The 142903-nt window shown below is 49.4% G+C and overlaps 1 protein-coding gene and 3 non-coding genes across 4 annotated transcripts; 2 read left to right on the top strand and 2 right to left on the bottom strand.

Annotated features, from left to right (window-relative positions):
* Positions 1-8577: 8577 nt before the first annotated feature.
* On the bottom strand, positions 8578-84013 carry DPP9 (dipeptidyl peptidase 9). Its single transcript, XM_060232870.1, has 21 exons — positions 83995-84013; positions 79949-80038; positions 74822-75078; positions 72294-72406; positions 63489-63662; positions 59131-59299; positions 58056-58169; positions 56307-56435; positions 55980-56041; positions 54272-54372; positions 52815-52992; positions 51338-51503; positions 51151-51230; positions 49446-49598; positions 47896-48031; positions 28996-29141; positions 28033-28179; positions 23917-24062; positions 22217-22366; positions 18888-18999; positions 8578-9998 (listed from the first exon to the last, which is right to left on the bottom strand). The coding sequence occupies exons 2-21, from the start codon at positions 80002-80004 to the stop codon at positions 9906-9908; spliced, it is 2682 nt and encodes an 893-aa protein (XP_060088853.1). The 5' UTR covers positions 80005-80038; positions 83995-84013; the 3' UTR covers positions 8578-9905.
* Positions 84014-85255: 1242 nt separating this feature from the next.
* TRNAG-UCC (transfer RNA glycine (anticodon UCC)) lies at positions 85256-85327 on the top strand. Its single transcript has one exon. It is a non-coding gene; the product is annotated as a tRNA-Gly (tRNA).
* Positions 85328-85787: 460 nt separating this feature from the next.
* Positions 85788-85860, bottom strand: TRNAV-CAC (transfer RNA valine (anticodon CAC)). Its single transcript has one exon. It is a non-coding gene; the product is annotated as a tRNA-Val (tRNA).
* Positions 85861-99182: 13322 nt separating this feature from the next.
* Positions 99183-99257, top strand: TRNAP-UGG (transfer RNA proline (anticodon UGG)). Its single transcript has one exon. It is a non-coding gene; the product is annotated as a tRNA-Pro (tRNA).
* The last annotated feature ends 43646 nt before the right edge of the window (positions 99258-142903 follow it).

The following is a 142903-nucleotide window of genomic DNA, read 5'->3' on the forward strand; positions in this document are numbered from 1 at the left end:
GGTCTCTGTGCAGTCCCACACATGGGTGACTGATAAGCTGAACTCCACGGTGGTGGCTGCTGGTGCTAAAAAAAAAGTTGCATAGGTTAATGCATATCAGTCAAGATAGGTATCAGACAACATGGTAAGGTGACACTTACCGGAGGTGACGCTTTAGCTTCAATCGAAGATGGAGCGAAGTACAGCCTGACCAAAGGATGCGTCTCGCCGTGCACGGACGTCCATAGCGTAGTGCATGGCGAAAGTTGACGTGGAGGACCAAACTGCGGCAGCGCAGACGTCTTCCATGGGTACACCCCTGGCAAAGGCCGAAGATGTGGACAAAGCTCTTGCAGAGTGAGCTCGTAGATGCTCTGAGACCGGTTGTTTTGCGAGTCTGTAGCACAACGCAATGGGAGCAACCAGCCACTTTGAGAGTCTTTGAGTAGATATCTTTTGCCCTCTCTTGCGGAGTCCATAAGCAACAAAGAGTCTCGAGTCCTTGCGGAACACAGTGGTTCTGTCTATGTAATATGCAAGAGCTCTTCGGACGTCCAAGCAATGAAGGGCTTTTTGGCCTCTATCTGTAGGGTCCTGAAAAAAGGAAGGTAGTGTAATCGTTCTCTGTAAGTGGAATGGAGATACCACTTTTGGGAGAAAAGTGGGGTCTGGTCGCAGGACCACTCTGTCGTGGTGGAAAACGGTGTAGGGAGCATCAGCTCGGAACGCACAAATGTCACTGGCTCTCTTGCCAGATGTGAGTGCTACTAACATTGCCGTCTTCCACGATAGGAGGTGTAACGGTATCGATGCCATGGGCTCGAAAGGAGGTCTCATTAGTTGACTTAACACTAAGGACAAGCTCCAAGTGGGTATAGTTGATGTAATGGTGGATGGAGGTGCAGGTTGCCTTTTAAAAAAGATTTTGCAGCAGGATGGGAGAACACAGTGCGCCCCTCTATATGAGGGTGGAAGGCTGAGATAGCTGCTAAATGCACCTTGAGAGATGAATAGGTAAGTCCATTCTCAGAAAGTGAGAGTGTATAGGATAAGATCTGTGAAATTGAAGAAGACAGAGGTTGAAAATTGTGTTTGGCTGCATACATGGTAAATCTTCTCCACTTCAGAGTATAGGATTTTCTGGTTGATGGCTTTCTTGCATTTAGCAGGACATGTCTTACTCCCTCAGGGAATTCGGAGAATTGATCCTCCATGCTGTTAGCTGGAGGCGGTCCGGGTCATGATGTAGGACCTTGCCATTCTGCTGTGAGAGGATGTCCCGCATCCAAGGGAATCGATGGAATGTGCTGTTCGAGAGGGAGAGAAGTGTTGTGAACCATGGCTGGCATGGCCACCATGGTGTGACTAGGATGCAATTTGTGTTGTCAAGTTGAATCTTCTGGAGTGTCCTTGTTATCAACGGGATAAGTGGAAAAAGGAAATGCAGTGGACCTTTCCATTGTTCGATGAAGGCATCTCCCGCAGATTGGCTTGAGGGCGGACCTCTCATATAGAATAGAGCACACTGCGCATTGTCCGGTGAGGAGAAGACATCGATGAGAGGTGTTCCGAACTTCTGAAATACCGGTCGGAGGTATGACTTGTGAAGGGACCACTCGTGGTCGTTGACCATACATCTGCTCAGGGCGTCTGCTCGGGTGTTTTGAATTCCCGGTAGGTGCACTGCCGTAAGGTGGATATGGTGTGCAATGCTCCAGTACCAGAGGTCTAGGGCCTTCTTGCAGAGGCGAGTGGATGCAGTCCCTCCTTGTCTGTTTATGTAGAACATGGTTGCCACATTGTCTGATGTTACCAGAACGTGACGACCATGAAGGGCTGGTAAGAAGGACTTCAGGGCTCTGTGCACCGCCAGAAGTTCTAGGCAGTTGATGTGGAGAGACTTTTCGTATTTCGTCCACTGCCCTTGGACTGTCAGTGCGTCGAAATGGGCTCCCCAGCCCCACCTCGAAGCATCTGTAGTGACGACTGCTGATGGATTTTGCCGCAGGAATGGCATTCCTGTGAGTAAGTGGTCTTGTACCGTCCACCAGTCCAGTGGTGGCAGTATATGTTGCGGAACTGTGAAGAGGGTTTGTTGTGAGTGATACTGAGGATGGTATGTCCGTACAAACCACAGTTGCAGGGGTCTCATGCGAAGTCTTGCATGTGGCAGAACCGATGTAGTGGCTGCCATGAGCCCCAGCATCCGCTGAAACGTAAAGGCTGTTTGTTTTGGTTGCAGGATTATGTTTGTAGCCAGTGACTGGATATTGGCTATCCTGTCTGTGGGGAGGTAGGCCTTGTGATCTATGGTGGAGAGACGTGCTCCTATGAATTGGATATCTTGGGTAGGAGTCAGGCTGGATTTTTGCTCGTTCACTTGGAGGCCTAGATCTGACACGAGTTTCAAGGTTGTCAAAATGTTCTGTTCCAATTGGGTCCTTGAGGTTCCCACAATCAGCCAGTCGTCTATGTATGGGTATATTGCGATTCCCTGCTGACAGAGAGATGCAGCGACCACAGCCATGCATTTTGTGAAGATCCTGGGTGCCGTAGACAGGCCGAATGGAAGTGCTCGGAACTGGTAGTGATTGTTCCCTACAGCAAATCTCAGGAATCTTCTGTGACAGTGGTGGATCGTAAGATGGAAATATGCATCTTGAAGGTCGATGAGGGCCATCCATGCGTTCTTGGGGATCAGAGGCAGGATGGACTGCAGGGTAATCATGCGGAATTTTTTGTGTTGGATGAATTTGTTGAGCGCGCGTAGGTCTAATATCGGGCGCTGTCCTCCATCCCTCTTCGGGACCAGGAAGTATCGGGAATAGAACCCTGTATGATGGTATTGAGCTGGGACTGGTTCTATGGCCGCTTTGGCCAGCAAAGTGGTAATTTCTTCTTGGAGAGGAAGGGATGGAGGGGTTGAAATGAAATGATGTTTCTTGGGTGGCAAATCGAACTCTATTGAGTAGCCTCTGAGAATGATGTTCAAGACCCAAGCGTCCGTCGTTATTGATTCCCATGCGTGGTAGAATGGTAGAAGTCTGGGTGCAGTAGGATGGTAATGGTATGTTGGTAGGTTTGGAAAGTCAAAGAGACTGTTTAGCTGTTGATGCGGCCTTTTTAGGTGGTTGGGGCCGTTGCCTTTGGTTGAAGGGTTGTTTTGTTGGAGGAGCTTTACGCTTCCAATAATCCATTTGCCTGGGAGAGCGAGGGCGTTTGTATGCCGTCGTCTTCCAAGGTCTTGGTTTGTAACCCTGTGGTTGCTGTTGGGTGACACCAAGCCTTTTAGCCCTTTTGCGGCTATCATCTACCGTGGTCAGTATGTCGTCGGTAGAAGAAGAAGAAGAAGATATTGGATTTATATCCCGCCCTCCACTCCAAAGAGTCTCAGAGCGGCTCACAATCTCCTTTACCTTCCTCCCCCACAACAAACACCCTGTGAGGTGGGTGGGGCTGGAGAGGGCTCTCACAGCAGCTGCCCTTTCAAGGACAACCTCTGCCAGAGCTATGGCTGACCCAAGGCCATGCTAGCAGGTGCAAGTGGAGGAGTGGGGAATCAAACCCGGTTCTCCCAGATAAGAGTCCGCACACTTTAACCACTACACCAAACTGTCGGTAGTGGCGTTAAACAGGCCCTGGCCGTCAAAGGGGAGATCTTCGATCTTGAATTTTATGTCTGGCTGAAGCGAGGAGGAGCGCAGCCAGGCATGTCGTCACAAGGCTACTGAGGCAGCCATAGCCTTGGATGAGCATCCTACAGAATGTCTGACTGTGTTTATTTGTTGTTTGCTGATTCTATTCAGCTTTCGTAATAGCTTGGAAGCCTGCTTTTGAGAGGTTTCTGGCAGTGCTGTTATTAAGGAGCTTAACTGGGAGGAAATATTGTACGAATAGGCAGCAAAGTAGGCCAGGTAGTTGTTGATCTTGGCTGTTGCTGTGGAAATGGAATACATCTTCCTTCCCAGCATGTCCAGTTTTCTTCCCTCTTTCTCAGGGGGTACAGGTGTCAGAACTTGAAGAACTTCAAACGAAACTCATTACTTTGTTGCAAAAGTATAAGACGTTTATTGAGAACTGTGTTCAGGGAAAGCACAAGTTGACTTTGATAACGGGTCCAGCTATCGATACATTCTTTATGCAGTTGTAACAGAAACAATAAAACCATTTCCCACACTCTGGGAGACAGTTGTCTGTTCCCAGGGTCCCTTATCTCCATGGAGGAGGAAGGAGCCCTGCTGTGATGCTCTGGCAGGCTAGCTTCAAAGGACACTTGCAGATGTTTTCCAGAGGCTATCTGTCACCCTTCAGTGGTTACAGTTTGTTTGAAATGCAAAGCATTTGGTTAGTAGGCCTGACTACAAGGACATAGGATTAGTAGGCAGTTGCAATATGGAGTCGGTTAGGCTAAGGGCACCAAGCTCAGCATACACAGCAGATACAAGTTCTGACAACAGGATGGCGTGTCTGTTTTGACTTCAAAGAAGAATGAACAATCATCGAGTTTGGAGCTGGATGGTTGAATAAAAACTTAAGATTCCGGTGCATGGATCTTATATAATGACTCTATGCGTTTCGATGTCGGAGGGATAGAGGCTGGCTTGTCCCAGGCTTCCTTCAGGGCTTCAAGGTGAACTGGAAGCATTGGCAAGAAGGAACCAGCAGGCAGGTCTGAGTGGACAAGATCATGGACTACGTCCGTTATCTTTGGTGCATCGATGGTAAGTTTGATGTTGAGGGTAGAGGCCATAGTGGCAATCAAATCTAAGTATGTCTTAGCGCCTTCCGAGGGAGACAGATCGGCAGGTTTCGCGATGGCTGATGCAGGGGATGCCGGGGAGGATATTGAGTGCGTGGACTCTGATGTTTCCGCCTCCGAGTCTTCCTCAGTGAGGTCGGGGGCATTGTGCTGGAAAGTAGGCATTGTAGGAGTCGACTTCTGTTGGGGCTTAGAAGTCGATGTTGACGGAGCTGGTGAGGCAGGCTTCGTAGGGCGTTGCACTGTTTCAGCCGCTTGGTAGGCGGAGGTATCCTCACGGTGTCGTTGTCAAGTCTGCTATGGGTTACTCAATATCTGTATTAAGGTTGGTTCTGAAGTGAAGGAGTCTGGGTACTTTACAGTGTACACCGGGGGCTGCTAGCTCACTCTCCTGCCCCCTCTCTAGAAATGCCTTTGTTGTGTAACCTGCTTTGAAATGCTAACCTGTGAACAAGATAGTGGCGCCTTCCCAGCCTTGTTCTCTGTGGGGAGTATGGGGTGTCAAGACTTCGGTCTGGGAACGAAAGAAGTAGCATCCTAGTGTGAAGATGTGTTGCATAGATTGCCCCCCGTAGGAATCCTTTAGATTCATACTTTAAATACTGGATTAGTGCATATGTGTTTCAGTCCTTCAATCTCTGCCATGGTCCACAGTTCTGATTACAATAAACTTGCTACTTTATCAAGAGACTCGTTATTGAATTCAGCCGACTTGACAGTCGTGGATGAGTTTCTTGGTATTGTTCGGTGCGGTACCGAGGATAACGGTGGCTATAGTATCGATGACGATGGTAGTCTACCGATGGGGATCTCAAAGTCGTGTAGTAATGACCTCGTGGTGACCTGGATGGAGATAGGGATCAACTGTAATAGCGGTAGCGGTCCCTTCCTCGGCTTGGAGACCTTTCACGGTACCGAGCATGTAGATATCTTTCTCTCTCCATGCTGGAGGATCTTTCACGATACCGATGGGTGCACTGCTCCCGTTGGCGAGGGACCAAGCGGTGTGGAGAGGAAGTAGTACTCATCATTTTCTTGGGAGCCGACATGTTGCAAAAGGAGCGTGGGTCGATCTGATGTTCTTGCATCTGAGTCGAGAGTTCCACAGGTTCGTCAGCGAGAAAGTCTTCCGGCATGGTATCATGGATAGAAGGCGATCGAGAGTGGATTCGTATAACTTCCTCCATCCATTCTGCCTGGAGTGGGGTGGCAGTGGCAGTAGAGGTCTCCGATTCGTGTGCTCTCGGTTCCGACTGGGTCGAATCCGATGCCTTTTTCGGTTCCTTGTGGGACTTAGATGAGGACGAATCCGAATGCTTCCTCTTGGAATCGTGAGACTTTTTGGTATGTTTACCAGACTTAGGCTTACTGGGAGCCGAGGCCACTGAAGCTGCCGGTTTCGCGCTGTCCCCTTGAGGAGTTAGGGAGGGTGGTGATTTTTGAAGGCTGGAGGAATGCGACATAGCAGGGCGGAGTGCGGACTCTAACAGGTGGCTTTTAAGTCTCGCGGCCCGATTTTTTCTCGCCTGTTTTCCGAATTGAAGGCAGTGGGTGCAGGCATCGGTTTTATGGCCTTCCCCTAGACAGAACAGGCAGAGCGAGTGGCCGTCTGAGGTGGGTATTTTAGCTCTGCAATGTGTGCACCTTTTAAAAGTTATTTTCGCGTCTTTTCCTTCCATATGCCCGGGAGGAGGGGGGGGTAAGAGAAGGAAGGGGATGAGGTGATAGAAAGCGGGTAAAATATATATATATGATACCAGTTAGAAGAATGAAGAATCGAAGAAGGAAATGGAGTTGAAGAAGCGAAGTTAAAGAAGCGAAGGCTAGTAAGCTGAGGTGATTGAAGAGACGCAGCGAGGTAGGACTATCCCGGGCGGCGGTTGGAAAGAAACTGGGTGGGTGGAGCGCCTTCCCCCCGCTCCAGGCATGCGCAGTGGATGCCTGCTCCCCAGAGTGGAAGGGAATGCGCGCCAAAAATAACGCCTAGGCTAGCTTTTAAAATCTCCGAGGTAGGGTTCGTCCTGACGGAAAACCCCATGTGTGGGACTGCACAGAGACCACGAAGAAGATCCGGGTTTGATTCCTCACTTCTCCATTTACAGCTGCTGGAATGGCCTTGTGTTAGCCACAGCTATCGCAGTTGTTGTCCTTGAAAGGGCAGCTCCTGTGAGAGCCCTCTCAGCCCCACCCACCTCACAGGGTGTCTGTTGTGGGGGAGAAGATATAGGAGATCGTAAGCTGCTCTGAGTCTCTGACTCAGAGAGAAGGGCGGGGTATAAATCTGCAGTCGTCTTCTTCTAGCAACACGCCCGGTCACCCCTGACCAATAGCAAATGGCCTGGACCTGCCCCCACCAGGTGATTTTAGAGTCAAAGCCCCCTTCATCTTTTTCCTGCTTGTCCCTGACAGGAGGGAGTTTCATGACTCACACCCCCGCAATCCTGTTGGTCTCGAAGGTACTCCTTGACTCGAATCGAGCATTTTCAGGATGAGACGTCCTCAAAAATATGTTCACACCTAGTGCACAAAAGCTTCTATTGAAATAAATATGTCTTAAAAGCGCCACTGGAACTTTTCTTCTCCTCCTCCTAGACATACCCACTGGGGAAGCTACCAAATTCATAATGCTCGGTACCTGCTATCTTTCTCAGCAGGGGCTCCCCAAAATTTAAAAAGGAAAAAAAATGAAGGGGAAACAGCAAGGAACAACCAACAGCCTTTATGCAGCTAGAAGGCTTATTTTTAATACTTTTGGGGTCAGTTATGACCCCCCCCCAATACATAGGATAATTAAAACCATAATTGCTTCGTTGGACAGGCCAATTGGTACCTAAAAGTGGACTACTGGAAGCAGGGCATGAAGTTAAAGGCTCTCCTGCTTACCCCCACCCACCTGGGATTTAGAGGGATACTGCCTTGGAACTTGGAGGTTCCATCTGGTACCACAGCTACGAGCCACACATGACTTCCCCCGGTATTTCTACCTCCCAAACCACAGAGAAACTGGAGATGCTCTTGCATCCTCGTGGCAAAAAAAGATTTTCACGAAAGTCGAAAATCCTAGAATCATAGAGTTGGAAGGGACCTCCAGGGTCATCTAGTCCAAACCCCTGCACAATGCAGGAAATTCACAAATACCGCCAGGGCTTTTGTCGAGCAAGAACGCACAGGAGCGCAGTTCCGGCTGGCTTGGCATCAGGGTGTGTGGCCTAACATGCAAATGAGTCCCTGCTGGGCCTTTTCTACAAAAGAGCCCTATGTGAAACAATGGTGATGTCAGGAGGTGTGGCCTGATATGTAAATGCGTTACTGCTGGGCTTTTTCTACAAAGCCCTGAATACCTCCCCCTAGATTCACAGGATCTTCATTGCTGTCAGATGGCCATCTAGCCTATGTTTAAAAACTTCCAAGGAAGGAGAGCCCACCACCTCCCAAGGAAGCCTCTTCCACTGAGGAATCGCTCTAATGGTCAGGAAGTTCTTCCTAATGTTGAGCTGGAAACTCTTTTGATTTAATTTCAACCCATTGGTTCTGGTCGTACCTTCCGGGGCCACACAAAACAATTCTGCCCCATCCTCTATATGACAGCCCTTCAAGTCCTTGAAGATGGTGATCCTATCACCTCTCAGCCGCCTCCTCTCTAGGCTAAACGTGCCCAGCTCTTTCAGCCTTTCCTCATAGGACTTGGTCTCCAGACCCCTCACCATCTTCGTCGCCCTCCTCTGGACCCGTTCCAGCTTGTCTACATCCTTCTTAAAATCCTCCCAAGAGCGGCTGTCTTCCCTGCATCACAAAGCGACAGACGCCACACCGGGCAAGGTGGGAGCAACAGGGGGAGAGCCGGTTTCCAATATTTTAATGAGTCACTACATCTTACACTCATAATTATAAAAGAATAAGAATCCATAAAAATATTTTCTTTTCATAATACGCACTTAAGATAACTTGGGCAAGTCGTTTTGTGGTTCGTCTTGTAGGCAAGTGGATGCTTCTCCTCGGCTTCGGTGGCGCCTTCCTCTGCCCCCTCCCTGTACCCCCTGTCTGGAGAAGAGTGGGGGAAAGGGAGGCTGTGAGCACGCAGGCAAGGAGGGTTCCCCCTGAGGTGCAAAAACGTGGCAAACCTCCCCCCCCACCCCTCGGCCTTGACTACAGCCTGTGAAGACTGGTGTTAGGACTGAAGACAGGGGTGGTGGGGGAGGGGGGGAGAGCAACGAGAGGTCTGCCTGGGTCAGATGGGCGAGGCGATACAGTCGCTGACCTGCAGAGAACTGAAGGGGTGCCTGTCTGTGGCGCACACGCCAGAACGCACAGCATGGGTAGGGAGAAGGAGGAGACGGGGAGGAGAAAAGGGCTGTGGGGTGGATCCAGGAACGAGAAGACAGGATGGGGGGGGGGCAGGGAGAGGGACATTTGCATAAATTAATCCTGCAACACAAACAAACCAGGAGCCGCTGCAGTCCCTGGCCCCTTGAGCGCCGCGCCTGTGCCGGAGTCTTGTCTTCCTCTTCCGAAAGAGCATCACCAGACCCAAACTGGGGGTGGGGTGGGGGGTTGCAGAGAAGGATCCCCCGACGCAACAGCACTTCGTACTTCCCAATCGGAGCCGCCTCGCGATCCCAGAGTTCCTCATTTTCAAGCACGGCGCAGCAAGGAAGCGAAGAAGCACCAAGGCAGAGCTGAAGACGCATCACCCACATCCGTCCTTAGATGCATGCTGCCCCCCCCCCCATCCTTCACCTCTGCCTCTCCTTCTTGGCAGCTGCGGGGGGGCTCTTCCATCTCCCAAAAGGCAAGGAAAAGCAAAGAAAATGTTGCAGGCAAGAGGGCGGGATACAGTTTGAGGGGGGGGCACAGAAACACACACAGGAAATTGCCATGGGGAGGAACGTCTGTCTTTAGTCCCAGCATGGAAAAAAAAAAGTAGCAGCAAACCCCCCCCCCCAGGGAAATGTTTTTAAAAAACAAGAGAGGAGCTGAAGGAACCAGGTGCGAGAGCTGCGCCATCCAGATGGGGCGGTTTCCTCTTTTAACTTGGGACACATCCGGCACAGGAGACGCACCCGCAGCGAAAGGCGACTTTGTGCTCTGGGTTCGAAGGCTGCCGAGGGGCGAGGAGAGCAGAGGCAAGGAGCGGAGTCCGGAGTCGTCAGGCGTCCACAGGGGGCCCTCAGAGGTATTCTTGGAGAAAGTGCAGCAGCGTGATTTCGTAATGCTCCCCCGACTCTGGGCAGCGAATACTGTGTCGCTCGTTGGGGTAGATCTGCAGACAGAGGGGAAGAGAGTTGAAGTTCAGGCTGGACAAGATCTCGCCTCTGGATCTGGGGCTGTATTCACACGGCACTGGGCTACTGGAATCAGCTTCCTCAGGATCTCATTTTAAAACATGGGAGAGGGTTGTAGACGTCATGCCTACAGATGTATTCTTGACCAAAGCTAGAGAAGGGGCACCCGGTTCCTCTCCATGCCTAGCAAAGCTAAGTTTATACAGCCACCGTTTGGGCTTAATAGGGGGAAACATAGTGAAGGAAATGAATATATCAAAACCGGAGATTTCCTTCACTAATTTTCGCCCTGGAATTAAACAGTGACAGTATAAATTAAGCCTGTTATTCCAGTTTGCATCTGTTATACAGCTTTATTACAAAGGTAAAGGTACTCGTTTCCGATTCTGGGGTGACATTGCTTTCACAACATTTTCACGGTAGACATTTTACAGGATGGTTTGCCATCGCCTTCCCCAGATATCTACACTTTCCCCACAGCAAGTTGGGGACTCATTTTACTGACCTTAGAAGGACGGAAGGCTGAGTCAACCTTGAGCCAGCTACCTGAACCCAGCTTCCACCAGGATCAAACTCAGGTCGTGAGCAGATGGCTCCAACTGCAGTACTGCAGCTTTACCACTCTGTGCCACAGGACTCCTCTTATGCTTTATTATACTGCATGCTGATCTGCTGCTCACTGCCTGCCTACATGTACGGACAAATAACTTTCACTTCAATGTACCTGAGGAAGTGGGCCTGCACATGAAAGCTTATGCCTTGAATAAAACTTTGCTGGTCTCAAAGGAGCCACTGGACTCGAACTTTGTTCTGCTGCTTCAGATGAACACGGCCACCCACCTGAATCTAGCAAAACTAAAGTTGTTTTAAGCTGCGCCACAAATTTAGCAAATAAGCTGAATGCATGACCATCCTTTTCCTGCTGACCTTCCTTCTGGCCCCAAAGAAAAGACGTAATCAGAAGAAAAACAGGTTACTCACCTGTAATTGATGATCTTCGAGTGGTCATCTGTGCAGTCACACACATGGGTTTTCCTATCAGGACGAACCCTACCTCGGAGATTTTAAATAGCTAGCCTAGGCGTTATTTTTGGCGCGCACTCCCTCCCGCTCTGGGGAGCAGGCATCCACTGCGCATGCCTGTAGCGCGAGGGAGGCGCCCAACCCACTCAGTTTCTTTCCCCGCCGCTGACATAATAGGAGCGCGGATATATAAGACAAGTAGCCAGCAGCGGGGACGGCTGGGCGGGCGTGTGTGACTGCACAGATGACCACTCGAAGATCATCAATTACAGGTGAGTAACCTGTTTATCTTCTTCGTGGTCTCTGTGCAGTCCCACACATGGGTGACTGATAAGCTGATCTGCAAGGCGGTGGGTGCTGGCACTAGAGTTGGAGGAAAAAATAGTGCAAAGGTTAGTGCAACATAGGCAGCACATTATAGGCTATAAGGTAAGTAACTACTCACCAAGCCCGGACCAGCTTCTTAGTCAAAGATGGAGCGAAGAACTGCCTGTCCAAAGGATGCATCCCGCCTAGCACGAACGTCCAAAGCGTAGTGCGTGGCGAAGGTCGAGGAGGAAGACCAAGCGGCAGCAGCGCAAATGTCCTCCATGGATACACCCCTGGCAAGGGCAGATGACGTTGACAAAGCTCTTGTAGAATGAGCTCTTATGGCAGATGGAACTGGTTGCTTCGCGAGCTTGTAGCACAGCTCTATAGCAGCAACCAACCACTTTGATAGTCTCTGCGTAGATATCTTTTTTCCCTTATGACGGCGGCCGTAGGCCACGAAAAGTCTGGAGTCTGTGCGGAACGATGCAGTTCGATCTATATAGTAGGCGAGTGCTCTTCTCACGTCTAGACAGTGTAGAGCTTCTTGGCCCTTATCCGTAGGCCGTTGGAAAAAGGCAGGTAAGGTAGTGGTTCTATGCAGATGGAATGCGGAGACCACCTTCGGTAAGAAAGCGGGATCTGGCCGTAACACCACCTTATCATGGTGAAACATGGTGTAAGGCGAGTCCGCTCTGAACGCGCAGAGATCACTTGCTCTTTTAGCAGAGGTGAGTGCAACTAAAAGAGCCGTTTTCCATGAGAGGAGGTGAAGTGGTATCGTAGCCATAGGTTCAAAAGGTGGTTTTACTAGTTGGCTAAGCACTAGTGACAAACTCCAGCTAGGATACATTTGCCGTAGTGGTGGGTGCAAATGTAAGATTCCCTTTAAGAAGGATTTCGCAGCAGGGTGTGAGAAGACAGTTCGACCCTGTACATGCGGGTGAAAAGCTGAGATTGCTGCCAGGTGCACCTTCAGAGAGGAGTACGTAAGGCCCTTTTCTGACAAATGCAGTGTATATGCTAAGATTTGAGGCATGGAAGCCGAGGAGGGTCTGAAATTATGCTTGGTAGCGTAGATGGAAAACCTTTTCCATTTCATGGAATATGACTTCCTTGTTGACGGTTTCCTTGCATTAAGGAGAACGTGTCTTACTCCTTCAGGAAAGTCTGAGAACATATCCTCCAGGCCGTCAGGCGAAGTCTGTTCGGGTCGTGGTGCAGAACCCTGCCGTTCTGTTGGGACAGGAGGTTGTGTGCCAGAGGGAAGTGATGGTAAGTGCTTTCTGACAGGAGGAGAAGGGTTGTGAACCATGGCTGACGTGGCCACCATGGCGTCACGAGAATGCAATCTGTGTTGTCCAGTTGAATTTTCTGTATGCACCGTGTTATTAACGGAAAGGGAGGGAAGAGGAAGTGTAGTGGACCGGTCCACGTCTGTATGAAGGCATCCCCTGCAGACTGTTGTGAGGGCGGACCTCTCATAAAAAAGATCGCACACTGTGCATTGTCTGGTGCAGCAAACGCATCTATTGACGGAGTTCCGAATTTCCGGAATACTGGCAGAAGGTATGACCGGTGGAGTGACCACTCGTGGTCGTTGATGGAATATCTGCTCAGTCTGTCCGCTTGAACATTCTGTATGCCAGGAAGATGTACCGCAGTGAGGTGAATCTGATGGGCAATACTCCAATGCCACAGGTGCATTGCTCTTTTGCAAAGGCGGGTGGATGCTGTCCCTCCTTGCCTGTTTATATAAAAAACCGTCGCCACATTGTCTGAGGCGATCTGTACGTGTAGGCCTTGAAGAGATGGAAGGAACGATTTTAACGCTCTGTGAACAGCTAGAAGCTCTAAGCAATTGATGTGGAGCGACTGTTCGTACGGTGTCCATTGCCCCTGGACCGTGAGTACGTCGAGATGAGCTCCCCAGCCCCATCTCGAGGCGTCTGTTGTAACCACTGCTGATGGACTTGGCCGTAAAAAGGGCATTCCCGCAAGCAGGTGAGCTCGAACTGTCCACCATTCGAGCGAAGGGAGGATGTGGCTCGGAACAGTGAGGACCGTTCCTTGAGATTGGTGTTGGGGTCGAAACGCGCGGACGAACCAGATTTGTAGGGTTCGCATGCGTAGTCTTGCGTGTGTCAGAACTGCCGTTGTGGCTGCCATAAGTCCTAACATGCGCTGAATGTTGAAGGCCGCTTGTTTGGGTTGTTGCATTATTTGTGTGGCCAGCGTCTGAATGGAGGATATCCTGTCCACAGGAAGATACGCCTTGTGGTCCGTGGTGCACAAACGAGCCCCAATAAACTGAATGTCTTGAGTTGGGGTAAGGTGTGACTTTTGATGATTGACCTGGAGGCCCAGGTTTGCTAGGAGCGCAAGTGTGATGGAAATGTCCTTCATCAACTGTGTCCTTGAAGCTCCCACAAGGAGCCAATCGTCTATGTATGGGTAGGTTGCAACGCCGCGTTGCCTGAGGTACGCTGCAATAACCGCCATACATTTTGTGAATGTCCGTGGTGCCGTGGAAAGTCCGAAGGGCAGAGCTCGGAACTGGTAGTGGTTGTTGCCAACGGCGAAACGCAGAAACTTCCTGTGGCATTGGTGTATTGTCAGGTGGAAGTATGCGTCCTGTAAATCTACCAGTGCCATCCAGGAGTTTCTGGGGATTAATGGCAGAATCGATTGTAAGGTGATCATTCTGAATTTTCTGTGGCGGATGAATTTGTTTAGGGCTCTTAGATCCAGAATCGGGCGCTGTCCCCCATCCCTTTTCGGGACTAGAAAGTACCTGGAATAAAAACCTGTCCGATGATACTGGACTGGGACAGGCTCTATAGCCGCTTTGGCTGTTAAGGTGTCTATTTCTTCCTGAAGGGAAGGTGATGGGGGAGTGGAAACAAAATGATGTCTTTTTGGTGGTGCTTGGAACTCTATGGAGTAGCCCCTCAAAATAATGTTCAGAACCCATTTGTCTGTGGTTATTTGTTGCCAATTGTCGAGAAATGGAAGAAGCCTGGAGACGTGCTGAAGTGGTAGAGGTAGAAAGTCAAAGAGACTGCTTCGATGAAGATGCAGCCTTTTTAGGTGGTTGTGGTCTCTGCTGTCTCTGGTTAAAGGATTGCTTTGGAGGAGGAGCTTTACGTTTCCAGTATTCAGATTGTCGAGGGGATCTGGAACGTTTGAAGGGGGTTGGTTTCCATGATCTGGGCTTATAGCTCTGTTGTTGTTGTTGCTGTTGGGCTACCCCCAATCTTTTCGCTCGTTTGCGGCTGTCATCCACGGTGGACAGTATATCGTCCGTTGTGGCATTAAAGAGACCTTGGCCATCGAAGGGAAGGTCTTCTATCTTGAATTTTAGATCAGGCTGCAACGAAGAGGATCGAAGCCAAGCATGTCGCCTTAGGGCAATGGAGGCGGCCATCGCCTTGGAAGTGCACCCCACAGAGTGACGGATGGTGTTTATCTGTTGCTTTGAAATCCTGTTGAGCTCCTGAAGTAGCTTGCAGGCTTGTTTCTGGGAGGGCTCAGGCAGGGCAGAGACTAGCGTATTCAGTTGGGAGGAGATATTGTGGGAATACGCGGCGAAGTATGCTAGGTAATTGTTGATCTTGGCAGTTGCCGTCGAGATTGAATACATTTTCCTTCCAAGAGTATCTAACTTCCTGCCTTCCTTCTCAGGGGGTACCGGGTGGCGGGTCTGTTTGGTTTTAGAAGATGAATGCACTATCAGAGAATTCGGTGCTGGATGGCTAAATAAAAATTTCGAATCCGGTGCTTGGATCCTATAAAGGGATTCGATTCGTTTTGAAGTCGGGGGAATGGAGGCTGGGTTGTCCCAAGCTTCTTTGATGGCTTCTAGGTGTACCGGCAGCATCGGCAGAAAGGAACCAGCAGGTAAATCTGAGTGCACCAGGTCGTGTACCACGTCTGTCACCTTGGGTGCATCCGAAGTCAGAGTTACGTTAAGTGCAGAGGCCATATTGGCAATCAAGTCCAGGTATGTCTTTGCCCCTTCGGAAGGTGACAAATCCGCGGGCTTGGCGATATCTGAAGCAGGGGACCCAGGGGACATGGACTGTATCGAATCCGATGATTGAGCTTCGGATTCAGCATCAGAGTCAGGTTCGGGTTCAGGTAGGTCCGGTCTGGTTGGAGTCGTGCTTTTGGGTTCCACTGGAATCGCACCCCTAGGTTTAGAAGTCGAAGTGGAAGATAGATAGATAGATAGATGAATTTATTGTCATTGTTCTCAACAAAAAGAGAGCAACGAAATGAGGTGCTCTTCCACAAACATACCAACACATCAAACACACATATTCATAAACCATTTAAATACATCTGAAACCATTAAACCATTTAAACCATTAAAACCATTTAAATACATCTAAAACGGATAAACATTCATAAAACCATTAAAACCATTTAAACCCTTAAATAAACATTCATAAAACCATTAAACATTCATAAAACCATTAAAACCATTTAAACCATTAAATACATCTAAAACAGATAATCCTTCATAACCCTGCATTTAACCTAACCACAGCACTTGGATAGAAACTGTCCTTAAATCTGTTTGTCCTAGCCTTCAACACTCTATATCGTCTACCTGACGGTAAGATCTCAAAAAGCAAATGGCCCAGATGTGTATGGTCCCTTAGGATCATTTGTATCTTCCTTTTACATGCCATATTATACAGATCCACCAATGAGGGGAGAGAACATCCACAAATCTTTTGTGCTCTTCTCGTCACTCTTTGGAGCACCCTTCTCTCTGCTTCCGTGCAGCTCCCAAACCACGCGCAGAGGCAATAAGATAAAATGCTCTCAATGGAACTACGATAAAAGGCAACCAGCAGACTCCCTGACAGTTGTAGTGATCTTAAGAGTCTTAAGTAGTATAGTCGTTGCTGGGCCTTTTTCTCTAGAGCTAAAGTATTTGCCCCCCATGTTAGATCCTGTTTCATGGTAATTCCCAGAAACTTCCATTCTGTCACCTGTTCTACCATAACACCATCAATAAACAACGGCTGGGTGTCCAAACTACTCTTCCTGTAATCCACTATAATTTCCTTCGTCTTATTTATATTTAAAATAAGATTATTTACTTTACACCAAAGGGACAGCTGTTGAACTTCCCTCCTGTACGCAGACTCATCATCTTCAGAGATGAGCCCTACCAACGTTGTATCATCTGCATACTTAATGATTTTGTTACTCAGACTGCTGGAAACACAATCAGATGTGTAAATAGTGAAAAGAAGTGGACTCAAGACACATCCCTGAGGGGTGCCAGTATTTAAGATCTTCACGGAGGAAATATATCCATCCATTTTAACCCTTTGTGAACGACCTGACAAAAAATTCAAAATCCACTCACATATAGAGTCCGACAGCTTCAAATCTTTAAGCTTAGACAACAATCTATGGGGTGATATTGTATTAAAAGCAGAACTAAAATCTGCAAACAACATTCTAACATACGTCCCCTTTTTATCCAAATGCGATAAAGCAGTATAAAGAACAGTATTAACAGCATCCTCAGTAGATCTATTTTTCCTGTAAGCAAACTGATATTCATCAAAAATAACAGGAAGGCAGGAAATAATATATTTTCGAACTAATTGTTCAAAACACTTCATTATCACAGAAGTCAAGGCCACTGGCCTATAGTCATTTAAAACCTATAAAGGGATTCGATTCGGAGACGGCTGTCTCGGTGGTTGCTTGCTCCGTTGGACAGGAGTCGCTTCCTTGGATGGGTTCATGTGATAATCGGTTCGGTACCGAGAATGATGGTATCCGCAGCATGCATGGGATTCGATGGAAGGAGACCTTGAAGCATAATGGCGTCGCCTCGGGGACATGGATGGGGACCGAGATCTCGGGTTGTAGCGATGGCGGTCCCTCCCTCTACTAGGGGATCTCTCCGGGAAACGCGCATGATGGTACCTATATCTCTCCATGCTGGGAGACCTGGCTGGGAACCGATGCGCATCGAAGTACCTGTAAGCATCATGTTTGTGCTGGATGGGATTCGACATATCGCGGAACGATCTAGGATTGATGTGGTGTCGAGTCCACTGTTGCGGGTCTCGAATCGGCTCCAGCGCAGGGTCTAGCATGGATCCATGCGGGGAAGGGGATCGGGACGGAATGGGAATAACTTCTTCCGTCTGCTGGTGCGGCGACTCCGTAGCCGGGGTGGTCACTTTCTGGGTGTCGGATCCGGGAGTGGAAGGCTCGCATTGCGTCTCAGGCTCATTCTGTTGTTCGGAGGATTTTCTCGAGTCCTTCGGAATCTTCGGGTCCTTCGGGTCTGTCGGTTTCCGCGGAGCCTTCGGATCGGACGGTTTTCTCGAATCCTTCTGGCCCTTCGGGTCGGAATGCTTATGTTTCTTAGTGTGCTTCCCGCCCTTTGGTTTAGTCGCCGCGGCCGTTTGTTCTGACGTTCTCGCGCCGTCGCCGGCTTTCGCGGCATCGCCGGACTTATGCTTGCTGGGAGCAATGGCCACTGAAGCTGCCGACCTTGCGCCGTCCCCTTGGGGAGTCAGTAGGGGAGGCGACTTACTTGCTGACGAAGATTGCGACATATCAGGCTGGAGCACAGACTCCATTAAGTGGCTTCTGAGTCTAGCGGCTCTGTTTTTTCGCGCCTGTTTGCAAAATTGAAGGCAGTGCGCACAGGCGTCCACTTTATGGGATTCTCCCAAACAGAACAAGCAAAGCGAATGCCCGTCCGATGTAGGGATTTTCGCCCTACAGCGCGAGCACCTTTTGAAAGTTATTTTACTGTCCCTTCCTTCCATACGCCCGGGGGGGGGGGGGTGGGGGTGGGGGAAGGGAGGTCTGAGGAAAAAGCGGGGAAGATATTTATCTAAATCTTTTTTTTTTTTTTTTTTTTTTTTTTTGAAGATAAGAATATGAAGAAATAGCGAAGGATGAAAGAAGAGGAAACTTGAGGAAAACGAAGGCTAGATATCTGAGGTAAGTGAGGAGCGCAACGAGGTAGGACTATCCCGGGCGGCGGTTGGAAAGAAACTGAGTGGGTTGGGCGCCTCCCTCGCGCTACAGGCATGCGCAGTGGATGCCTGCTCCCCAGAGCGGGAGGGAGTGCGCGCCAAAAATAACGCCTAGGCTAGCTATTTAAAATCTCCGAGGTAGGGTTCGTCCTGATAGGAAAACCCATGTGTGGGACTGCACAGAGACCACGAAGAAGATCCATCCCTCCCTCCCCCACTCACCTAGAAGACGACTGCAGATGTATACCCCACCTTTCTCTCTGAATCAGAGACTCAGAGTGGCTCACAATCTCCTATATCTTCTCCCCCCACAACAGACACCCTGTGAGGTGGGTGGGGCTGAGAGGGCTCTCACAGCAGCTGTCCTTTCAAGGACAACTCCTACGAGAGCTCTGGCTGACCCAAGGCCATTCCAGCAGGTGCAAGTGGAGGAGTGGGGAACCAAACCTGGTTGTTCCAGATAAGAGTCTGCACACTTAACCACTACGCCAAACTGGCTACACCTACCTGTAGCTGATAAGGTTTCCCAGCGCGAATGAGCTGGGAGATCAGGAAATTGGTGTGGAAAAAGTGCACGTTTTCATCCAGAAACCCATGGAGGATCAGCAGCCGGTTAGGTCTGGAAGGGAGAGAGAAGATGCAACCGCCTGAAGGGCACATGAATGTAATGGGGTGGGGGGTGGGGTGCCTCAGGAGTCAGGGAACCAAAGCTTTGGGGAGATAACTGGCTTCAGGCAGGAACACACAGGAAACTGCCTTTTGCTGAGTCACTCCATGGCTGCATCAAGGTCAGTATTGTCTACTCAGGACGGCAGCTTCAAGAGAAGACTGGATAAACACATGGAGCAGAGATCCCTGCGTGGCTATGAGCCACAAGGCAGAGAAGGAGCGCTCACGGCAGAGTATCAAGCAGAAGTCTTTCACATCACCTCGTAACCTGGTCCTTTTAACTGAAGCTGCTGGGGGTTGAGATGGGGGCTTTCCATGTGCAAAGCAGAGGCTCTTCCACTGAGCCACAGCCCCCCCCCGCCAAGGATAAAAATGCACCCTCACAGAAATAGGATGAAAATGAACACCTGATTCTCCTTTGTGAATCCACCATGTAAGACCTTAAGAGAGACACGAGGTAGGTGTGATCCAAGCGGCGGTAGAGAAGAAACTGAGTAGGTGCCTGCTCCCCAGAGCGAGAGGAAAGGCACGCCAAAGTAAATGCCTGAGGCTAGCTAATCTATTTTCCGAGGTCGGGTTCGTGGCTGAGCAAAGAACCCACGTGTGGGACTGCACAAAGACCACGATGAAGATCTTAAGAGAATCACAGAGTTGGAAGGGACCTCCAGGGCCATGTAGTTCGACCCCAAAGCCACACTGAATCACTGGCCCATCAAGTCCAACACTCTGTGTCACACCGTGGCCAAATACCCAAGTGTCATCAGGAGGTCCACCAGTGGGGCCAGACTCCAAAAGCCCTCCCACTGTTGCTCCCCACAAGCCCCAGATAGAGCGTTCCATCTATACCCTGTGGCTAATAGTCTCTGATGGACCTCTGCTTCATATGCTGATCCAATCCCCTTTTGAAGCTGTCTATACTTGTAGCTGCCGCCACTTCCTGTGGCAGTGAATTCCACACATTAAATTCCACACAGTGAATTCCTTTGGGTGAAGACGTACTTCCTTTTATCAGCTCTAAACCTACTGCTAATTAATTTCATTGAGTGCCCAGGAGTTCTTGTATTGTCACAAAGGGTGAAAAGGAATTCTTTCTCTACCTTCTCTATCCCATGCATGATTTTTGTAAACCTCTGCCATGTCACCCCTCAGTCATCAGTTCTCCAAGCTATAGAGCCCTAACCTCTTTCATTTTTCTTCACAGGGAAGATGTTCCATCCCCTTCATTGTTTTAGTTCTCCTTTTCTGTACTTTTTCCAGTGCAATAAAAGCTTTTTTGAGGTGCAGTCACCAGAACTGTATGCAATATTCCAAATGAGGCCACACCACACATTTATACAGGGCCATTATGATACTGGATGATTTGTTTTCAAGTCCCCTATAGAAACAGGATGAATTCCCAGCACAGCATTTTTATTGCAGTTGAAATTTTCAGTGAGTTCTCTACAATTCCAAGATCTCTCTCCTGGTCAGTTAACACCAGCTCAGACCCCATCAATGAATATTTACAGTTTGGATGTTTGAGTCCAATGTGCATTATTTTGAACTTGCCTGTGTTCTGGGGTGGAATTCTATCCTTTGCATATTAGGCCACACACCCCTGATGTAGCCAATCCTCCAAGAGCTTTCAGGGCTCTTCTTACAGGGCCTTCTGTAAGCTCCAGGAGGATTGGCTACATCAGGGGTGTGTGGCCTAATATGCAAAGGAGCTCCTGCTAGAATTCCTTAAAGGGCTCTTCTCACAGAGCCTACTGTAAGCTCCAGGAGGATTGGCTACATCAAGGGGGTGTGGCCTAATATGCAAAGGAGCTCCTGCTAGAATTCCACCCCTGTCTGTGCTGAACCTCATTTGCTGTGTTGACGCCCTCTGGAGCTCCTCACAGTCCTCCCTGGTTCTCACTGCCTGGAACAACTTAGTGTCATCTGCAAACTTGGCCACTTCATTGCTTACTCCCAACACCAAACTGTTATGAAAAAGTTAAAAAAAACACCAGGCTAGTGCCAAGCCGTGCAGTACCCCACTGCTCACCACCTTCCACTGTGAAAACTGCCCATTTATATATTCCTCTCTCTTTCCTGACAATTAACCCATTTTTAATTCCCGAGGATTTGTCTCTTATCCCAGGACTGCTGAGTTTACTTAGGGGCCTTTAACTAGGAACTTTTATCAGAAGCTTTCTGGAAGTCTAGGTAAACAACATCTACTCAGGCAGGGGTATCGAACTCATTTGATCTGATTTAAATTAGACCTTATTGGACCAGGCCAGACTGCATTGGGCTGGGCCGTATGTGTACCTATATAAGATTAGGTAGCAGCAATATAAACTTTTTAAAGGACACAGACAGACATGACTAAAGATTTTTTTTAAAAAAAACCTTCAAACAAAACATGCTTAAAAAACATTAGCACTTGTTGGTCTTAAAGGTGCTTTCTTTGCATGGAACCTCAGCCAACTGAAGGAGAGACTTGGCTCAGTAGCTCTGCTGTGCAATTGAAAGAGCCTGGCAAAGCAAGCTGAGATGCAGAAGAAAGCAAGAGAGAGGGAGAAGGAAGCAGATGCTTGGGGGCCTGATAGGAGCCCTCCAGGGGCCTGATTCGGCCCCCAGGCGACTTGTTTGACACCCTTCTACTGGGTCACCCTTGTCCCTCAAAGAATTCTAAAAGGTTAGTGCAACAAGATCTTCCCGAACAAAATTCTTCGGGCAGATTAAGCTGAAGAATGGACTAAGCCCCCTGCCAGCAACATCAGCCTCTTATGGCTGAAGGGGGACTTGCACCCAGGACTCTCTGTACTTTAGCCCAATTAGTACACCATTTTGGTTACAGAAGGGTCTGTGGCTCAGTGGCAGAGCATCAGCTTGGCATACAAAAGGTCTCAGGTTCAATCCCTGGCGTCTCCAGTCCAAAGAAACGGCAGTAGGTGATATGAAAGACCTCTGCCTGAAGCCCTGAAGGGCCGCTGCCTGCTTGAGTTGATGGATCAAGGATCTGATTCAGTATAAGGCAGCTTCTTGTGTTCTGCCAGGCCAACTCCTCTTGGTTCTCCAAGCCCTTGGCAGCCTCCTAAGAATGGGTTTTAAGTGGCGATTCCAAGAACTGAACTCGGGCACCACTGAGAAGTCCATGGCTACACCAGAGAAAGGAGCAGCCATTCCACAACAATACTCACTCATTGGGGAGCTCGTCTACATGCAGCGCCACCGAGCCTGCTTCGTAGCCTTGCTGGTTGTTTTCTGGGACGTCCATGTACCTTTCCGTATAGCCGGTGTCATAAGCCATCCAGACAGTGACGGGGGCCCCTGCGATAGCAACCTGGGAGGTTCAGAGACAGAAAGAGGCTGCCTGTCAGGTCCAGTGCCAAGCTTTTTGGCTCCCTGGGCGAGGCCTCCCCACCCTGCCCGGCCTCTCCCCCTTTGCTGACAGCCCGCTCTGGGTATGGCTGGCAGCAGAGCTGCGGGAAGCGACTCTCCTAGGTACCTCTGTAAGGAATAAGCCCGCCTGCTAATGGAGTGACACGGGGAGGGGGGGGAAGAGTAATCTTTCTCCAGATTTGCCTGCCATTCCTTGCAGCAACACTGAACAGAAATCCAGGGGCCTTTAAAGACTGACCAAATTCATTTCAGCAGGACAGTTGAGACTGGAAGAGGCTTTGTTAGTCATGGCAGCGCCACCAAACCTTCTGTTCTGTTTCATTTCAGCTTTCTGTCCTTCAAAAGAAAATCTGGCCATAACCACACCGTCTCTCCAGATGGAGCTCAGACCTGTCCACGGTTAATGAGTTCCTGGAGATCCACATATATGAAGGACTGGCTCCATCTGTGTGTCCCTGCATGCCAGCTACGGCCATCAGACAGCCGTCCATCGGCTATCATCATTTAGGGTGGCCTGTCTGCCACTGACCAGATAAGATTACAGGAGAGCGGTCACTAGGAAATGAGCAAACCACAACCAATAGCTTATAGCGACATAAAATAACTAAGAAACTTAAACAAATCTAACCTCACTTTTTATAACATGTACAATTCACTTGGAATAATTCCATCAAAGTAAATACAAATCCCCAGGAATCTCCCTGATAATCAAAACAATCAAGCACGACACAATTCCATGGGAACAGGACGCTGACTTTCGTTTCCTGTTTCACAGAGCTTCTTCTAGCCCCGGATTTTAATAGTTTGTTTGTTTTATTTATATCCCGTCCTCCCTGCCAGAGCAGGCTTAGGGTGGCTTGTGCTTGATTGTTTTGATTATCAGGGAGATTCCTGGAGATTTGTATTTACTTTGATGGAATTAGTGCAAGTGCATTGTACGTAAGTTATAAAAAGCGTGGTTAGATTTGTGTAAGTTTCTTAGTTATTTTATGCCACCATAACCTGTCGGTTGTGGTTTGCCACTGACCAGAGCCTGGGCCTTTTCCATCGTGGCTCCAGCCCCCTGGAGGTCCCTGAGGAAGTAGCGGGGGAGCTCTTTGGAGGCCTTCAGGAGGTGCTGCAAGTCCAGCCTCTTTGCTAGGTCTTTCAGGAGGGGCTGAATGGCAGGCATCTTTTCAGGTGTAGGGAAGAGATTTGGGGTTGCTGTTTTGTTTTTAATGTTAGCTGGGGATGTTTTAACTAATATTGTAAGCTGCCTTGAACCAAGAGGAAAATCAGGATTAAAATGTTTTAAGAAATAGCTGAATGAGAGCAGTACTTTTTGCAACATTCAATCTGCTGTTCTTTGCAAACTGGTTCGCTGGTGGGAGACAACAACAGTTATGGTACTTTGCTTTGATGCACCGAACCAGCCCAACTGCAGCATCGTGTGATCAAGGGCTTTTCAGCATGAGTGGCACCATCCAGATCCAAAACCACCCTCCGACTTGCCTTGAAGATGTGGGGCTTGCAAATAAGCCCCATCAGAGACAGGAAACCTCCGTACGACCAGCCGTGGATGGCAACGCGGCTGAGGTCGATAAACCCGTATTTCTCTGCAACGTAATGTAAACCCTCCACTTGGTCCTCGATCTCCACCTGACCCTAGAAGAAGATGGGAGGGGGAGAGAGACAATTGCATCACTTGCTCCTTTTGTGTGCCCACATTCCCCTCCCAGAAGTTGCAGGGCCTTACATTTGAATGAGGTGGTGGCCCCCCTACATCAGGCCTGATTTGAAAGAGAATATTCAGTGGAAATACAAATACGGTAATTGCTCCATTAACAATGAACAGACTCCACATTTACTGCTATTCTCACCATGGTTCTCTAATTCCAACATGTTTATTGCCTTTTGCTGTTTTCCCACTCAGCTTACACTACCCAGACCAAACTGTTATTTTTTCAATTTGTTAATTTCACTATTTTGCCAATGGATCCTAACATAGTATTATTTTGCATGCTTAACCCTACCCACAAGTTATATGTAGCACTACTAACTGTACCCCACTTCGTTGTCTGATGAAATGTGCTTCTAGCACAGGAAAGCTGACATTCTTAAGGGTGCCCCTGGACTCCGACTTCATTCTCTTGCTTCAGACCAACGCGGCTGCCCACCTGGATCTACCTTAGCTGATGCTGCTAAAGTTGTAAAACTAAGTTCAGGGCTGATAAGAAACGCAACATTAACTTTACATGCATGCAGGGCTTTTTTTGTAGCAGGAACTCCTTTGCATATTAGGCCACACATTCCTGATGTAGCCAATCCTCCAAGAGCTTACAGGGCTCTTCTTACAAGGCCTACTGTAAGCTCTTGGAGGATTGGCTACATCAGGGGTGTGTGGCCTAATATGCAAAGGAGTTCCTGCTACAAAAAAAAAAAGCCCTGCCCCTGATGTAGTCAATTCTCCAAGAGCTTACAGGGCTCTTATTACAGGGCCTACTGTAAGCTCTTGGAGGATTGGCTACATCAGAGATGTGACCTAATATATAAAGATGTTCTTGCTGCAAAAAAAGTCCTGGAAGTTACCAGTCCAAGGGTCTTGCACCCCTTTAACGTCTTTATTGTTGTTGTTGTTCAGTTGCACAGTCGAGTCCGACTCTTTGCGACCCATGGACAAAGTCACGCCAGGCCCTCCTGTCTTCCACCATCCTTCGAAATCTGCTCAAATTCATCTTTGTTACATCAGTAACACGGTCCAGCCATCTCATCTTTTGCCATCCCCTTCTTCTTTTGCCTTCTGTATTTCCCAGCATCAGGGTCTTCTCCAGGGAGTGCTCCCTTCTCATTTGGTGGCCAAAGTATTTGAGCTTCAGCTTCAGCATCTGACCTTCCAGGGAACAGTCTGGGTTGATTTCCCTTAGGACTGACTGACTGGATCTTCTTGCAGTCCAAGAGACTCTCAAGAGTCTTCTTCAGCATCACAGCTCAAAAGCATCTATTCTTCTGTGCTCGGCCTTCCTTATATCTTTATACTATATGCTAATTTGCAGCTCACACTCTGCCTACTGGGTAACTTCAATGTCAATGTATCTGAAGAAGTGTGCATGCGCAAAAGCGTGAATAAAACCCTTTTGGGCTTAAAGGTGCCACTAGACTCAAACTTTGTTCTGCTGCTTCAGACCAACACAGATAATCACCAAGCCTCTCTCCATAAAAGCACAATAATCAGTTTTTACAATTTAACAATTATTGGTGTTTACTCACAATCCAAACAGTAATAAATTCCAGTGTAATATACAAGAAATCATATAGGAAAAGTTCCATCCACCACACGTGCTATTCCTACTGTACTTTCTCTGACCCATGTCTAAATAAAGTTTATTTATTAAAAGTCTGGACTGAAGAACTGGTCCAAAAATTGTTTCAGGGCAAATAGTCCTTCTTCCAGGGACTGTCTTTTCAAATAACGAATGCAGTAGGTAAGCAGTACCGAAATTAAATTGCTACTCTTCATTATGTATAATTTTTCCTGCCTTGCTGTATTATGTTAATAATTCATTATACAACCTTGCTGCAAATTTCCCTCATGTCAGTTTATGAATATGTATTCAGAACCAGAAGGAGTGGTGGTGGGGACTTACTGGCTATTTGGCCCAAAACAATTTTTGGACTGGTTCTCCAGTCATTGGACTTGTCATAAATAAACTTTATTATATTTGGACGTTGGTCACAAAAAGTACAGCAGGAGTGGCGTGCGTTGTGGATGGATCTTTCCTGTATGGTTTCTTGTATATTACACTGGAATTTATTACTGTTGTGAATAAACACCAATAATTGCTAAATTGTAAAATGTGATTATTGTGCTTTCACGGAGAGGGGTTTAGTGATTATCTGTACAGCAGGTCCTCCGTGGTCCTGGCAGCTGGCGGCTTCAGACCCACATGGTTGCCCACCTGAACCTATCAGTAAATCCAAAAGAACTGGGCACCAATATTGTACATAAAACCCAAACTATATCACAGCCAAATTAATGTACACTACAATTCTATATATTCAAAAAGACTGTACCATACAGATAATGCAAACTGTCTTCTTCAAAGGATATAAGGGATTGTGAACTGTCATCAAGAACACCCACGGTCCCTTTAAATGGGGTTGTGTGGGCAGGATGGATGACGCAGCTTCTCAGTGTGATCTACTCCAGAGGACTATGTGTCCCAGTTGAAATTATAACAGGTCATGCCGTGCATTTTTTAAGTATGGGCTCTTGATGACAGAAAGAAAAAGTATGTAATTTTTGTTGTTTGGTTTAGAGTGTCCGCCTGGAACAAAATCTAATCAGATTTGTTGAGAAAGTATGTGAGAAACATGTTTGGAATAAGCTAGCATTCACGTCAGAGGAAGATTGTAGGGTGACAGAAATTGTTTGCAGACTACAACTGAACAAACATTTAAGGAGTTGTTAACTGATAGTGTGGCTTGGAAATACTATACTCCTTCCTAATGCCCTTTGAAGAAGGCAATTTATATAACTATCTGTATGGTACAGTCTTTTGAACACAAAGAATTGTAGTGCACATTTACCTTGTCTGTAATAATACAATATTTTGGATTTTATGTACAGTATTGGTGCAGGGTTCTTTTGGATTACTGTTTTTGTTACTGTGTAGCTCACCTTTGTGTTGTTGCTACTTAACTCTAATCAACTGATATATGACATGGAAGACTCTGTTTCCAGGGTCAGATCTTGATTTCCAAAATACAAGAGACCAGAGGAAAGGGCAGGATGGCCCACGACCCTCTTATAGAGGTTCTGCAACCCAGTCTTCAGGTTTGGAAACCCCGGGCTAGAGGAAAGAGGAGAGGCATCTGGCCTGATGAAAGCTTGCCTGTTGCTCTGTGTTACTGGATCGGGGCTAATAAAAAGCCGTTACACAGATGGTGGTTCTTGGCTTCTCAGCTTTTTCTTTTGGACCAATACAGCTATGTCATTTCCCCAGAAATTTTACCTCTCCGAACAGAGATTAAAAAAAAAAAAATCCACCAACGAGACAGACAAATTAAAATAATTACAGCAAAATATATCAACAATGGCTAAGCATCTAGAAAAGGTTTTCAAACATTTAAAACTGTGTCCATGAACAATCGCCATCTATATGCTACAGCACTTTAAGTATTTTACCAACAGCAAGGGCACAGAACACTACATTTCTGCAGACCACCACTTAGCTTCCAGAGACACACAAATAATTTTAAAGTACATAAAGCAACCTCAAAGCTCGATGAATATCCCAAGTTCAAAATTCAAATTTAAGTAATTATTCAAATTCCAATTACAAATTTCAAACTTAAGTAATTATTTACTGTAAAACCCTCCCCAAATAACTAGACAGGTTGCAAATGGTGAACACAGGAAGCTGCTTTGTCCTGAATCAAGACTCTTGGTCCATTTGGGTTAGCATCGTTCACTCAGACTGGCAGTGGCTCTCCAGGGTCCCAACTGGAGATGCCAGTGACTGAACCTGAGACTTTCTGTATACATTTAAGAGACATGTCTTGTAAAGCCTCCAGCTGGAGATCTGATCTTGGGGCAGGATGCTGAGCGTGATTTAGAAAGACACTCCGGACTTACCATCTGATTCTTCAGAGCCCCTTCAAATTTAAGGCCCCTCTGGCAAGATCCCCGCCCATCGATCACCACCACAGCGTAGCCGAGGGATGCCAGCGTGTTGAGCCGCAGGTACTTGATGCCTTTGAAGGAGTTATTCACTAGCTGGACCTGTGCAGGGAGAACAGATACGAAGTGCATTCAAAGGGAGGGTTTGACTCCAAGGGGCAGCATGGGGGCTGAATGATGGACAAGCACATGGCAGGAAGTTGTGAGGTATATCCTATGATCATGTGACAAGAATCCCCGGACCTACCTGAGCTAAGCAGGACCTGCTCTACTGCTGAGGAATGGAAGGAGGCAGGTGATGCAATACCTTTGCTCTACGTGCATGTATGTTAGTGGCAGGCCCTTCCCAAAAGCAGCCCAGTCCCCCCTCCCCAAAAGGAAACCTGCTTGCAACCTAGCAGGTGGAGCACTGAGAGCCAGGGCTTGCAGACCACTGCTCTGAAAACATCTAAGGGCACACCTGAATTGCAGAGAGAAAACGCGTGTGCAGCCACACGTGGGCAGTTGCCAGGGATTGGCTGCCCCGCCCCAGATGGTCCTGGTCAGATCTCAGAAGCTAGGCAGGGTCTGCCAGGGTTAGCCCTCTGATGGGAGACCCCCAAGGGAAGTCCAGGGCTGCTTCGCAGAGGCAGGCAATGGCAAACCACCTCTGAAATTTCTCTTGCTTTGAAAACCCCGAGAAGGTGGCTGTAGGTCAGCAGTGACTTGATGGCTCTTCCTCACCCCAAAGTCAAGGGTGCACAATTTGTGTCCCAGACCCTCAATGCCGCTGCAGCTCCAGCCAGCTCTGGTTAACTTATGCATCTCCTGCAGGCTTCATCACTGCAGAGCTAACATGTGATGCTGGCTGCAGACAGTTAACCTGGCGTTCCTTTAGGAGAGCCTCACCCGCCACAGGGCCTAGTCCCAGGACTCTACCTGAGGTCCTCCGTACACAAAGAGCACGGTGGGGTGCTTCTTCCCAGGCTGGAGGTTGTGGGGCTTGTACACCATCCCGTACAGCTCAACATCCGACTGCGTGCGGAAGTGGAAAATCTCGGGGGGGATGTAATCGGCAGGGCAGCCTGCAAGGAAATCCCCCCACGGGGAGAGAGCAGAGAAAACCTTCCTAGAATATTTATTTCATTTACTTAAAAAAAGAAGAAAATTAGGCCCCACCCCATCCAAATAGAAGGCAGAAAAAAAAGTACAAGTTGGCCCCAGAACCCAGAAAAGCCCAGAGCTCCATCTAAAGCCACAAGCGGTCAGACAAGTGTCCCAAGTCGCGACTAGACTTAAGTGTCCCAAGTCGGTTAGGCCTCAGGCCTCGGCCTGCTCCCTCTCTCCCTCAGAGGGAGGGTCTTCCTCTTACACAGCAGCCCTCCTGCCTGCTTGACCTCTCAGGAGGAAAAGAACAGCATTTGCCTCCTGAGAGAGCTTTTAAGCAATTCCCTTCAGAGCCTACTTGGACGCTAACGGGCTGAAACCAGTGCCAAGCATTCTGGGGATTGTAGGCTGTCTCTTCCTACAGAGACACAGGCCTCGCAGGCTCCCTAGACCCACTAGGCCTCTGTCTCACAGCACAGATCGTTACAACCACAGAGTCAGGAGGCACTTTAGAGGTCATCCAGTCCAACCCGCTGCTCAGTTCCCAATTCAAGCATCCAACACGGGAGGGTGGGGGAGAGCCCACTCCCCAGCTAACTGCTTTCACTGTCCTAAGGATGCCCAGTTGGCCTTAATGGGGGCCAGGGCCTTTTCAATCCAAGCCCCTACCTGGTGGAATAATATAATAATAATAATAATAATAATAATAATAATAATAATAATAATAATAATAATAATAAATTTTTATTTCTGCCCTTGGAGATCCAGGCCCTGCAGGACTTCCCTTAAGTTTTGCGGGGCCTGTAAGACGGAGCTCTTCCACCAGGCTTTTAATCCACCAGGTGTCCTCTGAAACCTTCCCCAGCACTTTACTGTCCTTGTGCTTGAGTTGGTCAAGGGTTTGAGTGGTGTCAATGACCTGAAGCTGTGCTAAGTGGGGTTAAGTAGCTGAAGTTGTACCAACTGCTGCACTGTGGTCTCAGGCTGTACCATTGTTGGAGTTATGGTTTATTTATTTTAATTTAAATGTATTATATTTATGAGATATCTTAAATTTGTTGATGTTTAATTTGATATATTTTATTTATTGTTATTGTAATATTTTAATGTAGGTCACCCTGAGCCCGCTTTGCAGGATAGGGCGGGGTATTAATTGCTAATTAAATTTTAAACAATTAAATTAAAACAAAAAGCACTGCTAAGCCATTCAGCATTCAAATGATCTCTCCCCACCAATAACTTACGCTGGCCAAGATCCAGCCTTCGCCCTTCTTCCAGCTGAAGGGCCCCCCCGTTTTCTTTTTTCCTCTGGCCTCCGTATTCCCAGCCTCTCCTTGTGTCAAGGGCCATTTTTGCTATTTCTGTAAGTTCCGTGTCTAAAGAATGAGGGTGAATGGTGCACCGTGCCTGCTTTGCCCATTCCTTTGTATTCATTTCTACCCGGTGGAAGGGAGTCAGGCCTGGATGTTCCAGGCCATTCCATCTCTTTGCAGAGACAGCTCAGCTGCCAACTGTTTGGTATGAAAAAGGTGTTGGTGGAAAACCATTTGTATTGCCATGTGCAGGCTTTTTGCATGGTGGTTCTGGCAGGCTGCGTAACGGATCTAGATAAGGTATATAAGACTGGTCACCTCAAGGTGAGCCAGTTCTGATACTGATGTGTATTGCTACTGTTTCCATCTATCAATAAAGCCAGCTTTCTGATCACACTGGAAGCTTTCTTTGCTTAAGGATAGTCCCAGAGCTGACACCTTGCAGAGGTAGTTTGCCAGACCCCTGATCTCCATGAACCTTGCCCATGGGTCTCTTCTTCCTTCAGAGCTGTGTCTCCCAGAACAAGACTCCAAGGGGAGGGGGGGGGGCTGACTAGCCTAAGCAGAAAGGAGTACCTGCTTTTCACCGCCTGGGCACAAGGGTTCTGTTACTGCTGCCTGCCAGAATGTTTGGCATTTCCTTTATGCACCTTCAGAGCTTTGACTCTCAAAAGTTTATGCCTGGAAACTCTTTGTTGGTCTCTAAGGTGCTCCTGGACACCTATCTTAACTGTTCTATGTCCGACCAACATGACTGCTTAAAGGGCTGTGCCTTTTAAAGAAGACCTGTGTTTAAGTTGACTCTAGAGTAGAAAGGGGATTCTGGGAAAGGTAAGGAGAGTGGCCATGGCCTCTTTAAGACTATATCCTGAGCCTTTCCACAGAGCTACACACCTGCCAGTCAACCATGACGGAAATCTCTATGGTGCTTACAAAGGGTTGAGAAACCCCTGCAGTCAGGGGAGGGGGAAAATAGATTTTGCAGAGAACAAATCACACTGCAGTCTTTTCCCCCCTTCATGTATGAAGCTGCCTTCTACTGAATCAGATCCTTGGTCCCTCAAGGTCAGTGTTGTCTACTCAGACTGGCAACTGCTCTCCAGGGTCTCAGGCTGAAGGCTTTCACCTTTTTTATTTTTAAGAGGTATTTTTTAAGAGGAAGTGCCAAGGATCGAACCTGAGACATTCTGCATGCAAAGAAGGCTCTTCCACTGAGCTATAACCCCTTTCTTATTCATTGGGCATGACAAGGAGTAAAAGTGCTCCTGCCACATTCAGGGCAGCCATGGTTCCCAGCCTTCCACAGCCATTCCCCACTAGACTTTAGCAGTGGCTGTCTGCACATCTCAGTGTTGATAACATCTTTCCCCACAAAAAACCTGCTCCCTCTCCTTCCTGTACATGGTGAGATGACCTCATAGCCAACGAGCTTTGGCTGCATATGATGACATCAGCATGTGCAGTACTTCTTCCACCTGGAATTCACTGCCACAGGAGGTGGTGGCGGCTGCAAGCATAGACAGCTTCAGAAGGGGATTGGATCAACATATGGAGCAGAGGTCCATCAGTGACTATTAGCCACAGCATGTTGGAACTCTATGTCTGGGGCAGTGATGCTCTGTGTTCTTGGTGCTTGGCGGGGGGGGGAAGCAACACTGGGAGGGCTTCTAGTGTCCTGGCCCCACTGGTGGACCTCCTGATGGCACTTGGGTTTTTTGGCCACTGTGTGTTGGAATGGATGGGCCATTGGCCTGATCCAACATGGCTTCTCTTACGCTCTTATATTCTCTTATGACATCAGCTCTATTTGCCCTCCGTGACATTATCACCATACAGACAAACTTTATTGGCTATGTGACTTGTTCCACCATTTCTAAAAAGAGAAGATAGATCTGAAAAAAAGGAAACAGCAGAGCCAGTGCAAAAACCCATCAGACTGGAGGGCAAACTGGCAGGAGGGAGCGAGGGGGAAGCACCAGGGAAAACGCCAATAGCTGCTGCACTCCCCAAAGACGCCTTTCTGTTTCAACCTAGAATCTAACAAGAGATATAATCTTGAGCAGCAAAATTATTCTAGATATTCCATTTGGAATCAAGAGTTAAAAGGACAGATATTTAGTCACACCCTGTCACGCAACTCCGGTCTTGTTCCGGAAGAAGAAGGACGGCCCGCTTAGACTTTGCACAGATTTTCGTGGGATAAACGCGATTTCAACCTCCAACGCCTACACCATCCCCCTCATTAAGGACTTACTGAGTACTGTGTCGGAGGGGAAAATTTTCACAAAGCTGAATTTGAGAGATGCGTATTTCTTGGTGCGCATTAAGGAGGGGGATGAGTGGAAAACGGTGTTCAACACACCACTGGGGCAGTTTGAATACCTGGTGATGCCATTCAGACTGTAAGGGGCCCCTGGGGTGTTCATGAGTTTTATAAACAATGTGTTAAGAAAGTTTTTGTTTAAGGGGGTGGTGGTGTACCTGGATGACATCATTATTTACTCGCAAGACGAACGATCTCTTGTGAAATTGGTGCGGGAGGTGTTAAGCACCCTGTTGAGTGTCCGCTAGGGGACTGGCAATGGACCCGGCAAAAGTGCAAGCTGTATTAGATTGGGCTCCCCCGAGGACACGTAGACAACTCCAATCATTCCTCGGGTTCGCAAATTTCTATAGGACGTTCATACCGGGGTTTGCACAAATCATGCTCCCCTTAACTGAGTTGTTAAAGACGAAGGGGAAGGGCCCGGAAGCCAAGCGACTGGGAGCCCGGTTAAATTGGACATCAGACTGCCAGTCGGCGTTTGATAAATTGAAGCGGCTGTTCACAAGTGAGCTGGTCCTGAGCCACCCCAACGAGCACAACAGTCAAAGAGAGGAGATAGTGGACTCGTTAGTTCCGCCCACCCAAGTGGCCGCCGTTGTAACTACACGGTCGCAAAAGAAGCGGCAACTACAGGGGTGGGGAACGGAAAGAATGGCAGCAGAGACTGAAAAGGAGGAGGACGAACGGCCAGGGGAAATCCAGAAACAAGAGGATGGGCTTTGGTACAAAGGGGTAAAACTATACGTTCCTAAGGCCCTGAGATAAACAGGTTACTCACCTGTAATTGATGATCTTCGAGTGGTCATCTGTGCAGTCACACACATGGGTTTTCCTATCAGGACGAACCCTACCTCGGAGATTTTAAATAGCTAGCCTAGGCGTTATTTTTGGCGCGCACTCCCTCCCGCTCTGGGGAGCAGGCATCCACTGCGCATGCCTGTAGCGCGAGGGAGGCGCCCAACCCACTCAGTTTCTTTCCCCGCCGCTGACATAATAGGAGCGCGGATATATAAGACAAGTAGCCAGCAGCGGGGACGGCTGGGCGGGCGTGTGTGACTGCACAGATGACCACTCGAAGATCATCAATTACAGGTGAGTAACCTGTTTATCTTCTTCGTGGTCTCTGTGCAGTCCCACACATGGGTGACTGATAAGCTGATCTGCAAGGCGGTGGGTGCTGGCACTAGAGTTGGAGGAAAAAATAGTGCAAAGGTTAGTGCAACATAGGCAGCACATTATAGGCTATAAGGTAAGTAACTACTCACCAAGCCCGGACCAGCTTCTTAGTCAAAGATGGAGCGAAGAACTGCCTGTCCAAAGGATGCATCCCGCCTAGCACGAACGTCCAAAGCGTAGTGCGTGGCGAAGGTCGAGGAGGAAGACCAAGCGGCAGCAGCGCAAATGTCCTCCATGGATACACCCCTGGCAAGGGCAGATGACGTTGACAAAGCTCTTGTAGAATGAGCTCTTATGGCAGATGGAACTGGTTGCTTCGCGAGCTTGTAGCACAGCTCTATAGCAGCAACCAACCACTTTGATAGTCTCTGCGTAGATATCTTTTTTCCCTTATGACGGCGGCCGTAGGCCACGAAAAGTCTGGAGTCTGTGCGGAACGATGCAGTTCGATCTATATAGTAGGCGAGTGCTCTTCTCACGTCTAGACAGTGTAGAGCTTCTTGGCCCTTATCCGTAGGCCGTTGGAAAAAGGCAGGTAAGGTAGTGGTTCTATGCAGATGGAATGCGGAGACCACCTTCGGTAAGAAAGCGGGATCTGGCCGTAACACCACCTTATCATGGTGAAACATGGTGTAAGGCGAGTCCGCTCTGAACGCGCAGAGATCACTTGCTCTTTTAGCAGAGGTGAGTGCAACTAAAAGAGCCGTTTTCCATGAGAGGAGGTGAAGTGGTATCGTAGCCATAGGTTCAAAAGGTGGTTTTACTAGTTGGCTAAGCACTAGTGACAAACTCCAGCTAGGATACATTTGCCGTAGTGGTGGGTGCAAATGTAAGATTCCCTTTAAGAAGGATTTCGCAGCAGGGTGTGAGAAGACAGTTCGACCCTGTACATGCGGGTGAAAAGCTGAGATTGCTGCCAGGTGCACCTTCAGAGAGGAGTACGTAAGGCCCTTTTCTGACAAATGCAGTGTATATGCTAAGATTTGAGGCATGGAAGCCGAGGAGGGTCTGAAATTATGCTTGGTAGCGTAGATGGAAAACCTTTTCCATTTCATGGAATATGACTTCCTTGTTGACGGTTTCCTTGCATTAAGGAGAACGTGTCTTACTCCTTCAGGAAAGTCTGAGAACATATCCTCCAGGCCGTCAGGCGAAGTCTGTTCGGGTCGTGGTGCAGAACCCTGCCGTTCTGTTGGGACAGGAGGTTGTGTGCCAGAGGGAAGTGATGGTAAGTGCTTTCTGACAGGAGGAGAAGGGTTGTGAACCATGGCTGACGTGGCCACCATGGCGTCACGAGAATGCAATCTGTGTTGTCCAGTTGAATTTTCTGTATGCACCGTGTTATTAACGGAAAGGGAGGGAAGAGGAAGTGTAGTGGACCGGTCCACGTCTGTATGAAGGCATCCCCTGCAGACTGTTGTGAGGGCGGACCTCTCATAAAAAAGATCGCACACTGTGCATTGTCTGGTGCAGCAAACGCATCTATTGACGGAGTTCCGAATTTCCGGAATACTGGCAGAAGGTATGACCGGTGGAGTGACCACTCGTGGTCGTTGATGGAATATCTGCTCAGTCTGTCCGCTTGAACATTCTGTATGCCAGGAAGATGTACCGCAGTGAGGTGAATCTGATGGGCAATACACCAATGCCACAGGTGCATTGCTCTTTTGCAAAGGCGGGTGGATGCTGTCCCTCCTTGCCTGTTTATATAAAAAACCGTCGCCACATTGTCTGAGGCGATCTGTACGTGTAGGCCTTGAAGAGATGGAAGGAACGATTTTAACGCTCTGTGAACAGCTAGAAGCTCTAAGCAATTGATGTGGAGCGACTGTTCGTACGGTGTCCATTGCCCCTGGACCGTGAGTACGTCGAGATGAGCTCCCCAGCCCCATCTCGAGGCGTCTGTTGTAACCACTGCTGATGGACTTGGCCGTAAAAAGGGCATTCCCGCAAGCAGGTGAGCTCGAACTGTCCACCATTCGAGCGAAGGGAGGATGTGGCTCGGAACAGTGAGGACCGTTCCTTGAGATTGGTGTTGGGGTCGAAACGCGCGGACGAACCAGATTTGTAGGGTTCGCATGCGTAGTCTTGCGTGTGTCAGAACTGCCGTTGTGGCTGCCATAAGTCCTAACATGCGCTGAATGTTGAAGGCCGCTTGTTTGGGTTGTTGCATTATTTGTGTGGCCAGCGTCTGAATGGAGGATATCCTGTCCACAGGAAGATACGCCTTGTGGTCCGTGGTGCACAAACGAGCCCCAATAAACTGAATGTCTTGAGTTGGGGTAAGGTGTGACTTTTGATGATTGACCTGGAGGCCCAGGTTTGCTAGGAGCGCAAGTGTGATGGAAATGTCCTTCATCAACTGTGTCCTTGAAGCTCCCACAAGGAGCCAATCGTCTATGTATGGGTAGGTTGCAACGCCGCGTTGCCTGAGGTACGCTGCAATAACCGCCATACATTTTGTGAATGTCCGTGGTGCCGTGGAAAGTCCGAAGGGCAGAGCTCGGAACTGGTAGTGGTTGTTGCCAACGGCGAAACGCAGAAACTTCCTGTGGCATTGGTGTATTGTCAGGTGGAAGTATGCGTCCTGTAAATCTACCAGTGCCATCCAGGAGTTTCTGGGGATTAATGGCAGAATCGATTGTAAGGTGATCATTCTGAATTTTCTGTGGCGGATGAATTTGTTTAGGGCTCTTAGATCCAGAATCGGGCGCTGTCCCCCATCCCTTTTCGGGACTAGAAAGTACCTGGAATAAAAACCTGTCCGATGATACTGGACTGGGACAGGCTCTATAGCCGCTTTGGCTGTTAAGGTGTCTATTTCTTCCTGAAGGGAAGGTGATGGGGGAGTGGAAACAAAATGATGTCTTTTTGGTGGTGCTTGGAACTCTATGGAGTAGCCCCTCAAAATAATGTTCAGAACCCATTTGTCTGTGGTTATTTGTTGCCAATTGTCGAGAAATGGAAGAAGCCTGGAGACGTGCTGAAGTGGTAGAGGTAGAAAGTCAAAGAGACTGCTTCGATGAAGATGCAGCCTTTTTAGGTGGTTGTGGTCTCTGCTGTCTCTGGTTAAAGGATTGCTTTGGAGGAGGAGCTTTACGTTTCCAGTATTCAGATTGTCGAGGGGATCTGGAACGTTTGAAGGGGGTTGGTTTCCATGATCTGGGCTTATAGCTCTGTTGTTGTTGTTGCTGTTGGGCTACCCCCAATCTTTTCGCTCGTTTGCGGCTGTCATCCACGGTGGACAGTATATCGTCCGTTGTGGCATTAAAGAGACCTTGGCCATCGAAGGGAAGGTCTTCTATCTTGAATTTTAGATCAGGCTGCAACGAAGAGGATCGAAGCCAAGCATGTCGCCTTAGGGCAATGGAGGCGGCCATCGCCTTGGAAGTGCACCCCACAGAGTGACGGATGGTGTTTATCTGTTGCTTTGAAATCCTGTTGAGCTCCTGAAGTAGCTTGCAGGCTTGTTTCTGGGAGGGCTCAGGCAGGGCAGAGACTAGCGTATTCAGTTGGGAGGAGATATTGTGGGAATACGCGGCGAAGTATGCTAGGTAATTGTTGATCTTGGCAGTTGCCGTCGAGATTGAATACATTTTCCTTCCAAGAGTATCTAACTTCCTGCCTTCCTTCTCAGGGGGTACCGGGTGGCGGGTCTGTTTGGTTTTAGAAGATGAATGCACTATCAGAGAATTCGGTGCTGGATGGCTAAATAAAAATTTCGAATCCGGTGCTTGGATCCTATAAAGGGATTCGATTCGTTTTGAAGTCGGGGGAATGGAGGCTGGGTTGTCCCAAGCTTCTTTGATGGCTTCTAGGTGTACCGGCAGCATCGGCAGAAAGGAACCAGCAGGTAAATCTGAGTGCACCAGGTCGTGTACCACGTCTGTCACCTTGGGTGCATCCGAAGTCAGAGTTACGTTAAGTGCAGAGGCCATATTGGCAATCAAGTCCAGGTATGTCTTTGCCCCTTCGGAAGGTGACAAATCCGCGGGCTTGGCGATATCTGAAGCAGGGGACCCAGGGGACATGGACTGTATCGAATCCGATGATTGAGCTTCGGATTCAGCATCAGAGTCAGGTTCGGGTTCAGGTAGGTCCGGTCTGGTTGGAGTCGTGCTTTTGGGTTCCACTGGAATCGCACCCCTAGGTTTAGAAGTCGAAGTGGAAGGAGTCGGAGACGGCTGTCTCGGTGGTTGCTTGCTCCGTTGGACAGGAGTCGCTTCCTTGGATGGGTTCATGTGATAATCGGTTCGGTACCGAGAATGATGGTATCCGCAGCATGCATGGGATTCGATGGAAGGAGACCTTGAAGCATAATGGCGTCGCCTCGGGGACATGGATGGGGACCGAGATCTCGGGTTGTAGCGATGGCGGTCCCTCCCTCTACTAGGGGATCTCTCCGGGAAACGCGCATGATGGTACCTATATCTCTCCATGCTGGGAGACCTGGCTGGGAACCGATGCGCATCGAAGTACCTGTAAGCATCATGTTTGTGCTGGATGGGATTCGACATATCGCGGAACGATCTAGGATTGATGTGGTGTCGAGTCCACTGTTGCGGGTCTCGAATCGGCTCCAGCGCAGGGTCTAGCATGGATCCATGCGGGGAAGGGGATCGGGACGGAATGGGAATAACTTCTTCCGTCTGCTGGTGCGGCGACTCCGTAGCCGGGGTGGTCACTTCCTGGGTGTCGGATCCGGGAGTGGAAGGCTCGCATTGCGTCTCAGGCTCATTCTGTTGTTCGGAGGATTTTCTCGAGTCCTTCGGAATCTTCGGGTCCTTCGGGTCTGTCGGTTTCCGCGGAGCCTTCGGATCGGACGGTTTTCTCGAATCCTTCTGGCCCTTCGGGTCGGAATGCTTATGTTTCTTAGTGTGCTTCCCGCCCTTTGGTTTAGTCGCCGCGGCCGTTTGTTCTGACGTTCTCGCGCCGTCGCCGGCTTTCGCGGCATCGCCGGACTTATGCTTGCTGGGAGCAATGGCCACTGAAGCTGCCGACCTTGCGCCGTCCCCTTGGGGAGTCAGTAGGGGAGGCGACTTACTTGCTGACGAAGATTGCGACATATCAGGCTGGAGCACAGACTCCATTAAGTGGCTTCTGAGTCTAGCGGCTCTGTTTTTTCGCGCCTGTTTGCAAAATTGAAGGCAGTGCGCACAGGCGTCCACTTTATGGGATTCTCCCAAACAGAACAAGCAAAGCGAATGCCCGTCCGATGTAGGGATTTTCGCCCTACAGCGCGAGCACCTTTTGAAAGTTATTTTACTGTCCCTTCCTTCCATACGCCCGGGGGGGGGGGGTGGGGGTGGGGGAAGGGAGGTCTGAGGAAAAAGCGGGGAAGATATTTATCTAAATCTTTTTTTTTTTTTTTTTTTTTTTTGAAGATAAGAATATGAAGAAATAGCGAAGGATGAAAGAAGAGGAAACTTGAGGAAAACGAAGGCTAGATATCTGAGGTAAGTGAGGAGCGCAACGAGGTAGGACTATCCCGGGCGGCGGTTGGAAAGAAACTGAGTGGGTTGGGCGCCTCCCTCGCGCTACAGGCATGCGCAGTGGATGCCTGCTCCCCAGAGCGGGAGGGAGTGCGCGCCAAAAATAACGCCTAGGCTAGCTATTTAAAATCTCCGAGGTAGGGTTCGTCCTGATAGGAAAACCCATGTGTGGGACTGCACAGAGACCACGAAGAAGATCAGAAGTATTACAGTTCTGTCACTCCAACAAACTGGCTGGGCATTTTGGGTACATCAAGACCTTACATCTGGTCAACAGGCAGTTTTGGTGGCCCTCCATGAAAAAGGACATATCCGAATTTGTGTCTACCTGCCCTATTTGCATAATGGCTAAAAGAAGGGGAGGGAAACCCCCTGGGCACTCAAACCGCTGGAGTCCGCCTCTAGACCCTGGTCGATAGTCTCCATGGACTCTATTGTAGAACTACCGCCCTCTCATGGCAAAACAGTAATATTGGTGGTAGTAGATACTTTTTCCAAACAAGCCCACTTTATTCCCTGTGCACAACTCCCCACCGCAAAAAAGCTGGCTTATTTATTCTTCAACCATGTAGCCAAGCTACACTCAATCCCTGACAAGGTGATTAGTGACCGTGGCCCGCAATTCGTTGCTAACTTCTGGCGGGAGTTCTGTAAACTGATGGGCATGGAGCAAGGGTTGAGTTCCGCCTACCACCCACAGATGGACGGACAGACTGAGCGGATGAACGGGCTTCTAGAGCAGTACTTAAGGTGCTATATTAACCACCAACAATCCAACTGGGTGGAACTGTTGCCCTTTGCAGAGTACTGCTATAACAACAGTGTCCACAGCTCCACCAAAGCCTCCCCCTTCCAGACTGTGAGTGGGTATGAGGGAAAGCCCCTCCTGCTGCTACCAGGGGGGGAAGTAAAGAAAGAGGCGAGCCCTTTTGATCAATGGTGGTGCACACTGACGAAGAGTTGGAAGGAAATACAGGAGAATTTGGAAGTAGCCAAAGAAGCTTACAAAAAGCAATATGACAAAAGCCATGTCCCTGTCTGGGATTTCAAAGTAGGAGACTCAGTGTTTGTGTCTACAAAAAACCTTCCACTCACTCAACCATCCAAAAAGTTGGCTTACAAATACCTGGGTCCTTTTAAGATCAAGAGGGTGATAAATAAAGTTACTGTAGAGCTGGATTTGCCAAAGATGTTTAGTAAAGTGCACCCTGTCTTTCATTGCAGTCTTCTTCGGAAAGACCCCGGTTGTTCCCCTTGGCATCCTCGGCCGGAAGCACCTCAACCTATCCAGGTGAGGAGCCAGAGTCACCATGAGATCCAGGAAATCTTGGACTCAAAGCTTAAACATGGGAAGCTGTATTATCTAATTAGATGGAAATATTTCCCTCCTAGTGAAAATGAGTGGGTAGCAGAGAAAGATCTGTCAGCCCCTGACCTTATCAGGAAATTTCTATCTAAACACCCTCAGAGACCGAGAGGGTCAGCTTAGGGGGGGCAGTATGTCGAGATCGACTAATAACGACTTAAGACTGGGGGATCATGGCCTAAGCAATAGGCCCTGTTAAAATCATAATGGATCCACTGCTGCTAATGTTCTACCTTAGTTGCTCCCCTTCCCCCCTTTTCTTATTTTGATTTGTAACTGGTGTCAAGGAACTAGCTGGCACCTTTTCAGGGCCTGAGGTGGGGGGAGGCCCTGCATAACAATTCAAGAGCATTTGCTAGCCATCGTCTGAGAAAGTATCTAGTAGTTGTATGTGAATGTTTCCTCCTGTAAACCCCCCCCCCCCGTAGGAATGTTTTTGAAGTGTACCTTAAAACCCATGTATCCATGTATTGGTTTCATTCTTAGCAAGCTAGAGGCTTGCGCCAGAGTACCAGTTATCAATAAATGAAGACTTAGTATCAACTTTGACTCATTATTGAATCCGTCGACTTGAAACACCCAGTGTAATTTTCAGGTCACTGAGTTGGAAGAGAACAGTTTCCGAAGAGTGTGGAGGTAAGTGGTTGCTTGATGGGGGCATAAGAGTCATCAGGAGAAAGATGGCGGCGGCAGCAGCAAGCTGAGTGTACCTCTCTGGATATCGCAAGTTTTAATTGGTTCTATATATTCTATTTTCCTTCTGATAAAGGGCTTTTATTTTCTGGGCCAGCTGTCCTACTCCCTTACTTAGTGTTTGACTTAAAAAGTGTCTAATGAAGTGCATTTTTCGTGGCTACTACGGGAGCAGCCAAACGGCCTCGGGAGTTTGAAGACTCAAATTTACAGCCAGCCCAGAAGCAAACAAAGAGAGGGGATTATTTTACTGCTGGTAAAAATGATTTCTAGGCCATTCCTGTTTCCAGTTGTTACTCACCTCTGGCAGGAATTGAAAGTGATGAAAGTGAAGAGTAGGGTGACCATAATGTCTGAAGGCCAGCCAGGGACACCTGGGGGGGGGGGGGGAGGTAGGGGTGCGTGCGCGCGAAGCGCGCGCGCCGCCGGAAACAGGAAGTGACGTCACTTCCGGTGACGTCACTTCCGGTGATGTCATGCCACCGCCGGAAGCAGGAAGTGACACCACTTCCTGTGACATCATTTCCCCCGCGTCACCTGCCGGAAACGGGAAGTGACATCACTTCCTCTGACATCACTTCCCCCAAATGACATCATTTCCCCCAAATGCCACTGCCGGAAACAGGAAGTGACTTCACAGCACTTCCTGTGACGTCCCCAAAAATCCCCCAAATATCACCGCCGGAAACAATTTTGTTCTCAAATCCTGTATATACTTCATCAGTATATGGGATAAGGCACTTTCTCAACTGTGCTGCATAATGCAGCCTATTTATTTTGTCCTGTTTGCTCTGTTGGCTCTATCTGCGCCACCTTCATCACTTTCGGGGTGTGGATCCCCCAGTGGGGTGCTCTCCCGACTCCCTCCGCCGGCTGTTTCTGATAGCCCTGCGCCCCCTCTTTCATTTGATATGTGTCCCGTGCGGGTGCCACCCTCCCGCCGGGAGATGCCGCAAAATGAGCCCCCTTGAGGCTTATGGCGGCAGGGCTCGGGGGAAGCGAGCTAGACTGCTGTTCTTTTGAGGGGTTATAGAGTGTTTCGAGCCCATCCCTGTGGCATCGGTCTCATCGTTGTGGGACCCAGGGGGCCGGCGCAGCGGCCCGCCGAAGCAGCCTGTCACTAATAACACAGGTCGAGATGCAGGACAGGAACCCGGAAGTGACCGACAGGCTGCTTCAGCAGGCCGCTGCGCCGGCCCCCTGGGCCCCACAATGATGGGACCGATGCCACAGGGACGGGCTCGAAACACTCTATAACCCCTCAAAAGAACAGCAGTCTAGCTCGCTTCCCCCGAGCCCTGCCGCCATAAGCCTCAAGGGGGCTCATTTTGCGGCATCTCCCGGCGGGAGGGTGGCACCCGCACGGGACACATATCAAATGAAAGAGGGAGCGCAGGGCTATCAGAAACAGCCGGCGGAGGGAGTCGGGAGACCACTCCACTGGGGGATCCACACCCCGAAAGTGATGAAGGTGGCGCAGATAGAGCCAACAGAGCCAACAGGACAAAATAAATAGGCTGCATTATGCAGCACAGTTGAGAAAGTGCCTTATCCCATATACTGATGAAGTAAATACAGGATCTGAGAACAAAATTGCACTAGAAGACACAAACACAAAGCTCCCTTACACTGAATCAGTGCTTGGGTCCACCAAAGTCAGTATTGTCACATAAGAGAAGCCCTGTTGGATCAGGCCAGTGGCCCATCCAGTCCAACACTCTGCGTCACATAAGAACATAAGAGAAGCCCTGTTGGATCAGGCCAGTGGCCCATCCAGTCCAACACTCTGTGTCACACTTAAGAACATAAGAGAAGCCCTGTTGGATCAGGCCAGTGGCCCATCCAGTCCAACACTCTGCGTCACATAAGAACATAAGAGAAGCCCTGTTGGATCAGGCCAGTGGCCCATCCAGTCCAACACTCTGCATCACATAAGAACATAAGAGAAGCCCTGTTGGATCAGGCCAGTGGCCCATCCAGTCCAACACTCTGTGTCACATAAGAACATAAGAGAAGCCCTGTTGGATGAGGCCAGTGGCCCATCCAGTCCAACACTCTGCGTCACATAAGAACATAACAGAAGCCCTGTTGGATCAGGCCAGTGGCCCATCCAGTCCAACACTCTGTGTCACACTTAAGAACATAAGAGAAGCCCTGTTGGATCAGGCCAGTGGCCCATCCAGTCCAACACTCTGTGTCACACTTAAGAACATAAGAGAAGCCCTGTTGGATCAGGCCAGTGGCCCATCCAGTCCAACACTCTGCGTCACATAAGAACATAAGAGAAGCCCTGTTGGATCAGGCCAGTGGCCCATCCAGTCCAACACTCTGCGTCACATAAGAACATAACAGAAGCCCTGTTGGATCAGGCCAGTGGCCCATCCAGTCCAACACTCTGTGTCACATAAGAACATAAGGAAGGAAGGAAGGAAGGAAGGAAGGAAGGAAGGAAGGAAGGAAGGAAGGAAGGAAGGAAGGAAGGAAGGAAGGAAGGAAGGAAGGAAGGAAGGAAGGGAGGAAGGGAGGGAGGGAGGGAGAAAGGGAGGGAGGGAAGAAGGGAAGAAAGAAAGGAAGGAAGGAAGGAAGGAAGGAAGGAAGGAAGGAAGGAAGGAAGGAAGGAAGGAAGGAAGGAAGGAAGGAAGGAAGGAGGAAGGAAGGAGGAAGGAAGGAAGGAAGGAGGGAAGGAAGAAAGGAAGGAGGGAGGGAAGAAAGGAAGGCAAACCCCCAACCGCCAGCCCCCCCCCCCGCTTTCGGCCCCCTTACCTACGGCGGCGGCGAGTCCAGCGGCGGCGGCAGCGGCGGCGAGTCCGGCGGCGGCGGCGGAGAGGCCTTTCCGATGCCCTCCCGGGCCTCCGCCAGCACGGGGGGGGGGTGGTAGAGGCCGGGGAAGCGTCGGAAAGGCCCGCGGGGGTCGCTGGAGGGCCTCAAGCGACCCCCGCGGGCCTTTCCGACGCCCTCCCGGGCGGAGGAGGACGGGGGGTGGGGGTTGAGAGCCCCGGGGAAGCGTCGGAAAGGCCCGCGGGGGTCGCTGGAGGCCCTCCAGCGACCCCCGCGGGCCTTTCCGACGCCCTCCCGGGGGAGGAGGACGGGGGGTGGGGGTTTCGAGCCCCGGGGAAGCGTCGGAAAGGCCCGCGGGGGTCGCTGGAGGGCCTCCAGCGACCCCCGCGGGCCTTTCCGAAGCCCTCCCGGGGGAGGAGGACGGGGGGGTGGGGGTTTCGAGCCCCGGGGAAGCGTCGGAAAGGCCCGCGGGGGTCGCTGGAGGGCCTCCAGCGACCCCCGCGGGCCTTTCCGACGCCCTCCCGGGGGAGGAGGACGGGGGGTGGGGGTTGAGAGCCCCGGGGAAGCGTCGGAAAGGCCCGCGGGGGTCGCTGGAGGGCCTCCAGCGACCCCCGCGGGCCTTTCCGACGCCCTCCCGGGGGAGGAGGACGGGGGGTGGGGGTTGAGAGCCCCGGGGAAGCCTCGGAAAGGCCCGCGGGGGTCGCTGGAGGCCCTCCAGCGACCCCCGCGGGCCTTTCCAAAGCCCTCCCGGGGGAGGAGGACGGGGGGTGGGGGTTGAGAGCCCCGGGGAAGCCTCGGAAAGGCCCGCGGGGGTCGCTGGAGGGCCTCCAGCGACCCCCGCGGGCCTTTCCGAAGCCCTCCCGGGGGAGGAGGACGGGGGGTGGGGGTTGAGAGCCCCGGGGAAGCGTCGGAAAGGCCCGCGGGGGTCGCTGGAGGCCCTCCAGCGACCCCCGCGGGCCTTTCCGACGCCCTCCCGGGGGAGGAGGACGGGGGGTGGGGGTTGAGAGCCCCGGGGAAGCCTCGGAAAGGCCCGCGGGGGTCGCTGGAGGCCCTCCAGCGACCCCCGCGGGCCTTTCCGACGCCCTCCCGGGAGAGGAGGACGGGGGGGTGGGGGTTGAGAGCCCCGGGGAAGCGTCGGAAAGGCCCGCGGGGGTCGCTGGAGGCCCTCCAGCGACCCCCGCGGGCCTTTCCGAAGCCCTCCCGGGGGAGGAGGACGGGGGGTGGGGGTTTCGAGCCCCGGGGAAGCGTCGGAAAGGCCCGCGGGGGTCGCTGGAGGGCCTCCAGCGACCCCCGCGGGCCTTTCCGACGCCCTCCCGGGGGAGGAGGACGGGGGGTGGGGGTTGAGAGCCCCGGGGAAGCCTCGGAAAGGCCCGCGGGGGTCGCTGGAGGCCCTCCAGCGACCCCCGCGGGCCTTTCCGACGCCCTCCCGGGGGAGGAGGACGGGGGGTGGGGGTTTCGAGCCCCGGGGAAGCGTCGGAAAGGCCCGCGGGGGTCGCTGGAGGCCCTCCAGCGACCCCCGCGGGCCTTTCCGAAGCCCTCCCGGGGGAGGAGGACGGGGGGTGGGGGTTTCGAGCCCCGGGGAAGCGTCGGAAAGGCCCGCGGGGGTCGCTGGAGGGCCTCCAGCGACCCCCGCGGGCCTTTCCGACGCCCTCCCGGGGGAGGAGGACGGGGGGTGGGGGTTGAGAGCCCCGGGGAAGCGTCGGAAAGGCCCGCGGGGGTCGCTGGAGGGCCTCCAGCGACCCCCGCGGGCCTTTCCGACGCCCTCCCGGGGGAGGAGGACGGGGGGTGGGGGTTGAGAGCCCCGGGGAAGCCTCGGAAAGGCCCGCGGGGGTCGCTGGAGGCCCTCCAGCGACCCCCGCGGGCCTTTCCAAAGCCCTCCCGGGGGAGGAGGACGGGGGGTGGGGGTTGAGAGCCCCGGGGAAGCCTCGGAAAGGCCCGCGGGGGTCGCTGGAGGGCCTCCAGCGACCCCCGCGGGCCTTTCCGAAGCCCTCCCGGGGGAGGAGGACGGGGGGTGGGGGTTGAGAGCCCCGGGGAAGCGTCGGAAAGGCCCGCGGGGGTCGCTGGAGGCCCTCCAGCGACCCCCGCGGGCCTTTCCGACGCCCTCCCGGGGGAGGAGGACGGGGGGTGGGGGTTGAGAGCCCCGGGGAAGCCTCGGAAAGGCCCGCGGGGGTCGCTGGAGGCCCTCCAGCGACCCCCGCGGGCCTTTCCGACGCCCTCCCGGGAGAGGAGGACGGGGGGTGGGGGTTGAGAGCCCCGGGGAAGCGTCGGAAAGGCCCGCGGGGGTCGCTGGAGGCCCTCCAGCGACCCCCGCGGGCCTTTCCGAAGCCCTCCCGGGGGAGGAGGACGGGGGGTGGGGGTTTCGAGCCCCGGGGAAGCGTCGGAAAGGCCCGCGGGGGTCGCTGGAGGGCCTCCAGCGACCCCCGCGGGCCTTTCCGACGCCCTCCCGGGGGAGGAGGACGGGGGGTGGGGGTTGAGAGCCCCGGGGAAGCCTCGGAAAGGCCCGCGGGGGTCGCTGGAGGCCCTCCAGCGACCCCCGCGGGCCTTTCCGACGCCCTCCCGGGGGAGGAGGACGGGGGGTGGGGGTTTCGAGCCCCGGGGAAGCGTCGGAAAGGCCCGCGGGGGTCGCTGGAGGCCCTCCAGCGACCCCCGCGGGCCTTTCCGAAGCCCTCCCGGGGGAGGAGGACGGGGGGTGGGGGTTGAGAGCCCCGGGGAAGCGTCGGAAAGGCCCGCGGGGGTCGCTGGAGGGCCTCCAGCGACCCCCGCGGGCCTTTCCGACGCCCTCCCGGGAGAGGAGGACGGGGGGTGGGGGTTGAGAGCCCCGGGGAAGCGTCGGAAAGGCCCGCGGGGGTCGCTGGAGGGCCTCCAGCGACCCCCGCGGGCCTTTCCGACGCCCTCCCGGGGGAGGAGGACGGGGGGTGGGGGTTGAGAGCCCCGGGGAAGCCTCGGAAAGGCCCGCGGGGGTCGCTGGAGGGCCTCCAGCGACCCCCGCGGGCCTTTCCGACGCCCTCCCGGGCCTCCGCCGCCACCGCCGGGCCCCGTGCGCGGGCGGGAAAGGCGGCGAGTGAGGGAGGGAGCGTCCCTGCGCGTGCGCAGGGCGATCTGCGCACGCGCAGGGTCGCTCCCTCCCTCCCTCGCCACCTTCCCCGCCCGGGCGCGCGGCCCCCGGCTCTCTGGCTGGCTAAACCGGGACCTCTTAATGGTCCCGGTATACCCAGCCCGGGAGCCGTGAATTGGGGGCCAGAACCGTGAAAGTCCCGGGAGACCGGGACGGTCTGGCCACCCTAGTGAAGAGACAGCGGCTACTTTATTTGCAGAGCCAACAGAGGAAGCTGTGTGCAATTATCCTGAACTCGCCTCTCTAACAGTAGCTAACGTTTCATTCATTGAAAGAAATTAAGATAGGGGCATAATAGAGTGGTCCTTGGGAGTCACAGAGGGCACTCAAACAAAAAGTGGGAAAGCATATTGATCTTTTCGGACTCCTTTAACACTCAAACCACCCCTGACTCTTCAACTCAGCCCTAGTTTGGGGCCTGGCCTTTGAGAAACCCACCACAGGTCGGGAGCAGGAGAAAGAGAGAAACTCACTGGCTGCCTCCATCATGCTGGCCCAGAATTTCGGCTGCTTGTGAAGGGGGTCGTCATCTGGCCCGCTGAGTTTGTAAACATGCACGCAGGGGGGAGTGCTGACACTGCTGTAGTGGCTGATGAACATGTCGAAATTCTGCAAGAGGAGGACACCAGCCGGGTTAGTGTGTGGGTGGAGGAGGTTTCACTCCACCCTATGCGTTTCCTTCCTGGAGCCGTCAGAGTGGATATAACCTCCCCCCAAGGAAGAAGAAGACTGCAGATTTATAGCCTGCCCTTCTCTCTGAATCAGTCTTAGAGCGGCTCACAATCTCTTTTATCTCCTTTCCCCACAACAGACACCCTGTGAGGTGGGTGGGGCTGGAGAGGGCTCTCAGAGCAGCTGCCCTTTCAAGGACAGAGGCTCAGAGCGGCCTACAATCTCCTTTCCCTTCCTCCCCCACAACAGACACCCTGTGAGATGGGTGGGGCTGAGAGAGCTCTCCCAGAAGCTGCCCTTTCAAGTACAACTCCTACAAGAGCTATGGCTGACCCAAGGCCATTCCAGCAGGTGCAAGTGGAGGAGTGGGGAATCAAACCTGGTTCTCCCAGATAAGACTCTGTACACTTAACCACTGCACCAAACTGGCTCTCTTCTTCTATCTTAACTTCTTCTATTCTAACCGGCTCTTCCTCCAGTGGAAGATGCTCTCCAGCTGGAGGGATGAACAACCGAAGCTGCCTTGTGCTGAAGCAGATCATCGGTCCGTCTAGTCAGACTGGCAGCAGCTCTGCGGGGTTTCAGGGAAAGTGGTCTTCCCCATCACCTACTGCCATATTCTCTCAACTGGAGATGCCATCAGGGATGTACCCTGAGAACTTCAGCATGCCACCCAATGCTCTGACACTGAGCCACGGCCCCTCCCCTGACTCATCGTCTACTGTGGAGACAGATCAAGGTGAGTAGCCATGTCGGTCGGTCTGCAGCAGATACTGAAGGAGGGAGCAGTGACTCACGAACACTCCTCCCCTGCCAAAGATGTTGTTAGTTGCCATCTCAGCTGGCAGCCCTCTTCTGTCCTCCTGCACTTCGTTCACCCTCTTAACAAGTGCCATCCACTGCCTCAGCTGAAAGCCTGGTGAAAGAGCTCTGTTTTACAGGCCCTGCGGAATTAGAGCAGATTCCACAGGGCCCAGATCTCCAGGGGGAGGAGCTCATCCCACCAGGCAGGGGCCAGGGCTGAAAAGGCCCCCTCGTCGAGGCCAGAGGGATGTCTCTGGGGCTGGGTATCACCAGAAGTTGTTGGGTCGCTAATCGTTAGGACCTACAGGGCTCATACATAATGTAACTCTACATCACCCGGAGCCCAGATGGCAAAATTCTAGTACTCATGACTCTATAGAAAAAGTACTGTCATTTTTTGTTCTATGAAGACCTAATCATAATAAAAACAAGGGGACTTTTAAAAGCACTGTACAGACACCACAAAAGCAGTTTATGTACATTATCTCATCATAATAACAAATTTTTGAATGGCAGCAGAATTAGGGCTCTGGACAAAGGGACAGACCTGGCTCATGGAACAGCTGTGAGAGAAACCCAAGGAGGTGAGCCGTACGATCTCCCCGGGAGTCTCGTAGCTGACAACGTAGAGGTGATGTTCCAGAGGGGTGTCCTTGGTGCCCTGGAAGTACACCAGCTTTGTTTCTTCATTCACCCAGATCTGCAACAGAGAAGAACTGTTTTAAGATTCTGACACGATGGGAAAGCACCACTGTGATGTGCGCATGGACTTGTCAGGGGAAGGTGAGGTACGATGCTGCACAAAGTTTGATAATGTCCTCTTCTGCCAAAAGGAGTCCTAAAGAGATACAGAGTGGTAAAGCGGCAGTACTGCAGTCCTAAACTCTGCTCACGACCTGAGTTCGATTCTAGCGGAAGCTGGATTCAGATAGCCGGCTCAAGGTTGACTCAGCCTTCCCTCCTTCCGAGGTTGGTAAAAGGAGTCCCCAACTTGCTGGGGGGAAAGTGTAGATGACTGGGGAAGGCAATGGCAAACCACCCCGTAAAAAGTCTGCTGTGAAAATGTGAAAGCAACATCACTCTGGCATCGGAAATGAGTGGTGCTTGCACAGAGGACGACCTTTACCTTTTTAGCAGAAGAGAAGGCTTATCCACTATGTGCCTCAGGTGCCAGAGGGACAAGGGGTGTCAGGCAGCCATCTGGAGCAGCACCCCTGGCCTGTGCTGAGACTGGGGTCCTGCCTGCCCCCCCCCCCCATCACCACGAAGGCAGAAAGCAAGAAGGCAGAGCCAGCTATGTAAAATGTTCACCCAACCTCTCTCAGGCCTCCAGCTGGCCAAGGGAGATAAAAGAACATCAGTGATAAAATTCAACGCCAACCCCACCCCCCTCCAAAAACAAAGTAAAGCAACTGGTCCTAGTAACATGTCAAGGACATGCCAGGCTGCCTGGTGCTGAATCGCACCATTGGGCCCTCGAGGACAGTGCTGTCTATCAGACTGGCAAAGGCTCTCCAGGGTCCCCAAACGAGGTCTTTCACATCACCTGCAGCCTGGTCCTTTTAACTGGAAATGCTGGGGAATGAATCTGGGACCTTCTGCATGCCAACCACTGAGCCATAGCCCCTCCCCATGGACTGGTGGGACTATCACCAATTTCCTCCGGAGAGCTGTTCTTCAAATCCGTTTGCTTCTGCTGTTACTGCCCTGTGTCAGGTTCTGCACACTTGTCACCAATGAACACTCCTTCTCCATTAGTAAGTTTGTTTATTAAGTGATCAAGCAGTGATCCTTTCTGCTGAAACTGATGCAGGAAGCCTCGGTCCCTACAGTTATAGGTTTGGGTCTCCATCCATGATACATTCAAAGTGCAAAGCGCAAAGATCAGCCAATGGGTTTTCCTTTCCACCCCCCAACATTCCAGGTCTCCTTGCAGCAGAGAAACAAAAGCACACATTCTCCAGGAACAAGATAACAGGCATGGACCTTGGTCTCCCATTCCTAGGGTGGAAATGGCTGCGTTCAAGGTATAGACATGATAGTCAGAGACAAGCAGAGCAGGCAGGTAAGAGCTAAGCAGGACCCTGAGAGATTACATGAAGTCATTTGTGAAGTAACTGAAACATGGCAAGAAGCACTCTTGACACCTTGCACCTTTGGGAAGGGCAGGGTAAGAACATTCCAAACAAAAGACACCCCCAGCAAAATGTGGCGGGGAACGCCAACCACATGCAGCCCTGGCTACCTCATACCTTGGATCCATGCCTGGCCAGAACTTCCCATTCGCCAGCAGTTAGGGCAATCTCTTCCCTGATCGGGCATTTGAAGTCCCCTGAAAAAGAGAAGGAATGTGACCCAAAGGCCAAACACCAGGCAGGTTTCCCAGGGACCTCAAAGGCGAGACCTATGGTGGGGAGGGAGGTGGATCTGTCAGATCACCTTTGCTTGGGACGTAGGGCCGCGTCCAGTCATAGCTGTCCCTCTTCAGGATGGCCGTGACCCTGTACAGATGGCAGAACCCGGTCTTGCATTCGTTGGCGCGGATGAAGCAGAGTTCGTCCTCCTTTCCCTCGGGCTGGCAGAAAGGGTAAAAGATGTCGTGCACCTACCAACGAGAGAATGGGGGAAGTGACTGAATGCAGCAGTAGGGAGATAATGTCATGGTTGGCCACAGTCTGATGCCATAAAACACCCATAAAATCCTGACTGACTGCTCCGGTTTTTGAGGACTTAAAATTGTGACAACCATCAGCATTCCTGAAAATACAGGCTGCGGAGTTTTTGGAGGCCACACTGTCCCTGTCTGGAGGAGCTAGTCTTGCCCGTTGGAATTATTTATGGCAATGGAGTCACACCATCCTAACATGTTCAGGGAAACTATGCAGAAAGTTGTCATGAACTACTAGCTTAAAAAAAGAAGGCAGAATCAAGTAGAGAGTCTGAAATGGTGCCAAAGAGTCTGCTGGACTTTCAGGAGAAGACATTGAATCTCAGAGTGGTTCACAATCTCCTTTCCCTTCCTCCCCCACAACAGACACCCTGTGAGGCGGGTGGGGCTGAGAGGGCCCTTTCAAGGACTGACCCAAGGACATTCCAGCAGCTGGAAGTGGGAAATCAAACCCACTTCTCCCAGATAAGAGTCCACACACTTAACCACCACACCAAACTGTCTCAAAGTGGCAGGAGGAGAAGGGAATCCTAAAGACCTGTCTCGGCCCATATCCCTGTTAGGCAGACCTCAGATTTGCAGGCTTCCTGTAGCAAAGCCTTCTGGGTTGAACCAAGAGCACAAGTCTGGGCAGAGACTGGAGGCTGGAGCTCTGGCCTGGCTTGCAAAACTGCCTCCTTTATTTACTGTATTTTAACCTTGCCTTTCTCCCCAGTGGGGATCCAAAGCAGCCTATGTTGTTCCTCTCACCTCCCATTTACCCTCACAACAATCTGGGGAGGTAGGCTGGGGAACATGGGACTGGTCCTTGGTCGCTCAGCAAGCTTCCACAACAGAGCAAGAATTCAAACCTGGTTCTTCATGATCCTAGTCTGACACTCTCCCCATGACACAGCAGTGGCTCTCAAGTCAAAGCATTTGGACCACTTACGCACACCAGTCACATGTCTTTGAGTTGCCCAGTACCTCTGGCAACCAGCAGGGAGTGGTGGTGGGGACTTAACGGCAGCAATGCAGAGATACTCTGGAACTGGGGCAAAAACTCTATGGCAGAAGACATTTTTTACCATAGAGTTTTTGCCCCAATACCAGAGTGCCCCCACACTACAAGAGGGCCACTTCTGGCATACATCAGAAGCTACACTGCCAGGCTGCCCGGCTAGGCCTCCGCCTCCCTGTGCCCTCAAACGCCTGCTCTGGCTGCTCGGATTCGTGACTGGAGGCTTCTTTCCCACAGCTGGCCCTTACATTGATCCACACGTCGGTGACCTCCTCATAGATGATGAAGGGCTGGACATTTTCAGGCACAGCTCTGGCGAATTCCAAGCGCTGCTCCTCGCTCTCCGGGATGGGGATGAAGAGCGTGGGGGGGAGGAGGACCACTTGGAGTTGCTGCTGAGGTCGGTCCAGGAACATGGCCCAGGCGCTGAGCAAAAGTGGGGGGAGGGGAAAGAGAGAAAGAACAAGCACGTCTGAGGCTGCCGGAACAGATTCTGCCCCAGGGAAAGCAAAACTGGAACCTGGTGGCAGCTTCCTTCCTTTATTTAACAGCCTCAGTCTTACAAACACCATCCTCTGTTTCCATCCCTGCATAGAAGTCACGGCTGTCAAAAATACCAAGATCAGCATCAGCTAGCAAAGAAGGCACAGAAACAAGGGAAATCTTGGAAACTATCACCAGCTGCATCCGCAGATCTCTCAAAGGGGCACTCAACACACCAACCCAAGAGAATACAACAGGGGTGGCCAACAGCAGCTCTCCAGAGGTTTTTTGCCTACCACTCCCATCAGCCCCAGCCACTGGCCATGCTGGTTGGGGCTGATGGGAGTTGTAGGCAAAAAACATCTGGAAAGCTACCGTTGGCCACCCCTGGAACACAGGATAGAGATTCAGATGCCCCAGATTCTCATTCACAAAACCTCTCTGACTAGGGTACTCATTGGACTCTACCCACCAGAACAGCAGAGGTAATTTTTTAAGTGGAACAGGCTTTCTCGAGAGGTGGTGGGCTCTCCTTCTTTGGAGGTCTTTAAAGAAAGGCTAGATGGCCATCTGACAGCAAGGCTGATTCTGTGAACTCAGGTAGATGATGAGGGGAAAGGCAGGAAGGGTTACATCAGTGCTTAGTTCCTGTGGCCCCTTCTTACACACCCAGGGAAATGCTGATCATCACTTTAGGGTCAGGAAGCAATCTTTCCCCAGGCCAGTTTGGCCAGGGATCCTGGAGGTTTTCTACCATTTTCTGGACATGGAAATTCTGGTCATTATGGGTATGGGGAGGAAGTACTTGTGAACTTCCTGCACTGTGCAGGGGGTTGGACTAGATGACCCTGGAGGTGCCTGCCAATTCTACAAGTCTATGATTTAGCCTGGCCAAAAGAAAAGCCCTCTGATATTTGGGAACAGTCGGCTGATGAAGATAATATGGGAGGGTAAGAGGGGCGCAATGTCAAAAGATAGCACAGAGCATGCTCTACAAGCCCAATCAAGAACCAATTAATGGTGTAACAGCTCCATCGCTCTGTCCAAGGATTGTCTAGCAGCCTACAGGCCAACAGACGGGAAGCATGAAGGGGACCGCCCTAAAAAAAGTTTGGGTTTAAGACTGGACCATGAAGATCAGGAACATGCAGGGACGGAAATGTTAATTCCACAGATGCTGGGGCTCAGATGGGCATGCATACCCCATAGAAAATGTACTTACTATTTCCCATCCCGGGTCCACCCAGCCCGCGCAATGTACTCCACCCTTGGGAACATCGTAGCAAATGGGTGCACCAGCTCCTTGTCTTGGGCACAGACCATCTGCAGAAGCAGGAAAATGTATTTTTAAAACAGTGCAAGCAGACCAATATGTACTTCTGTAGTTTATTTTTTTAAAAAAAGAACCGTTTAAGACATTGCATGCCCATGAAAACTCAGCCAAGACTCAGCCAAGAAATGCAATTAAAATATGGGTCTTCCCCTCCCTTATCTTGACATATGTTCCATATTTGGCCTTGTTTCTTTCAGCTTGCAGTTCCACCCCTGCCTCCTCCACATCTCATTCCACCAGCCCTTTGGCTTCAGAGTAGTGCATGGGCTCCTCCACTCACAAGGGCAACAAAACTGGGTCTGTGGTTTTAGGGCAAAAATTGCTACCGATACGATGCAAGCTCTATGCGTTGTCCAGCTTAGGTTATAATGAAATGTTACTCCTAGATATTTAAAAAAAATTCACCCGAGCTATTTCAGTGTTACCTGTTGTCCATTTTTTGTGGCTTCCAACCTTTCGAAAAGACTGATCCTTTGTGTTTTGAATAATTAATAGTTAATGCACTCTCTTGACAAAATTTATGGAAAGCTTGTGAAGAGAATAGAGGTCCTCAACCATTGGTCTGTGGACTGGTACTAGTTCGTTGCCTGATAGCAACCAGGCCACCTAGCTGAGGACCTGGGCGGTGGTGTTCCCTCTAAGCTGAGTTAGCGTGAGCTAGCTCACAGATTTTTAGCCTCCAGCTCACACATTTTTTGTCTTAGCTCAGGAAGGATGACCCCAGAGCATAATAATTGATGCAGGAGCTCACAACTTTAACGCCAGTTGCTCACAAAGTAGAATTTTTGCTCACAAGACTATGCAGCTTAGAGGGAACATACTGGACAAAAGAGGCAGCGCGGCCTCACTCCGAAGCTGCCTCTCCTTGCAGGAAGGGGCAGCATGGCAATGACCTCCCCTTCCCTCTCATTTGAAAACGCCTGCCTGATTTAAATGGAAGGGGGAGGCAGATTGGCTGCTTTTGCCCCTCACCACCTAGCAGGGAGGTGGCAGAAGCACCCCTAAGCTCCCCTCCCCCCATTTATAGACCCTCATGGGGGGCAGGGATGGGGCACAGGTGGGGGGCAGCCTGGGGCAGCGAAAATCCCAGCACTACCTGCCCCTGGAATTGTTTCCCACGAAACCAGTCCCTGGTGCCAAAAAGGTTGGGAACCACTGCCTTAGAAGACCAATTCTGGTGCAAGACAGAATAGTAGCACCATCAGTATAGAGTAGAAGAGGTACAATGTGTGACCCCAGCTTAGGGGGATGGCCATTAACAGGCTCCAGAAACAAGGCTAAATCATTTACAGATAGATTGAGAAGAAAGGGATGTTGTTAATCTTTAAGGTTCTGCTGGACTCTTAGTTTTTATTGATTGGCAGTTCTGAGATTTTAAATTGTGGAATTTCAGACGTGTTATTTTATTTACACTGCAAGCTGATTTTGAATTCCACAAGGTAGACAAGCGACTAATAAATGTTTTTAAACACGCCTCCTCCAGCAAAAGAGGCAAGGCGGGCTCTTCGCATGAGAGTGAGACATGGCTGCTAACCAAGCAGAGCAAGCAGAACAAGGCACCACCTTTTTTGTGAGGCCAAATCCAAACCGTGCCTACCTTCCCCTGGCTGTCTGTCTGAAATTCGGCCAGCTTCAACGAGATCTTGGGGTTCTTGCTGCCTGAAAAGGAGGATAAAAGAATGAGAAGTATACCTGGTGGTTTCAAGTGAACCCTCCCTGCAAGGAGAGGGTCCCTCGAAACATTTTTGTCTTAGCTCAGGAAAAATGGCCCCAGAGCAAACCAATTTATTCAGTAGCGCACAACGTTCAGGCCAGTTGCTCATGAAGTAGCATTTTTTCTCACAAGACTCCACAGCTTAGAGGGAGTATTGGCAGCTGCCCCGTCAGCTAACAACACTTCTTTTAACTCTGTCCTGCCACAAACCTGTTCTGGGATACCGGTACGAGTCCGTCTTCCTTTCTTCCAAGGCAGGAGAAGGAACATGAATGATTTCCACTTCCGACTCGTCCACCTCCTCGTACAAGATCCGTAACGTTTTCCAGCCCTCAGGGCCTAGAATACATCGGGGTGGAATGGTACATATTTATCCCACCCTTCCTCCATGGAGATCAGGGTGGAAAACATGTTTTTTGTTAGCACAACCACTCTGGGAGGCAGGTGAGGCTGAGAGACAAAGCAACTGAACTAAAACTTAATTAACAAATAGAATTCACTGCCATAGAAAATGGTGGTGGCTACAAGCAGAGGCAGCTTCACTATTAGCTATGAGTTATAGATAGAACATTCTGTCTGGGGCAGTGATGCTCTGTCTTCTTGGTACTTGGGGGCCAACAGAGGGAGGGCTTCTGGAGTTCTGGCCCCCTGATGGCAGCTGGGTTTTGACCTGCGTGTGACACAAAATGTTGGACAGGATGGGGCACTGGCCTGATCCAACAGGGCTTCTCTAATATTGTCATTTATTTATTTATTCACTGCGCTCCTCCGGAGGGCTCAGGAGGGTGTACAACATTGTTAAAACCAGTTTCACAAGCAAATATAAAATTAATCTAAAACCTATTAATTCCTCTTATTTTGGGGGTGGGGTGGGGAGATCAGGGCCATATATGATGGTAAACCCTTGCAATCCTTGACCATAGGACTGGTGGAACATCTCTGCTTTGCAAGCCCTGCAGAGCGGTCTCAACTCCCACAGATGTCCTCAGGTAGAGAGTCCCACCAGGCAGGAGCCAAGGTCGAGGACAGCCAGATGTCTTTTGGGCCAGGGACCACCAGCAGGTTCTAATCTTCTGAGTACAAGGAGAGGCTGTCCCGCAGGCATGCTGGCCCCAGACCATGTAGGTCAAAACCAATCTCACAAGGCGCTCTGAGACTCTTTGGAGTGGAGGGCGGGATATAAATCCAGTATCTTCATCTATCTTCTTCAAGATCGTCTCCTGAAGGTCTCCAAGGAGACGCCCCCTCCCCTCTTCAGGGCCAGAGCGAAGACGGAAAAGGCCCAGCCTCTGGTCGGTGCCAGATGGGCCACCCTAAGTGGTGGGAGAGCCAACGGATGGCTGCCCTGTGACCCGGGAGCTTAAAATCCCCCAGGAACATCAGTTTTGCTCTGAAGTTGATTTTGGAAAAGAAACATGGACTTTGCACAGAGTATGCCTAAACACAATTGTAACACAGGGAACCACCCAGAAGTGATTCTGGCTCGCACTTCGGAACATGACGATGAACGGGTGACCCCATGAGGGACACTTGGTGCCTTGGGGCTTAGTTTCCACCAGGGCTTTTTTTTGTAGCAGGAGCTCCTTTGTATATCAGGCCACACACCCCAGATGTAGCCAACCCTCCAAGAGCTTACTTATTCCAGGGCCTACTGTAAGCTCCAAGAGAGCTGGCTAATCAGGGGTGTGCTGCCTGATACGCAAAGGAGTTCCTGCTTAAAAAAAAGCCCTGGTTTCCACGAACTGGGCATGCTCTGGTGCCTTCTTCAGAGACAGAAGAGCCCAGGGTCTTGTCAATTAGCACAAATACTTGGTCTTGCCTTGTCAGGTCAACACAGCGGAATCTCCTGCCTGTTGTGCTCAGCTCAGCTTTGTAGCCGCAGAAGACTTTTGGGCATCAGAAGTGGGGAACAGACCCCGAAGGTCCAGGAATATCCTGGCCCCAAGGTCTGAAACTCACCTTCTTGGCAAGAGGTGGGACACCACCAGTACCCTGTAAACCGATCAAACTCCTCCTGAATGATGAAAGTGGCGACACCTGCCGATTTGGGGTCATCCAACACGCTGGATAAGCCTGCCAGAGGAAGAACAGAGAGCTGGAGTTGTGGCCTAAATGACTCTACATACGAAACTGCCTGTGCAGAACTCACACGCTGCTGAAGGCCTCCCATCCATTTAATCAGCAGAGCTCTCTCTCCACCAAGGCCATGCCCCAAAAGACAGACACACTCTATTAACAACAGGAGACAAAACACTTGATTGCTTTAGCAGAGGGTGATGCCTTGAAGATGCACGTTTTGACATGGGTCCTTTGCTGTTGCAGAAGGGTGGGTCGTTTCAAACTGTAACTTTACATCTATAGTTCATAACCACTAGCTTCTTAACAGGAAGCCTGAAGGTGCTATACACAGGTGGTCACTTCTGTAAGCAACAGCAAAGTAATCAGTTGTGCACAAGACCTCCCTTTTCACCCCAATACCCTCTACCTTTGGAACCTTCTTTCTTTACTCTGCTTCATCAGGCCTGAAGCCAGTTTTTGTTTTCGTTGTGTTTGCAGTGGTTTTGTTTCAGTTCTGTAATTCCCATTGTTTTTGCTCCGACCAAGATAGCCCAGGCTAGTCGGATCTTGTCCAATCCCATAAGCTAAGCAGGGTGGGCACTGGGTAGTAGAATCATAGAGTTGGAAGTGACCTCAAAGGTCATCTAGTCCAACCCCTGCACAATGCAGGAAATTCACAATAACCTTGCCCCTACACACACACACCCAATGACCCCTGTTCCATGCCCAGAAGATGGTAAAACAACAACAACAACCCTCTTCCAGAATCCCTGGACAAACTATTCTGGAGAAAAATTGCTGACTGGCCCCCATAGTTGCAAACAGCATTCCCCTGGGTGTGTTAGAAAGAGCCAGGAGAAATAATCACTGATGCAACCCTTCCTGCCCTCCTTCTCATGATCAGAATTCACAGAATTAGCATTGTTGTCAGACAGCAAAACCTCCAAGGAAGGCGAGGCCCACCACCTCCTGCTACCTTTCTGGCAATATGTCAGTCGGCGCTCCTCTCCCGTCTTGATGTTTGCTACCCAGAGGTCGTTGTTGTTGATGAATGAGAAGAAAGAGGGATCTGCCGGACAGATTTTGGGATCCATTCGGGGCCCTGAGCACTGGGTCTTGAGTTCCAGTGGCTTCATTGGTGAGACCTGGGGGAGGGGAGAAGCATCAGTGCATCAGATTGGCTTAGAGGACCACCCGGACCTGGGAATCAGTGCAAAACTGACCGGAGTGGTTTGGTGAGACTTGGGGGAAGAAAAGCTTGCGCAGCGCAAGAGAAACCCATGAGGTGATGCAGTGGGCTGAAACGGGCAGCTATTTCTGAGCACTCATTATAAAGAGTGCACAAAAAGCAACACTCAAAAGCCTCCAGAAGAGAACTCCGCATCTCCCTGGAAACTTTGTAACTGGCTCAAGCATTTTCATCCTTCACTAACAGACTCCTGCATAAATTTGCTGGGCTAGACTTCATTTGTGGTGGAGGTCCCCATTTACAGCACAGCTCCCCCTGCGGGAGCCATGACACCTGCTGACACCTTTCCTGGTCTACACCAAATGTTTTTAGCGCAGGGTGGGGCCAGGTGAGGCATTCACCCACCAGGGCTTCAGACATAATAATAAAAATAATAATAGATTTTATTTGTATCCCGCCCTCCCCGCCTAGGCGGCTCAGGGCGGCTAACAACATTTTATGCATTTACATTAATAGATAAAAACTTCAAGTTTAACAATTAAAAATTAAACATATAAAAAACCAGTTAACAGAATTAAAATACATAATATAAGTTAAATTAAATATATCTGGCAGCAATAAAGATATTCTGGCACTGGTTCTGCCTGTTTAAATAGTTATATAGATGGTGGTTCCTTTGTTCACAGCATTCAGCAGTCAATGTCAATATACGCTTGTTTAAAAAGGACGGTCTTGCAGGCCCTGCGGAACTGGTCAAGGTTCCGCAAGGCCCGCACTTCCTCCGGAAGCTGGTTCCACAGTGCAGGGGCCGCAGCTGAAAAGGCCTGTGCTCTGGTGTTTTGGAGCTTGACCTCTCTCGGCCCAGGGATAGTCATTTTATTTTTTCCAACTGACCTCAGTGCCCTCTGGGGTTCATATGGGGAGAGACGGTCCCTTAGGTAGGCTGGTCCTCGGCCATATAAGGCTTTAAAGGTAATAACCAACACTTTGTACTGGACTCGGTATGTAATTGGCAGCCAGTGCAGTCCGCGCAGCTCCCATTTCGAGAGCCCTAATAGTAGCCTGGCCGACGCGTTCTGCACCAGCTACAGCTTTCGGGTCCGGCACAAAGGTAGCCCCAAGTAGAGGGCATTACAGTAGTCCAATCTTGAGGTGACCGTTGCATGGATCACTGTTGCGAGGTCGCGACGCTCCAGGAAGGGGGCCAACTGCCTTGCCCGCTTCAGATGGAAGAATGCTGACTTGGCAGTGGCTGCTATCTGGGCCTCCATTGATAATGAACGCTCCAGTAAAACGCCCAAACTCTTTACCTGGCGCGCTCATTTCAATAATGCGCCGTCGAAGGTTGGGAGAGCTATTTCCCCTCCTAGGGCGCCGCAACCCACACAAAGGACCTCTGTCTTCGCTGGGTTCAACTTCAGCCCGCTCAACCTGAGCCACGTTGCTACAGCCTGTAAAGCCCGATCTAGGTTCCCCGGGGCGAAGCCGGGCCGGCCATTGAAGACCTGATAAGACTGCGATTTTTTAAAAAATTGCTTTGGTAAAAGCTGCAGCCACTGCAAAAGGATATTCGTTGTGTGACCCAAGGTCAGAATGTAATAAGCTGGGCTTTTTTTCATAGCAGGAACTCCTTTGCATAATAGGCCACGCACTCCTGATGTAGCCAATCCTCCAAGAGCTTACAGGGCTCTTCTTGCAGGGCGTACTATAAGCTTTTGGAGGACTGGCTACATTAGGGGTGTGTGGCCTAATATGCAAAGTAATTCCTGCTGCAAAAAAAAAAAAAGCCCTGGTAAAATAATTTGGTTCATGATAAATGAATTACAATCTATATCCAAAAATGGAGTTGTGCCACAGAAAAAGAGGCTGTAGCAAGATTATTAGCAAACACTGATCCAAATGTGACTCGTGTAAAATTTCTGCCTATGGCACTTTCATATCTATGTTTTCCATATTGCATATCTATGTTCTCTATATCAGTGGCCCCCAACCTTTTTGGCCCCAGGGCCGGCCTGCCCACCGCAGACCCAGGGCCAACAGGGTGGGAGCAATGAATTCAGCCTCCGCCCCCCACGGCACCTCTCCCCCCCCCCCATTTTCACCATTTTAAGGCTGGGGAAGGGGCCATGAAATGCCTCCCAGACTGACCCCCCCGCCAATCAGCTGATTGGCGGGGAAAACTGTGGCAGCAGCGCCAATGACCAGCTGAAAGAGCGCTGCCCTTGCCTCCTCCCCACTTCCTTCCCATGCCCAGGAAGGAAGTGGGGAGGAGGCAAGGGCACCACTGCTCTTTCAGTGGGTCGCTCGCCGTTGCTGTCGCTGTTTTCCCTGCTGATTAGCCTGGGGGGGGGCAGCCTGGGAGGTGCTTCACGGCTCCTTCCCCAGCCTTAAAATGCTGAAAATGGGGAGGAGGTGCTGTGGGGGTAGGGGCGGTGAGACTGCACTGGGGGGTAGCGAGGCTGCGTGGCCCAGTTGAAAACAGGCTGCAGACTGGGAGTGGTCTGCAGCCCGGGAGCTAGGGACCCCTGCTCTATATGGTCTGTATATTAAATATAATCTTTTTGTATGCTTATAAACTGTTGGTCTTCAAGTGTTAATAAATGACTGACAGAGGTAAGCTGTTTGTATGCATGAAACTATTTTATTATGGTATTTTCATTTAAAAACCCATTCTACTAAACGGAGTTTCTGCCTGCAGTTGGAGACTTGCTATGAAAGACAATAGCTACCTTCACGCCAATATTTTGTGGTTGGTTCCACCTGTTGCCCATGATCACAGCAACAGAGCTCTGGAGTGGCTAATCTCTAAGTAATCTTTACAACAGTCCTGGAAGGCTGGCCAATATTTTATTTATTGATTGTATCTGTGTATTAGAGATGCTAATACGAAATCACCAAATGTCTTTATCAATGATGTCACCCGCATCAGTTTGTGGCTGTGCCCGCTGCCTCACGTCAGGATGGCAAAGGTGCCACGGGCTCAAGGCTGGGGACCCTTGATTTACAGGTCTAACACTATTAGTCATGAAAATTTGGGCTTGTTCACTGCAGAAAGCAGTGACGCCTCTTCAGGGATTGTCCTGCTTTTAAGAAAATGCCAAGAAAGCGGTGCCACCCACTGGCTCAGCCTGGCCTGCGCGCTTCCCTGCAGCATCCAAATGACCTGCTGTTGGAAACAAGATGCTGAACTCGAGAGGCCACTGGTCAGCTCCAGCAAGGCTTCTCTTCCACGGACAATGGAACCAGCTGCTTCTGAAGCATTCTCCAAAGATGCAAAGGTTCTTCCGCTCTAGGGTAGCAACCTGAGTCTTTGCTTTCAGGGGAAACAGCAATTCAGTTTCCAAAGGTCTGCTCTCTGCACAGACACAGGAAGCGGTTTCCAAGCCCCGAGCTGTATGACAGTTTCTGTGGCTGCCCAGAAGAGCCAGTTTGGTGTAGCAATTAAGTGCACAGACTCTTATCTGGGAGAACCGGGTTTGATTCCCCACTCCTCCACTTGCAGCTGCTGGAATGGCCTTGGGTCAGCCAAAGCTCTCTTATCTGGGAGAACCGGGTTTGATTCCCCTCTCCTCCACTTGCAGCTGCTAGCATGGCCTTGGGTCAGCCAAAGCTCTCTTATCTGGGAGAACCGGGTTTGATTCCCCACTCCTCCACTTGCAGCTGCTGGAATGGCCTTGGGTCAGCCAAAGCTCTCTTATCTGGGAGAACCGGGTTTGATTCCCCACTCCTTCACTTGCAGCTGTTGGAATGGTCTTGGGTCAGCCATAGCTTCAGTGAGAGTCCTCTCAGCCTCACCTACCTCACAGGGTGTCTATTGTAGGGGAAAAAGACAAAGGAGATTGTAAGCCACTCTGAGATTCAGAGTGAAGAGTGGGGTTATAAATCATCATCTCCTCCACCAGTCAGTGGACTGGATCCACCAATCCAAACCTCCCTGAGAATTTTGTATGTGTTTTGTGTTTCATTAAAGACCCTTTAGATTTTAACCCCAAGACGCAAGCAGTGAGCAGGCACTGGGAAATTTTATTTCTTTAACTATGTTTATAAGATGCCTTTCTCCCAGTGGGGACTCGAAGTCGCTTATGTCATTCTCAACTCCTCCATTTTATCATCACAAGAGGAGAGCCTTGCCCACTTTGACTCACCATGAAGCCGTTTTTGCCTCCATCTCGACAGTGAAAGAGGCTGTTGCTGGCCTGGAAGAGGAAGAGGCCGCTCTCCCGGTGGAAGTCATAGGAGGTGATCCCGAAGACGCCCAGCCGCTTGCGCTCCCTCAGCAGCTCCTCCTCCCTGGAGTACATCCCATGGTGGGGGGTAGCCTGGCAGAAAAGAGGAGACTTATGTACAAGTGGCCCACGGGGGACGGGGAGGACATGAATTCGAGTCTCGCCTTGGCTGTCAGTTTACTTGCTTTGAGTATAGAATTTATACCCCACCCTTTCTGCCTTCATCAGGGCCTCCAAAGCAGCTAGCAGACTAAAAATTTTAAATAATAAAACACATTTATAAAAACCATTAAAACCAGCAACACAAACATCATGAAAACAATTAAAACTGAGCTAAAACATACATACAAAAAATAAAAATAATCAAAACACTGGGTAGGAAAGAGGGATCACTCAGAGAATGCCAGGTGAATCAAGAAAGCCTTCATTCGCTCAGGAAAATGGCAACAGAAGGGGACAGATGGGGGGGATGTTCCAAAGTTTGGGTGCCAAAGTTTGTCTCCCCCGGGTTGCCACCTGCCTGATCGGCAAATGAAGCAGATGTTTGGAAGATTACCATAATAGGCATGTTCGTAAGGGACTGTGTGGTCCTTCAGGTATGTTGGTCCCAAACTATATATGGCTTTCAAGGTACACACCAGCACTCTGAACTGTGCCTGGAAGAAAATTGGGAGCCAGTGTAGATGGGCCAAGTCTGGAGTGACACAGTCCCTACAACCCACTCCAGTCAACATCCCGGCTGCAGCATTCTGCACCTGCCGGAGTTTCTGAGCACCTTTCTGTCACGGCTGGGGCCGGGTCAGGCAAAGTCCAGAGGCAGTCCGAGGTCTGTAGCCAGTAAGCAGGAGGGTCCGAGGCGCCAAATCCGAATCACTGTAGAAGTATCGCAGGTCTGAGGTCCAGAAGCCGAGGTCAGGGAGTCCAGAAGTCCAAAGCCAAAGTCAGGGAGTCAGGAACCAAAGTCAAGCCGGAGTGGATGCTAGAATGTCAGGGAGATGACTAGTTGCTTCCACAAAGCTTCCTCCCAAAGCCCACAGCTATATAGCCCTCTGCTGGCTGTTGCCCGTTTGGGCTAATTGCTGGCTCAGGGAGGCAGCCAGGATCCTGTTACCACTCAAGCATCCTTGCTCTTAGAAGGGCCAGAATCCTCTCAGAACTCAGGGCTCAGGGAGCGTCTTGCTTGTGAGCGTGCCGCCCTCCTCCGATCCCTGAGGTCCTGCCGGAGGCGGTCACGCACACGAGCCACCCGAGAGGGCGAGGCAGGGGGGCTGGGATCTTCTCCAGCAGGAGGCAGGGGCACTGGTGCAGGTGGCAGGGGCACAGTTTCCTCATCAGACTCAACTTCCTCTGAAGGGTCCCCAGCACCCATGACACTATCCCCCCCCCCAGGGCCCCCCTCCGTCGAGGGACCTGGAAGGTCGGGGTGGTCGTTGTGGAACTGGTGCACCAAGTCCGGGGCATGAAGATTGTCCTCGGGCTCCCAAGACCGGTCTTCTGGGCCGTATCCCTCCCAGTCCACCAGGTACTGGAGGCCTCCACGATGGTACCGGGAGTCCAGGATCTGGCGCACCTCATATTCTTCCTCGTCATCCACCAACACTGGTGGTGGCGGCGGTGGGGAAGGAGTCCGAGCTGGGTCAGGGGGTGCAGCCGGAACAAGGAGGGAGCGATGAAACACGGGGTGAATGCGGAGGTGGGGTGGCAACTGGAGCCTGAAGGCGACAGGGTTTATTTGTTCAACGACGGGGTAGGGTCCAATGAACCGTGCATCCAGCTTGTGAGACCGACCAGGCCGGCGCAGGTAGCGAGTTGAGAGCCACACCTGATCCCCCGGCTGCACTGGAGGGCCTTCTTGCCTCTTTCGGTCCGCAGCCCGTTTATATGCCTCCTTGGCTTGCTGTAGCTGCTCTCGGAGCAAGTCTTGGCTGGCACGGAGTTCTTGCAGGTAGGCATCGACGGCGGGGACATTCGTGGGTGGTAGGATCGCTGGGAAGAACCGAGGGTGGTACCCGTAGGTTGCAGCAAACGGGGTCATTTGGGTGGATGAATGGACCGCGTTGTTGTATGCAAACTCCGCTAGGGGCAATAGAGTGGTCCAGTCATCCTGCTGGTAACAGGTGTAACAGCGGAGATATTGCTCTAGCGTGGCATTGGTGCGCTCTGTCTGGCCATCTGTCTGTGGGTGGTAGGCCGAGGACAGGTGCACTCGAGTACCCAGGCTGGAATGGAGGGCTTGCCAGAACCGAGAGGAGAACTGAGGGCCCCGATCGGAGATCAGATGGGCTGGGAGTCCATGCAGACGAAAGATGTGTTGCAGGTAAAGCTGGGCCGTCTCCTGAGCTGTGGGGAGTTTCGGGCACGGAACAAAGTGGGCCATCTTGGTAAATAGGTCGACGACCACCCAGATACAAGTCTGACCCTTGGAGCGTGGAAGTTCCGTGATGAAGTCCATCGAGATGGTATCCCAGGGTCCTGAAGATGTGGGCAAGGGCTGCAGCAACCCTGAGGGTTTGGCTGGGATGTCTTTGGCCCGTCGGCAGACGTCACAGGAGCTGACATAGCGGGCAACATCAGCGCGAACTCGTGGCCACCAGAATTCCCTTGTCAGCAAGTGGGTGGTCTTATGCTGTCCAAAGTGCCCGGCGGGTAACGAGTCGTGGGTCAGGCGTAGCACTTCTGCCCGCAAGGGCCCGGGCGGCACATAGAGGCGTTCGCGGTGTAGCAAGAGGCCGCCTCGAGTCGTGAACTCCCCTGTTGGGTCATCTTGGAGAGCCTGGAGGTGTTGCTGGACCCAGGGATCATTGGCCTGGCTAGCCCGAATGTCCTCCACGAGTGCTGGTGAAGTGGAGGTGGCTGCAAATACTGAGGGCGGCAGGATTGGAGCAGCGGGCGCGGTCTCAGTTGAGGCAGGGGCGTATTCCGGTTTCCGGGAGAGCGCGTCTGCTTTCCGGTTCTGGGTATGGGGGATGTAGGAGATCTGGAAGTCGAAGCGAGAGAAGAATAGGGACCACCGGATCTGGCGCTGGTTGAGACGGCGGGTGGTCTGGAGGTGTTCCAAGTTCCGGTGATCGGTGAGCACTTGAACAGGGTGGCGAGCCCCTTCGAGGTAATGTCGCCAAACCTCAAACGCCACCTTGATCGCGAGCAACTCCCTCTCCCAGATGGTATAGTTCCTCTCTGCAGCAGTGAGCTGCCGCGAGTAATAGGCGCAGGGCTGTAGTGGCTGGGACGGCTCCTCGCGCTGGGACAGCACTGCTCCCAGGGCCACGTTGGAGGCATCAGCTTCCACCGTAAAGGGAAGCTGGGGGTCGGGGTATCTCAGGAGTGGCCCGGTGGCAAAGCGAGTCTTCAGGGTGGAGAAGGCGTTATCGGCCTCTGGGGACCAGTGGAAGGGTTCTTTGGGGCGGAGTAGTTGAGTCAGGGGTGTGGTCAGGGATGCGTAGGCCGGGATGAATTGCCGATAGTAGTTGGCAAAACCGAGGAACCGCTGCAGGTCTTTGCGATTCTGAGGAGCCTGCCAGGTCAGGACCGCTTCTACTTTTTTCGGGTCCATGAGGATCCCCTGCGGTGACACGATGTGCCCAAGGAACTCGACGGAGCGCAGGTCGAAGTCGCACTTCTCCAGCTTGGCGTAGAGACCATGGGCTCGTAGGCGCTGCAGGACCTGGCGGACGTGCTCGGCGTGCTGGGCAGGATTGCGGGAGTAAATTAGGATGTCATCAAGGTATATGATCGCGAAGCGGTCGAGCAGGTCCCGGAATATGTCATTCATGAACCTCTGGAAGACAGCGGGGGCATTGGTCAGTCCGAAGGGCATTACCAGGTGCTCGTACTGCCCGTATCGGGTCCCAAACGCGGTCTTCCATTCGTCTCCGGGCCGTATGCGCACCAAATTGTACGCTCCACGGAGGTCCAGCTTGGTGTAGATTTGGGCCCCCTTTAGGCGATCCAAGAGTTCAGGGATCAGTGGTAGAGGGTACCGGTCGTGGATGGTGATCTTGTTCAGGGCCCGGTAGTCATTGCACAGCCGGAGCTCCCCACTTTTCTTCTTCACGAAGAGCACTGGAGCAGATAGGGGAGAGGTTGAGGGTCGGATGAATCCGCGTTTCAGGTTCTTGTCCAGGAAGTCTCGCAGAGCTGCCAACTCCGGCTCCGACATTGGGTACAGACGCCCCACCGGGAGTGGTGCCCCAGGTACCAAATCAATGGCACAGTCGTAGGGCCGGTGAGGGGGAAGCTGATCAGCTCCTGTCTCTTCGAAGACATCAGCAAAGTCCACATACTTCTGAGGGAGCTGAGGACCACCACTCGGGATGCCAGCTGCTAGAGTGGTGGGAGGAGTCAGATGGGGGCATGGGTCTCGGAAGCGTAGTTCCTGCTGGGCCCAGTCCACGATGGGGTTGTGCAGCTTCAGCCAGGAAAGGCCTAGAATCAGCGGGAAGCGAGGCATGCGGGCGACATCAAACCGCAGCTGTTCTTGATGCTGCTGGACGTGGAAGGTGATGGGACAGGTCTCCTGGGTGACGGGGCCAGAACGAAGGAGGCGCCCGTCAATAGCCTCCACCAGCGACGGAATCCCTTTTGTCTGCACAGGGATCTGGTGCTGCTTCACAAAGGCGGCATCTATAAAACAGTGGGCCGCTCCCGAGTCCAGCATGGCATACACGAACAGCCAGCGTTCGTCAGGCAGACGGAGTTTGACTGGTAGCAGGAATGGCCCTGGGGTATCAGCCCGCTGTTCGGAGGACCCAGCTAGTCGCCCCAGGCTGGGGGGTCCACTTACGCCTGGGGCTGCCCTTTTGGCGGCGGTGGCAGCGAAGGTCCAGGTATCCGATGCTTAGCAGGGCAGCCAGAGGCATAGTGGCCTGCCGTGCCGCAGTAGAGGCACAGATTCTGCGTGCGGCGTCTGGTCTTTTCCTCTGGGGTCAGGCGGGGTCGAGCAGCTCCAAGCTGCATAGGCTCATCCTTGGTGCTGGTACTAGCTGGGGACGGGCGAGGAGCCAGGTAGCACGGCGCAGGGAGCTGGCGCCCTCTGGTCTTGGCTTGGCGGCGACTTTCCAGGCGGCCATCGATGCGGAGGCAGAGGGTGATAAGTTCTTGGAGCGTGGGTGGCTGCTCCACCCTGGCCAGTTCATCCAGGACCTCCTCTGCCAACCCCTCAGTAAACTGGTCCATCTGGGCAGCCTCATTCCACGCCAAGTCCTGGGTCAGGAGCTTGAATTCAGTGGCATATTGAGCCACCGAGGAGTTGCCTTGTTTCAGTGCCCTGATCTTCCGGTTGGCTGTGGCTGCTTGGACTGGGTTTGAGAAAGCAGCAGACAGGTGGGCCTCAAACCCCTGGTAATCAGTCAGTAGGGGAGAGGACGCGACCAGTAAGGGTGTGGCCCATTTGGCCGCCTGCCCCTTTAACAGACTGATGACGAAACACACCTTGGTTTTGTCATTGAGGAAGTCCCGTGCTCTCAGTTCAAAGTACAGCCGACACTGTGCTAGGAAGGCAGGAAATTCTTCCACGGCACCCCCAAATCTGTCAGGTGGGGGAACTGGGCACTTGGCTGGAGCACTGGCCGCAGGTTGTTGCTGCAAGTGCACTACTGCCTGTGTTAGCTGCTGTACCTGGGCTTGGAGCGCAGCCAGTAGTTCTGTGGTTTCACTTGCTTCAGCATCCATCCTGTGGAGTGGGTGTTTGTCGGTGGAAGCAATCTGTCACGGCTGGGGCCGGGTCAGGCAAAGTCCAGAGGCAGTCCGAGGTCTGTAGCCAGTAAGCAGGAGGGTCCGAGGCGCCAAATCCGAATCACTGTAGAAGTATCGCAGGTCTGAGGTCCAGAAGCCGAGGTCAGGGAGTCCAGAAGTCCAAAGCCAAAGTCAGGGAGTCAGGAACCAAAGTCAAGCCGGAGTGGATGCTAGAATGTCAGGGAGATGACTAGTTGCTTCCACAAAGCTTCCTCCCAAAGCCCACAGCTATATAGCCCTCTGCTGGCTGTTGCCCGTTTGGGCTAATTGCTGGCTCAGGGAGGCAGCCAGGATCCTGTTACCACTCAAGCATCCTTGCTCTTAGAAGGGCCAGAATCCTCTCAGAACTCAGGGCTCAGGGAGCGTCTTGCTTGTGAGCGTGCCGCCCTCCTCCGATCCCTGAGGTCCTGCCGGAGGCGGTCACGCACACGAGCCACCCGAGAGGGCGAGGCAGGGGGGCTGGGATCTTCTCCAGCAGGAGGCAGGGGCACTGGTGCAGGTGGCAGGGGCACAGTTTCCTCATCAGACTCAACTTCCTCTGAAGGGTCCCCAGCACCCATGACACTTTCAAGCCAAGCCTTGCACAGTGCGTTGAAGTAATCTAGTCTAGACATAACCAGAGCATGCACCACAGGAACTAATATATTCTGCCCAGGAAAGGCAGCAGCTGGCTTACCAGTCATAGCTGGTAAAGGCACTCCTGGCCACAGCTGCCGCCTGCTTATCCAAGAGCCACCCCAGCCTAGATCACAGATCCGTTCCTTCAAGGGGAATGCAAGCCCCTTCAGAATGTGTGACACCTTAAATCCCAGGACAGACTTTCCACTCACCAGAAGCACTTCCAGCTTCAGTTTATTAGCGTGCATCCACCCCAAAACTGCCTTCAGGCACTGGTTCAGGTGGCAGAGAAGATAAGGCGGGACAAAGGGGGCTAATAAGGAAGTTGCCATCCCCTATGAGTGTCCCTAGGATTGAACTGGGGCCCGTAAGTAACCCTAGAGAGGAGAAATCCCATTTTCCCTCCCTCCCTTCCTTGCCACTGACTCTAGTTCCCTGCACCTTGCCAATGTCAATCTTTGTGGGCTGTGGTGAGCTGCTGTGGCAATCCCAAATGGTAGTCACAGCTAAGGCCACTGCATACAGGTCAACATTTTGTATGGCTCTCTTTTTTTGAGAGGGCTTTCAGCATCTCTCTCTCTGTCTAGAACAAAGTTTGAGTCCAACAAAATTGTGTGTGTGCACACAAGAGCTTCTACCCAGAATTAAACTTTGTTGACCTTAAAGGTTGTTCTACTGCTTCAGACCAACATGGCTATCCACCTGAATCTCTCTCTCTCTGTCATTTAAACCACAAACTCTGCAAATGGTACACCTGTACACATCGCAGAAACAAGCATGTTATGCTACCTGGCCCAGGTTTCACTGTTTTAATTTAAAAAAAAAAGTTCACCCCAGCTTCACAAAACAATTAAAAATTAAAATACAAGCTACTTAGACAAGATATAACAAAACAGGAGAATGGGAGAAAATGGAGTGGCAGAAACTTCAGCTAACGTAACACCAGCAATTCAAACAATGAATGGCAGAAAGTGTGTGTGGGAGAGGGAGAAATATTGCCTTAAATTTATGCCAGAAAGCCAGCAAAGACAGACCAAGAGGCATAAGGAAGAGCTCCTTTGCAGCTGCATAACTCACTTATGGAATTCTCTGCCCTAAAATGTACTGCCACTGCTAACTTAGAGGGCTTGAAAACGGTACCAAACAAATGCATGGGGATATTCATAAAAGGCTACTGATCATGAGAACTAAATGGAACCTGCTCAGGTTCAGCAGCAGGGAGATGCTATGGTCTCTATGCCTCTGCTCGTAGGCTTTCCAGGAGCATTTGGCTAACTGAATAGAACTTCTACATGCAGAAGAAGTAAGAACTGCAAGAAGAGCTCTTCTGGATCAGACCAGTGGTCCAGCATCCTGTCTCACACAGTGGCCAACCACTTCCTCTGGAGTGCCAACAGCACAGAGGCTGAGGCCTTCCCCTAATGTTGCCTCCTGGCGCTGGGATTCAGAGGTCGCCTCTGAACATGGAAGTTCTTTTTAGTCCACATGGCTAGTAGCCACTGATTCAATCTAATCCCCTTTTATTTAAGGTTGTCTATTCCTGTGGCTAAGAGCCCCGTGGTGCAGAGTGGTAAAGCTGCAGTACTGCAGTCCTAAGCTCTGCTCACGACCTGAGTTCGATCCCGGCAGAAGCTGGGTTTACAGGTAGCCGGCTCGAGGTTGACTCAGCCTTCCGACGTCAGTCAAATGAGTACCCAGCTTGCTGGGAGGAAAGTGTAGATGACTGGCAAAGGAATGGCAAACCACCCCGTAAAAAGTGTACTGTGAAAACTTTGTGAAAGCAACGTCACCCCAGAGTCGGAAATGACGGGTGCTTGCAGAGTCGGACTACCTTTACCTTTTTTATTCCTGTGTCTATCACTACATTCTCTGGCAGCAAATTCCACATTTTAATCACTCCCTCTGTAGAACTATAGATAAAAATATGGAGCAGAGGGCCATCAGTGGCTCAGGTTCGGCAGCAGAGATATGCCATGGTCTCTCCATAGCTCTGCTTGTGGGCCTCCCAGCAGCATATGGCTAGTGGTTACGTGAAGCACGATTCTAGCCTGGACCTCATAATCTGAGCCAGCCGCGTAGATCAACCCTCCCTCTGAAGCGTCAACCCTTGTACGGAAAAGGATTTCATTTCATTTTATTCGATTTATATCCCGCCCTCCCCACCGAGGCGGCTCAGGGCGGCTAACTACCCTCACGTAACTACCCTCCCCCCCAATACCACAGAATGGAAAAACCCAGAGCAAGGCTTCAGCGGAAAACCTTAACAGGCAGGAATGTGCTTATGAACCTACACAGAGAGCTGAGGGTGTTTTTTCTTTTCTCACCATTCCTGTCTCAGCCAAGGGACACAGTCCACGATCCAACACGCCTCACCTGGAAGTGATCCAGCATCTGTTTCCATGACAACAAGAGAAGGGCTTCCTTCCGTACCTTTTTGGGAATCTCAGAGTAGAGGAGGGAATTCTCCCTGCTTCCGTATGGCATTCCTGTGGAAACAGCAAACCAGGCCAAAGCACGTGTGAGTGACCCTGGATCTAGCCCAATAAGTTTACAGTAATGGGAAAACTAACTGTGGCGTCTCTCAACGTGCTTCACATCTTAGAGGGAAGCAATGCCACAAATCCCCAGTGTCAAGAATGAGTATATCCATCTTGGTCCAGGCCTATATTAATCGTTATGTCTTTTTAAGCTAGGTTTGCTAGCTGGCTAATCTGTCCTGTTATGACTGTAGTGAATACTTGCTCTACCCTGGGAATGTGGCCTGGCCAGCCTTGGAAGGTCAAGCAACTTTATCTGCTACCCAGAGATTCCTACTTTCACTTCTGTAAGAAACCTGCATCAGCTAGCTCAGTTGGAGACAGAAGGGGGCTGCTTTTTATTGGTAGAGAAAAAGGCATGTAACAGCTGGGAACCAAGATTTTATCTGTATGTCCTGACCCGGGGGGGGGGGGGGGGGCTCAGTTTCACCAAGACTCTGTCTTGGAACTGTAACGTCATCTCATCAATGAATAAACCGTATCTGATTACATCACAGAGGTGATCATTGATGGGGATTGTGCAGGACTTGACTCCCAGAGACACAAAAGAGAACCATGCCCAGCTGCTGTGCCAGGGGAACTACTTGCCACAGAAACCCTGGAGTGCTGCATGCTGGGAAGGAACAGGGGCTTCCCAGAGAGGATGTAAATGATGATTTCTGTACTATCTTTAAAAAGGTGCTTTAGTGGGGGGGGGCACCTTATAAAGCATCTTAAAAATTATCTTACAAATTACGTAAAAATGGCAGTGGGAAGGCACCCTAAAGGTCAGATTCAGCAGCTGGAACTGAGTTCAGTTGCCAATAAATGAATTTTGGTGTTCAGCTGACTTAACACTCTACATTCCCAACTTTATCCAAGGAGGCTACATTTTGGCTGGCTGAGAACTAATGTGGCGTCATGGTTTGAATGCTGGATGAGGATCTGGGAGACCCAGGATTGAATCTCCACTCCGTCACAGAAGCTGGCTGAGTCACCGTGGGCTGGTCACAGACACTCAGCCTAACATACCTCACAGGGTTGTCGTGAGGATAAAATAGAGGAGAATGATGTAAGCGTCTTTGGATCCCCAATGGCGAGAAAGGCAGGATATAAGCTATGTAAATAAATATGGTGTGCTCTCTCTTAGAGCAAGAAGTCTCTAGAAACCCGAGGTTCTGGGAGTCACTGGCTGTGAGCTCACTGCTAAATGATAGCTTCGGAGGGCAGCTGTACTGGTTTGCAGCAGAACAGCTGGATTCAAATCTGGCAGCGCCTTAGAATTTTGTTTGTATGTCTGACTAGCCTGCACCCCACCTTTCTCAGAACTGCAGAAAATTGTTTGGCACCTGCCCAAATCCATGGTGTGTCAGAGGGCCCTTTCCTTATGCCACTTGCCCATGGGAGAAGTGTATGTGCAGGGAGTGCAGGAAGCAGAGTGCAAGTTTGGGGGCGGGGGGAGGAATGAACTCTCAAGAGTCAAAGTTCTGACAAAGAGAGCTCTGATGCTGGGCATGCACACACGCACACAAAGCTCATGCCTTGGAAATCTTGTTGGTCTCTGTGGTTCTACTGGACTCAAATCAACCACCTCTAACTGAACTCCATATAGCTGTCTTCATAAAGGAGAAATGCTCAAAACATACAGAGCCTAAGGGCCAGCTGTGAGCTCTTCTGGGCTGTTAGTTACAGAGCATGCATACCAGCTCCCCCGCTCCCCAAATCAGGGCTCTTTTCTCTATTCCAGCCCAATGGTGTACCTGCTGGAGGGAGTGGGTTGCTAACACTCCTTAGTAGTCCCACTGGTGGGTCTGAAAGCTGAGTGACAGGTGCTCATCACCAGAAAATACCCCAGAAGCCCTGCTGTATTGCAATAGCTTTTGGAACAGTGCCTGTGGGAGGTGTTATACTATGATCCACCTTCACTCTGCTTCCTGCACTCCCTGCACATACTTCTCCCATGGGCAAGTGGCATAAGGAAAGGGCCCTCTGACACACCATGGATTTGGGCAGGTGCCAAATTATTTTCTGCAGTTCTTGCACTTTCTGCAGTTCTAATGCTCCAATGAGAAAGGTGGTGTGCAGGCTAGTCGGACATAGAAGCGGGCCTTGTTTTGTAGCAGGAACTCCTTTGCATATTAGGCAGCATACCCCTGATGTAGCCAATCCTCCTGGAGCTTACAGTAGGCCCTGTAAGAAGAGCCCTGTAAGCTCTTGGAAGATTGGCTACAGTGTGGCATAATATACAAAGGAGTTACTGCTACAAAAAAAGCCCTGGATAGGCGATAGGAAGAAGTCAGACCTTCTCATCCCTGAAACCAGCAAACCCAGTTGTCTACCAGCCCAAATCTTCACCCTGCGCCAAGGCATCACAGCCAGCCCTACCAAGATAATATAAGCGGTGAGAATGAGGGCTGGACTCCTCGGTCTTCCGGACAAACTGGAAATCATGGGGCGCCTTGTTGACGATCATCCCCGTGTACTTGCGGCTTCCGTGGATGATGTCGCGCAGCCCCTCCCATGAGTGCTTCTCCACGTGGAACTGGGATGAGGCCGTTTCTTCCATCTCCACAACTTCGGCGTTCTCCAGCAGGGCATCCACCGCCGTCATCCTCGGCCTTCCTCCTGAGCTGGTCAAGGAACTGGGTGAAAGGAAGGCAACGGGGTTGGAATGGCCAAAGAGAACGCGACCACCCCACATCCATGACTCTAACCTCAGGACTGATTTACACCTTGCAGGCCATCAAATGTTAATGTACCTGGGCTTCAGCACTTCAAGCTACAAGGATTTGGACTGCATCGGACAGCCAGGGGTCAGAGCAGATTCTAGACCCCTAGAACCTGAGAGATGCCCCATGGCGCAGAGTGGTAAGCTGCAGTATTGAAGTCCAAGCTCTGCTCAAGACCTGAGTTTGATCCCGGCAAAAGCTGGGTTCAGGTAGCCGGCTCAAGGTTGACTCAGCCTTCCATCCTTCTGATACTGCAAGAACGGGGTGCTGGGTGGAATTTGCATTTATTCTCTATTTCATGCTCACAGATCAACAGGTCGTAAACAAACAAATTCAATAGTCCAGCAGTACAGGACAATACAGCTCAGACTGGGTGGAATCAGTGCACCTTGTTGGAAGAGGGTTGTCAGTTACTTGCCATGGAGACTTTCACATCAGTTCTGCCTGCCCATGAAGTCCTGCAGCATGTGCAGGACGTGGGATGCTCATCAGGGCTCCTGGGCTTCCCTGCTGCCTCACGTGAATCAGGACTGCACCCTAGAAGACCCCCAAAACTCACCAGGACACGCTGCAGGAAAAGATCCTCTAAGCCGTGGAGTCTTGTGAGCAAAAATTCCACTTTGTGAGCTCCTGGCATTAAAGTTGTGAGCTACTGCATAAATTAGTTTGTTCTAGGGCCATTTCCCGAGCTGAGACAAAAATGTGTGAGCTGGAGGCTAAACAATTGTGAGCTACCGTACACTAACTCAGCTTAGAGGGAACACTGCACTTAACATGAGAGCTGTATGACAGAACTTTTCTCTGACTAAAAGGTTCCCGGCATGCACAGGTCACTTTTCTGTTTGGGAAAAGCCTCCCTGCAGAGGTCTCATCTTATCCAACAACGGAGCGCTGCGTCATATAACAGTGTTCAGAAGCTGCTGCCAGGACAGAACACTCCAGCTAGACTGCTATTCCAGGCCAGCTATCAAGATCATGTGACCCCAATTTTATAGTCACTACACCAGCTGCCACTTCCAAGCCCAATTGAAGGTGAGGAACTTGCTGCCTTAATAAGAGCCACCAGCTTACATAATTTTAAATGAAGATACACTAACAGCTGTTAGACCTTATTGCTAAAACGGAGCCTCCATTTTCTGAAAACCAGGCCTAATTTTGGGCCTAATCTTGGGCAGGAGCTCACGCGGAACTCTGGAACCTCTAAATTTCATTGTGTTCTTTCTTTCTTACTCCCCCACCCCACAACTTGCTTCTGGGCTCCATTGCTCAAACCCCGTGAGAATTTTGCTGAACTCTAAGATTCTCCATGGTTGGGTGCTGTGCGCAAGTGATTGGTGGAAGAACTTTAACAGTGAGGTATGCTTCTCTGAAGAAGGGTTTTTCCGGAAACAGAAGTAAAGGTGCATTCCTGTCAGAGGCTTATGCCATACCCACTTCAGCTTTTGAAAAAAGTTCTTTTATGAAGTTTGGAAGCCATACATTTGGGCATTTGAGAAGAACATGAAAATCATAGGAATTTTTTTGTATTGCCATATCTGGAGCACCAGCACTTTAATTCTGCCTGTCGGAGTGGGGAATTGTTGCAAGTTTTAAAAGTCGGAACCAGAAGTCTCTATGTGGACTTGAATTTAATAAATTTGGACTGCAACTTTGGACATTTATCTTTAGGATGGTAATTGTAGGTTATAGTATTTAGTTTGTTAATTTTTGTAATATGAGTATTGTATTGCTTTAAGTTGTTAAATCATCTTTTGAGTTTTTTTCAGTTTGTTTAGTTTTTGAACTCTAAGATTTGACATTATATCTGCTTCTCCCCACTCAAGCTGCGCTGAACTCTGATTATCCTCTGAAGCAGTAAAGGAGGCAATCAGGAAGAGGGGAAAACCCACATCCCAAATTCTTTACCAACCAAAGAATCTGAACAGGTGTGAGCCCACCACCTTCCCCGAAGTCCGTATGCCCAGTCCTGCCCTCCATTTACACAACCTTTGGCCTTGTCTCTGCCCAGTCCCTGAACAGGCTCCAAGGCTGTGCTCAAACTATGCTGTGGGTGTGCTTGGGAGTGCCTCTCAAGACTGGATTGAGCACTGAATGCCTAAGGAAGGTCTGCTCATATGCACAGGCATAACAGCAGGCCAGTGGGGCTGGAGAAGGGAAGAAAAACAGAGCAGGAGAGAGGAGAATCCCACTCATCACCAGGGCTGAAATGAAGAGGGGAAAGTCCATTTTCAAATATGTGCCTTCACAAATGAACTGGAGAGTCAGTTTGGTGTAGTGGTTAAGTGTGCGGACTCTTATCTGGGAGAACCGGGTTTGATTCCCCACTCCTCCACTTGCACCTGCTAGCATGGCCTTGGGTCAGCCCTAGCTCTCGCAGGAGTTATCCTTGAAAGGGCAGCTGCTGGGAGAGCCCTCTCAGCCCCACCCACCTCACAGGATGTGTGTTGTGGGGGGAGAAGATATGGGAGATTGTAAGCTGCTCTGAGTCTGATTCAGAGAGAAGGGCAGGGTATAAATCTGAAGTCATCAATTCTTCAAATGTTTTACAAGGCACTATTATGTAAAGCCTCAAGAAGTTGTTTTGAGGCCTGGGGAAGCGGAGCAAGTTCACAGGCTGGGTCCGGAGATGTGATCTGGGACATTTCGTAATCCTGATCCTTGTTAAGTAGCTAAGCAACAAACAACTCTTTTGGGGTTTCCTCCAAAACTCCTCATAAGCAGGGACTGTGCCCAAGACTCGGACCCTCTCCCCCCCCCACAAGAATGCAACTGTGAACACTGGGGTCTTTACTAAATTGGCAAACCTATTTTCTAAAACATTCATGTGAACTCACCGCTGTAAACACAAAAACAGAACTCACGAGGAATTGGCTGAACACCAATCAAGTCAGAAATGCAACCCTGACCCCTGGCAAGGAAATCCATACCGGACTAAACCACTAGTCCAGGGATGTCAAACCCATTTGTTATGAGGGCCAGATCTGACATAATGAGACCTTGTTGAGCCGGGTAATGTGTGTCATAAAATGCAAAGGTAGCAGAGATATAAAATTCATACAGACAAACACAATTAATGATTTTTTAAAAACCTTAAAATAAAACATGCTTAAAACTTTGGCACTTGCTGGCCTTAATGCTGCCCCTCTTTGTATTGCTTCCATGGGATCCAGGGAACTGTCCAAAGGAAGCTCTGGCTCTTTCCTTCCTTCCCCAGGGGACCAGGAGGGGGAGGAGCCTCAGCCAACAGAAGGAAGAGAGGCTTGGCTCAGTAGCTCTCCTGTGTGACTGAGCAAGTCTAGCAAAGCAAACTGTGATGCAGAAGGAAGCAAGAGAGAGGGAGAAGGAAGCAGACACTGTCTCCTTCCAAAGGCCATGACAGAGAGCTCACTGCAAACTGAGTGGCTACAGATAATCTGTGCACGAGAGCTGCACATAACAACTGACATTTCCTGCAAACAATGTTTGTGGTTCTGAAAGTTAGCGGGGCACTGGGAACAAAGGTGAGTTGGCCACCTCAAGGCAATGATTCTGGGCACCATCTGTGTATGATCAGGCCTAGCCCTTGGGCAGGAAGCTCTCCTGCACAGCCATCCCCAATACATGCAGCTTCTGAACATCTCAATGAACCTAAGGAAAACTCCCAAGGGATGGAGCCATGCTTTAATCTGGGCTAGAAGGGAAGCACAGAGATCTCCTCAGAATGCTTCAGGCTGATCATTAAAACCTGTCCTCTGTGACATTCTTATTCTCAATGTTTGATGCCAAAGATAAGGGAGACAAGAAGACTCTGGGCTCCTCAGAGGAAGGCAGGGCAGAAATCTCATTGAGAAGTCCCTCCCCACACTGTGACCATGCCAAAACATAAGCCCCACCCCCATCACAGAGAAAAGAACGCATAGCAAAACAGACAAACAGAGCATATTTGTAATATTGCCTTTGCACATATCTATAGACCCATCTGATTTGAGAAAAAGTGATCAACCTGTGACTAGACTGCAGGTGGGATTCATGCAACTGAGTGCTCCACTGCCTAAACATCCCTGCACATAGAAAGCTAATGGGCTAAGGAGGCTAGCTAAGACTCATTCCTGTCACCATGCTACTTAGAAGCAAAGGGTCTTGTTTTGGCACAGAGGACTACACAAACTCTCTAGATCCAGGCGGGCAGCCATGTTGGTCTGAAGCAGTAGAACAAAGTAGGAGTCAAGGTGCACCTTTAAGACCAACAAAGTTTTATTCAGAATGGAAGCTTTCATAAGCTCTAAGCATACTTCATCTGATGAGGAATCGGGTACAGTGAGCAGAGCTACATATAGCTGGTAGGCAGTGGTTTAGAATGCAAAATGGTACATATTTAAGATCCAATGACAGAATAGTAAAATTAACAGCACAGTAAGATTAACAAATTGAGCAAACCTTTGATCTGGGTAACATGCATGAGAAACCAATAAAACTGTAACATGTCAAACTGTGAGAATGTCTGTTAATCACTCTATTGTCATAAGCAAGCCTGGGCCAAATTGAGGGCATTTCTTTCTCAGACGTTTTGTCCATCCAACTTGTGCCACTTGACTCCTACTTTGTTCCCCAGCTCTAGTATGAACTGGGACAAACTAGACCACCTCAGTGAGAACTAGGCCCTTGATCCAGGTCTAGAATTCAGAGGTACAATACTTCCCAGTCCCAACGATCTGCAACTGGGCTTTTATTTAAGCTTTCAAATATGCAATAGCTCCAAAGTCATTACTTAACACCTGTCCCCTCAAAGGCCCAGAAAAATTACCTTCTCCAACTTCCTGAAGTTTTGTTTTCCAGACGAGCCCTCTTGACCTTCTGCATCAACTGCTCAGCAAGCCTTGGGTAGAAGAAGAAACTAGAGAAGAAAAAAGAAACAAAACAGGAGATGAATTCTTTGGAGTGAAACAGCTTAGATAGCCTTGCGCATGGTATGGTATGGCTTACGACTCTGTATCAGCCATAAAAGGCCCAGGCATGATATAATTTTGGAAGAAGGGGAAGGAAAAGGTATGGGGCAGCCTCCGTTCTTCTACATGGCAGTCTCCACCTTCTAATTTCACCATAATCTAGGACATATCAAGCCAGGACAAAAAGGCCTATCCCCAACATGTCAAGGAGTTCCTTAGGTATGAAACCCTGAGCTGATGGAAGTTGGCAGTATTGGAAGACAGAGCAGGCCAACTTGGACAACTCAAATTGGAGAATTTCACAGGATGCAGATCCAAAAGATATCCTCATCCCAAAGACTTAAGCATGCCCATATTGACAATCAAGCCCAAAAGAATCCCACTTCTGTTTGCAAAGAGTGGCAGGAAGGCAGGGACCCAACCAGCTAGCTCTGGAGGGCATGAGCAAGAGTGTCTATGGTCAAACTCCTTAAGTCTTCATTTTAGGACCTCCTAGATTCTCCTTCATTCTACCAAGTGGGGTTTCACTGAAGACAAAAGCCACAGTCAAATCAGTTGGTAGAAAACAAAACAGGAAAGGGAGTGTTTTGTTTTGCCATCTGGTTGCAGCTGATTTATGGTGACTCCTGAGGGTTTTCAAGACAAGAGACATTCGGAGGTGGCTTTATGCCTCTACACAGAGCAACCCTGGACTTCCTTGGTGGTCTCCCATCCAATGACCAACCAGGGCCAACCCTGCTTAGCTCCCAATGAGGTTGGGCTAGTCTGGGCTATCCAGGTCCGGTTAGATGAACAGAGGTGATTTGTCATTGCCTTGCCTCTGCATAGAGACCCTGGACTTCCTTGGTGGTCTCTCATCCAAGTACTAATCAGGGCTGACCCTGCTTAGCTTCCCAGGTCTAATGAGATGGGGCTTCCCTGAGCAATCCAGGTCACACCAGATGAACAGAGGTGGTTTGTCATAGCAACACTGGACTTGCTGGGTGGTCTCCCACCAAAGGACTAACCAGGGTTGATTGACCCTGTGTAGATTCTGAGTGCTGATGAGACTGGGCTAGTCCAGGTCAGGGCAGAACAGAGAGTGGGGGGAGGCACACCAACCTTACACTCTCCAACCTGTGTGGCACAGAGCTCACTAAAGGGCTGGCTAAAGACACCTGCTCAGTCAGGACCAAAGTCTTGAAGAGGAGCTGGCAGTCGAGTCACTGAGAAGAAAAAGAGAAGAAGACTGCAGATTTATACCCCGCCCTTCTCTCTGAATCAGAGACTCAGAGCAGCTTACAATCTCCTATATCTTCTACCCCCACAACAGACACCCTGTGAGGTGGGTGGGGCTGCAAGAGTTCTGACAGAAGCTGTCCTTTCAAGGACAACTCCTATGAGAGCTATGGCTGACCCAAGGCCAGCAGCTGCAAGTGGAGGAGTGGGGAATCAAATCCGGCTCTCTCAAATAAAAGTCTGCACACTTAACCACTACACAAAACTGGCTCTCACCAAACCAGCTCTCACTACACCAAACTGGCTCTGAGGGTCTCCCTCTCCTCCAACACTTCCCCTGCCCTAGAGTGAGCGTGGCAAAGACATCATAGCCCTGAACGTATTAGAAAAGACTATGTGGCTCTGGGTCAGAAGGCGAAGGAGCTGGGCGTACAGGTTGTGTTCTCGTCAGCGCTTCCTGTTGAAGGTCGTGGCTTAGGATGAGAAAGAAGAATACTTCAAATAAACAACTGGCTATGTCGATGGTGTCAGGAAAGTTTCGGATTTCTGAACCATGGCTTATGCTTTTGAGATGGTCTTCTATCGAGAGATGGTTTGCACCTTACAGCGGTAGGGAAAATGGTGTTTGGTAACAGCCTTGCTAACCTAATAAGGAGGGCTTTAAACTAAATTGTATGGGGGAGCGAGACAATAATTCAAAGCCTCGTATGATGCCAGAAACTGGGGATAAGAACATCAAAGATTTGCAGAGAGTGGCACATACGCTAGGTAATGTTAACTTGCAGGCTTGTATGGAAACCAAACCCTCGGGATGCATAAAACATGGATTCCAATGTCTCTACACTAATGCACAGAGTATGGGAAACAAACAGGAGGAACTGGAAGTCCTAATAAAGGAAGGAAACTATGACATAATAGGCCTTACTGAAACATGGTGGGATGACACTCACAACTGGAATATTAGGATTCAGGGGTACAACTTATTTAAAAGGGACAGGCAAATGAGAAAGGGCAGAGGCATAGCAGTATATGTGAAGGAAGTATATACTTGTGAGCAAATATGTGAATCGGAGCATGACAGCTCAGTTGAGATTCTCTGGGTAAAAATAAAAGGAGTAAGAAACAACAGTGATATTATTGTGGGGGTCTGCTACAGACCACCAAGTCAGGCAGAGGACTTGGATGAGATAATTCTACAGCAGATTGCAAAGTTCTCCAAGAGAAGGAATACAGTGATCATGGGAGATTTCCATTACCCAGACATCTGTTGGAAGTCCAACTCCGCTAAAAATGAAAAGTCAAATAGATTCCTGACTTGTCTTGCTGACAACTTCCTTTTACAGAAAGTGAAGGAAACAAGGGGATCTGGTATCTTGGATTTGATTCTCACCAACAAGGAAGAATTGATTGAAGAAGTGGAAATAGTGGGCACCCTGGGCAGTAGTGACCATGTGATTTTGGAATTTACAGTCTTAGGGAAGGGAAAAGCTATACGTAGTCAGACTTATAGGTTGGACTTCAGAAAAGCAAAATTTGATAAACTTGGAACTAAACACAGAAGACAACAGAAACAGGATACAGGATGACCTTGACAGGCTGGAAAACTGAACTAAAATCAATAAAATGAATTTTAACAGGGATAAATGTAAAGTTCTGCATTTAGGTAGGAAAAATCCAATGCATGGTTACAGAATGGGGGAGACTTGTCTTAGTATTAGTGTGTGCGAAAAGGATCTAGGGGTCTTAGTGGATCATACGGTGAACATGAGTCAAGTGTGATGCGGTGGTTAAAAAGGCAAATGCAATTTTGGGCTGTATCAACAGAAGTATAGTGTCCAGATCACGTGATGTGATGGTATCGCTTTACTCTGCTCTGGTAAGACCTCATCTGGAGTCTTGTGTTCAGTTTTGGGCACCACATTTTAAGAAGGATACAGACAAGGTGGAACAGGTCCAGAGGAGGGCGACAAAGATGGTGAGGGGTCTGGAGACCCAGTCCTATGAGGAAAGGTTGAAGGAGCTGGGCATGTTTAGCCTGGAGAGGAGGTGGCTGAGAGGTGATCTGATCACCATCTTCAACTACTTGAAGGGCTGTCCTCTAGAGGAATTGTTTTCTGTGGCCCAGAAGGTAGGACCGGAACCAATGGGTTGAAATTAAACCAAAAGAGTTTCTGGCTCAACATTAGGAAGAACTTCCTACCATTAGAGTGATTCCACAGTGGAACAGGCTTCCTTGGAGGTTTTTAAACAGAGGCTAGATGGCCACCTGACAGCAATGAAGATCCTGTGAATTTAGGGGGAAGTGCTTGTGGGTTTCCTGCATTGTGCAGGGGGTTGGACTGGATGGCCCCGGAGGTCCCTTCCAACTCTAGGATTCTATGATCACAAGACTCCACAGGAGGGCGAGGCCACAGCAGGCCCCATTCTTTCTCCCCAGGGAGGGCGTGGCCAAATCCATTCAGGGGGCCGAGGCGGGGCCAATGGCCAGGGGGCGGGGCCGAGACAGAGCCCGCCTCCAGGTTGTGGGCGTGGCCAAGAGACCCCCCCACCGCAGGCTCCGAGGGCGCGGCCAGAGGCCCCCCTTCCCTGTGGGAAAAGCGGGGGGGGGGGGTCCAGCTCAGCCTCGACGGGGAGGGGCCCACCCCGAGCTCCGCCCCCCCTCCCTCCCCCCCATCCCCTGACTCACTCCGGGCGGCTTCCCCCCCGCTGCGAGGCTTCTGCGCGCCGGGGAAAGGGGGGGGAGGGAAGGGGTCGGGGGTCACGCGGCGCCGCCTTCACTCCCGCTCCATCCCCCCGCCGGGAGGCCGAGAAGCGCCGAGAAACGGGGGAGGGGGGGAGGGAAAACGCCGGCCTCCTTGAGCCTCCCAGCGCGACCTTTGCGCCGGAACCGGAAGCTCGGGATAGTTTTCTCTCCTCGCCGAAAGAAAAGGGGGCGGGACCGGGAGGACGTAGACGGAGTCCATTCGCGTTGAGGGGGGTGAAAAGGGGCGGGGCCGAGCGCCTCCGGCTACATGCGCATGCGCACTCTTCCTTGCGCTCCGGAGGGCGAGTCCATTGATGAGTTGGGGGAGGCACCTGCGTGACAGTTGGGCGGAATCAGTGGCTGGATGGGCGCGGGGGTGGCCGCAGGAATAAACAAGCGTTGCAGAAGGCGGGGGGGGGGGCTCTTCGTGAGGAAAGGAGGGAGGAGACGGGGTAAGACTTAATATACAAAATATAAACATAAGCTACAAAAAATATAAAAGATGAGAAAGAGGTATAAGATAGAACATATATAATAAACAAACATCTGCCTTTATAGAAAATAAATCACCATTAGTGTATCTATCTGAGACTACATTGTTTTCAAGTAGACAGATGCCAGTGGGCAGCCGTGTTGGTCTGCAGGAGTGGCCCCTTTAAGGCCAAGCAAGTTTTATGCAGAACGTCTGAAGAAGTGGGCATGCGCACGAGAGCCGACGTCCTGAATGAAACTGAGTTGGCCTTAAAGGTGCCCCTTGACCCCGCTTGTGTTCGCTTGTTTTCAGGGGGTTGTGTGGATTTTTTTTAAAAAAACAACTACTGGGAAGAAACCATCGGCCGAGCGAGTAGGGGGAGAAAAGGCGGGAGCGAAGGCGTCGCTGTGGAAACAGAGAAGGCGGGACCATCCGATAGCCGAGGGGCGGCTGTGACGTCAGCAGGAGAGCGTCAAACTGAGGCGGAAGGGAAGGTGCCACTCAATGAAGGGGGGGGGCTGCCTCGCATCGAAAGGAAGATGGATGAGGGAAGGATAGAAAAGCCGCCTCCTTTTGCGATCACAGATGATCTCGGAGGCGTCTTCGGAGGAATAAGCGATACCATCCTTTCAAAAAGAATTGTCGAGTCACATTCCATCTCTGTGCTGGAATGGTACCGTCCGGCTTACGAAACTTTCTTAGGGGAGCGAAAGGAGAGCTCAGCAGAAGGAAGCGTTGGTGGTATAGTGGTTAGCATAGCTGCCTTCCAAGCAGTTGACCCGGGTTCGATTCCCGGCCAACGCAAGAAACTTTTATTCTCCCAGTTATTAGCTTTATAAATGCAATCAGAAAAAAAGACTCTTCTCCAGCTTGCAGAGTGGAGGTTCATTTATTGCCCTCGTTTTTTCCTCCCATCACCTAGTTAAGGAAAATATTCCTTAACACCACACGTGGTTAGGAAGCATCATGTTAATAAAACCTCCACAAGATTCCTCTAAAGAGGTGTCGTCGACCTTTTCTAAGATAAAATAAATACATAAATAAAAATAGAGTGAGTGCGAGGAGAGATTGGAAGTCAATTTAAAACACCGGATTCTTTATCTCGACTACAAACACATTTGCAAAAAAAATAAAAAATAAAAATGTTTAGTCAGACTTGCAACAACTTGAAAAGGTTTCTTCCGGATGTCTTCAGTCAAAAATTCAATGAACGGATTTTAAGACACAGCAGAGAGCACATTAAGCAAAAATTATTTAAAAGTGATGTTTCCGCCCGGGATCGAACCGGGGACCTTTCGCGTGTGAGGCGAACGTGATAACCGCTACACTACGGAAACTCACATGGTAAAAGTTTTTTCGTGCTCCTTGATATTGCCTGCGAGCATGACTTCACTATCTGCATTAGGTGTTCTTTACGGAATGTCATCCCTGCTCACTTTCCACCCACCCCAACAGCTTATACCAGGGGTGGCCAAATCTGCTCAATGCAACAGCTACAAAGAATATACATGGCACCTTTAAGACCAACTTAGTTTTATTCAGAACGTAAGCTTTCGTGTGCATGCACACTTCTTCAGACGAGAGCTTTCGTTCTGAATAAAACTAAGTTGGTCTTAAAGGTGCCATTGACTCCTATTTGTTCTATTGTTTTCAAGACTTGAACAAGCAGATGTTTGAGAGTTGTAGACATGAACGTCAGATGTTTGAGGGGAAGGAAGGAAGGAAGATGATGATGATGATGATGATGATGATGATGATGATGATGATGATGATGAAGAAGAAGATAGATAGATAGATAGATAGATAGATAGATAGATAGATAGATAGATAGATAGATAGATAGATAGATAGATAGATAGATAGATAGATAGATAGATGAGGCAGGGGAGAGAGAGGTAGAAAGAAAGCAACTTTAATTTTAAATGCATTTTCCAAGCTGCTGGCTGGCTTGCCTTGGAGAAGTGATTTAAAGAGAGAAATGCCTTCTCCAAACCAGCCAACAGGGCAGTGGGGGCTTTAGGAGCCACACAACATTTGTGAAAGAGCCACAGTTTGGCCACCCCTGGCTTATACCATTTTTCACTCCCCAACATCTTCATTTCAGTACCCTGACCTCAACCCGGCTGGCACAAAATGAATGCCGTAACAGAGCAAATACTTCTGGACACGTGCAAAGTAATTTTTCCGTCACTGCTGAATACAGCATTCGCAGTTAACATTTTGCAATAAAATTCCCCTCCCCTGGGTGATTTTATTCAGATGAGTATCTGTGTTGGTCTGAAGCAACAGAACAAAGTTCGAGTCCAGTGACATCTCTAAGGCCAACAAAGTTTTTATTCAAGGTATGGGCTTTCGTGTGTACCCACACTTCCTCAGATACAATGAAACTCAATTTACCAGTCCATACATATAGGCAGGGGATGAGCAGCAAATTAGCATGCAACATAATGAAGATGTTTATCAGATTCAGGAATAACAAACTTAGTTTATATTGTTAGCAGGTGTTTGGGTTCAGTTCTGGGGACAGAGTAAAGGACATACATATGTCTAGATATGATGGGGAGATTTGGAGAAGAAGAAGAAGAACTGGAGATTGATGTATCTTTAATTGTAGAATGCTGAGCAGGAGTCATTTTGTAGAAAAATAGGTGGTGGAGCGCAGTAGCATAACTCATTAGCATATGCCACCCCCCCCCCCATCAGCCAAAAGCAAGCCAATGCAAGAAAGGAGAGCCCCGGGTGAGCAAGGTCTGCTTGGGTTGGCTAGAGATCCAGCCAGCCCAAACAGGCCTTGCTCACCTGGGGCCCTCCTGGGATGCATTGCCCCCCCTCCCACAGTCAAAAGGCCAGCAAACCACCAACCACCCAAAATCACATAAGAAGTGGAGAAAGGGCGGCATGGGCTTCTCCAGGGGTAATAAGGGCTGCTGGGGGCATAGCAAAGCCCCTGGTGACTGGCTGGCTGCCCGCTTTCCTAATCCAGGGATTGTTATGCAGCTGCACCTACTATTCAACAGACAAGGTAGGTGGGGAGGAAGAGGGGGAACCCTCAGAAAGGTTCAGAAGCTGTGTGCCTGTGAGCTCCTGCTGAATTCAAGACCTGAGGCTGAGAGTAATTAACAAAGCCCCTGCCATTATTTTCCATCTGTCTCCTCTCAAATATGGAAGCCACCTTACATCATCATCTTCTTTGAAGTGGGGTGCAGATTTCTCTCCCCTGTCCCCAGAGAATCACATTCTAATTTCTACCGTTATTTACATGACAATCTACTAGTCTAATCTATTATTCCAAATCAGAGCTCCTTCTGTGGCAGAAGGGGCCTGCACAGCTTTTCAGTACCTGTTCCACCCCCTGCCTTCCAAGGTTTTCCTTTCCTTCTCTTTTTGCATTTTTTGTGTTTGTGTGCTCATGCCTGGAAGTCATATCAACCTCTGGTGACTCCTACTGGGGCTGGTGGATATTCAGAGAAGTGGGTTGGTAGCCTGCTTCTGGCCCCCAACCCCAATATTCCAAGAAGAAGACGAAGACATTGGATTTATAACCTGCCCTCCACTCGGAATCTCAGAGCAGCTCACAATCTCCTCTATCTTCCTCCCCCACAACAGACACCCTGTGAGGTGGGTGGGGCTGAGAGGACTTTCACAGCAGCTGCCCTTTCAAGGGCAACTCTGCCAGAGCTCTGGCTGACCCAAGGCTATTCCAGCAGGTGCATGTGGAGGAGTGGGGAATCAAACCCGGTTCTCCCAGATAAGAGTCCGCAAGCTTAACCATTACACCAAACTGGCTCCAATGGTCTCCAATGTTTTCTCTAAGCTTGTGAGCAAAAATTCCACTTTGTGAGCTCCTGGCATTAAAGTTGTGAGCTACTGCATAAAGCAGTGTGCTCTGGGGTCATCCTTCCCGAGCTAAGACAAAAAAGTGAACTGGAGGCTGAAAATCTGTGAGCTTTCTCACGCTAACTCAACTTAGAGGGGACGCTGGAGGTCTCCCATCAGCCCTAGGGTTAGCCCTAGCTTAGTTTCTGAGCTCTGCCAAGATTGGGTTTGCCTGGGCTACTCAGGTCCAGTCGCCTTCCAAGATTTCCCCATCCACTGGAGAGGCTTTTGTCTCTCACATACCCCTGACCTTTGTAAGGAATTGCCTGCTAGGAGGGTCAGGACTCTCCGTTTCTCAGGACTCTCAGGACTGGTTTGCAGGCTCTAAGTACCATATTTCAGAAGTCAGACAGGGCAGGGTCATTCAGTCTAAAGTCAGCTTTCAAGAAGTCAGTCAAATGTCATGCTTCCGAGAATTAGGCAAGGTGGAGCTGGTGGCTTAGCTTCTAACATACACATTGCATCAACACCTATTCACCTCTTCTGGCTGGTTTTTATAGCCCCATGTTTGCAGCCAACTGCTCAGAAGTAATCCCGCAACTACTCTTCCTCATCAGCAGCTGGCATCGGGGCAGGTGGTGTGCACTCTGCTTTCATGCCTGTAGTTCTACTCTCAGCCTTCATCTGCCATGTTCTAAGGGTGTAGGTGGGCTGGGAATGGCTAACTGAAGTTCACCTGCTGAATCGGGGCTGGAGGTGTGTTGATGGCTCTGCACCAGATGCTGGCTGTGAATTCTGACAAGCTGCAGCTCATTCTCCTGCTGGTCAAACCTGATAATTCAAGGTCAGCTACATGGGGCTCCTCTTCTCCTGAGGAGTCCTCACTATTGCTGAACCCTGGCTGACCCATGGCAGAGGCCTTGCCTCTGTGTCTCCCCTGCTCAGCACCTGGCTACCATGTGGACAGTTTACTGCCTTCTGCGCCCCTGGAGGAATAGCCAGAAGTGATGTCATTGTGTCAATGACGTCGGGGTGGTTCCCCCCGCCAGCCCAATGTGGGCCGGCAGGTTGGGAACCACCAGGGTGGGAGAATCCCATCCAGCCCAGGGGCTTGACAGCCCTACCCACTTGGGAGTGAGGGATCCCCCAATTTTGTGGACTCCTGCCCCCCCCTAACAGCCAGCTGACTGGCAGGGGAAACCCCACCCCCAACAGCCATGACCCCACACGACACCCTCCACGTGATGGCAGAAGTTATGTAATCATCTCGGGGACACCACATGGTGATCCTCTGGTTTTGGGGCAAAACTCTATGGGTTGAGCCCAATTTTACCCTAGAGTTTGTCTAAAAACCAGAGCATCTCTGTGTGACATCCCCATCCTAATGTCACATCTGCATGATGTCATCACTTTGGGGAGGTCGTGCTGGGTGACATCACCCTGTTCCCCCACTCTTGGAAAGCTCCTTCCACTCCCTCCAGTGATGAGGTAAGACCTGCGAACCTTAGCAGTTCTTGACTCAGCCATTATCTCTCCTGCTGGCAGTAAGAATATCCCCAGTTTGCTTTATGGTATTGGAATATGGAGCTGGGGAGAGCAGTTTTTGGAATCACTGGAAAAAATACAAAATTATTTTATGAGACAGATTCTTGTGCTACCTCAGGGTTCCCCAGCAGCATTAATGAGGGCCTGAGATTGTTATCCGCTCTCTGAAAACGAGGGGTAATTTCAGAGTTTCCTGATAGTTCTCAGGATTCGCTATCAGAATTTTTATAGTTCTCAGGATTTGCTGGGCTCCCAAAGGTCACCTTCTTTTAAAACATGCTAAGAGTCATAATCAGGCCTCATTTTGGGCAGGAGCTCACAGGAGCAGAGCTCCGGAACCTCTAAATTTTATTATGCTCTTTCTTCCTTACCGCCCCCCCTCAAAAAAATTGCTTCCGGGTGAGAATTTTGCTGAATTCTAAGATTTGACAAACTTTCTAATACTTTCCCCCACAAAAAATGGGGAAAGAACTAAAACATATAAAGCAGACAGATGGAAATCTTCATCATGCCACTGTGACCACATAGGAGAAAGTCATTTAAAAATATGATGGAAGTAAGAATAATAACTTTTTATTTATATCCCGCCCTCCCCGCCAAGGCAGGCTCAGGGCGTCTGTAAGGTTTTATGATGACAATAATGATTCAAGAAGCATTTGAAGGTAGCTGCTGAGCTGATATAATCTAGTCCACCTTCTGGTGATGTCGGGGGTGTGTGGCATATGCAAATGAGTTGCGCAAATGAGTTGTTCTAATGAGCTCCATACCTCTTTTCCTACAAAATAACCCCTGGTCATAAGGATTACTTGGGCTTTATTCAGTCAAAGTATGCAATCCCAAATGAGCTGTTAAGTTCTAAAACATCATGTCGGGACTTCATATCTAAGAACTTTAACAACAGTGAAACTGAAGGTGGCCAGTAGTCTAAGGTTCCTAGTTATGCCCTCAGCAGTCTGTTTGGGACATTTTCAAATGTGCCTGCCCGCGCATTATGATGCTGTGTGTGTGGTTCAGGAAAAATAGATGATCTGATTCACTCTGTTTTGAAATGTCCCCTCCATCATGAACTCCAAAATTAAATTGACTGCTAATATGTTATCTATGTGCAAAAGAGCTTCGGATCTGGAAAAAAGTAATATTTTTGTTTGCAGATGAAGATGCTTATTATGTATCTAAAAGAGTTGCTTTGTTTGCACTGGCTCCAAGGAGGATTAGATCAAATGATATGCAACCTTAGGCCGATTCCCCACTAGCCTTACGCCACTCTCATGCTCCTCTTCTCAGCAGGGCTTCCGTCGGATTTCACACTATCTGCCCCCGGGGCTGCAACTTGCTTCGCCTTTTTCATGCGACAAACAAACTGGTTTTTAGAGGATCTTGTTTGCTGTGTGAAAGAGGGAGAGCTAGTTGCAGCCCGGGGGCAGATAGTGTGAAATCCGACAGAAGCCCCGTGGAGAAGAGGCGAGTGAGAGCAGCATAAGGCTAGTGGAGAATCGGTCTTAGTTATAAACTGCTGGGCACCACTTAACTTTTTTCATGTTTATGGGTCCTGATTGGTATCACTTTTGTAATATTGTAATGTTGTGAATTCTGTTAAATTGTTTTAATATTGTAACAATGTTAAGACCTATGGTCAATCTCTCCTGCAAGATCTAATATCATATTTATGAAGGTAGTGAGCTGAGGAAGTATTTGAATGGATTCCATCCCCACCACCACCTGTTCTTGGCCCAGGTTAAAAAAACTTTTATAATGTACAGTGGAGGTTTTGCTCAGCTCAAAGCTCCCAGGGGGGGAAATGCATTTTTTCACACCTCGAGTAAAACTTTGGTTGGTCTTCAAGGTGCCACTGGACTCTAATTTCATTCTGCTGTTTCAGACCAGTATTGCTGCCCACCTGAATACTTTCAGATCTTTGCAAAACTTTGGACATCAAAGCATTCTGCTCATGTCTAGCAATCATCGGGTGCATTCACACTACACTAAATAATGCATTTTGCAATGGGATTTTTACTGTGTAAGAATAGCCAAAATCCATTTGCAAAACACATTATTTAGTACAGTGTGAATACGCCCACCATTTCTGGGAAATTTCCACACTGCAATCTGATTTACATGTCTCTCTAAACCAGTGAGGCTTAAAATTCCTTCTTGGAAGAGAGACTAGAAATCACTTGGAAACCATTCTATCAACTCAGGAGATAAATTCAAGGTGTTCCGCAAGGTATAGTCAACTCCTGAAGTGAAAACAGTCTTCTGTCATGTTCTTCCTCTTGGCTAGGTGTGTGAATTTATTTTATTTATTTGTAATTTATATCCCGCCCTTCCCACCAGGTGGCTCAGGGCGGCTTACAACATATAAAAACTAACATATAAAAACTAACATAAGAATATAAAATTAAGCATAAAGGTTAACATTTCATAATTTACATAGTTAAAAAAAATATGCACGCAGGACCAGTGTTAGGCTTGCCACCCTCCAGGTGGCACCAGGTATTGCTTTTACAATCGATTTCCAGGCAACCAAGGTCACTTCTCCTGGAGAAAATGGCTGCTCCAGAGGGTGGAGTCTATGGCATCATACTCTGCTGAGGTCCTGCCCTCCCCCAGGCCCCACCCCCAAAATCTCCAGGTATTTCCCAACCGAGAGCTGGCAACCCCGGCCAGTGTACGACTGGTTTTAGGTTTCTCCCCATGAAACAAGGGTTTTTATATAAGTATATGTATAGAATTCATTCACCAGTCTCCTATAATGCCTATCTGCTTTGATTTTGAATTGATCTCCCTATTTTGATTGCAAGGCTTTCTGTGTGGTTTGGCTCAAAGCCCTCCTGCTACAGAAGAATCCAAGAGCCCTGTCTTGCTTTGCACAATGGTGTGAGGTCCACCTTGGCACACAACACCACCAGGTGTCAGCCGAAGCATGAACACCAACAGAATCTCCCCCCCACACACACACACACACCTCCTTGTGCATCAGACCTTTGCAAGACTCTGGAGGAAGCTCTGAGCCCAAGTTCAAGCTTCCTTCAACAAAGCAGGAACAACAAAGACCAAGTTTTTCATATGCCAAAGGCCCACTTAGTCAGATGCACAAAGTGGTATAGAAAGGAGTAAATAAGCTCCCTAGTTGGTTGGTTATAAATTTCAAATTGTGTCATCAATCTCTGCTATGTAGACCGGAGGACTGAGAGACTTCTGATACATTCTGAGCAAGCAGGGTCTGGGAAAAGGCAAAGCACAGCTGATCACTGCTTAACCCTCTACCAGTTTGCCCACACAAGGAGGGCAGGCAACCCCCAGGTGGGATCTGGAGAGCCTCCCGTATTTCAACTGATCTCCAAACCACAGAGATCAGTTCACTTGGAGAAAATTGCTGCTATGGAGGCTGGACTCTGTGGCGTTGTATCCTGCTGAGGTCCCCCCCCCTTCCCCAAACCCCCAATCTCTACCCCCCAAGTCTCTTTTATCATCCTACCCCATAGTTGGCAGCCCTACCAACAGAGCATAAAGGGTTCCACCAAAACTGTGTGTGCATGTGTGGCATGTATAGATTTAACAACTGTCTTTTACTCAGTTGACAGGAATCCACTTTGGCTGAAATTGGCAGGTACAAATATTGACAAAGATCTATTGCTTTTGTAACAGGAATTTCCCTCAAACATATTTGCTAAAATTAAGGTGAATATCTCGGGCTCATTAGCTGCAGAGAGTCCTATTTCTGGGGAGAGGGAGTCAAACAAGGGTTTGTCTTATCCCCTTTGTCTTTATGCCCAAATGATATTGTTCTGCATTTTTCCCAACCATTTTTAGGTGAACGGAAATGATCCATTCTTTTAAATGCAGACTATATGGTGTTCCTAATTTTCACTGACCTAAGAAGGATGTTGAATAAGTTGCTTAACTTTTGTAAAGAAGATGCTTTCAACTGTAATTTGCCAAGCCCAAAGTGCTGGTAATCCTAGGACAATGTAATACCTTTGAACAGAAAGCCTCTAGAAAAAAAGCCCAGCAGGAACTAATTTGCTTGTTAGGCCACACACCCCACATCACCATTGTTTCACACAGGGCTTTTTAAGTAAAGTCCAACAGGAACTGATTTGCATATTAGGCCACACCTCCTGGTGCCAAGCCAGCCGGAATTGCATTCCTGTGCGTTCCTGCTTAAAAACAAAGCTCATTTGGTAGTAATGAGATCTTCAAGCCTGAGAACCAGAGGGATTGTCTTCAAATTCTATACCCAAAAGCAGGCTTCTTGTCATAGGGTTGCCAACCTCCTGGTAGGGCCCAGAGTTCTCCCAGAATTATATTAGGTTTCCAGACTATAGAGATCAGTTTGCCAGGAGAAAACTGATGTTTTGTGTCGAGTCACTCCATCTTGTTCCTCTTGTCATATGTATTAAATTGTACAATGCTATGCTGTCCTTCAATGCTATGCTGCGCTTGCTATGCCTTTGATATAACTGTAACTTGTTGCTTATCTGGCGGGAGGATGGCATGTCTGGGAATGGACTAGTTGCTAGGTAACCAAGGTCAAAGAGCTGGAGGAGATGCGAACCATGAACTGATAGTGGGCACCTGTGGTGATGAGAGCTTAGCAAAAATCCCATGCAAAACCCCCGCTTTTGCTTGGCGCGCTTTGGCTTGAATTATAACTGTCAGGGCAAAGGTTTCTAAATTGGGGGAACTGACAGAGAGGTGTGTATGCCCATGAAGCTGGAATAAGGATCTTGAACTTCAATTGTCTTTTCCTTGACTCTGGGTCTGACATTTTGGAGGGTGGACTTTAAGTTGGGTCACCAGCCCCTAGTTGGGGAATGGGGATCCTCCAGTTTGGAGGCCATCCCCCAGCTTCAGGGTCATCAGAAAGTGTGTGTGGGTGAAATATCACCTGCAAAGGTTTATAAGTTGGGGGAACTGACAGAGAGGTCAGTTCCGACAACGCATGTGTATGCCCATGAAGCTGGAATAAAGATCTTGAACTTCAATTGTCTTTTCCTTGACTCTGGGTCTGACATTTTGTCGGAACTTATCACCCTGGCCTAGCCTAACCCCAGATTCACAATGGGTGGTGAACAGGACCAGACTATGGGGATTACTAAAACGGACGATGAGGAAGAATCCAAGCCTGAAGGGAAGCAACCATAGTCACCCTGGTCACCGTGAGGGTGCGGAGGAAATACTGGGGCTCCATGGATTTCCAGGAGAGTATTATCAGAGATCTGATAGAGGACCCTTAGCAGCACCACCGGCTTTCAGGGCTGCAATGCTCCTACCACCCGTGGGGGTTCCAGGGTGACGAAAGTTGAGGAGAGGACCCCCGGACTGGCAGGCCAGGAGATGCAACCACAGAGAGGATGCAAGAAGCTTTAGCCACTCAAAGCATCCAACTCCGTGAGGAAATACAAGCCATGCACACCTTCATGATCCAAGAGATGCAGAACCTCGCCCGGCAAGTGCAAGCGATGGGGGAGTAGATCGCAGCTGCACCCCCCCCCTGCAACCAGCCCCCGAGGGGGGGGAAGACCATTGATTCCCACTGGGTGGGGGGAGCCCCCGCAGGATGTGAACAACCTGTGGGTGGCGACCGGGTGTCACAACCTCAACCTGAGCCAGTGGCGGTGCCAGGGGACCCCCGAGTAAGTGAAGCGAGATTGGATGAGGACCCATCGGAACTAGCCTACTTCATTGTGACTGTACGAGGGCACTTCAGCATCTGGGCCTGTATCTTCCTGACAGAACAGTTGCAAGTAGTGTACATTGGCAGTTGCCTCTGGGCCCCAGCGGCCCAGTGGTATGTTACCCTATTCGAAAGGCGATTCCCTGCGCTGAACCTCCTGAGGGCTCTACGACGCCACTTTGAAGATGCTCTACAGGAGACTAACGCGATAGCAGCCCTACAAGACCTGAAGCAGTGCGCTGGATCGGTCCGAGAGTACCTCAGCGAGTTCAGGGCTCTGAATTCCAAGGTTCAGAGATGGGACGACGAGGCCAAGATCGAGCAATTCAAGAGGGGCCTCAACTCTCACATATATGGAGAGGCCTGGAAGCTGGGGGAGCCATGAGATCTCTTCAGGTGGACCCAGCTAGCTTGCAAAATAGAGGATTGCAACAAGATGATTGCCCTCCATAAGAAGCAACAAGGCCCCCCCCCCAAAAGAAGCTTGGGAGAAGACACCCTAACCCAATCTACGCAAGCTTTCGTGTGAGGAGCGTGACTGGAGAGCCAAAGCAAAGTTGTGCTTCAAGTGCGGGGGGGAGGGGGGAATCACATTGCCAGCAAATGCCCCAGCAAGCCGAAGGAGCCGCAGACCTCCACACCCCTGAAGCCAGAGGCTAAGAAGAAAATCGGTGGCACCAGAGCCCCAATGGCCAAGGCCAAGTCAGCGGTGCTGCAGTTCCGAGAACTGATCCCCGAGGAATCCGAGGAGGGGGACGGAGGGGCCCAGCTGCTGGGAAATGACCCAGACCTGCTGAGAGGAGCGCGCAACAGCAGGTCAGAGCCACGGCTGCGCCACTACGGGTGAGATTATCTGGGACTTTGTATTATGTACCCATAACACTAGTAAACCCCGTTACGAAATGATTTTCTTGCATCAGGGCCCTACTGGACTCAGGATGCTCCAAAGACTTATTATCCCCGAGCTTGGTGGAAGCACTAGGATTAAAAACTGTGCCCCTTTAAGAATCCTATGCGTTTGAGCAAATGGACGGGAGCCCAATGAAGGGGGAGCCATGTAGGACAAAGACCGAAGTGTGCGCCTTGGGGGTGGGGGAACATTGGGAACCTTGCATGTTCATTATCGCCCCGGTCACCAAGTTCCAAGCCGTCCTCAGCCTGGAGTGGCTGACCGACCATGACCCGCTTGTCCAGTGGAGCAGGAGCGCCATTTACTTCTTGGATCCGGTGAGTGAGAGTCATCGGTGGAATAAAAAATGGGGCCCACACCCCCCTCCCCAACTTGAGAAACTTTGCGTCACCAGAGTTGAAGTGCCCAGTTTGCCCCCCAAGTATCAAGACTCGTAAAAGGTGTTTGACGCCCAGGAGGCGGATGAGCTTCCCCCCACAGACCCACTGACTGTGCCATTGAACTGGTGGAGGGGGAGCCACTTCCTAAAGCCAAGCTATACTCAATGAGTTGGGGGAGAGGGAGGAGTTACAGAGATTCCTGGAACTCAACATGCGTAGGAGGTTCATCCGACACCACCAAGTCCCCACATGCTGCTCCGGTGCTATTCAAAAGAATAAAGATGGCAGTTTATGGCTTTGCACTGACTTCCGCGGCTTGAATGCGATTTCCATTAGTAATGCGTAATCCATCCCCTTTATACAGGATCACTTAGGGGAGGTGTCCCAAGGGAAAATCTTCACTAAACTTGACCTCAGAGATGCTTACTTCCGGGTGTGCATCAAGGAGGAAGATGAATGGAAAACAGCCTTCAATAAACCCCTGGGTCAATACGAGTACTTGATCATGCCATTCGGCCTTAGGGGGGCGCCAGTGGTATTGAACTTAATCAATGAAGTATTGCACAAATATCTATATAAGGGCGTGATCTGTTATCTGGATGATGTTTTGATATATACTCGCAAGACCTGCCCTCACACATCCAGTTGGTAAGAGAGATGCTCAAACACTGTACGAGCACAAATTATTTGCCAAACTGTCCAAGTGTGAGTTCCACAAGACAGAGCTCGACTTTTTGGGATACCGCATTTCCACGGGGGGCCTGGGAATGGATCTTACCAAAGTACAAGCTGTGATGGAGTGGGAGCCCCCTTGAACCCGTAAAAAACTCCAGAGTTTCCTTGGGTTTGCAAATTTTTATAGGGGGTTCATCAATAATTTTGCTGAGATCACCCTAACCCTCACAGAACTGTTGAAAACCAAGGGGAAGGGGCCGCAAGCCTCCTGTGGATGGGGGAGTGCCAAAAGGCGTTTGATGAACTTAAGGCCCGGTTCACATTCAAGCCCTGCCTAATACACCCCGATGAAAACAAAAGGTTTGTGGTCCAATGTGAAGTGAGCAATGTTGCCTGCGCAGCCGTGTTACTCCAGGAGGGGCCAGATGGCCAGTTGCACCCCTGCGCATACTTGTCTCAAAAGTTCAGCCCAGCTGAACGTAACTGGTCAGTGTGGGACAAGGAAGCCTCTGCCATCAAACTGGCCCTAGAAAAGTGGAGACACTACCTAGAAGGGACGCGGGAACCATTTGAACTCTGGACAGATCATAAAAACTTGGCCGCCCACATTGCCACCTGCAACCTCAACAATAAGCAAGTACGGTGGGCGGGGCTATTTTGGCGGTTCAATTTCAAGCTGGGGCACATCCCTGGGAATCTGAACTTTTTGGCGGATGCGTTGTCCCGCCTCCCTCAACACGATAGCAAGAGGGAGGAAGTTATTGACTCATTGTTCATGGCCTCTCAACTAAGCGCATTGGTAACCACACGTGCGCAAAGCCAGAGGGAAAGGGAGCCCCCTGATGGGTTCCTAACCGAACTGAAACAAGCTTTCCTTGACAGCCCCCCAGAGGAGGATTTACAATTAACAAAAGTGGAGGATGGGTTTTGGCGCCGAGGGCAGAAACTCTACGTACCCCCACTCTTTAAGTAAGCGAGTGATCCAGAGGGCGCATAACTCCAAACTGGGGGGGGGGGCATTTTGGGTTTGTTTCATTTCATTTCATTTTCATTTTATTCAATTTATATCCCGCCCTCCCCACCGAGGCGGCTCAGGGTGGCTCACAACATAAAATTCTAACAATAAGATTAATGAATATTAAAATATATTAAATAGTTTACAGCAGTTAAAACAAGAAAACAAGAAAACGATCTATCAATGTGCTATCCTACAACCTTCCTTTGGGGTTTTTCAGGTACCGGTCAGTTATATGCCAACAGGAAGAGAATTGTCTTACAGGCCCTGTGGAACTGCCCAAGGGCCCTCACCTCTTCCAGTAGCTGGTTCCACCAGCAAGGGGCTGTAATTGAAAAGGCCCTGTCCCTGGTTGACTTCAGACTGGTGTCCTTCGGCCCGGGGATTGTTAGTAGATTTTGAGATCCAGATCTAAGCACTCTCTGGGGAACATGTGGGGAGAGATGGTCCCTAAGGTAGGTAGGTCTTAGGCCATATAGGGCTTTAAAGGTAATAGCCAGCACCTTGTACTGAACCCGGTATATTATTGGCAGCCAGTGCAGTCCCCGGAGCCCTGGCTGAATGTGTTCACACCTGGGGAGCCCTAATAACAGCTGGGCAGTGGCATTCTGCACTAGCTGCAACTTCCTGGTGCATGGGGAGGGACGGTGGCTCAGTGGTAGAGCAGTTGCTTTGGAAGCAGAAGGTCCCAGGTTCAATCCCTGGTATCTCCAAAAAAGGGTCCAGGCAAATAGATGTGAAAAACCTCAGCTTGAGACCCTGGAGAGCCGCTGCTAGTCTGAGAAGACAATACTGACTTTGATGGACCGAGGGTCTGATTCAGTATAAGGCAGCTTCATATGTTCATATGTTCACAGGGGCAGCCCCATGTAGAGGGCATTACAGTAGTCCAACCTTGAGGTGACCGTTGTATGGATCACTGTTGCCAGATCGTTGTGTTCCAGGAAAGGGGCCAGCTGCCTTGCCTGCCTAAGATGAAAGAATGAAGACTTAGCAGTGGCTGCTATTTGGGCCTCCATTGTCAGGGCAGGCTCCAATAGTACCCCCAAGCTCTTGACCCTGTGTGCCATTGTCAGTGGCACACCATCAAAGGCTGGTAGGGGAATTTCCCTTCCCGGACCAGGTCGAACCAAGCAAAGGACCTCTGTCTTCGCTGGGTTTAGTTTCAATCCACTCAGCCTGAGCCATCTAGCCATGGCTTGTAATGCCAGGTCCAAATTTTTTGGGACACAGTCAGGCTGGCCGTCCATGAGTAGATAGAGCTGGGTGTCATCAGCATATTGGTGACAACCCAACCCATACCTCCGGGCAATCTGAGCAAGAGGGTGCATGTAGATGTTGAACAACATCGGGGAAAGCACCGCCCCCTGCGGCACCCCGCAACCAAGCGTGTGCCTCCGGGACAGTTCACCCCCAATCGCCACCCTTTGTCCCCGACCATCAAGGAAAGAGGAAAGCCATTGTAAGGCCAGCCCCTGAATCCCCGCGTCGGCGAGACGGCAAGTCAGCAACCGATAGACAACCGTATCGAATGCTGCCGATAGGTCTAACAACATCAGTACCGCCGAACCGCCTTGGTCCAGATGCAGCTGAAGGTCATCCACCAGAGCAACCAGCACTGTCTCTGTCCTGTGACCTGGGCGAAAGCCGGACTGATGGGGATAGAGAACGGAAGTATCCTCCAGAAAACTCTGTAACTGCAATGCCACTGCCCTCTCAATGAGTTTACCCAAAAAGGTTAAATTCGAGATCGGCTGATAGTGTGCCAATTCGGCCGGATCTAGCGTTGATTTTTTCAGGAGAGGGCGGACCACCGCCTTTTTAAGAGGTGCTGGAAAATGCCCTTCCATCAGGGATCTATTCATTATATCCCATACAGGATATCTGATCTCCCTCTGGCAAGTTTTAATAAGCCAGGAGGGGCAAGAGTCCAGATCACAAGTTGTAGGGCATGCAGACAAGAGGATCCTGTCAACTTCCTCCAGGCTGAGAACATTGAAACAGTCCAGAGCACGGAGCCTCGGGTTCACATACTGTCTCCAATGTGGCAGGGAGGTCATGGCGGAGCGACGCGATCTTATCTGCAAAGAATTCGCCTCACAGCCGATCTCCAATTCCTTAGAATTTGGTCTGCCTTATGGCAGCGTTGTAAGAGTCCAAATTGTATTGAACAATTGTGCCGGGCGCGAAATTGCAGATGCAATTTTAGCCGCAAAGTATGTTTTCTTTACAGCTTTGACTGCCATCTCATAGGACTTCATAAACTCTCTATAAGATGTTCTAGTCGCTTCATCTCGAGTACGCCGCCATTGCTTCTCTAGTCGTCTGAGTCCTCGCTTTAATTGCCACAACTCCTGGTTGTACCAAGGTGCCGGCTTTGGATAAGGGTGCAGAGGATGCCTAGGTGCAATTTCATCGATGGCTCTGGAGAATCTGTCATTCCAAGACTCCACCAGGTCATCCAAGGAATCGCCAGGAGGCCAGGGATCCCATAGAGCTGTTTGGAGCCGTTCCGGGTCCATCTGGCATTGTGGGCGAGCTAAAATATGCTCGCCACCTAAACGGGCTTGGGGTGGGACATCCACACGAGTCTTAAGGGCATAGTGGTCCGACCATGGCACTGCTTCAGCAGTAATATCATCCACTAAAACTCCCGCCGTGAAGACCAAATCTAACATGTGCCCCGCCTGGTGAATAAGCATTGTAACAATTTGGGAGAGTCCTAGAGTCGCCATGGATGACACTAGGTCCATCGCCTGACTGGAGGTTGCATCATCGGCATGGACATTAAAGTCACCCAGGATCAAAAGCCTCGGGTACTCTAATGCCCAGCCTGTTGCGGCCTCCACCAGGGATGGTAAGGCGCCAGCTGGTGCGTTAGGCAGTCAGTACACCAGCCAGATCACCAACCCCTCCCCAACGTCCCATGCCAGAACGGCACATTCAATGCCCTTGATCTCCGGGGCTGGGAGAGCCCGGAAGGAGTAAGCCTCTCGTATGAATAGAGCCACCCCTCCCCCCCCCCCGCCCGCTAGACCGTGACTGGTGAAAGACCGAGTTTGTAAAGACAGTGCATTTGATTCAATGACAATTCTGGTGGCCAGGTTTACGTAAGGATGTGGGAGAATATACAACATGGTGCCCCACCTGTATCATGGCGAAAAAGGGGGGGGGTTGCCGCAGTGGCACTTACATCCTCTTCCTCCCGCCTCGCGTCCCTGGGAATGCATATCTATGGACTTCATAACTGACTTACCTCCCTCAATGGAGAAGATAGTGATCTGGGTGGTGGTGGATACTTTTTCTTTGTGTTTATAACAATTTTTTTATCCTGTAATATTTTGCAAAAATACTTATGATCTATTATTTATTTATTTATTTATTTATTTATATTTACATTTATATCCCGCCCTCCCCGCCTAGGCGGCTCAGGGCGGCTAACAACATTTCACATATTTAACAAAGGATAAAACTTTAAAATTTAACAATTAAAGAAATTAAAAATAAAAACCAGTTAATTAAGTTAAAATATTTAAAATACATAATTCATTGCATAGAATAAATCTGGCAGCAGTAAACTTGTTTGGCGCTGGTTCTGCCAGTTTATTATTAAAAGTTCATACAAAAACATTACATTTTATTCCTCCCTCCCCCCCTTTTCTTGACCTCCAAAGGTGTATTTTAGATAAATTGCTGAAACTAAAAGGTAATTTTTTTCAATTAAAGAATCTTCATTTTTAAAAAATCTTACAACAAGAAGATAAAAAGGAAAGAAAAAAACATTTGTTATAATTATAATCCATCTTCATTATAATCCTTTAGTCTTATCAAAAGAAAATTAAAAAGAAAATATATCCCCATATTCCCGCTTTTTGACTATAGTCCATGTATTCTTCTTCCAAAGTTCAACTATAGTCAAAAATCGCCAAGTATCCTTTAACCTTCCATTCTTTTTCAACATATATTTGAAATTTTCCTCATTAATTTTTAAAGTTCTCCAGATCATTTTCTTTTAAGATTCTCGTGAGCTTGTCGATTTCACTCCAATGCATAACTTTTAAAGTTCAGTCCCACTTTTCTGGTATTTTATCCTGCTTCCACATCTGCACATATAATGTCCTTGCAGCTGAAAGCATGTACCAAATCATCGTTCTGTCTGGTGCCTTCTTAATATTATAACCGAAAACTTTTGAGATCTCTTGCTGAGTCATTTGCCAAAATTGTTTTGCCTTTTCACAAGTCCACCACATATGGTAGAAAGATCCTTCATGTTTTTTACATTTCCAACATCTGTCCGACACCTGATTGTTCATTTTTGCCAGTTTCTTAGGTGTCATATACCACCTATATAACGTTTTAAAAGTTTTCTTTAATATTATAACATGTTGATAACTTCATAGAGATCTTCCATAAGTACTCCCATGACTCCATCTGTATTTCCTTATTTATTTATCGCCCATTTTATCATTTGAGATTTGACTACTTCATCTTCCTTAGATCATTTCAACAATAGCTTATAAATTCTTGAAATCAATTTTTCGTTATCTCCAAACAGCATTCTCTCTAGTTCTATTTGTTCTTGTCTTATTCCATCATTTTAATGTCCTGTTTAAGCAAACTTTTAATCTGTTGCAGTTAAAACCAGTTATACTTATGTTATAATTCTTCAGCCGATTTTAATTCCACCTTCCCTCCATGTATTTTTAACAATTGTTTGTATGATAGCCATTTCTCTTAATTGATATCCGAATATAATTTTATTGCTTCTGTTGGCACAATCCAAAGTGGTTTCCTTTCAACTCCATATCTTTTATATTTTAACCATGCATTTAACAAACTGCTTCTTATATAGTGATGTGTGAAAAAACCATCCATCTTACTTTTCGCATAACACATATATGCATGCCAACCAAAAACATTTCCGTGATCTTCTAGTACTAGTAGTTTTCTATTTAATAACGTCATCCATTCCTTGATCCACACCAGGCATACTGCATCATGGTACAACTTAAATCAGACAATTGGAAACCTCCCTTTTCTTTTGCATCAATCAAAATTTTCATTTTAATTCTTGGTTTTTTCCCGGCCCATACAAATTCTGAAATTTTCCTTTGCCATTTACTAAATTGTTTATTATCTTTCACTATTGGAATTGTTTGAAACAGGAACATAATTCTTGGTAAGACATTCATTTTAATTGCAGAGATTCTGCCCAGTAAGGAAAAATTCAACTTGTTCCATTTTATCAAATCTCCATCAATCTTATGCCAAAGCTTCTCATAACTATTTTTGTACAAATCAATATTTTTGTTGTGATTTCCACACCTAAATATTTTACTTTAGAAGTAACTTCACATTTTGTTAATTTTGTAGTTCTTTCTGTTTACTCTTTGACATATTTTTGCACAATATTTTCGATTTTTCTTTGTTTATGTAAAAACCTGCCAGTTCTTCATACTCCTGTATCTTACGAAGCAACAATGGCGTTACGTGAGTGAGATTTTCATTTATAAGCATTACATCACCTGCAAATGCTCTGTATTTGTAAGAAAAACCTCTCAGCTTCAAATCTTCTATCTCCTTATCTTCTTGAATTTACATAAACAAAACCTCTAAACATTATAAATATCAATGGAGATAGAGGGCAACCTTGTCTTGTTCCTTTACTAATTGTCATCTTTTCCGTCAAATCCACATTTATACAGAGTCTTGCTTGTTGTTCAGTATATATCGCCTTCACCATTCTTATTAAATCTTCTCCCAATCTCAGTTTCTCCATCACTGCAAACATAAAATCCCATTGCACATTGTCAAATGCTTTCTCTGCATCAGCAAAAAATAATGCTACTTCCTTTTCCGGATGTTTCTCATAATATTCGATAATATCTACAACTGAGGTTGGTGGAGCTTGAACTGAGATCTGCAAAAGCTAGTCTTTCTGCACACATTTACTTGGGGAAGCAAGCCGAAGTACTGTCCCCAGCCAGGTACCTTTTCAACATCACTATCCCAAAATATCGGATAGCTTTCTCAAAAGCACGACTCAATGGACTTTTCTCTTCGGTGCTTTTGGGACGTTACGCTGGGTACCCATATCTGGAAAGATTGTGCCCCTGCAATTGCAATGAGGTCGAAACAACTCTCCACATTGTTTTGCACTGCCCTAATTACAATGACTTGAGGGCAAGATTAATCTCTCCGATTCTTGGGTCCTTGGCGGGCAGGCAGGAGGATGAGCAAATTGCCTTCCTCCTGTCTGATGCTCATTCTGATGTTTCATCCAAGATTGCCCGCTTCTGTTATGCTGCTCAGTTGGAAAGGAGGAAAATTGAGAATGTAAATCTTGGTTATGAGTTTTAACAATATGTGTAATAGTAGGAGTCAGGAATTTTGTGTAAAAGGTGATGGGTTTGTTTTTATGATTTTGTTTTTGTTTGTATTAAGCTGGTCGGATGACTGTGAATAAAGAACTACTACTACTACAACTGTTCTAATATTGTCTCTAATTTGCCTCCCGGGAAGAAATCCTGCTTGCTCTTCTTTAATGACATTGTTCAAATGTTGTTTAAAGCGTTCTGCTAAGATCCTAGCATATATTTTATAGTCACTGTTAAGTAGTGAAATTGGTCTATAGTTTATTACGTTTGTGGCATCTCTGTCTTCTTTCGGTATCGACGAAATAACTGCTTCTTTCCATGTATTAGGTATTTTTCCATCTGTTCTTATAATAGTGTAGTATTTATAAAATTCTCTTTTGATTCCTTCCTGGTCAACAATATCCTTACCTCCCGATACAATTTTGTTAATAATTTTATTCTCCCTTTTTTTATTTGCCAGGCCAAATATTTTCTACCACCCACAGACGGAATGCACCAACATGGTGCTTGAACAGTTCTTATGTTGCTATACGTCCTTCCAACAGGACAATTGGGTGACTCTGCTACCCTTTGCGGAGTATGCTTACAACAATAGCGTGCATAGCGCCACTAAAGTGAGCCCCTTCCAAGCGGTGTATGGATATGAAAGCAAACCGTTCCCTGAACTTGCCCCCCCCCCCCGTCAGCCCCCGTGAACTTTACCGAATGGTGGCAAGGGATAGCAGGAGGTTGGGAGATTATTAGTAAACAACTACAGAGGGCTCTGACATTTTGGAGGGTGGACTTTAAGTTGGGTCACCAGCCCCTAGTTGGGGAATGGGGATCCTCCAGTTTGGAGGCCATCCCCCAGCTTCAGGGTCATCAGAAAGTGTGTGTGGGGGAAATATCTGCTGGGCACTCCATTATGGGCACTCCATTATGGAGACCAATTTCCATAGAATATAATGGAGAATTGATCTGTGGGTATCTGGGGCTCTGGGCGGCCTGCTTTTTTAAGTAGAGGCAGCAATTTTTCAGCATAGCATCCAGTGCATCTCCTCAAAACACCCCCAAGTTTCAAAAGGATTGGACCAGGGGGTCCAATTCTATGAGCACCAAAAGAAGGTGCCCCTATACTTCATTATTTCCAATGGAGGGAAGGCATTGAAAAGGTGTGCAGTCCCTTTAAATGTGAGGGCCAAAACTCCCTTTGGAGTTCATTTCTGCTTGTCACAACCTTGCTTCTGGCTCCACCCCCAAAGTCTCCAGATATTTCTTGAATTGGACCTCACAACCCTAACTCTATGGCATTACACTCCGCAGCGGTCTCTGTCATCCCTAAGTCTCCAGGAGTTTCCCAACCTGGTTCTGGCAACCCAATCCACATCCCCTACCGGTGGCCACGGGGGAACCTGGAAATGTTAACTCCAGCAGTTCTAGAACCATCTGAACTTGGGTTACCATCAACCAAAGCAGCCTTATAGCCACGATTTCTTTCATGGGGGTGGGGCTGCAGCGGCCATGTGCCAGCAAAAAAAGGGAACATACCTAAAGAGACATGTCTCTTTAAATTCCTTCCTTTTGCTTGCTGACATGCACCGTAGCCCTGCCCCCTCACATGGCCCTGCAAGCGTTGTTGTCACGGTCACCTCAGGCTCCCTCTCTCTTCCTGGAATGGGGAGGGGGCCCAGAAGGGGAGAGGGCAGGGCCCATTCAGATGGCGACATTGCCCTCACTGCCCCACTGCTGGTTCCAGCCTGGAATCAGGGCCTGTTTGCATATTGCCCTGTTTTGATTCTGGAGAAAGCAAAGGAATTTCCCTGTAAGCCAGCTTTTAAGGCTACACTGCACGCTGTTGCAGTCAGATACCGTCTGTGTAGCTGGCTACAATAATATCCTTTGTTGCTACTCCTTATTGGATGACCCCTGAGGTGTTCCTTTGGTATAGGGTTGCCAAGTCCAATTCAAGAAATATCTGGGGACTTTGGGGGTGAAGCCAGGAGGCATTTGGGTGGAGCCAGGAGCAAGGGTGTGACAAGCATAACTGAACTCCAAGGGAGTTCTGGCCATCATATTTAAAGGGACAGCACACCTTTTTAAATGCCTTCCTTCCATAGGAAATAATGAAGGATAGGGGCACATTCTTTTGGGGCTCATAGAATTGGACCCTCTGGTCCAATCATTTGGAAACTTGGGGGGTATTTTGGGAAGAGGCACTAGATGCTATACTGAAAATTTGATACCTCTATCTCAAAAAAACAGCCCCCCCCAGAGCCCCTGATACCTCCAGATCAATTCCCCATTATACCCCATGAGAATCAATCTCCACATAGGGAATAATGAAGTCCCCAGCAGACATTTCCTTCCCTCCCCACCCCGGTTTCTGGTGACTCTGAAGCGAGAGATTGGCATTTCTACTCATGAGTTGCTGCCAACTTCTTCAAAGTAACACAGACACACCATCCCAAGAGGAAACCTTTCCAATCTGAGACTGAAGCCTCCAGAGGTGGAAAGTCACATGGTGACTGTGGGGGCGGGGCTGACTGGGGGCAGGAAGGAGCCTGGGAAAGCGGGAGAACCCCCGCTGGGACCTGGGGATTGGCAAGCCTACTTTGGCAGGTTCCAAATATATAGGACTGTATCTTTAAAACTGATGCCACACTGGATAGATTCTGCTCCAGGGTTTCTCCCTGGTTCCAGCTGTTTAAAAGGGGCCACAGTAGAGCTTCCTATCTTTGCATGAAGTAAGAACGGCCTTTAACATCTGTCCAGTTTCCAATTATGCCTTCAGCTATTTTAGATGGATGTTACATTCAATAATAATAATAATAATAATAATAATAATAATAATAATAATAATAATAATAATAATAATAATAATAATATTTTATTTTTATATCCCGCCCTCCCCGCCGAGGTGGGCTCAGGGCGGCTGACAGGCATGGGAATCCCATGAATCATAAAACAACATAAACAATTTTAAATATCAGTTACAGTAAAAATTATTTAAAAGTTAAATATATAATAAAATAGGTGCTAAATGCTGTAGTCGTGATATCCACAAGATGACTAGTTGTCCATTCATCAAATTAGTCGGGTTCCATCTCAAAGGCCAGCTGAAAGAGACATGTTTTGCAAGCCCTGCGGAACTGGTTCAAGTCCCGCAGGGCTCGCACCATCTCCGGAAGGTCGTTCCACCAGCGAGGGGCTATCACCGAGAAGGCCTGCTCCCTAGTGGCCCTCAGCCTGGCTTCTCTTGGCCCAGGGATTGTCAGTAAGTTCTGTGAGCTGGATCTCAGTGCTCTCTGGGGCACATATGGGGAGAGGCGGTCCTTTAGGTAGGCAGGTCCTCGGCCATATAGGGCTTTAAAGGTGATAACCAGCACCTTATAGCGAACACGGTAGACAACCGATGGTGTCTCATTTCTGTATCAGAAGACTGCCCGTGTAACATTTTGTTTCCACGTTACACTTTGTTCTGCCCTCTTCACATGGAGTCTAGAAGCAAATACCTTGCTGAGATTTTGAAGGGCTCAGATCCTTCCAGAGTGGAGGAGAAATTAATTTTTCTTCTCTCAGCCCCTGATCTGTTCGGCTCCTACAGTCGCACAGTTTGCTTTGGTAGCTAAGAAAACACAGGGTAGAATGGAAGGAGGCACTATTTTATTTAGCAATGCAGGTTTTGGTGAAGTTGTTTCTATCATCATTGCAACCATGTTTTGATCTACTGTTGATCATCATTTTTTATTTCTTTTCCTTTGTTTTAACTATACTGGCCTTGGCCTCATAGAATAAATGCTACTTCACTTGATCAGGATGAATGCAGAATGAACATCTAAAATTGTGAGGACAAAGTTACTTTTTGTATGAAGGTAATGTTTTGTTAATACAGCAGAGGTTGTCCGGTCATCGAAGTGTGATAACTGAGTGCAATAAATAAATCTCTACCAAAAAAAAGGTAAACTTACATTTATTCAAGTAGATCAAGTTCACGTTTGAGATGCAGTCGAAAGGAGAGAGAGAAGCCTGATGTAAAGGGTATGTTTTTCCTATCTCAAGTGGCCAGTTTGTCTGTCATCATGTGTGTGGGAGGATGAGGGCATTTTTTCTTCGAGAGAGACCTGCAGACACCATGGAAGGCCATGTAAGAACACCACAAGTAAGTTCTGGGCACCACAATTTAAGAAGGATATAGACAAGCTGGAACATATCCAAAGGAGGGCAATGAAGATGGTGAGGAGTCTGAAGATCAAGTCCTACAAGGAGAGGCTGAAGGAGCTGGGGATGTTTGGCCTGCAGAGGAGATGACTGATAGGTGTTCTGGATCATAGAATCATAGAGCTGGAAGAGACCTCCAAGATCATCTAGTCCATCCCCCTAAACAATGCAGGAAACTCACAAATGCCTCCCCCTAAATTCACAGGATCTTCATTGCTGTCAGATGGCCATCTAGCCTCTGTTTAAAAACCTCCAAGGAAGGAGAGCCCACCACCTCTCAAGGAAGCCTGTTCCACTGAGGAACTGCTCTAATGATCAGGAAGTTCTTCCTAATGTTGAGCTGGAAACACTCTTGATTTAATTTCAACCCATTGGTTCTGGTCCTACCTTCTGGGGCCACAGAAAACAATTCCACACCATCCTCTAGATGACAGCCCTTCAAGTACTTGAAGATGATCATATCACCTCTCAGCCGCCTCCTCTCCAGGCTAAACATGCCCCACTCCTTCAACCTTTTTTTATAGGACTTGGTCTCCAGACCGCTCACCATCTTCGTCGTCCTCTTCTGGATGTGTTCCAGCTTGTCTATATCCTTCTTAAAATGTGGTGCCCAAAACTGAACACAATACTCCAGGCAAGGTCTTACCAGCGCAGAGTAAAGCGATACCATCACTTCACGTGATCTGGGCACTATGCTTCTGTGGATATAGTCCAAAATTGCATTTGCCTTTTTAGCCACTGCATCACACTGTTGACTCATGTTTAGTGTATGGTCCACTAAGACCCTGAGATCCTTTTCACAGATACGACTGCTAAGACAAGTCTCCCCCATCCTATAGCCATTCTTTGGATTTTCCCTATCTAAATGCAGAACCTTACATTTCTGCTAGGTGTTCTGGTTATAGCCAGTTAGGAGCTGCTTCTGGCTGAGAGACTGTTTGAAAGGTTCCCCCCCCCCCCTCTGCATACACACCGCATCTGCAAGAGGGAAAGATGATCTTCCAGAAATGGCAGTAGAGGAAGATGCCCTTGGATTGCTGTCAGGACAAAGGCACCGTGGACTTCACAGTTGTGCAACAGTTCTGGTGGTCAGGTTTCACCTGTGAGCTTTGCAGCCGCTGCACAGTAGATAAGATCACCTCTTCCTCAGGGTCGTAGATTTGTTTCATTCACTTCTTTAAAACATTTTTATGCTGCCTTTCCACCCCATCAGGGTCCCTGAGGTGGCAAACATGAAAATATCTGAACAATTAAAAACAACCTTTAACATTATAAAATTATTCAATAAAAACCCATAAGCATTCACAGCACCAGATGGCCGGCTCAGATGTTAAATACTGGGAGTGTTTATTTATGATCACCAGTTTGCTAACTGGTAGGGTTACCAGGTCCAACTCAAAAAATATCTGTCAAGTCGGCAGATTCAATAATGAGTCTTTGTTGAAACAAAGTATCTAGTTTATTGATATCATGATTCTCGACTACAGTAAGATTGAAAGACTAAAGATTATACAGTAGAATGCAATCATATAAGGTACACTTCAAAGGGATTCTTGGGGGAGGGGTACTATGCAGGGCACATTCTCTCACTGATGTTACAATTTCTTTCTCAGGCCTGGTTTGGCCTTGAGCGTCTCTTGGCTCCAACCTCCCCCGATGCCAAGCCTGAGAAGGCACGATAAACCTGTTCACATATTCCCATTTCAAAGCAATGCTACATAACAAAGGAAAGGAGGGGGGGTGATGAGAGTTCAAGCTAGCAGCAGTGGAATACAGTATGGATGCTTTTCTCCTGAACCAGTGATTGAGTGCAGGCTTGACCAAAGTTAGGAGCAGACTTGACATACTGCCCCCCCTAGGACCCCTCCACCCCCTGAGGCAGTGGGTGAGGCTGGTTGGTCTTAGAGTCCTGGACTTCGTGGATCTCGTGGCTCTGGTTCCCCCTCGGCCGGGGGAGGGACCCTGGCGCGAGAGGATGCCAAATCGAAGAGCCGGGGTCTCGACGGAGCAGGCTGCAATGAAATACAGGGTGTATTTTACCAAGAGCAGGTGGTAGATCTAGCTCTATTGTCACCGGATTAATGACCCTTTTGATCTTGAAGGGCCCCAGGAATTTGTAGGCTAATTTCCTGGAGGGTTGTGAGAGAGGTAGGTTCTTTTTGACAGGAATACAGAGTCTCCCACTTTGAAATCCCAAGCAGGGGCATGAGACTTATCATAGTACTTTTTGTAAGTTTCTTTTGCAGCCTCCAGGTTCTCCTGGATGGTTGGCCAACATTGACTCAGTCCCTGCCACCACTGTTCGAACGAGGACGGCGTCTCAGAGGGTTCCCCCCAGGTAGCAACGGGATGGGCTTCCCCTCGTACCCAAACACTGTGGAGAAGGGGGAGGCTTTTGTAGAACTGTGCACACTATTGTTGTAACCATATTCAGCAAAGGGGAGGAGGTCGACCCAGTCTGACTGGCACTGGTTGATGAAGCACCTTAGGTACTGCTCTAGAACCCCGTTCACCCTCTCCATCTGGCCGTTGGTCTGGGGGTGATAGGCCGAGCTTAAGCCTTGGTCTATCCCCACCAGCTTGCAAAACTCCCGCCAGAAGGTGGCAACGAACTGCGGCCCGCAGTCGCTAATGACCTTGTCCGGGAACGAGTGCAGTTTCACCACGTGATCAAAGAACAGAGCGGCCAGTTTCTTGGCCATGGGTAGTTGTGCACACGGGATGAAGTGGGCCTGTTTTGAGAAAGTGTCGACCACCACTAAAATTACCGTTTTCCCTCAGGAGGGGGGTAGTTCTACTATAAAGTCCATAGACACCACCGACCATGGCCGCTTGGCGGTTTCTAGTGGTTGTAGGAGCCCCGGCGGCTTCCCCCCTCTTCGCTTGGCCATGATGCACACAGGGCAGCTCGCCACGTACTCCGACACGTCCTTCTTAAGGGATGGCCACCAAAACTGCCGGTTGATTAGGTGCAGAGAGGGCACCATGGCCGCCACTTGGGAGGGCGGAATTAAGGAGTCTACCACCTCTTCCCTCTGACTCTCGTGCTGCGGGAGCCGGGAGAGGGCGTCCGCCAGAAAATTTCTGGTTCCCGAGATGTGCCGCAGGGTGAAATCGAATTTGGAGAAGAAGCCCGCCCACCGAATTTGCTTTTCACTTAATTTCCTCTTCCCCGTTAGGGCCTCGAGGTTCTTGTGGTCTGTCCAGATCTCAAACGGCACCTTAGCCCCCTCGAGCCAAGACCTCCAGGTTTTTAGGGCAAACATGACTGTGAAGGCTTCTTTGTCCCACACCGACCAATTTCTCTGTTCTCCCAAGAATTTTCGTGAGATATAGGCACAGGATCGTAGTTTCCCCTCCCCGTCCTTTTGCATGAGAATGGCTCCTACGGCCGCGTCGGAGGCGTCGCATTGCACCATGAAGACCCGCTGCTCGTCCGGGTGGCTCAGGACCGGTTCACTAGTGAACAAGCGTTTTAAATGGTCGAAAGCCTCCTGGCACTTCGGGGTCCAGTGCAATCGGGCCCCCGGCTGCTTAGCCTCGGGCCCCTTCCCCTTTGTCTTTAGGAGCTCAGTCAGGGGGAGGGCAATCCGGGCGAACCCTTCAATGAAGGCCCTGTAAAAATTTGCGAAGCTGAGGAACGATTGGAGCTGTCTACGTTTCCTCGGGGGGGGGCATTCCAATACTGCTTGCACTTTGGCCGGATCCATAGCCAACCCCTGCCCCGATACCCAGAACCCCAGATAGTTTAACTCCGTTCGGTGAAATTCACATTTGGACAATTTAGCATACAGTTGATGCTCCAGCAGGGTGCTGAGCACCTCCCTCACTAACTTTACATGCGATTGCTCATCTTGAGAGTAAATAATGATGTCATCCAGGTACACCACCACCCCCTTGTACAGAAACTTTCTAAGCACATCATTTATAAAGTTCATGAACACCCCCAGAGCCCCTTGCAACCCGAAAGGCATGACCAAGTATTCAAACTGTCCCATGTGGGTGTTGAAAGCCGTTTTCCACTCATCCCCCTCCTTGATGCGCACTCGGAAGTACGTGTCTCTCAAGTCCAGCTTAGTGAATATTTCCCCCCACACACACTGTGTTCAATAAGTCCCGGATGAGGGGGATGGGGTAGGCGTTGGACATGGAAATCGTGTTTATCCCGCGAAAGTCTGTGCGAAGTCTAAGTGAGCCGTCCTTCTTCTTTCGGAATAGTACTGGGGTGGCATGGGGGGCCGTCGCCAGCCTAATGAAACCCCGCTCCAGGTTTTGGTCTAAAAACTTGCGCAGTTCCTTTTTCTCTGCCCACCCCATCTGGTACAGTTTGGCTTTTGGCAGGCTCTCCCCCCGGATCAGTTCTATGGCGCAGTCCGTGCTCCGATGGGGGGGTAGTTGATTGGCCTTACGCTCGCTAAACACCCCCATCAGGTCGCGGTAGGTGCTCAGGACGGGGTGCACCTCCTCCACCGACACACATGCCCGCTCTCTGGCCACGGGAGCGCGTGGCCCCCACGCTGGGTCTCATAGGTGGCCTTTGCACAGGGGGTCTAGGAACCGGATGGTTTGGGCCCTCCACTGAATGCTGGGCTCGTGCTTCTCCAGCCAGCCTACGCCCAGTACTACGGGATAGGAGCATGAGGTGGCAATGACAAAAATCTCTTGGTCCCAATGCTCCTCAGTCCCCAAGGGGCAGGGCTGGGTTGCTAAAGTACATGGTTCTCCGCACATCACGGACCCGTCCATCTGCTCAAACAGCATCGGGTGCGGCAGCTACGAGCTCTCTAGCCCCAACGCCTCTACTACCTTGGGGGAAATCAGTTCCCGGTTGCACCCCGAGTCCACTAGGGCCTGGATTTGCAGGAACCTTTTCAGTTTGGGGTTAAGCAACTTCACTGTAACAAAATATAAGCATTCCGTTACTCTCACCGTCACTGGTGCCTCTTCCCGCTCGACCTGCTGGTTGGCACCATTCAGAGCAGGCCGGTCTCGTTTCCCGCCGGTTCGTCCGTCCAGGCCAGATCGGCCAGCTTCGCTGACAGTAGCACCTCCTCGTCCAGCGGCTCCTTGGCCATCACCGTGCTGCTCTTCGCCGCTTCCTTAGGGCGGCTGGTCGGCTTCTTGGACCCCAGGGTGCTGGGCTTGGATCCCGCCTGGGGGGCTTGGGTGACCGGGGGCTGTGGGCAGTTGGACGCGAGGTGATTCGGGTCCCCACACCTGAAGCACTTGCAGGGCCCCACCGGCACCCCCACGGGTTTCTTGGGCTTCTGGGCTTCCGCCTTTACGGGGGTCGCTTTGTGCTGGCCCTTGCCCGCCTGGTGCTGGCGTTGCATCGCCACCCTCTTCAGATTGGTCTCCACTTCCCCCGCCAGCTGAATCCATCCCACTAGGGTGTCCAGGCGGGCTTGCGTGAGGGCCCGATCCAGGATGCTGGCGTTGAGCCCCCGGGGTGAAATGTTCGATCTTCATCAGCTCGCTCCACCCCCGGACTCTGGCCACGTTCGCCCTGAATTCGGCTGCGTACTCGCAGATGGATCGGGCCCCAAGCTGCATGTCACGGAGCGTCGCCAACACGCGGGTCTCCTGCAGGGGGTCCTCATATTGGGTCAGCAGGGATTGTAGGAAAGTATGCACATAGTCCAGGTCAGGGCTCATGGCCTCGCATAGGCTCACATACCACCTCTTGGCCACCCCCCGCATCTTCGACCCTAGGTAGTCCACTCTACTGAATTCATCAAGGAAGGTGTTATCCCAATAGTACATGTAACTGTTCGCCTGGATGGTGAAGTAGTTCACCTCCTCTGGGTCCCCATCGAAGGTAGCATCCAGCTCTCGCCCCCTTCCCCCATCTCACGGGGCCGGTGGGATCGCCGGAGCTGGGCCTCTTGCGGGGACCGCCGCCGGCGCTGGCGGGGCCAGGAAACCTCGTGCTGCTTGCTGGACCGGCGGTGACCTTCTAGACCCGGTCACCCCCAGCGCTCTCCCTAGTTGAGCCAACAGGGTCCGCATCTCGTCCTTCAGGCCCTGCATCGCTCCATCAACCTCACAGCGCACCATCGAGCGGAACATCTGGTAGTCCTCATCGTTCATGTCTTTTGGCCGTGGCTCTCCCCCGCCGCCCTCGATGCACTCCGCACCCTCGGTCTCATCCTCCGGCACCTGGACGACGAGGATGCTGTCCACCTCCCCCGGCTCGATGGTGCCTGGGTTGGCAGCCTCTGGCTCGGCCATTCGGACCCTCCGCATATGTCGGGTCATGATGGCCTCCCGGAGGATCGGTGCCTCGTCCATGGTGGTGGTTGAGGTCCTCGGTTGATACTGCCGGGGGGGATCACCAACTGGAACTGGGGAGGGGACGCCGCCGTTCTCCTGGAGTCAAGGATGTGCCACGGCATCTCGGTCTCCCCGTCTTCGCTGGGAAACTCCCCGTTGTCCAGAATCTTTTCGGCCATCAGGTTATAAAGTTGCCGGAACAGTTGAGCTTCGAAGGGGAGTCTTTCAAAATGTCAAGTCAGCAGATTCAATAACGAGTCTTTGTTGAAACAAAGTATCTAGTTTATTGATATCATGGTTCTCGACTACAGTAAGATTGAAAGACTAAAGATCATACAGTAGATTGCAATCATATAAGGTACACTTCAAAGGGATTCTTGAGGGAGGGGTACTATGCAGGGCACATTCACACATTGATGTTACAATTTCTTTCTCAGGCCTGGTTTGGCCTTGAGCGTCTCTTGGCTCCAACCTCCCCCGTTGCCAAGCCTGAGAAGGCACGATAAACCTGTTCACATATTCCCATTTCCATGCAATGCTACATAACAAAGGAAAGGAGGGGGGGTGAGGAGAGTTCAAGCTAGCAGCAGTGGAATACAGTATGACTTTACCCAGGATGCTTTTCTCCTGAACCAGTGATTGAGTGCAGGCTTGACCAAAGTTAGGAGCAGACTTGGCAATATCTGGGAACTTTGGGGTGGAGCCAAGAGACTTTGGAGGCAGAGGCAGGAGCAAGGGTGTGACAAGCACAATTGAACTCCAAAGGGAGTTCTGCCCATCACATTTAAAGGGACCACACACTTTTTAAATGCCTTCCCTCCATTTGGAAATAATGAAGGATGAGGCACCTTCTTTTGGGGCTCATAGAATTGGACCCCCTGGTCCAATCTCCTTGAAGTTTGAGGGATATTTTAAGGAGAGGCACCAGTTGCTATGCAGAACATTCAGTGCCCCTACCTCAAAAAACAGCCCCCCTCCAAGCCCCAGATACCCACAGATCTCCATAAGTATAATGGAGTGCCCAGCAGACATCCCCCCCCCCTTCTGGTGACCCTGAAGCAGCGGGAAGGCCTCCAAACCAGGGGATCCCCCACCCCCAACTGAGGATTGGCAACCCTACTAACTGGTTTGCTCACAGTTTTGCAATATGGTATACAACAGAAATGCAACTTCTGGAGGGGAGGAATAGGACTACTCCGGGCTGTGTGAGAATATGCACATCGTGCATATGATGGCACCATACAACGCTTCTGAATACACACAAAGTCACCCAGCAAACTGGCCCAGATCATCTCACCCACAGCCAAACTGCTCAACAACAACTGAATCAGCTCCCAGACCAGTGAGAAAAGTGTGATCCAAACAGGTGGGTGGGTGTGTATGCATCTATAATTAGGAACCGCATAGCCTTGTTCCAGCATGGTAGGGTTGCCAATGTCCAGGTGGAGCCTGGACATCTCCTGGAATTACAACTGATCCCCAGAAATCAGTTTTCCTAGGGAAAATGGCTGCATTGGAGGGTGGGCTCTGTTGCATTATTGTCAAGGGTTATTTCTGTATGCTAGGTATCTGAAAATGGGGGAGGTGTGCCGTGCCTTCTTTGCCTGTGCTCTGCTCTTTGTAACAGTAATAATTATTCATTTCTATCCTGCAGAAGGGAGTAATGCCTAGTTCAGTGTTTCCCAAAGTGGGCGATATTGCCCCCTGAGGGGCGCTGGAACAATCCAGGGGGGTGGTAGCAGCCTTGGGTGCAATTGGGGTGGTGGTGAATAAAAATAAAGGGGTGGTGGAAGCATAAAGGAAGAAGAGGAGAGGAGAGGAGAGGAGAGGAGAGGAGAGGAGAGGAGAGGAGAGGGTGGGAGGTGTCAAAACATCACGTTTCTGGGTCCAGAATTTCTAATTTAGAGAAAAATTCCAATTAACAAAAATAGAGGGTTCCTTTTTGTCTGCTACTTAGTGCGAATTCACCCAATTAGACTAGTAATGAGGACCAGAACTCCGTCCAATTAAAATATAAGAAGGATGCTATTTATTTAGAAGACAGAATTAAAAAACAGAAGTGTACAGACAAACAAGAAACACAGAAACAAAAAACCTTACTAGTCTATCTTAGCCAATACTTGTTACAGCTAGCAGCTTCTCAAGGTTGCTTGCAGTTTCTCTCTCAGCAATACAGTTTAAATCAGAACAGTGGAAGCACTGAGGCAGTTGCACAAACCTCTCTGCAGAGTTCCAACCTGTGGCTTTCTCCTCATGAAGTTTTCTGCAGTGTCAAACTTCTTATAGTCCTCTGGTTACCAGTTGATTGCTTCTTTTGATTTCAGCCAACTGCAGTGCCCCAGACACAGTGTCTTCTGCAGGGCTAGCTCATGGGAGTAGGCAGGGTAGACAACCACCTAGGGTGCCACCCTGCCAGTGGGCGCTGCTGGGCACCCCCTTACTCCCCCTTCCCATGTGGCATGATTGTGCCAGCCAGCAGGCAAGCCAAGAGCCCTGGGTGGTTTTCTTCACAGGTCAAATGTTGCCTTTTCTTCACAGGGCAAACGTTGCCTGCACTTGTCGAAGGCTTCCAAGGAAGCCTCCGAAGAGCACCCCATTTTACTGCTGCCTGCTGTTTTCAGGTTAAAAGTAGTTCAGTGGCAGCACCTTCCCATTGCACTAGTTGAAGCTGACGATCGCAATTTAGCTGGGCCCACCTAGATCTTCTCCTGTCAAATATTTGTCAAACTAGATGGCCTCCTATCAGTTGGAACTGAAATTTCAAAAATTCTCTGTGAATGTGAATGTTACTATAGTTGATTTTATAAAATAATTTTAGAATTTCACGCTTCAAAGTGTCTTCTTTACAACATTTTTGTTTACTCTGTGTGCAAATATGTCACTGCATCTTTTAGTCCACTTCTTGAAGGTAGATTTCCAGGGGGGCACTGAGTAATTTTTTTTTCTGAAAAGGGGGCTTTAGGTCAAATAAGTTTCGGAACCTCTAGTCTAGATGTTCAAAGCCATTCTATCTCTTTGTGGAGACAGTTCTGCTGCCATCTGTCTGGTGTGGGAAAGATGTTGGTGGAAAATAATTTGTGTTCTTATATGCAGGCTTTTTGCACTGTAGTTTTGGTGGACTGCATAACAGCCCTAGATAAGGTATATAAGACTGGTCACCCCAAAGGTGAGCCAGTTCTGACACAGAGGAGTATGCTACTCTTTCTGTTTATCAGTGAAGACAGCTCTCTGATCACACTAGAAGCCTTCGTTACTTGAGGATAGTTCCAGAGCTAACAATTATACCCTGCTGAGCTCCCTTCTGCGGCAAGTCCTTAAAGAGATGGGAGTACCAGACGACCTCACATGTCTCCTAAAAAACCTGTATAATGATCAAAAAACAACTGTCAGAACGGGATATGGAATAACTGATTGGTTTAGAACAGGAAAAGGAGTTTGACAAGGATGTATATTGTCACCCTGCTTATTTAATTTATATGCAGAGTACATCATGCAGAATGCTGGCCTGAATGAAGCAGAAGCCGGAATTAAGATTGCTGGGGAAAACATCAACAACCTCAGATTAGGGGTGTGCAAAAAAATAAATAAATTCGGAATTAATCGGATTCGGAAATATAGGGGGCCAAAATATTCAGAATACTGTATATTTCCGAATACTGGTATTCGGAATAGCTGTATATACTGGAGATATATGGCTATTTCCGAATATACGACCCCATAATACCCTATGGGCCACTGAAATCAATGGCAAAATAGGATATATTGGAAGCCGCCTGGAGGGGAGGGGGTTTGAGGGAGAGCCCCCAAATTTGCAGGGGACCTGCAGGGGATTCTCCCCTATGAACCCCCCAAGTCCCAAAAAGATTGGGCCAGGGGTTCCCATTTCAGGGACACTCAAAGAGGGTGCCCCATCCCACCATTATACCCTATGGCCATTGAAATCAATGGCAACAATAAAAATTAGGCCAAACAGCTCCCCCCCAAGAACCAGAACCAGAAGAGAAAAGGAACAACAGCAGCACAACACAGCAGCAACAAATCAAACACAGAATCCTTTTAAAACAGTAAAAAACTTGCCTTTTAACAATACAGGAACTTTATCAACACCTCCCCTCCAAAAAATCTTCACCCTAACCCCAAGAAATCCAAACCACCCAAATCAGGAAAAGTAAAAGGACACTGCACATTTAAAAGTCCTCTCACTAAAGTAAGATATAGGCAAACTGGCAACCCACCCACCCCAGGCCCCCACCCCCAGCAGAACCCCCTAACTCTAACCCCAAATAAGCTACCCACCCACCCAAATCTGGATAAGTAAAGGGACTCTGAGTCTTAAAAAGTCCTTTTACTTTTATCCTAACTAAAATAAAAACAAGACTGTCTTATCTTAGATGTCTTCTCTTCTCCAAGCAGGTCAGGCAAGACTGAGAGAGAGCAGCAGCATCTGAGGCCAAGGGTCAGCGCAGCACAATCTCTCTGAACACCAACACAGAAGCAATGGAATGGAATCCAACGAGGCAGACTCCTTAAAAAGGTTCTCTGGCCCTACACAGAGCAGTTTCAAAAAAATACCACTGCTCTGTGATTGGCCAGAGAACAGTGTTTACTTGGATACCCGAGTAAACAAAAAAACACCAATGTTGCTGATGGCTGGGGGAATAGCCCAACTATCAGCTATACAACAGCCCTGCAAAGCATGCATTTGCAATGCATTTTGCAAATGCATGCTTTGGATTAGCTGCTGGAGCTGCTCTCCCCCTGATTCCAGGGAGGCTATGGAAGAGGTGGGAAAAGGCTTCCAAAGGTGGGAAAGGAGGCAAGCAGCTTCCATGAGGCTGCAGAATCTCCTTTCCCGCCTTTTATATTGACTCCCAAATACATCCGAATATTGATTCGGAAATATATGGGAGCTGTATACGGCTCCCATATAATGCCTGCAAATTGGATTCGGAAGTATACGAGGCCGTATACTTCCGAATCAGGGGGTATTCGGCGGTCTCAGATATGCAAATGACACCACTCTAATGTCAGAAAGTGAGGAGGACTTAAAGAACCTCTTGTTGAGGGTGAAAGAGGAGAGCACAAAAGTAGGCTTGAAACTCAACATCAAAAAAACTAACATCATGGCATCCAACCCCATCACTCCTTTGCAAATAGAAGGGGAAGACATGAAAGTAGTGACAGACTTCACTTTTCTGGGATCCAAGACTGATGCAGATGGTGACTGTAGCCATGAAATTAAAAGACATTTGTTCCTTGGGAGGACAGCTATGGGGAACCTGGGCAGTATAATAAAAAGTAGAGACATCACTCTGCCAACAAAAGTCCGTATAGTCAAAGTGAGGGTATTCCCAGTAGTAATGTATGGCTGAGAGAGCTGGACCATAAGGAAGGCCGAGCACAGAAGAATGGATGCTTTTGAGCTGTGGTGCTGGAGAAGAAACTTGAGAGTCCCTTGGAGAAGATCAAATCAGTCAGTCCTGAGGGAAATCAACCCAGACTGTTCCCTGGGAGGTCAGATGCTGAAGCTGAAGCTCAAATACTTTGGCTACCACATGAGAAGGGAGCACTCCCTGGAGAAGACCCTGATGCTGAGAAAAACAGAAGCCAAAAGAAGAAGGGGACAGCAAAAGATGAGATGGCTGGACAGCGTTGCTGATGTAACAAACATGAATTTGAGCAGACTTCGGAGGATAGTGGAAGACAGGAGGGCCTGGCGTGACTTTGTCCATGGGGTCGCAAAGAGTTGGACTTGACTGAACAACAAAGAGCTCCCTTTCCTTTCCTTTCCTTTCCTTTCCTTTCCTTTCCTTTCCTTTCCTTTCCTTTCCTTTCCTTTCCTTTCCTTTCCTTTCCTTTCCTTTCCTTTCCTTTCCTTTCCTTTCCTTTCCTTTCCTTTCCTTTCCTTTCCTTTCCTTTCCTTCCCTTCCCTTCCCTTCCCTTCCCTCCCCGAACCCTTCCCTCCTGGACATCATCTCTCAAATCTCCAGGGATTTCACAACCTGAAGCTGGCAGCCCTCCAAATATGGGTTTCTAGAAACATGAAGAGAAAGTCCTCAGAAACATAGGTCTGCCCTTTAATCAACCATTGTGTCTTTCAGATCCTGTCCCCCCACCCCCCTCCAGCTTCTTCCAGGATACAGAGTGATCAACCCTTTGCCATTTTTTGCACTGTGCCTGCTGTGTACCCACCCTAGAATCCTCACACACTCACTTGTCCTTCTGCCTTTAACACCCAAACTAAAAGAGCCTAGGCACTCGTGACATAGGGGAAGATGGCATTTGAACCCACAGCTCCAAACAGAGGGCAGCAATACTACTATCCTCCGTGAGCCAGGGTGGACCATTTTGCAGGCAGGATGCATTGATCATTTTGTACCGTGGGGCTTGATGACCGTTTCCCCTTCTCTCATTCAGGGCCTCCTCTCTTTAATGAGCAAAGCCAACCTCCAAAGGGTCTCTTCTCTTTCTGCCTCTGGGTTGATTAGCGTCAGCGTGGCTGAGACAGCATCTCTGGCCTGAGCTTCCAAGGCCGAGGATCCCCAGGGAAGGAGGCTGTCTGGGGATCCGTGCCCCTGGCTCCTGAGCTAACATTAGTGACCTAGAAGCCTAGGCCCCCAAAAGCTAAATGACAGATTATTCCCTTGAGACCCACCCCCCCACCCCCACCCCACCCCAGTAAAACTGGCCTTTTTTATTCAGAGGCATTAAGCCCAGGTTTCAGCTTCACTGCTTCAGACTTCAGGCGGGGTGAAAATAAAAGAAAACCCTTGCTCACCAAGAATGGGCCTTTTAGGGAGAAGGGCCCTAGCCAGGTCCCAAAAAAGTGGCAACTTTGCAGGGTTGCCAAGTCCAATTTAAGAAATATCTGGGGACTTTGGGGGTGGAGCCAGGAGACTTTGGGGGTGGAGCCAAGATCAAGGCTGTGACAAACATAATTGAACTCCAAAGGGAGTTCTGGCCATCACATTGAAAGGGACGGCACACCTTTCCAATTCCTTCCTTCCATAGGAAATAATGAAGGATAGGGGCACCTTCTTTTGGGGCTCATAGAATTGGACCCCCTGATCCAATATTTTTGAAACTTGGGGGGTATTTTGGGGAGAGGCACTAGATGCTATACTGAAAATTTGGTGCCTCTATCTCAAAAAACAGCGCCCTCCCCAGAGCCCCAGATACCCGCAGATCAATTCTCCATGATTTTCTATGGGAATAAATCTTCATAGGGAATAACAGAGTTCCCAGCAGACATTTCCCTCCCCTCCCCCCGCTTTCTGACGACCCTGAAGCGGGGGGAGGGCCTCCAAACCGGGGGATCCCCTGCCCCCACCTGGGGATTGGCAACCCTACAACTTTGGGAGCAGGAAACACTTGTTTTCTAGATGCAGACGGGTCTCATTTTGGGCAGGAGTTTACAGGAGCAGAGCTCCAGAACCTCTAAATTTTATTGTGCTCTTTCTTTCTTAAATCCCCCCCTGCCAAAATACTTGCTTCTGGGCTCCATTGTTCAAACCTCCTGTGACAATTTGACTGTACTCATAAGATTTGACAAACTTTTTAATGTTTTCCCACACAAAAAATGGGAAAATAACCAATACATATAAAGCAGACAGAAATCTTCCTCATGCCACTGTGGCCACGTAGGAGAAAGTAATTTTAAAAGTATGGTGGGAATAAGGTTTTATTATGACAATTATGATTTAAGAAGCATTTTAAGGGAGATGCTGAACTGATACAATTGAGTCCACCTTCAGGTGATGTCAGGGGTGTGTGGCATATGCAAATGAGTTGAGCTAATGAGCTCCAGCACCTCTTTTTCTACAAAATGACCCCTAGAGCTAGAGCATGTGTAGCAGGCCCCCTCACCATCCTGGTGGGGGTATTTGGGGGTGTTCTGGGGGGGCAGATGTGATGTGATGACATCAACCAGAAGTGATTTCACAGCATTGGTGACATCACATGTGACACTGTGGTTTTGGGGCAAAACTCTACAGGTTTTTTGCCTTCAAAACCATAGAGTTTGCCCCAAAACCAGAGCACCACCATGCAACGTTGCTGGTGTGATGACATCATCTTGGAGTGACATAATTATATCAGGGATGTCATGCAGCGACATCCCTGTTTGGGAATGGATTGAAGCCTCCCAAAGTGGGAGAAACCCACTAGCACCTGGGCGTAGCAACCCGAGGAAAGGAGGGTGTGTTTCTCACCAGATTTCCTTTGTCCCTCCCTTTGCTGATTTGGTACTGTGTTAAAAGTATGCTTTTCCTTTTTAGCAACTATTTTAATCTTTTGGTGCTTGTAGTGGATCTCTGTACCACTTAGATTTCCCAATCGCTCTTGGGACATTTTGCTTAGCAAGAGGGGCTCCCAGGGAGGAGGGAAGCGGTCAGTGTGCAAGTGGCCAGCTCTCCAGGGAAGCCCCAGTGTCTTGATATTGTCCCCATTTTTTCCTCATCTTTTCCCCATTTTTTTCCTGACCTCATAGGGTTAGAATCATAGAGTTGGAAGGGACCTCCAGGGTTAACTAGTCCAACCCCCTGCACAATGCAGGAAACTCACAGGATCCTCATTGCTGTCAGATGGTCATCTAGCCTCTGTTTAAAAACCTCCAAGGAAGGAGAGCCCACCACCTCCTGAGGAAGTCTGTTCCACTGAGGAAGTTCTTCCTAATGTTGAGCTGGAAACTATTTTGATTTAATTTCAACCCATTGGTCCTGGTCCGACCTTCTGGGGCCACAGAAAACAATTCCACCCCATCCTCTAGATGACAGCCCTTCAAGTACTTGAAGATGGTGATCAGATCACCTCTCAGCCGCCTCCTTTTCAGGTCCCCCCTGGCCACCAATGGGGGGTGAGGGGCTAGGGTTGCCAAACCCAGATTGGGAACCACTTGGAGATCTGGGGGTGGAGCCTGGGGAGGACAGGGACCCCAGTGGGGTACAAGGCCATAGAGCCCACCTTCCAAAGCAGCCGTTTTCTCCAGGGAGACTATAGTAGAAAAAAACGTCAGGGTGAAACTATACTTTCAAAACATGCAGGCAATAGGGAAAACCCTTTAGGCCTCTACTTCTGAGTGGACTCTGCTCCTAAATAATCTAAGATGAACAATACAAATGTGCACAAAAGGCACTTTAATAATCTTTAATAAGATATTGTTCATCTTAGATTATTTAGAAGCAGAGTGCACTCAGAAGTAGAGGCCAAAAGGGTGTTTTGATAGTATAGTTTCACCCTGATGTTTTTTCTGTTATGGTCTTTCTTAAGCTCTGGGAGCCTCTCTTTTTCTCTATACTCACTATTTTCTCCAGGGGGGGGGGGCTGTTCTCTGTAGTCTGGAGATGAGTTGTAATGTCCAGGATCCCCGGGTCCCTATTTTTTGTGTGGATTGGAATCCTAGCCTCTCCCTGGCTGAAGGCTTTGACTAGGGTTACCAAGTCCAACTCAAGAAACATCTGGGGGCTTTGGGGGTGGAGCCAGGAGCAAGGGAGTGACAAGCATGACTGAACTCCAAAGGGAGTTCTGGCCACCACATTGAAAGGAACAGCACACTTTTTAAAATGCCTTCCTTCCATAGGAAATGATGTAGGATAGGGGCACCCCCAATCCAATCTTTTTGAAACGTGTGTGGGGGGGTGTATTTTGGAGAGAGGCACTGGATGCTATACTGAAAATTTGGTCCTTCAACCTAAAAAAACAGCCCCCCCCCAGAGCCCCAGATATCCGTAGATCAATTCTCCATTATTTCTTACGGGAATAGGTCTCCATAGGGAATAATAGAGTTCCCAGCAGACATTTCCCTCCCCTCCCCCCACTTTCTGATGACCTTGAAGTAGGGGGAGGGCCTCCAAACTGGGTGATCCCCTGCCCCCACCTGGGGATTGGCAACCCTAGCTCTGACCAACCATGCTTCAGACTCCAACCCCCAGGAAACCAGATGCACCTGTTTTCCCTGCCCCTGTCTAAAACAATGTATATTCTACGGTAAATTCTGTCTGCAAAGCAACCAGTGATGGCTCAGATTCCCCCCCCCCCGCCCCCCCTTTCTCTCTACCGACAGCACTTGCTGCAAGAGGGGGCTAGAGGGGGTGCCTGGGAAGAGCCTGTGCTGGGCAAGGCCCTTGGAAACAAAGCTGCTTTCATAATACTCTCAATTAGCCATTCATTTGATTTACTGGTGCATCAGAGAGAGGGAGGGAAAGGAACAAAGAAAGAGCAAAAATAAAATAAAGCATTTTAAAAAGAGATCTTCAGTGATGATATATTCCAGCAAAGCCTTTTCACTACCAGACAGAACGCAGAAAGGCATAATGATGATACAGACCTTGACTGTTCGCTCCCACTATTGCAGGGTTTTGATTTCTAGCATTCTGTTAAAATGTTAAAATGTTGAGTATTGGAGAAGTGTTTGAGACTCTTTTGAAAAAGTGTTCTTGATGCACACAAACACACTTGCCTTTCCCACCCCTTCTGCTGAATAGCATCAACATTTATTTGTTCTTCGTGGCAACTATTTATGTCTTGCTTTCTCCACAGCACCCCTGCCCAAACGCATTGGGAGTTTAAGCATTAATGATTAGGCAGTACCCTGGCATGAAGGAGTGCAAAAATCTTTCCTGCTGCCTGGGGGTCAGGTGATGCAGTGAGCATAGAGATGGCCTGTGTGAGGTCATTGGTGGGCCATCCCTGGAGCCTTCAACAGCTGGCAAGGGGTGCTGCTGATCTCTGGAGCTGGCCTCCAAGCATTCCAATTGACCTCAGCCACTGCTAGGCTTCCCAACCCTCTTGCCCTGGCGGGGGACCCCAGGATTTCCACCCTCTTCCCCCGCTCCCCAAAAAAACGGAAGCGGGGGGAGGGGGGAAACGGCGGCGGGGAGCATGGCAAGCCGCCCGATCCTGGGCGCCGCGCCGCTGCCCACCGCAGCTGCTCCTCCGAGATGGGCCCAGGCTGAGCCCATCTCGGAGGAGCAGGCAAAACCAGAGAAGGGGAGGGCAAGGCAGGCCAGGAGCATGGCGAGCCGCGAATCCGGGCCCTTCTAGGACCCGGACTTGTGGCTCGCCACGCCCCCAGCCCTCCTCCACCCCCCCTCCACTTCCACCCCAGAGGTGGAGCGGGCGAGGCCGCCGCACCGCTGCCACCTCTTCTCCACTCGCCGTGGCTGCTCCTCCGAGATGGGCTCAGCCTGAGGGCAGCTGCAGGGCGGCTCGCCACGCTCCCCGGCACCGTTTCCCCCCTCCCCCTAGCTCCACCCCAGTGTCTCCTGGCTCCACCCCCAAAGTCCCCAGATATTTCTGGGGTTGGACTTGGCAACCCTAGCCGCTGCTGAATGCAGGGCCAACCTGTCCATTAGGCAGCCCTAGGCCAGGGCCGGATTAACAGTTAGGCCAAGTAGGCACTGGCCTATGGGTCCCATGCCTTTAGGGGCCCCATGCCACCTTCCCCCCCGTTTTTCTCCCTGCTTGCAGCCCTCCCAGCCTGCATGCACAACCAGCACCTGAGCTGCTCTTTGCCCGATTTGCCTGATGCGGCTGCTGCTGCCGTCATTGCCAAGTCTGCCTCTCTCTGCCTCTCCCCTGCAGCTTAGTCAAAGGGCTTTTGAGAAGGTGCCTGCGGGCTGCAGCAGGGGCTGTGGGTGGCAGGGCAGGGCAGGCACTCTGACTCAGAGATAATTTGCGAGGGGGCCCAAGATTTTGACTGTCTAGGGGCCTCCACAGGGTTTAATCTGGCACTGCCCTAGGCACAGCCCTGGAGGGTTGCCAATTTGGGCCTTCCCCCACCCTCGCTTCCTCGGTGAAGGGAACAGGCGAGTGTGGTGGTGCATGTGCTCAGAGTGCAGGTGCTGCCAGCCACCACTGCTCAGCCCAGTTACAAAGCAACAGCGACCAGGCAGTGTGTGCTCTCTGAGGCACAGGAGCAGCCCTTTCCAGGGGTGAGGGTGAGGGGAGGAAGGCGGCAGGGCAGGGGGTGGGGCCTTGCCTCAGGCACCAGATGCCCTGAGGCCAACCCTGCCCAAATGGTAAACGTCCACTGCACAGTGCTTTAGTGTTAGTGCACAGTCACTGGAAGGATAAATGATACATCCGGTTTCCATTCTGAGATCTCACTTTGAGAGACTCTGAGATAAGACTGAAACCCTGAAGAACAACTCAACTCACAGGAGGAGTGAAACCTGAAAGAAAACTCAAATGAGAAACTAGGGCTGCTGACCTCCAGGACAGGTCTGTGTCCTCTCCAGGCTCCATTCCCAAATCTCCAGGAGTTTCCCAACCATGATTCAGCAACCCCACCCCACATCCATCACCAATGGCCAGGGGAACCTGGCAACTCCACAAACACACAATCCTTCAATATGTTGAACACACTGTAGAATTGCCAGCTTTCTGATAAGTTCTTTCTGATGAACCTGGAGTTCTCTCCAAATTACAACTGCTCTCCAGACCACAGAGACCAATTCCCCTGGAGAAAATGGCTGCTTTGGAAGGTGGACTTTATGGCTGAAATAAAGTGAGTTCAGCCATCTCTGAATCAACCAAGAACACTTTATTGCAAGAAGAAACTGTCACAGAGGAACACAGGCAAAACTGTAACTATATACAATCTGGTCATGGTTAACCATGCCCCTCCAACAGGCAACAGTTATTTCTATTGGCTTACTCCAGAATCCTTTATTTGCAACTCTTTGTTACAAGAAGTTGTTACATGCCTAGCATCCTGATTGGTCAGTTCTTCCAGACTTCAGGATCCTGGTTTGTAAGGAGTGCCTGTCTCAAGCTCAGGCAAAAAGAACCCAGTGAGATGCAATACGTGAAATGGCATTATTTATTACTAGGAATAAGACCCATTGCGAAGGAAATACAGTGAGCTCTAGAAAGAGGCTCTGGGCAAGTGCCCCCCTGTCTTCCCACCCACCTACTGTCAGGTTCCCTGACGTTTGTGTGACTGATCATGCTTGCACTCTATTCCCATTTATTCCCTATACTGGTCATTTACTGCATTTATTCCACTGAGCGTATATTTACGTTGTCTTGCCAAGTATTTACCTATTCAGCCTGTCTTGCAGTGTCTGCTTGCTGGTAACAATTTTTCCAAGTTGTGCAGGAGGTGACTTTTGCAGAGAGCTGGTTATCTGTTAGTTATAGTAATGGCTGGAATTAGCAGAGAACCTTGAACGCCCAGAGAAGACATCTCGCATTCACATCAAAGCCTGGGAATTGTAACAGACTTTGGGAGGGAGCTAACTTTTGCGCGCCTTTTCTGTTTCCTATATTATCTACCTTGTTTGTGTGCAAGTTATTCTTGGCAATGGCTCTTCAGCAGAAGGTCATTGCTCTGTACCTGACTCTCATTAAAACCTTGGCCATTTTCAGTTGTGCTTGAGTTCCTGAAGATCGTAACTGGCAAAACCTGACACCTAACCAAGTTAAGCCATTCTCTCCCCCCCCCCATCCACCCCAAACAATTTGACTCTTTTTCAGCCAGGGAAGACTTGGTCAGGCCAGCAGTGGTCAGAGGAGAGGAGCAGATCCAGCCAATGGGACATAAGTACAGTTGAGTGGCAGCTGATAGGCTAATGGAGGATGAGAAAGTGAGCATCATGGGACAATGGGGGAGTTGGAAAGCACCAATGCACCTGGGCTTTTATATATAGTACATATACTGTACTGTAAACTTCAGGAGGATTGGCTGGCTATATATATGATTTTATTAACTGAATTTCTACTCCGCCCTCCCCCTGCACAGCAGGGTTTAGGGTGGATCACAACAGTAATTATACAATACGCACAATAATTTCAGGAATTTAAAATATAGTTACAAACCTTCCTGGGAGGTTTTTAAACAGAGGCTAGATGGCCATCTGACAGCGATGAAGATCCTGTGAATTTGGGGTAGGTATTTGTGGGTTTCCTGCATTGTGCAGGGGGTTGGACTAGATGACCCTGGAGGTCCCTTCCAACACTATGATTCTATGATATAAACCTCTAATAAACCAGATTGCGGCAACACAATTAATAAAATTTCCTCGGAGACTATCTGTGCAAGTGCACTGCAGAATCCTGGGCAAGTGGGCAAAACTTCAGACAATTGCATAGCAGAGATAATACCAGGCAGAGCAGGGGAGGCCAATGGATGCTTCCTCAGCTGTAGGCTTGGCAGAACGTCTCCGTTTTACAGTCCCAGCAGAACTGTAATGAGTCCGGAAGGGCCCTGATCTCACTTGGATGATCACCAGGCCAGAGCCAGAGCTGAAAAGGCTAAAAAGCCAAAAACGCTTTGGTCAAGACTGAGCGAATGTCCCTCCTCTCCCCAAACACCATCTTTCCTGCGTAGCATCCAGATCACCAGGAATTTTCCAGCCCAGAGTCGGCAATGAATTGGACTTTATCCTGAGACTCATCCTTGGTCTATAATGTCAGAATTAGTCATTCTGATCAGCAGTGGCTCTTTAGGGCCTCAGATAGTGTACCCAACCTCCAGGCAGTACCTGAAGATCTCCTGGGATTACAACCGATCTCCAGGTGACAGAGATCAGTTCCCCTTGAGAAAACAGTTGCTTTGATGGTAGACTTTATGCAGGGGTGTCAAACTCATTTGCTATGAGGGCCGGATGGTCACCTTGTCAGGCTGGGCCATGTGTGTCATAAAATGTAATGCCAGGTCAGGGAGTCATAAACTTTATAAAGGACACAGACAAACACACACACACTCAGACTAATCCACCTCAATGGCTTGTTGAGCCTCAGCCAACAGAAGGAAGAGAGGCTTGGCTCAGTAGCTCTGCTGTGCAATTGAGAGAGCCTGGCAAAGCAAGCTCTCTTTCCCCCACTATCTCCCCAAGGGAGGAGCTTTACTCTGTTGCTTCTGTGTGATTGAACAAGACTGGCAAAGCAAGTGGTGATGCAGAAGGAAGCAAGAGAGGGAGAAGAAAGCAGATAATAATAAATAATAATAATAAATTTTATTTATACCCCGCCCTCCCCGCCGAGGCAGGCTCAGGGCGGCTTACAGATGATAGTGAGTTGTTTGGGGGCCTGATAGGAGTCCTCCAGAGGCCTGCCTTGGCCCCCGGGCCGTGTGTTTGACACCCCCTACTTTATGACATTGTACCCTGCTGAGGTTCCTCCCAAAACCCTCCAGGAATCTCCCAGCCCATATTTGGTAACTGTACAGCATGAGGAGGGGAGGTGGGATAAGAACATAAGAGAAGCTATGTTGGATCAGGCCAATGACCCACCTAGTCCAATGCTCTGTGTCACACAGTGGTCAAAAAACCCAGGTGCCATCAGGAGGTCCACCAGTGGGGCCAGGGCACTAGAAACCCTCCCACTGTGCCCCCCCAGCACCAAGAACACAGAGCATCACTGCCCCAGGCAGAGAGTTCCAGCAATACCCTGTGGCTAATAGCCACTGATGGACCGCTGCTGCATATGTTTATCCAATCCCCTCTTGAAGCTGTCTATGCCTGTAGCTGCCACCACCTCCTGTGGCAGTGAATTCCATGTGTGAATCACCCTTTGGGTGAAGAAGGATTTCCTTTTATCCGTTCTAACCCGACTGCTGAACAAATTCATTGAATGTCCATGAGTTCTCGTATTGTGAGAAAGGAAGAAAAGTACTTCTTTACTTTCGCCATCCCATGCATTGTCTTGTAAACTTCTGTCATGTCACCCCGCAGTCGATGTTTCTCCAAGCTAAAGAGCCCCAAGTGTTTCAACCTTTTTTCATAGGGAAAGTGTTCCAATCATTCTAGTTGCCCTTTTCTGTACTTTTCTCAATGTCATTCTAGTTGCCCTTTTCTGCACTAGGATGGCTACCTCCATTTGCTTGCTGATAAAGGGGACAGTGATCTTGAAAAACTGAGTGGGGGGCAACTCAGGAGGGGGAGAGGAACTGGGTCCAACAACGGTGCGTTACTGCTTTGGAAAGGCAGGCGGGTACTAGCCACCAAAGGTGTTTTAAACAGGATAAAACCTTGCACATCTGGCTTTTCTCTTTCTCTAGCTCGCACTCGTGCCTCTCTGTCTCACTTAGTAGACCTCTTCATGTGGCCAAATCACCTGTGGAGGTCTCTTCATGCCTAAGTGTTTGCAAAGGATTATGGATGCGAAGTGTGGGAGACGGGGTGGGTGGGAGGGAAGGGGGCAGGAGTGTCTTATTCATTTCCTTTGAGGGCTCTTCAGTTCAGCTCTTTGTATCTGCCAGGAATTAATTCACCCTCCGATGAACCTTTTCAATGGCCTCCCCTCCCCACCCCTCACCCCTGCATAGCTCTTAACAAGCAGGAAGTGTTTATGGAAAAGGAGGGGTGCTGAATGAACTATAGCTGACATTGGGACCCACCAGGAATGGGTTTGGGCTGGCATTTGGGGGTCAGCATGGAGAGGCACCTATCGAAGCCCCCGTCATGGCAGAGGGCTTGGTCTCCTGTGCCCCAAAGGGAGAACTGCTTCACTGAAGTGGAGGAAGCTGAATGCAAGCGGATTGTGGCTCCGTATGCACAGAACCTCATAAAGTGGCAGCCTGTCCAAAAGGTGGGGTGGGGATCCAGTGCCACCCAGTCCTGAACTTCCTACTTGAGAAATGCCCAGGATCAGTGCTGGATTAAACCCTATGGAGGCCCCTAGGAAGTTAAAATCTCGGGGGCCCCCTTGCAAATTATCTCAGAGTCTGAGTGCCTGCCTCACTGCCCATGGCCCCCTCTGCAGCCTTCAGGCACCTTCTCAAAAGCCCCTTTGACAAAGCTGCAGGGAAGAGGCAGAGAGAGGCAAACTTGGCAACAACGCCAGCAGCAGCTGCACCAGGCAAGTGGGGCAAAGAGCGGTTCAGTTGCTGGCTGTATGTGCAGGCTGGGAGGGCTGCAAGCAGGGGGGGTGGAACAGGGAGGGGAGCCAGGCTGGAGCCCCTAAAGGTGTGGGGGCCCACAGGCCAGTGGCCTAATTGTTAATTCAGTCCTGCCCAGGATAACCTGAAAGCCAGGGAGGTGTAGTTGTTGTGTGAATCAGACTAGTACTTGGGAAGACAGGTTCGAATCCCCACTTGTACCTTGGGCCAGTCGCAGTCTCTCAGTCTAACCTACCTCACAGGGCTTTTGTCAGAATAAAATGGAGCAGAGAACAATGGATGTAAGCTGCCTTGGGTCTCCACTGGGGAGAAAGGTGGGGTATAAATGAATGAATGAAAGTAATGCCTCTTATAGAGGAGCGTTTTTCTCTGAACACAGAGGTGTGGAAAGTGCTGCTATTTACTTGGTAATAAACACTTTTGGAATTTTATTGTTGTTATTGCTGTTGTTATATTTGACATGGGGTGGGTGGGGGGGTGGGCTCCCTCTGGGTATCCTACCCCCCCAGGGAAAGTGTATGCGCAATACATAGCCTCTCCTCTCCCGGTGTAGTGAATGCCGCGTGGTCACTGTCTGGCTATGCCTGGCAGATGGTCACTGCAATGGCCTCTCCTGCATTACTGCATCCGTAGCAACACCTTCTCGCTGGTCCCCCCCCCGTTTTTCACAGAGTTTGCTACGTCATGGTGCGACCGAATTGTCCGGCGGTATAACCGGATGGGCAGGCTGGGCCCACCAACCTTGCCAGCCTAAGAGAAGGAAAACTCTAACATCAAACCCGGGCAGATAGAGCTCGTTAATGTAACACCTACCACCTGGAGGACTCGCTGCCGGTGTCCCGGCTTACTGGGCCATGGCAGATGACCCCCAGGTGAAAGGGTGGAGCCAGTACCGTGCACACTGGGCTTCACCTAAAAAATTCCTCTGCGCAGGCCTGAAGGGCATATCCACATACACAACCCACAACGCATCAAGTCCTAAGAAGACAGAAGTTCTCCACCAGCCTGCACCCCAGGAAGATTATCACCCTCCCTGCATCACTGTGGGTGAATCAGTTCTGAAGACAGTCCAGCAGTTCAGCTACCTGGGGTGCATCATCTCCTCAGATGCCAGGATCGACAAGGAGATTGACAACAGGCTGGCAAAGGCAAACCGTGCATTTGGCCAACTGCACAAAAGAGTGTGGAGCAACAAGCATCTGAAAAAAGGCACAAAGATCAATGTTTACAAAGCGGTTGTGATGACAACCCTCATCTACGGCTCCGAATCGTGGGTTTTATACCGTCATCACCTGCGACTCCTTGAGCGCTTTCATCAGCGCTGCCTTCGCACCATCCTCAACATCCACTGGAGTGACTTTGTGACCAACACTGAAGTCCTCAAGCGGGCGGAGGTTACCAGCATCGAGGCACTGCTGTTGAAGACGCAGCTGCGCTGGGCAGGGCATATTTCTAGGATGGAAAACCACCGCCTTCCCAAGATTGCCCTGTATGGCGAACTCTCCACCGGCCATCGAAATAGAGGGGCACCAAAGAAGAGGTACAAGGACTCCTTGAAGAAATCCCTTGGCACCTGTCGCATCAACCATCACCAGTGGTCTGACCTAGCCTCAGATTGCAAAGCATGGAGGCACACCATCCACCAGGCTGTCTCTTCCTTTGAGAACGCACGCATAGCTGGTCTTGAGGACAAAAGGAGATTGAGGAAGAATCGCACTGCTACAGCACCAACCCTAAATCAGACTTTTCCCTGCAGCCACTGTGGCCGGACCTGCCTGTCCCACATTGGTCTTGTCAGCCACCAGCGAGCCTGCAGCAGACGTGGACTATTGCACCCTTCTTAAATCTTCGTTCGCGAAGCCAAGCCAAGAGAGAGAGATATTTGACATATTGAAAAGCTCTGCGATTTCCTTCCTTCCTCCCTCCCTCCCTTGTTAATTGTCTAACTATTCATCCTTCTGTTCACTAGCTTGGGCAGCTTTCAAAAGAGATGAGAAAAGTTCATAGAGGAGACATCCATCAACAGCTATTCACCGCAAGGGCTAAAGACAACCTCCATGTCCAGAGAAAGTCTACTTCTATGTGCTGGACTAGGTGGATGATAAATCTTATATAGGGTTGCTAACTTCAGGTTGGGAAAGTCCTCGAGATCTGGGGAGCGGAGCCTCAATAAAATGGGTTTTCGGGAGGGAAGGGACTTCAGCGGAGTATAATGCCACACCCTCCACCCTCCAAAGCAGCCATTTTCATCAAGAAGGGTAGCCATGTTTGTCTGTTAGCACTAGAAAAGAGCAAGACTTCAGGAGCACCTTGAAGACTAATAACATTTGCGGCAGGGAAGGAGCTTTCGTGAGCAGTGAGCACCGTTTCTCCAGGGGAACTGATTCCCATAGACTGGAGATCAGCAAGGCCAGACCTAGGGGGGAGCAGAGGGGGCGCTTGCCCTGGGTGCTGCTGGGGGGGCGCCAAATTGGATATGGAGTCCATTCTATTCCATGGGCCCATAAGATAGAATGGGGCATCATTTTTTAATCCCCCCCCCCCCCAAAAAAAAACAACAACATGTAAATCCAGTCAGGGAGATCAGATGCCATTCTAGATCTCCAGGCCCCAGCTGAAGGAAGCCAGCCCTATCCCACAGGGCTCCTGATCCTTCGCAATCCAGTTTCCGTCTCTCCTCTTCAGTGCCAGCTCTGCAACCCGCCTGGTTTGCCCACTCCAGCCCTTCAGCAGCCCCTTTCCATGCCCTGAGCCAGATCTTTTCTTCTCCCCCACCCAAAGGAAATAAAATTTGGCCGAACTCTCCGCATGCCTGATCTCTCACTCTGCCGAAAGTCCATTTTTGCCAAGAATGGAAACAGCGCGCTAATGAGTCACTTGCAGCTAATGCAAGGGGCCTCCTTAGAAGCGGCTGCTATTAGCGCCTGCCTTCGCATAGCAGCAAAATGGGCATCGCCCGGCGAATGAAGACGGCGTATAACAGTTTTAAGTAGCCCCATTTCCCTTTGGAGTGTTACTGATAGCATGCCCAAATGCAGAGGAGACTATTATCATAATAAGGAAGGCCCGTCTCTGGCGGAACACTCAGGAGCTCATCATGAGAGGCCTTTTGTCATTACTTTTGTGGCGTTCCCCCCCTCACCCCAGCACGCACTCACAAGCACGCACACATGCACAAAGACTTTGACATTTCAGTTCGAGAAAAGGCTGCCATGGCAGCGAGAGGGCAGAGAAATTATGCCAGAAAGAAAGAGAGAGAGAAAAGGGGAAGCAATCAAAGCAAAGAGCAAAGCCGAGAGTTACCAGCCTCCCGGAGGGGACTGGAGACTTCCTGGGATTGCAGCTGTTCTCCAGGCAATGGATCAATTCACCCAGAGAAAATGGCCATTTTGGAAGGTGGGTTCTCTTGAATTGTACCCTATTGAAGCCCCTGCCCTCTGCAAACCCCACCCTCCCCAGGCTCCAGTCCCAAAATCTCCAGGCCATAAAAGTTTTCAAGCTCATCACAACTCTTCACCAGGATAGATTAAAAAAAAAACTGAAGGAGGAAAGAAAGTAAATTTTCCAGGTCAAGATCTTAAGACTCCGAGACTTGTTAGCCTCTGGTGTGAGATGCTGGCTGTAGGTGTTAGAGGACAGCGCTGGCGTGCTGGGAAGAAGAAAACAATCTCGTTTGAAAAAATACAGCCCAGCGAGGCCCAAATGTCACTCAGAAAACAAGGCAAGAGGCAAAGTTTATTTTTGTTTGCAAAGCTTAGATTTCCTCCCTCTCTTCCTTGCATGCTTTTAGATTATTATCAATACAGAGATTGTGACCGCTCTGAAACTCAGAGATTCAGAGTATAGGGATGGGATAAAAATCCAATATCTTTTTCTTCATCAGCAGTGCACAGTGTTTCTAGGGTTCCAGCTTCTGGTTGGGAAATACCTGAAGATTTTGGGGGTGGAGCCTAGGTTTGCCAGGTCTGACTCAAGAAATATCTGGGGACTTTTGGGGTGGAGTCAGGAGACTTTGCGGGAGCAAGGGTGTGAAAAGCATAATTGTATTCCAAAGGGAGTTCTGGCTATCACATTTTTAAGGGACCGCATGCCTTTTAAATGCCCCCCCTCCATTTGGAAATAATGAAGGATTGGGGCACCTTCTTTTGGAGCACATAGAATTGGACACTCTGGTCCAATCTTTTTGAAATTTGGGGGTGTTTTGAGGAGAGGCACCAAATGCTATGGAGAATATTGAGTGCCTCTAACTCAAGAAACAGCCCCTCCATTGTACCCTATGGGAACATATCTCCATAGGGTATAATAGAGTGCCGAGCAGACATTTCCCACACCCCAACCCCACTTGTAAAATAAAACTCTTCACGTTTTTATGGCTCTTCATCTCAAGGTGTCCCAGGTCCCCTCTGGCATAGTTCACTTCCCTCCCCCCATTAAATTAAATCAATTGAAGATGGAGGTCCTTTGCCTGGGGCCTTGTGGTGTGGGATCGGGAATCCTACTCCCAACCTTTCGTGAGGTGTCATCGATACCAGTGTGAACAGTGAGTAGTTTAGGAGTGATTCTGGATCCCTCACTTTCTATGGAGCAGGACTCTTTTTCTAGCAGGAGCTCCTCTGCATATTAGGCCATGCCCTCCTGATGAAGCCAATTCTCCAAGAGCTTAGAGGGATCTTAGTACAGGGCCTACTGTAAGATCCAGGATGATTGGCTGCATTAGGGGAGGCGTGGCTTAATATGCAGAGGAGCTCCTACTAGAAAAAGAGCCCTGCTATGGAGGCCCAGATCACAAATGTTGCCAGGTCAGCTTTCTACAATCTTTGGCTGGTCAGGCGACTGGTTCCCTATCTCTCCTCCCATGACTTAGCCATGGTGACCCACACAATGGTCACCTCTATGCTGGACTACTGTAACTCCCCGTATATGGGGCTGCCCTTAAACTTGATCCGGAAACTTCAGCTGGTGCAAAATGCAGCAGCAGGCCTGTGCAGGTGCGCATTTAGCCAGTGCTTTGCCAGCTGCACTGGCTGCTGGTTGATCACCAGTCATAGCGTTGCTAGGTCTGTGTTGGAAAATGCCTGGAGACTTTGGAGGTGGAGCCGGAAGATGGAAGGTTTTGGGGAGGGGAGGAGCCTCAGCATGGTGCAATGCCATAGAGTCCACCCTTCAGAGCAGCCATTTTCTCCAAGGGAGCTAACCTCTGCCAGTTGGAGATCAGTTGCATAAACGGGAGATCTCCCCTGGAGGCTGGCAACCCTAGCACTGGATCAGGTTAGAGGTTATGGTATTAACCTTTAAGGCCCTAAGCAGTCAGGGACCAACATATCTGTGGGTCAGTCTCTCCCAGTATGTCCTCTGAACACCTCAACATCTACTGATAGTTCCCGGCCCCAAAGACATCTGCTTAGCCTTGACCAGAGTCAGAACCTTTTCAGCTCTGGCCTGGTGGAACAGGATCCCAAATTAGATCACAGCTGTGCAGAATTTGTTACAATTCCGCAGGGCCTGCAAAATGGAGCTCTTTTGCCAGGCCTTTGGTTGAGGTGGTGGGTGTTCAGTTTATGGCCTCCCCTGCGCAAACTAGCCTGCTTCAATCAGCTTATGCTGTATATTGTACTAACTGTATAATGGACTACGGGCCAGACCACCTGCCTGATGGACTGGCCCCTTCTGAACTGTGTAGGGCATATACCTGGGATACTGTTAAATGGTTAAATTATTATTCGCCATCTTCAATTTGAATTTAAATTTGATTTTTGGGTTTCAAATTGGATTTCATGGAAATTGTACTATTGGATTGTATTTATTGAATTATGTGTAAGTTGTTGTTTTGTTGTTACATTAAGCCAGCTTGTGGGGGAGGGCAGGATAGAAATCCCATGAAATAAATAAATAATTTGTGCTGTTACCTCATATTGCTGTCTTATCCCCCCCCCCATATTCCCTTTTCCTATAAAGTTTCCCATCCTGTCTTTCTTCTCAGGAGGTCGGGGGGGGGGGGGTGACGGTGAAATACTTGATTCTCAAATGAGGGGGTTCTTATTAATCCAGTAGTCACACTGAGGTAGTGTCTGTTGTGCCGTGGCCAAAGAATCCTTTCTAATTCTAGAAGTTACAAAAGCATTCTTCTAACTCCTTCTCCATCACACTTTACATTTATACAACAGCTTGTGTCATCTTTGTATCATTTCCATTCCATGAGTTGCAATAGCTTGGCAACTCAACCCATCCAATCATCTGCAGAAGTTTGCTAGAAAAGCTTGTAGTGCATGTCTAAGAATATTTCCCTACATGCTTGGGGGTCTTATCGACTGATAAGCTGTGCTCAGCCAGCTGAAACTGCTTCTGAAGCTTCCAGCTATCCTGCCAGCTCCTATGTACAGGAGTTCATGCCTAAAAAAGCAGAGCAAACAATTATAAAATGCTGTTAGTCATGCTAAAGGATACTTTTTTATTCAGTGGTTTACATGTTTCACCCTTCCCCATTTTAATCTTCACAACAATCTTGCAATGTGGTTGAGGTAGAAACTGGCCCAAGTTTGATGACCATGTGAAGATTTGAACTTGGATCTCTCAGCGTGATCTTCTGCCTCACCACTGCCACAGTTGCACAGCCCTGGAGAGAGTAGAGCACCTGTCCCTTGCATTCTTTTTAGGCTGCTTGGCACTTTTGGGCCTCACAGATGGCTGAAAGAGCAGCTCTCTGCTCCTTCTGAAGATTTCCCCATGGCCCCTGCTGTGTATCCAGTGGGCAGTTGGCCAACAAGATGGGCCTTGACCACTGGCCTGGAAGGGAATCAAGCCAGGTGAAGGTAGGGATGAGCAAGCTAGAAGCATATTATTGATTTACTTTTGCACATTTGTATCCTGCCCATCCTCCATGGAGCTCAGGACAGCATGCATCAATCTCCCCTCATTAGTTTTACCTCACAATAATTCTGTGAGGTAGGTTAGGCTGAGACAGAATTAATCAGCTTGAGGTCATTGTCTGGAACCAATGTCCTGCCTCTCTTCCAGGGCTCAGAACCAATCCCTGTGATTATGTTGTTGTTGTTCAGTCGCACAGTCAAGTCCAACTCTTTGCAACCCCATGGACACAAGGTCCTCCTGTCTTCCACCATTCTCCGAAATCCACTCAAATTTGTGTTTGTTACATCAGTAATACTGTCCAGCCATCTCATCTTTTGCCATCCCCTTCTTCTTTTGCCTTCTGTCTTTCCCAGCATCAGGGTCTTCTCCAGGGAGTGCTCCCTTCTCATTGGGTGGCTAAAGTATTTGAGCTTCAGCTTCAGCATCTGACCTTCCAGGGAACAGTCTGGGTTGATTTCCCTTAGGACTGACTGATTGATCTTCTTGCAGTCCAAGGGACTCTCAAGAGTCTTCTCCAGCACCACAGCTCGAAAGCATCTGTTCTTTTGTGCTCAGCCTTCCTTATGGTCCAGCTCTCACAGCCATACATTACTACTGGGAATACCATCACTTTGACTATACGAATTTTTGTTGGCAGGGTGATGTCTCTACTTTTTATTATACTGCCTAGGTTTGCCATAGCTGTCCTCCCAAGGAGCAAACGTCTTTTAATTTCATGGCTACAGTTACCATCTGCAGTGATCTTGGATCCCAGAAATGTGAAGTCTGTCACTACTTCCATGTCTTCCCCTTCTATTTGCCAAGGTGTGATGGGGCTAGGTGCCATGATCTTAGTTTTTTTGATGTTGAGTTTCAAGTCTACTTTTGTGCTCTCCTCTTTCACCCTCAACAAGAAATTCTTTAGGTCCTCACTTTCTGCAATTAGAGTGGTATCGTCTGCATATCTGAGGTTGTTGATGTTTTCCCCAGCAATCTTAATTCCTGCTTCTGCTTCATCCAGGCCAGCATTTCGCATGATGTACTCTGCATATAAATTAAATAAGCAGGGTGACAATATACATCCTTGTTGAACTCCTTTTCCTATTCTAAACCAATCAGTTGTTCCAGTTCTGACTGTTGCTTCTTGACCCTTATACAGGTTTCTCAGGAGACATGTGAGGTGGTTTGGTACTCTCATCTCTTCACGGACTTGACACAGGTTGTTGTGATCCACACAATCAAAGGCTTTAGCATAGCTTTAGGCAAATCCAAGGCAGCCAATCAGAGTCCATGCTGCTGCATGGAGGGAGTGAGAAAGCCCTTCTGTATAAAAGGGGGGAGGAAAACGCTTCTCTCCTCAGAGGGAGCCTGTGTTTTGGTAACCAGTTCCTCTAAACCTCATAACCTGAGGGAGAAGTTCTTTGGAAGAGAAAGAAAACTTCACTGTTTGTTTTATTATAGTAAATCCCTTGGGGGAAAGACTGTAACCATAGGATGGCAGTTGAGGGTCATTTTACCTAATATACATATTTATGTTTGTTGTACTTTAATACAAATTTTAAAAGGGAGCCATCGTACCCAATTCACTGAAACTTTCCACACATATTCTGTTGAATACCTATTTTTCCTCGTGAAATAAAATCTGTTGTCTGTCTTCAACTATGTCCAATCTGTCCAGTTGACTATTTAGAAAAAAGAAAACGAAGTTTTCCCCATAAGCATCTCCAATATTTTTATGGAGGTTTCTGAAGAAGGGACCTGCAGGGGTCACACAGCTGACACTTCGCGAGCAGCTCCTGTCACCCATTCTCATGAATGTGGGCGGCCGAGGATTCAAGAAGAAGAGAGGCTAGTATTCAGGAAGGGCCATTTGGAAAGGTTCCAGGCAACTACAGGGGACCCAGAAGTGCTTCAATTCAATATAGTCCAAAACATAATAAAGCCTTGAGCCTAAAGTACAGCTAGCTCAGAGTGTCATCTTACTCGGCTTCCTCCCATTACAACCACAGACACCCAATGAGTTTCATGGTAGAGTGGGGATTTGTACCTGGGCATCCCACATCCTACTCTCAGAACACTAATCTACTCACATCCTACTCTAACCACTCCATCAGGCTGACTCATAGCTAAAAGCACACAATTCAGACTTTCCCATAGTGTGTGATGCAAATTGGTATCAGGTGATTAATTTCTCCAACAAGAGAGACACAAGAATGGAAGATTAGTTGGTAGCGTAGGGTTACCATATTTTTGAAAAGCAAAAAAGAGGACATATTTCCTGACAGACTACGTCAAACAAGTGATCGCTATGACAAATTTAATTTGAAATAAAGTAAAGGTAAAGGTAGTCCCCTGTACAAGCACTGGTCATTTCCGACTCTGGGATAACATCGCATCATAACGTTTTAAATACCCCAATGCTAAAGTGTCCAAAGCTGAACCCTGTGGGTTCTCAGGGTTGTTGAACACAAGTAACCAAAACTTTCTTTATTTAAAAAAAATCATATGAAATTTTATTTAATTTCTATCAAAACAAACAATTTAATCTACAGCCAACACAATGCTCTAAAAGTCATACAGCAGAAAAATAAGAAAACGAGCTTAACTATTTAACACATTTTCAAAACCTGTGTTAGATGGCACAGACCTTAAGTCCATGAGCCAAAGGCTAATGTGGTCTCTGCAATATTATTGCTGCACACTGCTGCACATCCACTCCATCAAAATCCAAGTTAGTCTTCTTTCTCCATGCCCTTAGTAAAGGTGGTCCCCTGTGCAAGCACCAATCATTTCCAACTCTGGGGTTACGTCACATCACAAAGTTTTCACGGCAGACTTTTTACAGGGTGGTTTGCCATTGCCTTCCGCAGTCATCTACACTTTTCCCCCAGCAAGCTGGGGACTCCTTTTACTGACCTCGAGCTGGCTACCTAAACCCAGCTTCCACCGGGGATCGAACTCAGGTCATGAGAGCAGAGAGCTCGGACTGCAGTACAGGAGCTTTACCTTAGCTCAATTATAGTTGTTGTTGTTATTTTTGGTCAAGCAGCATCAAGTGAAGACGATACTCATTCAGGACAAATTCTTGCTGGAACCCTCTAGGAAATTACCTCATCACTCCCGATTTCCCACCCCACCCCCAATCCTGTGGGCTGCAGGTTCTCATGAGAAGCAAATTACCTCTCTTCCGGCTCTGGCCTTGAAGATGAGAGGCCAATCAGGATGGAGCAGGCCCATAACCATTCACATTAGTCCTGGCTGGAGGGGGAATGCTTTACCTGATACGCAACTATTTAAGCTGTTATAATGGTGGCTTACTAGGAATGTTCCTAACCTTCCAACCCTAAAAGAGGACATCTTACCGTTTTTTTTTAAAAGCCCAAAGGAAGACAGACACCAAAAAAAGAGGACATGTCCTTTAAAAAGAGGGGATCTGGTGGTAATCCTTGTGGTAGGTGGCTATACCTTTTAATCTAAACTCTTTTCCTGCTTGCAGATGTTATGGGGGAAATCAAGCTGTTGTGATAAAGAACTCATGTTCAGAGTAAGATCTTTTGCCTGACATGATTGTGTCACCTAACATAATGATAAGGAGTTGGCTTGCCAAAATTTGCTAATGCCAGAGTTAGGGGACAGAGGATGCTGAAAAATTAACTAATTGAAAGGGGACAATAACGCTTTGGAGATCTGATTAGTAGAATCATAGAGTTGGAAGGGATCTCCAGGGTCATCTAGTCTAACCCCCTGCACAATGCAGGGAATCCACAAATAAAAGGTAAAGGTCGTCCCCTGTGCAAGCACCAGTCGTTTCCGACTCTGGGGTGAT

The sequence above is a fragment of the Heteronotia binoei genome, chromosome 2 (genome assembly GCF_032191835.1).
Source record: "Heteronotia binoei isolate CCM8104 ecotype False Entrance Well chromosome 2, APGP_CSIRO_Hbin_v1, whole genome shotgun sequence".
NCBI classification, from domain to species: domain Eukaryota; kingdom Metazoa; phylum Chordata; class Lepidosauria; order Squamata; family Gekkonidae; genus Heteronotia; species Heteronotia binoei.

Excerpts from the sequence above, each read along its gene's own strand:
- DPP9 (XM_060232870.1), bottom strand. The coding sequence starts at position 80,004 with ATGCAGAAGGTCAAGAGGGCTCGTCTGGAAAACAAAACTTCAGGAAGT. Across the intron at positions 63,663-72,293 it reads AGATGCTGGATCACTTCCAG|GCTACCCCCCACCATGGGAT; the intron begins GTGAGGCGTGTT and ends CTTTTCTGCCAG. Across the intron at positions 48,032-49,445 it reads ACAGCTGTTCCATGAGCCAG|AATTTCGACATGTTCATCAG; the intron begins GTCTGTCCCTTT and ends CTCCTCTTGCAG.